The sequence below is a fragment of the Harpia harpyja genome, chromosome 15 (assembly GCF_026419915.1).
Source record: "Harpia harpyja isolate bHarHar1 chromosome 15, bHarHar1 primary haplotype, whole genome shotgun sequence".
NCBI classification, from domain to species: Eukaryota; Metazoa; Chordata; class Aves; order Accipitriformes; family Accipitridae; genus Harpia; species Harpia harpyja.
In genome coordinates, this window is record NC_068954.1 from 3,906,534 (window position 1) to 4,033,655 (window position 127,122).

Consider the following 127,122-nt stretch of genomic DNA (forward strand, 5'->3'; position numbering starts at 1 on the left):
TTTTCAACAAAGCTTTCTTACACATTTTTTCTTCTGAAAAATTTCTGGTTGAAACCTTTCTCTTCTCCCCAGACTAGTGGGATTTCTTACCAGTCTGGACACTTGGGGACCACTTCCTCACTATCCAAAGGTAGAAGCAAAACCCAAAAGGTTGAAGAGTGCAAAAAAGGAGGATGGAGGCCCATCACCTACAAGATTGTGAAGAAGCCAAGATGGCCAGGCAAAGCTGCTGAAGGTGGAAGATTGTGGAGGAGACCCTGTCACGTAAGGAGCTCTGACTCTTGCATCCTAAACCTACCTATACTGTCTTTGTTTCAATAAACTGATGCTGACCAACAAAAGGAGCCCCCCATGCCAGTCCCACTGCAAATTCTTGTGAGTGTGGAAAGACCCAGCCTAAACCTGGCTTCTGATACCAGCTAGATGGATGGAGGGTACTTTCTTGTCATAGTGCCTGGCTTCAGTACTTAGGTGTACAAAGAAGGACAGAAGGTCCTCTCCATTTGGAAGAAGAGAGGGATGGAGGCTCAAGCCCCCCTTGTTCATCAGGACTGCTGGAGGTACAGTTTGTGCCCTGGTTGCATTGTTTGTAGATGTGTGCTCGTGAAGGACTGATTTTTCAGAAAGTGCTCCCGAAGTGCTAAAGGCTTCTGAGTCAATCAAGATGAAGTGCTGTTTCAGAGGTTGACCCACGCTCCCTCAAAACTCAATATCCTCCTGGAGGTTCCCATCCCCTGGAGGTTCCTACCTCTTGTCTATCATTGACCGAGGCAAATACGGGCCACAGTCTGCATGCATTGGCATGGATCAGGGCTTGCAGTCTGCCAGCACTGATCACCTCCAGGACAGGGTAGGAGAAGAGGTCTGGCTTTGCATGGAAACTGCTGGGAGATGTTCACAGCAGAAATTCATTATCTGCTCTGGAACACCACCAGGGCAATGGACCAACACCTCTGTTTCCATGGGGAAATCTTACATGACCACAGATTTTTCAGGAAATTTTCCACAAAGAAAGGACCCTTCCACACAATTAAAAGCATAACCCTTTCTGGAAAGAAAGGGTCCCTGGAACAGCCACTCTCTTCCAGAAGAAACCATGACACCTTTGACTCAAGACTGCTTGAAGAAGAGGGGCTCTGCAGTGCCAAACTGCAGCCCAGAATAGGAAAGTGTTTCCCTGCAACACGTTTCTCTATTGAAATGATCAAAGCTGCCTGAGGGCTCAAACCGCAGTTGATACGACCCCAGTGCTGTGCTGTTTCCCTCCCCTGAACTCATCGGTTCTTAGATCTGGCTTTGAAAGGTAGAAGCTGTGCTGTGTTAGGTACAGACGTGGTTGAGGACTGGGGAACAGGCTTCAGAGACCCAGGGAGAGGGGATGTGGGGTAGATGCTGGATTTCAGGAAACAGAACAGCCTGGGTCTGGTCTTAAATTCTTGCAGATGCCCAGTGCTGTGTTTTGGAAATGCTTCAGTGGGAATAGTTACGAAACACAAGAGTCTCCCGATGAGATCCTTAAAGATCTTTTGAAGCCAATGGGATTTCCTTATCGATATGACTGTGGGCTACTGTGCTCTCGTGAAAAACCCTTTACCTCCCACAGTACAAAATCCATGGGGAGATCTTCTTTATCTGCAGAGAAATGCATAGTGTTTATCTTACTGCAAAGATCTTGGATGGGATTCAACCGAAAGATTCAGAAACCTAAATTTAGGGCTTAAGATGGTTGTCCTCACCGAAGATGCACTAGAGCATCCAAGATGCCCACATAGGGCTGGAAGGCAAAGGAAATACAGGTGACTCATGCCCTTCTGTCCAACAACTGGGGATTAAGTGAGGATATCCCAAGGCTGACCTAAGCCCAGTGCCTGGATTAGTGTGAGTTAATCTGCTCCTCTGCCTTCACAGACTGGATCTCCAGTGACAGTAATGGGAGCTCAGGCACCCAGAGCCTATGGAGACCTCTCCAATGTATGTACCCAGTGCAGGTGTCTGATCCTGCAAGCTGAATCCCTCCCTCCATCCCCTTCTGCCAGCACAGGGAGTCCTCAAACTATGCCAAAAGTTACTCCTGTCCATTTTAAACATAGGGTTTTTACCATGGACCTTCACTCAGCGAAGACTTGGCTTTTTCTCTTTACTCTTTTCCCTCCAGATATACTTGTGTGTACCTGCAGACCATGCCTCCACATCAGCGTAAGGCTTACAGGCCACGAAAGAGCTCAGACCATCACCTACAGTGGTGACCTGCTGGTCACCTGCTCCCACTGTAGGTCTGTTTCCATGGAAAAAACCCACCACTGGGTCTTATTTTGAAGCCAGCTCCCAAACCATTTAAATCATGCATGTGTTGGGAGAGGAGCTATGAGGGTAAACCCCAGAGAGTGCAGCTGGGCTGTTGCAGATGGTTTAGATCCTGGGAGCCAGGATCCCACCCATAAGCTCACCCTTTTTCAAGAGAGACAGACACTGCTGAGTTTCTGCTGGGGAAGAAAAATACAGTCTGGCACTCAACCCTTGAAAGGTTTCCGGCCCCTGGATTAGGTGACCTCAGTATGCCTTTTTCATATCTGCTACCAGAGATACAGGCCTAACTTGAGCCTGCTGAGAATTTTTGGACAATGCTACTTTTTTTTTTTTTTTTAAATGGAGAAAGCCGGTTTGTTTAGCTATTATTATTATTATTATTATTATTATTACTACTACTACTACTACTACTATTATTATTATTACACTTTATGGAAATGTGCTTGTATCACTGAATTCTGTAAACATTGTCAGTGTTGGATGGAATTTCTGCTCAAAATTATCACATTTCTCACCCTATAGATTTGAAGACCTTTACAGTCCAAATCAGGCATTTAATTCTCAGTTTCTCAGTACAGAGATCAGCTTTCACTCTTTGGACATCTCATTTTAATGTTTCTTCATGATAATCCAGGGCTAGGCACAAGGCTTTGCGAATAAATGGCCAGAGAAGGGCTTCCCCACCTGAAAACAGTCTCCAGATTGCGGACTTCTGCACAAATCCTTTTTTTTGCCTGTCCTGAAATAAAATCAAAAGGAAACACGCACTCTGTCAAAAGCAGCAGCTCATATTAGGTCTCCTGTCCCAACGCTCTTGACGATAGTGTTGTTTTCTCATTTTTTTTTGCTTCTTCCCATGTTAGCTGGGGGGCAGAGGAAGCCACTGACTCTAGCCCTCCACTAGCCTGCATGACAGGTTTTGGCTTGCTGTTTATGACCACATGTTAAAGCATCTTGGCTCCCTCCCCCAAAGCCCTTGTAGCTTGGTGGTCCTGGCATCCCATGTAACACCACATCCTCTGAAGGAGCCACAGAAAGGGAGGACAGCTGTGGCTTGGAACAAACTGTGGTGTGATCCCAGCTTCTGTTCTCAAGGATTAAAAACGGTACAGACATGAACATTTAAAACACCCTTCAGCTATTCAGTGCTATCCTCAGCTGGGTTTAGGTCAGCCTCTTTTCACCTGCATCCTTTTCAGTATTCTCAGACAGCTGGTCCAGTCTCTATCAAAGTCAATGGAAAGTCTTCTAGAGAGCAAAGGTATTGTCACTTGCAGGTGGTGCCTTTCCATGACCTCTGCCTGCATATGTGTGGATACAGCATCCGATATGATGCTCTGTAACACTAGAAGATTTCCATATTATTTATTATGAAATCTGGAATTGCCTTCTTTATGGAAAACAGGCTGAGTTAAAAAGCTGACTTCATTCTGGAAGTGATCAGCTTAGCACACCTTAAAAACATCTTGTTGTCATACAGCACCAAACACATTCTCCTGCCCTGAGATGAAACTGTAAAGTGGCTGGAGTCAAATCTCCCCAAAGCCATTACTGAAAGTCTTGGCCCATCCTAAGGAATTGATTTTCCTGAAGGAGACACCTCCCAGTCTGAGCATTGTCACCGTCAATCTCCTGAGAGCAGCTGTGGGGTTAGGAGAGGCACCAGCAACCAGAAATCCACTTTTTGCCCTGCTACACCAAATCAGGGCTAGCAGAAATCCTTCATGCAGCAATCACTGCCACTAAAAACACACCCTCATGAAAGCCGGTTTGCAAGTATGACGATATCCTATCTGAAGGCAAGCATGTTGAAAGGTCCAGTTTGTTTTGCTTTTCAGGGAGGGAAAGGAGCTTCATTTTCAATCAATATCTTTATGGCAAAGTTTGGAGTTGAAAAGACAATTGTGGCTCAAATCAGTTCGAAACTGCCCTGAGGAAAAGGAAATTTTGCAGCCAAAGAAATTCTAAATCAGGTGTGTTTGTTTTATAAATGTATTTTGAAGAAAAGCAATGACTCTCAAAGTGCGTCCTTTCATGGGTGTGGAAGGCATATACGCTCTTTGGAGATATTGCTGCTGAATTCCCCTTTTTTGGTCCGACACGTTCCTTCCTCACCGCTCAAAGACCCATGGGGGATACCCATGGTGGGACAGGACAGCTACAACAGCGGTTTGGGTGCTGGGGGTTGTTTCCATCACCCCAGTGGGAATAACATCCTCTCCTTCCCGTGCTGCCAATGGGAATGGGTCCTGGAGCTGGAGGTCCTGGTACAGAAGGAGACTGGGGTAAGCATGCAAAAGAGGGGGATGAGGATGGAGAGAGCAAGGGGAGAGGTGAGCTGTATCGATTGGTGTGTGAAAGGCCTCCCCGGAGCCCCGTTGCTGAGAGACAGCCCTGGGAGATGCAAGGCTGGAATTAATAACTGCTCCATTGGGGCCCTGTTTGCTCTCCTTGCCCAGAGCCAGAGGACTTTGGTCACAGCTTATCACCCAGCCGAAAGCCCCAGGAATGCAGTCACGGGCAAATGTGCATGTTCACACGACATCTATTAATCAAACGGCTCCCCCACCCTTTAACCCTTTGCAGGTCACGGAGAGGGGAGGAGGTGAGCATAGCTCCGCTTTGTCTAAAATCAGGATCCCGGGAGTCTTTTTAGAGCAACCAGAGATAGGGGTAAGTCTCCTGCAAACTTTGGTTAAGATACCGTCCCCTTGCTCTGCATCCAGGGCTTTTCTAAAATGATATCCCCCACCCCCTTCAAAATACTTAAGAAATTGATTTTGGTACCTGCATCTGAAGACATCCCTTTTCAGTGGGAGCTAAGCATCTAACCCCCTTAAAATGCCTTGGAAGTCCCAATCCTTGGCCCTGAAAAATTATCACAGACTTTTCTTCCTCTTCACTCCGTTTCAAATTTCAGGTGCTGTTTGCACTCACACCATGGTGGTTGTTGTACAGCTTTCCCGAGCTGCCAGTGGTTACGGTTCCTCTGCTGCTGTACACATCCGAAACGGGATGGTCTCTGCTCTGAACAGCACAGAACTAATCAGACATGCTCCTTCTCCCCAGCTTTCACCTGGGGACACAAAACATCACAGGCAAATAGCTCTGCTGCAGCCTACGGCAGGCAGGATTTACTCCAACTTGGCGTCTCCATGGCAAGACCAACCACCCTCTTGCCTTGCTGTTGAGTGTTTTAGTCTCAGCAGCATGCAGCAGAGTGTGTTCTTGCCTTGACACATGAGGTTGAGGAAGGTTTTCAGGCTCTTAACTTGTTAGCAGTTACTTAGCCAGCTAAATTAGCCAGCGAGTCTCTGTAGGTCCTCCATGGCAAAGGAAGAGACAGTGGCACCTCCTGAGGGCAATTTAATGCACCAAAGTTAGACTCCTGCTCTGTATCATCCCCCTTGATGACACAGACCCCAGGAAAACATCACCTGCTGAATTAAATGTTGCAAGCTGGCCAGGATGGATATTGCTCCATTGGTTACCCTGAGATGTCACCTCATCCTTGCCAACACCCTGAAATCCACAGGTTGGATCAACGTGTCAGTTATAGACAGACACCAAATAGACGCTTCAGGAAGGCACCAGGGATGCTTCGGTGCTGCAAGGTACACGTGAGCCTGGGGAATGTCAGCTGGGCGTTAGAAGATGGCTCCTACAGAAGAGTGAGGCTTTGGGCTGGCCTCCCAGGCGGAGCAGATGGGACAAGAAGCCCACCCAACCTACAGATGGACTCTGAGCAACTTCTGGTGTGGTGACCTAGAGCGGAGGCTGATGCTGCTCCTCCCCGTCCTCTGTCCCCTGTTCCTGGATAAACAGTGCCCAGTGATAAGGTGCCCATTTGTAAAAGGGGTGGGGACTGAGCAGCCTCGGAGAAGTGTGGTCAGGTCCCCATCACCTGAAGTTTTCCACCCAGATTGGCATCTCCTCCCCCAACGCCACCACCAGCAGCCATGCTGGGTGACAGGGTGAGGCTGTGGCTTTTGCCGCAGGTGAGATGGGGCTGGATGATGGGGTGAATGACTTTTAGCCTTCCCACACCAGGAAGGAAGAAGGACAGATTTTTGTGCATCATATCTTGAGAAGTCTTTAGCCCTGGATCCTGTCCTGCTTACCTCGTGTCAAGAGGAGGAGCATGAGATAAAGAAGGGGCTTGAATGAAGACAGAAGGCATCACCCCAGAGGTGGGATTTGGTGTATTTTTACCTGCATTTGGGTTCCTAGCCTAATTCATGATTTGTCCCAGGCTTGGCTCCCAGACTCTAACAAGCCAAAGGTGCCAGGACAAGAGCCCCCTTCTCATCAGGGCAAGTTTCACCTGTTAAGGACAGTGATGGAGACAAAGTACATTGTTACTAGCTGGCATTTTTAGGTGTGCAAAGTTTTGGGTTCTTCTAGCTGTCAAAGAACCAAGCACATCTTCTGGAGTTGAACCAGTTCATTTCTGAAGCATCACCACAATCCAGTCTCTGTTTTGAGCCTTGAAAAATTCCCCCTCAGATCCAACTGTGCCTAAAAACCTGGATTCCTTTTGAATGAAAGTAACCCAAAAGATGCACTACAGCTGCTAATGGGTCTTTCTGTCTATGGGACCAGAGCAGGGCTGGCCCAGAGTAAACCCCGGCTGAAATGTGTGCAGTGTGGACATCATGTGCTCAAGACCAACCATTTCGCTACGTTGACCCACTTCTGCATTGCCACCCCACTGGCTGACGTAGCGTTTCTTCTTGCTCTTCCACAACCTATTGCCTAGGACTTGCCACGTGTCTGTGCAGCACCCAAAGCAGAGGGACATAATGGCACCCCAGCATGAAAGACAAACACTATTAAGGACTAACCGTATTACAGGATCCCATTCCTTATTCCTGACTAATCAATGCACAGAGAGAAAGAGATATGAACAGAAAAAATGCATTATGAATTCTGCAGTCCAACTAACTTCCAGCAATACCAGGTTTTAAGAAAAGGAAGGGGAAAAAAAAAGAAAAAAACATCAAGCAATTTGACACTTCTACCTGTAAATAATTATTCATCCAAACCCTAGCGATAAGCACATGACACTGTCCATGCAGATTAGGACACCACCAGAGAAGAAAACCCTTCTTGCTTTCCCTCTTCCCCTCAAAGGCTGTATTGTTCCCAAAGAGTTAACAGCAAAGCAGATCTGCAATTACCCGGGAATAATGGGGTGTGATTGGGGCACTAAAGAGCTGGAATTGATTTTTTTTTTCAGGCTTTCAGCCCTAGAAGCCCCTCCCTGACTTCCTGGTAACTCATGACCAGCAGGGTCAATAGAGCAGAAATCCTTCTAAAGGGCCAATCTGTATTTGAATTATTTAAACAATGTACTACAGCCAAGTTAAATGGGGCTTATCAAATGTTACACCTCTTAAAGCACAATTGGAGACAGAAGGATATTAACTGCTGAATGCTCCACCGATGGCCTGCGAGGGGGGAGGCAAGAAAAAGGGGAGAGAAAGAAAAAAAAGGGGGGGGGGGGCCAAGGCATGATGATTTGTGCAAGGGGAGGAGCAGGTGTCTGCTGCGGGGTCTTGGCCAGAGATGGTCTCTTCTTCCTTTTGGAGACCCTCCCTGTTTACCCAAACTGGGGTTGGCTTTACCATCCTCACCCAAGGGAACTAAAAACCCAGACTTGGGGTATTTGAGTGCTTAATCTGCATCATCTCCCCCCACTCCAGCTGCTGGGGATACGGTGCTAGAGGATACGGGTCTTTTTTTGGCCTTTCCCGAAGGAAATGCAGGCAGAGGTTGTTTCCATGTCGCGATAGGCTGCGGGTTATTATCCCCGTGCACAGCCTGGGATGTGCACTTTGCCCAGAAAGGGCTGAGACACAGAGCCGTCACAGGGCACAGTGGAAAAAGGAACAGGAAGCTAAAAAACATAACAATAGCAGAATTTTCCTCCAAATTTGGGAGCCAAACAGAAAACTCTCATATACTGAGAGGGGCTAAGGACAACTAGGGAAAGCCCGGCTTGCCGAGCAGCCCCAAAAGATGGCTGTGGTTATTTTTGCCCCAAAAAGTAGTAAGCTTGCTTAGGCTTGGGAGCCAGGAATTTGTCCAGGAAAACAGCTCTTGATTTTCTTACAAAGGTGAAAGCAAACAAGTCCACCTGGACGTTTTTCTGGCCATTTGTCCTGCTTTACCCCAACACTTTTGTGGTGTTTCAGGTGACCGGCCCTGCATGGGGAAGCTCGGAGGGTCCCTGGTGGGGTGTAGAGGGTAAATAGTTCACAGGTAATTCACACACTGACATTTTCACATGACTTATTTGACCTGGAGAGAAAACAAATATGCTTGCAAGTAAGAAAGCGCAATCAGCCAACAAACTGCAAACAGGCCCCAAAAGAGCCTGAATTCACTAGATGATGTATGGATGGGCAAGAAATAATTCAGCCACATACAGCTGCACAGTAAGGATATAGAGGAAAGGATATAGGGGGAAAGGGTTTGTAAACGATTCACAGACCAAAAATGTATAAATATTGGTTAATTGACCTGCAAAGGTTTTATTAGAAAGCACTGAGTATAAAGTAAAGGAGAAAAAAGGAAAAAATGCAAATTAACAGTGCTCTCTTAATGGCCCACATCCTTCATTAATATAGCTACTGTGCTGCCTCTGAGCTAATTAACTCTGTCAATTAAGAGGAATTCAAACTGCTTTCTCTGTGCTGTGCACATGGAGCTACCAGCTCCCATAGAGCTGATTTTTGGGGGTGTCTTTGCCCACCCCGAGCTGAACTGCCATGCCTAGGCTGAACCTTCAGCCCGACGGCAGCGGGTCGGGAACGTGCAGTCAGCCAGGGCTGGCCAGGAAAACCCGGAGGGAAACATTTCCTGCTGCGAAAGGCTCTCCCATCCAAACTGGAACATTTCAGGAGACGTTGCTGATTTCACTGAGGTTGTGTATTTTTTTTCTTAAAAAAAAAAAGAAAAATAATGAGGGGAAGGAGAGGAAAGTTTTCCTGACTCTGTTCCATCCTTTTTATCAGAAGTTAGGAATATAAGAAGGTGCCTCGCGGCTCAAATCCAGCCCAGTGCTATCTCAGTATTTGACATTATTTGTCATTTGGGGAAGAATTTCAAAATGTTTAGATTTCGTTACGGTTCAAAATGAAGCCCCAAACTCAACCCTTCCTCCCCCTCCTCGCCAAGCGGCGTTTGCCATCCTTCCCCATCCGCACTTTTAGGACCATCGTTTGCTGCAAAACCAAACGGGGTTTTGGGCTAATGTCTGTAACCTCCAGCTCAAACAAAACCGGCCGCTGGGTTTGCTCACTCGGCCGTGACAGATCCAGCCCCAGGCACCTTCTGCCTTCCCATGCATGTGGGGGTCCTGTCCCTGCCGGCTCTGGACGTCACATCTCCAACGGGTTCTTCCACCTTGAACGCCGGACGTCTCGGCGAAGGTCACCGTCGCCATCGGCCCCTGCTTTCGCACGCTGCTTTCCCACCCCGCGGCACCGGGCGACGTTGGAAGGGGACGGGATGATCACAATATTGAGAAAGCTCAACCCAAGCAAATGGAGGATTTATAAACTCCTGGCCTAGCCTGTAGGCTGCAAGGTCGCCCCTTATCTGAGTCTGCAGAGGGTTTGCAAAGTGCTGGCAGGCCTCCAAATATGTTTGGGAGTTTTTACTCTAACCTAAGGCTGCCGGACTCCCACATTTGACATTTTCCAAGTGCTGTTAAACGACGAGGCAGCGACCGGGAACAATGTGTGATTATAACAGCCGCTAGCTGAGGCTTTCCAAGAGCCATAGCAAGTGTGAAGGCTCGGCAGCTTGGCCGCCCGCCCCGCGGGAGCCGTCTTCATCGGGGATGCTGCAGGGTGGAGGGGGTGCCGGGCAAAACCAGCACTCACCCCTTGAAAGCCTTTTAATCATGGCCCAAAGGTGGAATAATGAAGTTTTGCAAAGGGGGAAAAGTGGGGGTACTTTTATCAGAGCTGCTCCGGGAGCATCCCTGCCTGGTTGACTCTGTTTTGCCTGCAGATATCCCGTAGGCTGCACCGTCACGGTGCAAGACCCTGCAAGGGATCCCACGCGCTGCTCTTTGCCCATGGGGTCTGGGCTGCCACCCCCATTCCACAAAAAAAAGGAAACAAAAAGTAGCCATAGGGATGATTCAGAGTCGGTAAAGGAGCTTGTGGACTTGAACCTGGGTTTCTCAAGGTCTGCATTAACCCCTGCGTAGACTGTTCTTCCCCTTTGTGCCTTAATTAATCCATCAGTAGCAAGGGCTAACCACAGTTAAAAAGAGCTGCATTCATTAAGGATGTGCTCAATCTTGCACATTAATTTAAATGAGCTGAGGTGCCCTAATTCTCAGCTGGGAATATTTCTGTTAGTTGGTGGAAAAAAAGGGAAATCCACACTGAAGACAGATAAAAATATACACTTGCTCGTTGTTTTATTTCCCCTATTTCTTCCTTTTATCTGGCTGGAAAACTGACTGTGCAGGACAGGGAGTAAAAGAAAACAAAAGAAAGAGGAAGGAAAACCAAGTAACAAAAGTGCTGTTTTTTCCTTCTTTCTTTCTCAAGAAAACAAGTCCAGAAAATTTCTTCCAAAATAGTTTTTCACCTGACAGTTGTACCCACTTAAAAAATATATTTTTGAGAAGGGAAATGAAAGGAGTGGAATGGCTGAAGAGAAGTGGGATGTGCTTGAATACCAATTGGATTGGAAGTGCAAAGGGGGTTGTTAGTCAGATAGGGAGGATTATTTTACATCTTGACCACCTATACAACCAAGTGTGCAACTGCCTAAATGAAATGTTGGCTTAATCATCCTGGTCAAAGTCCTTTGGCTACAAGCAAGTCTTGTTGTACTGTGGATAAACAGGGGGGGGAAAAATTAAAGGACTCTATATACACAGTTTTTCTGGCTTTGGTTAGAAACCCCAGGGTCAGAGCAAAGCTCTGATTTTAAACAACTGTATTTTAAGTGATCCTGTTTATTCCAAGTGTCTGCTGAGGCTTTGACTCCAAGCTATTAATATAAAATAAATAATTTTCACACAAGCTATTTTTTCCTCTGTTGCCAGAAGAATAAAGCAAGGCAGCCACAGAATCGACGCGTGTGAGCAGCAGAGAGGGAGCGAGAGGGAGCCATGGGCTGCTGCGATTTTCTCGGCTGCTGAATTACACATGGAGCACCGCTGGCAAAGAACGCTGAGCAAGACCGCATCGGCCAGTGCGATGAAGGATGCTTTTGTGACACGTATGGGGTGGTGGGAGACTCCCAGGGTGTGTTAGACCACGGGTTTTATGGCATCTAAATCCACTGCTGTTTCAGAGGGTGTGTGACCTGCAATAAAGGCAGCTTAGCCTCTGTAAGCGGTAGCTTCGAAAGTTGCCCATTGCAGATCTTGCCAGGCAGATGCGAGCCCAGATGATGCAGATGTGCTGGCACAAGACCCTGCGGTGGGTGCAGATGCATCCCAAGGACTGCATTTCTGTGGGGCTGGGTGCAAATATGGTTTTGGGGAAGCAGCATCCCACCACAGTGCTCCCAAAAAGGGATCCAAGGGATCCCTCGAGAAGTCTCATTCCCCATGGTGTGAGACCCATCCAGACTGGCTGGGATGAGCTTGGACCCACAGCATTTGGATCCTCAGGGCAGGGGAGCAAGAGGTCACGAGATAAAGGGAGTGGGTCCCTGCTCAGCTGTGTTCCCAGCAGATGCCAGGGACGAGTTGTATTTGCACACCTGCAGCCAAGCCCCCTCCCACGCCGATGGTCGTACACTCACAGCCCACTGACCTTCTCCCCCAGCTGCTTTCCTGGTCCCTTTTTTGCAGGTTGATGTCTTGAGCTCACCAGGTCTCTGCATCTGGGTACCAGATTTCAGATCTAGTGATGGAGTGAAATGGGAGAGAGGTTCAAACGGTAGCATGCACTCCAACAAATGAGGGCCTCAAAGATGGCAAATAATTCTGCAAAGCCTCTGCAGAGGCCACCTGGCCTCCTTCTGTGGTGTACCTGGAGGACAGTCCTGCTATTTGTCTCCAAAAACCACTTCAAAGTCTCCACCACTTGCGTGTTTTGTGCCCCGTAATAAAGGGGCTTCGCTAGGGTTTAGAGGTGGAGAAATGATGGCAGCCTTGGGGGGCATCAGCAAGGCAAGGAGAAGGCAGCTAGTGAAAGCGCAAAGTGATTGCCTCTCAAAATCACAGCCCTTAACCTATATCCATGTCAGGCACTCAAGTCTTGAGGAAAGGGAGATCTCTGCTCCCTGCTAACACCATGGCCCCTCCATCAAAACAAGCACCAGCTGGACCAGGAAAGGCTCTCCCACCTCTGCTGGATACAAATCATGGAGGGATGCAGCCTGACCCCGAGGTGTTTTGCATGCTCAGACTCACACAGGCACAAGGAAGGACCTTCAAATTTGCCGGACAAAGGACCTGGTGTCGGAGGCTCCCTCCGGAGCAGGCGGGGGAACTGATTGCTGCGGAGATGTGGGAGGCGTTGGCTGGAGTCTGAGAGTCTGCAGGGAGAGCAGGCGGCTGGAAAACTCTACCTACCATTCACATCTGGGTCCTGTAGTTTTGGTGCTGGGTTTTAAGGATCCATTAAACTATGTATTGCTCAATCTAGCTAGCTTAAATTATCAGGTTATAAAAAGACATGCATTCATTTAAACTCTAAGATCTCCAAGATGGGACTGTGTCCTACAGAAGGCGAGCGTTGCTGCGTGGTGTAACATCCCTGTTAAACTACTGGGATGTAGAAGAAGCAGACAAGGCTTTAGATACACAGGCATTTCTTAAGGAAAAAAGTGAAGATAAGGATTTAAACCCATTTATATAAATTCTAGTTCTGGATATCCATCACCTGCACTTTTCTAGACGCAGGGGGAGCGTACCAGGGGAAAATCACTACAAGCTCACTTTGGTCTCATCTTTTTCCACAGGTATCTCCCAATGGGCACTATTTTCAGTTTGGAGAAAGGAGATATAAACACAGTCCATCACTGTCACAAATTATACATTTCAACTTCTCCGTGTTTGGCAAAATCAGGGCTCAGCATACCCCAGTGCAAAGCACCAGCTTGATTTTACTGTCACCCTTGGAGACTCCAGGTGGCTGGACCACTGTCATGTTAATAAGGTCTTGATCTCAAATAAAGCACCTGTACACCCCATAATATGGCTAAATACCAATAAAATCGTATGCGTCCTGCCCATCGTTCCCAGCGGGGCTCGGGATCTGCAGTATCCCTAAGGAAATCCGTGAATAACCCAAACCTGAAGTCCCACCAGGACCAAGGCAGGAGAGCAGAGGGGGCCAGCTGGCTTTCTCCAGCCCTGAGCTGGAGGCATCTATTAACAATTAGCTTTTTGGCTCCACTAAGTGCACTCAGCCTGACTTGGTTTTATTGGCATCACCCATCTCCCAGTAAATGTGATAAGAGAATCTGATTAGCTGCGGCATTCAGACCAGGCTCTGAGCTAGTCTCCAGCACGGCTGTCTGAAGGCTACTTACCACATGCACTTTCCACACCACGCTTCCAGGCCCAGAAGGGTCTAATGAAGATTGTCCTTGGACTTCATTGTTTACTTTTAGGCAAGCATCAGAATGAAGACCAATTTAGCTGCCTGTTCTTTTCCTTTTCTTTTTTTCACCGGGCTCAGTCTAAACATGCATCTCAAGAAAGAGACTTTTTTACTGCCAAGACAACGTGTGATAAGGAAAGATCATCTGTCTGCGAGAAAATTACTTCTGCGGAGTTCGGCAAGTGGTCCCAAGGGTCTGATTCCAGCACAGGAACAGCCCCTGGAGAACATTAAAGAATTATAACCCCCACGATAAGGCACTTTCTTTTATAGTTTTTTATTTCATAGCAATAGTCACAACTTAAAGATAAGAACAACATACATTTTGTTTAACTAGCCTCTTGTTCCTTGGTGTGGGGCTCACTGTGAACTGGCATCCATCAAACTCTTTTGTGATTTACATGAATACCTGATTCTTCTGATAAGGGAAAGTGTAAGTCAACATAGTTCTGTTGTAATTGGGTGTTACCTGTTTAGATACTGAACTGCTATCTCAGCATCAGTTCACAGGCAAGCTCGACTTTACCTTTTCTTGCTAGGTACAGAGAGAATGTCTCTTGGTTTTGCATCGGCCCCCAGGTGTTGCAACAAGCTGCCTGGAAGCATCTTTTCTCTTCAGTCTAGTAGAGGTGGCCACAGGACATTGCAGATGCTAGAAGTCAATGCGCATTCAAACAGTGATGGGAAAAAGTTACAGAAGTAAAATCCCCAGTTAAACCCAAAGTTCCCACTTTAGGCTCAGCATAAGCCTTGGCCACAGACTGGTGGCGACTGCATGGTCTAGCAAAGAGGTACTACCATACCCTTATTTTGCTGATATAATTATCTTAGTGAGCAACATTTTATGCTTATAGTATAAAAAAAACTACTGCTGATGTGTGTATGATAGCAGCAATATCTGACCCTCACATACCCAGACTTCTTTGCACTAGATGATAGAGATACTAAGACACCTCAAAGCCTGATGAGTTTGCAACCTAAAAACAAACCAGAAAAGGAGCCCAGTAAAGGATTTGATGACTGCCATGAAGCAGGACTTCTCAGAAGAGAGACCATGGCTCCTGCCTTAGACTGTACCACCTTTAATTAGATGTGAGTGTCCCAAGACACAACTGCTTTACTTCTAACAAAAATAAAAACACCTGGTCTTCTTTAACAAGAATAACTAGGAACAAAAAAAAGAAAAAAAGAATCTCCCACCTGCAGGCTTTCAGGGCCACAGAATTGAAGAAATTAAATGCAAATCACTAACCAAAAAGTTTGTTTTGCATAAGGAATACCGAGGAGGCTGCCCAGTGTTTGCTCTCTCTCTGCCTGATGTCTTTAGCAAAGCCAAGCTCAGGAACCTGAAGTTGAGAAGCAGCGTGGAAGTCGGCCGTTAACAGCAAGACAATCTCTTCTGCTTCCATCCCAAGTTTTAATATCAGCCTACAACTTTTCATGATTCAGGGCCCCACCAAGCCCCCTGGAGCAGCAGAGGTGTGGGCAGTGGCACAGGACTGCAGGGATCTCTCAGGAACTGCTGGTAGAGGGGCCAGGAGACTCACCGGTCAGTGAGATGCAGACTAGGAAGATCCCATACAAGGGCTGTAAAGGGATGTTTGGGTGTATCTCCCTCCCAAGATCAAAGGTGAATCTGGGTGATTTGCCAGCTCCTAGCTGCCCAAAGGTCTTTTATTAGGCCAAATTCTCCTCTTGGTACAAGCTCACCTGATCGCAGTGAAGGTGCAGCAATGCTTTACTATAAAAGCCACTGCTCAGATGGGAGGAAGATTGGTTCCTGCCAGCAAACACTCAGGGCTGGATAAATAAGAGGAGCAGCAGAGCAGATACAGCTTTCTTCCCAGAACTGGGATCCTGCAGAAAGCATAAGACTCAAATCCTGGTCCCTCCTCAGCCTCCTTAAAAGCTTCTGCTCAATGCAAAGTCTTGGCTGAGCCCCCTCGTCCAAGTGTTGGGCATTAGGTCGTGCATCACCTAAAACATCATCTTGGCCATGCTTGGCCAAGGTGCCTTTCCGTGGAGCTAGCTACGGGTTGGGTGGGCACCTCTTGGCAAGCGGAGATCGTGGCTCTGTTGGCCTCAGGTGTCCTCAGAGGCTGGGAATATTTGATATTGGGAGAGACCTGAAAAAATGCTCCAGCCTACGTAGTTGAAAAGGCAGCTTGTTGTATTGGCTTGTTTTTATGTGTTTAATAGGATTTCTTTCACCTTCTAACACCACACTGTTAGAAGACAGGGATTTTATGATGTTATAAAGACAGATACATAGATATGTATATATATAAAATGCTAAATATACTTTTAGCACGGGAGAGCTGAGGTTTAAGAGGCTATTTCCTGGCTTAGTCCAATTCTCTCACTAGACTTTTTCCTTCACACTAAGTGAAATTCTGGCTGAATTAAAGAACCACTTTTCTTCTTATCTGCTGTTCCTGTTATCTAACTCCAAGGCAAAGGCTGGGAGCCGAGAGACAGCCAGGGCATACCATTTTACAGCTCACCTTCCCACCATTCCCCTGGGCTTGCATTAAATGCCAGGAAGATTTGTTAAAAAAGAGCCTGTCATTCTCAACTCGACCATATAGGGGGAACAGCAATGGGAAAGTCACAAAAGAGGTCGCTTTGCTGGATATCTTAATTTTTTTGGGGGGGGGTGTCTCCCAAAATCTCCTACAGACCCCAGTGAAGTGGTTGCACTATGACTTCTGTGGAGCAGGGACCACCCTTTCCATTAAAATGTCCAGGTCCATTCACATGTGTGAGCCTCCAAGGGTGTCATGAAAAGGGAAGGAATAAAAAGCACCAACCCCATTCATTATTTACTGTCACTACTTGTTTCTGGCTCCTGAGCCAGGTTGGTGCTACCAGCAGGAGCTAAGAGACCTCAGCTCCCTCCCTGACTCCACCACTGACTCACTGCTTAGTCCTGGGCAGGTCCCTCCACTTATTTTCACCTCTTTCTCCGCCTTCAGCAAAGTCTCTGTCTTGGTTATAAAGGTTTCCAGTTTGGGGGGAGCAGGATATGTTTGCCCAGCATTAAACACAACCAAGGCTCCTACTTCCAAATGATCCTCCTTGTGCCATGGTGAGAACAATACTCGTGCCTAATTAGGGTTGCCCATAACTAAGAAACTTCTTTTATCCTTGGATTTTTCCTTAGTGTCTTGTCCCAGAGTTATTCACATACCTTTCTCCAGGTTTCCTCCAAGTCCTCCCTTGTCTCAAGGTATCATCAGCCTCTTCCATGCTTCTTATTTGCACGTCCCAGACTTTGGAACTGAGTTAGCTGTACCAAGAGCTGCACTTCTCACTCAGGCCGGGTTTATTAGGTTTGCATTGTCATTGTGTGATGTGTCTGTTCCCTAAATTAAGAACACACTGCTAGGCACGGGTGTTTAGAGCCCTTGAAACCAGATTAGCTACTGTCCATTTTGCTCACATGCAGGTTCCTCAGATATTTCTTTAATTCAGGGTTCTTGCAACCCACCCCCTTGCAGCATCCTGCTGCCTCTGGCAAAATCAAGAAAGAAAACAAAAAAAACCCCAAACAAGGTCCTTCCTTGCAGGATCCAGCCATCCTTCCAAGAAGTTCCCTGCTCCACATACAGCTGGGCAGTGCAGCAGCCTCAATTTCAAAGGCAGTATGGACACTGGGTCTCAGGAGAAGCTCTTATTTCCAAGGTTTTCCAGAAACAGACAGGGCAGCATACGTATAGGTCTACGGCAGACTGCGGGAGCTGCAGTTATGCCCCTGTGAAGTTCTGCCTATAGAGAAGTGTCAAAATCGGTATTGCCACAGGTAAAATGTAGCTTTGGTTGCTCACCCACTGGGGGACAGCTGTGGGGGCTGAGATGGTGATGAGTTCCCAGGTTTTTGTTACCACTCCCTCCTCCTTTTTTCACCATCCTCTTGCCCAGCCGGTGTTCACCTGTAGACCAGGAGGCCGATAAATCTCAGGAAGTGGAAATCGGAGATCCACGTCTGAGGGAGCCAAGAGGTCTTGGTTGGAAGCATGATCTTGTGCCCAGAGCAACAAAGAGGCACAGGGTCCTGCTTGTCCTCCCCGCCCTCTCCTTCGCCTCCTGGAGAACTTTAGGAAAGTCTCCTGCTTTGATATCCCCTCCTGTAAAACAGAAGTGAAATCTGCTTCCTCTGAGATTGGCTAGTGAAAAGGGATGTACAGCATCATAAAATGATGATGATTAGAATGACGTGCCTCTTCCCATTTGAAACAGATACAGATCTGGCCCAATAATTCCACAAAAAAATCTTGGTCTGAATATCTTCAATACACTGATCTGATTTAAAAAGAAACAGAAACCTGGAGTTAAAAAGCAGGTGGGTTTTATCACCTCTTTTATTATTTAATTTGGCTGGAATGTCTTTTCTTTTAAGATGAATGAACCTTCTGCTGACAGCAACTCCCTTACTTTTTGCTTTCAAACCAAAATTGATGGGAATTTAGGGGATTTTCTGTTTAAAAAAAACCCACCTTCCTCATAGTAGAAAGTATGATCAGCTGCTGTTGTGAAAAGCTCTGGCTAAAACCACAATATCCTTCCAGGGAAGTTACACCACACAGAGTACTTGCAGCCCAGAACATTTCTGGTCTCTCCTGCTCCGACAGGTTCAGATATCCAGTCCTTCAGATGTCCACGTAAATTCGGGCTGTGGTAAGGACAACTTTAGGGTGCCTGGGACCCGGCCAGCATCCCTGCACCTACCTGCCACAATGCACTAATCAGGGCTTGGGCCTCTTTAAAGTTATGGTGAATCAAATGGTGTGCACCTTGGGCAATGCCACCCAAGTGTGGTTTGCCACCCAAGCTCCAGGAAACTCTAAGGAAACTTGAAGACACACAAAACTTGGTATGAGACACCTTGCCGTGGTATATGTCTTCCTAAGACTGAGCACTTGCTCGCGCACTGACAGAAGACAAGTATATAACAGCACTACCTGGGGACACCTCCCAAACGACGGGCTCGGCCCCACCAACCTTCACTCACTCAAGTCTTCCCATGTGAATCCATGGGGCTGCTCGCTTGGGTAAGACAAGCTAGCTGTAAATTCAGCTCAAAGCCAAGCCTCACAGAGGTTTGCGTAGTATGGCCTTCACAGATACGTAGCACAGAGAGGTTGGCTTGTGTTATTGCTGTCCAGCTCCCCAAGAAGTAACATCGCAGTAAAACGTCATGGCTTACTTGGTTTAGGTGAAGATGTAAACAAATGATCATCAGCATTACCTCCGCAACAGCTAAGCAGGGCTAAGCCTGTGGATGCCCAGTATTTGCTAGTAAAATTTTTTTTTAAGCAGGAAACATGTGGCTTTACCTCTGGACAAATATCCTCCTGAGCATCAGCGTGAGAGCTGAAAGCCCTCCATCTAGCAGATCATAAGTTGGTAATGTCTGAAACTTTCCTGAGCAACCTTAGATTTTCCCATAAAAAATAATACGGTCACTTCTTTGCATTTCTTCTAGCTTATCACATGGGCCTGTCCAACCAGCCATCGTCAATGCCTTTATCTCCCTCCTCGCACCCTTGGGGGATGCCACTGCTTGGCCCAGCACTGAAGGACCTCAGTTGACCCAGGAGACCTGTAAAGCAGAGCAGCAACCTTACCACCCAAAGAGAAAATACAGCAGGCAGCTATATATTTTCTTTAGACGAAGCATGTTGGGGACAGTTGGAGCCTGGACTTTGCTTCTTCACATTGTGTGCATTAAGAAAGGTTTTTTTCTTGCCGCAGCAATAGCCCATGCTCAACAGAAATAACCTCTGCATCTTTAAGTGCATAATTTGTGGGCTCTGCCAAGTGGACAGGAAATTAATGAAGTTTAAATGAAGAGCTGCTCCCTTTTCTAGCCGTCTGATTATTTCTTTTGATTTAGTATAATCCTGGCAGAGTGCTCCTGATCTAATCGCAGGAGCTTGCACTTCGTGATCCAATTACTGCCAAGTTTCTGGACATTCGTTTTGCTTTGATGGGAACATTTAAATGTGTGAACTTCGCAGGGGCTGGCTGACAGCTCTCAGCTCTGGGATCTCATTTTAATTATAGGCCCAGTGGAAATAGGTGCAAATTGGTTGTCTCAAAGCATAACATTGTGAGAGCAGATTTATTTTCATGTGAAAGCTAGAATCCTTTTGTTTGGGGGAAATAAAATGAAATAGCGTGATTTTTCACAGACCAGAGTATCTACTTCGCCTTTAGCCAGTCTTGCAGCCTGTCCATAGCTTAGCCATGCAAACAGCTCCTGGCTCAGCATTGCTTCTAGCCAGAGCCTGTGAATCCTGATGCCTACTCTTACCTACAGGTCTCCACCACTCTGCCAAACCTGGCTTGAACTAATCAGCAAATTTAAATGTTATCTGGACAAACGTGCAGCCAGCATGCTCACATAGTTTCAGTTTTCAAAAGGAAGCTGCAGACACAGAGCTAACACTGAGCCCGTTTTCCAACAGCCTTTCCCAGCCCGAACTTGCACAAAGTTGGGCTGAGAACTGATGATTTCAGTGCACTTGGTGAGAGTCCAAGACCTCTGCTTTGCACACTGATTTTCCAGCGCTGCTGCCGGAACGCCATCACGTCGTACCCTCAGTCTTTCATGATCTAAGGTTGCCGCAGTCGCCAATCCCCTCCCAAGACCGCCGGGCAGAGAAAGCGGCTCCCGGGGTCTGCCTTGCGAGATAGCATCACCCCGCCGGCTCCCAAAGCCTTCCTCACGATGCTCCTGCCGTGTTTGCTCATGTCCTCGCATTGTCCCCAACCCCGATAACTCCTCTGGTCACCGTTATCGTCTTATCGCCACAGCGGCACGGCTGAGCCATCAGCCCTCCACGTTTGGCAGGGAGGGCACCAAGCTCTAGCTGCTGATAGACCTATCTATGAGCCCATTCGGGATTGTTTTGATCAATGGCTTAATCTCTGTTTGGATGGTCGAATCCCTCCCTCCCTTGTCTGCAAGCTGGATGTTGGGATGAATGTCCCCTCGGCTCGTGCCATCTCAGAGCCTGGCTATGTAGAGAGCACGTCGCAGCCAAAGATTCACCGTTTGCACCCCATGGGGCTTTATTACCCTTATTTTAGCAGATAGGCAACTGAGGTCCCAAAAGGTGCAGCGGCCTCTCCAAAGTCTCAGGATAATTGAGAACTGAGCTAAGGTTTCCCAAAACTTCAGGGCATCCTTCTCCTCCGACAGTGCTGTAAAGGACCCGCCAAGTCAGGGTGTTATTGTGCCGACAGCCAAACACAGGAGCCTCAGCCAGAGACACTTTTCCATCTAAAGTCCTGATATCTTTTGAAGACGTGACCATTTGCTTAGCTTTATTTACCGAGCAACACACTTCCAGTCAATGGAGCGGAGATAAGCACATGTAGAGATCTTGATGAGATCAGGATTCATCTGATAGGAGAAGAATAGGGTGGGGAAGAAAAAAGAAAAAAGTAAAAGTAAAAGCTCATTGATGATCCAGGCTCCAAGACAGGCCAAATCTGAAGGGCAGAATTCTCCCCCAAATACTTCTCTTTTTTTTTTTTTTTTTTTCCCAAAAATGGCAATGTAAGGCACTTGGGCTCCAGCATTGAACCAGCAGCAGACAGAAAAAAATGAGACCAGGGGAAAGAGAAACCAGGAAAAATGTGTAAAAATAGGGAAAAACTCTCTATATTTTCACCTCCTCCTTTTTTTTTTTCCAAAACGTGAAATTGGCCAAGAATTCTGAAAAAATAAATCCATCACCAACAGAAGATGTCCGCATCCTCTGCCTTGTGTTTAACATTGGCGTCCAACTTTATACAAGGGGAGGAAACAAAGCCCGTTTCACAGAAGGAGGACCTGGCCTGGGGGCCCAGCTGTACCCACCTGACTCCAGTGGTGTCTAAATTATTGTCAGTAACGGATGGAAAGGGATGGTTCCTCCACCTGAGAAGCACCCACCACTCTGGAATGACTGCAAAGAGACATTAAGCCTACGTGATTTGCCCAAAAGCTCCTCGGCAGCTTGCGGCAGAGCTAAGGGAATTGGCCGCAGCATCCTCAGAAACATCAAGTAAATTATAACAGCGCCAGGATTGGGTTTTGGCCAGGTGGCCACATCCATCCTATTAAACTCCAGCTCCCAACTCAGAGTGACACAGCCAAGCCGCCTCGTGGGAACAGTCTTGCCATGTTCCCACAAAGAATTTGGGATATGTCTGTCTGGTTGTCCGTATGGCTGATGTCCTGCACCCTTGCTCCGGTGTGGCTAAACCTGCTAGGAGACATCCTGCCTCAAAATCTGGCAGGAGACCCTTAGAAGAAAGATCATCCTCCCAGTTAATAACAGAACAAGATGGACTCACGGCTGTTCGCTGCCACCACCTCCTGACCTCTGCATTTGATGGGACTCCACCAGCTTCAATCTATGGGGAGAAAGGGAAGGGACTAACCCTGGAAGATAAGGGGCCTGACTCTGGTCTTGTTTTCACCAGCTGCACCTCAGCCACGGTCCCTGCCTGCAGTAGATGTGGTATTGTATGACTTGATTTGATCCTGTTCAGCTGAGGATGAAAGAGGGACATCCATTTTGCAATTCACAAGAGGTACCTGGACAGCAGAGGAAAGGAGCGGATCGGAGAGATTTCTATGATTACAAACAACCCCTGAATTTTGCCAGCAGACCTGAGTGTCTGAAGAAAGTAGATATGGTGGGAGCAATTCTCCAGGCATCTCCCCCGTAGCCACGGTGCCCAGGCTCCATCAGATGTGAACAGCTCTGCGTGACATATTAACTCAGATCACCTCGGATCTGGGGCTGAAATCCCAAGGCAGGAGAAAAGACAGGCGCAGCTAAGGCTCAAAGATGCTCATCACGCAACCGATCACTGGAAAATGAAAGATTTTAGGGTGCCCTCAAAAACCCCTGTGATTTATTCCAAATGGGAAATGATGTGCAGAACAAAGAGCAAAACCTCTGTTCCTAAGTGCGTCTCACCTAAAATCTTGAGGTCAGGGCTGATGTCACTCAGCTATGATTCTGAGATTTGCTCAAAGAACAGGTGAGTACAAGAAACATCGGCAAGGGGGAATGATAGAAAATGAAAACCGAGGAAAAATATAGTTAAACAACAAAGGCCCTGTTGGGTTTTTTTTTGTTTGTGTGTTTGGTTTTTGCCTGCAATAACATAAAATGTAACATCTTTTGCCCATCCTGTGTTTTTCCCACTGCAAGCTGTTAACAGCCAAGGCTTTTTAGACCGGCAGGCATGCAGTAAGAAGACAGAATTGTGAAAATGTTCTTTATTCTCTATAGGACCCCCCACAAAAAGATGAGTCTGGAAAGAAGCAATACATTTTTGCTGCAAGCTAAGGAAAGTATTTCAAAATCTGTTCAGCTATAATTAGTAAAGCCCATCTGAATTCATGCTCCTGTTTTATTGTCCTTTCAAGAACAAAACCTCAACCCTAAACATAGCTGAAAATAATTAGAGATGTTTACACTTCTTGCTTACAGCACTTCAAGCCTAGCTTTTCTTTTTATTGTGTTTAAACAGCAATTAATCCAGAATTGTCTTCAAACCTTCTTAAAACAAGCAAACCAACCAAAACCAAACCAAAACCCCCAAAGTGAAAGTGAAATTAAATTAAATTAAAAAAAAAAACCAACCCAAAACTATTACACTTCAGAGTTTTGTTCAGCCAGAAACAAAAAAATATCAAACCTTCCAGTTCGCTAATTTTGTATTTCTGCCTTTTCTAGATGAAACACAAATGACATTTTTCTTGATTTTGGGAGGATTTTCCACTGAATCAAAAAATGCATTTCCTAATCAGTTCTACTGCTCACATGCGCTTTTTTCTGGAGTGAACATTAGACGTACAGCTCTACCACAGTCTGTAAGGAAAGGTGCTAAAAATTGTCCTTTTTGCATGTCAGAAGACGACAGTAAATCAAAAGTATGTATTTTGCAGAGGAGCCTTCCGCACGTGCATGCAGCCATTCCTCCGTGGTGGTTTATGTATCTTTGGGTGTTAACAACTGGAATATGCTCCGATGCTTCCGATGTCCCACTGGCATTACGGTGAGACTTCACAGCTGTTCTGCCAAAAATACCTAATCCTGTGTTAAGGCACAGGACTAAGTGCTCTGTGAGAGATGGGTCCTGTCCTGGATCTGCTATCCCCCACAAGCCTTTCCATCATCCTTCCCCTTGTCTTCCCAGGTAATAAGATCGACCTATCCTGCAGTGTTGTTGTGAGGCTTAACTTGGTAATCTTTATAAAGTGCCACGGATCCTCTGTAAAAGAGAAAAGAAAAAGAAAAGAAAAAAGAAAAATATATGACCCAGCCTAATTCTGGTCTCGTCTGGCCGAGGAGTGAGTCCCGGGGAGCTACAGCTGATCGACACAAGGAAGCCCAAGACGAGCCGTCTCTCTTGGAGCTATCATTGCAGAGCACAGGAGCCATCCTGCATTCAGCCTCTTGGGTACCAGCAAGGGTGACACTGCAGTGACACATCTTCTCCAGCCCATGTGAAGATCTGTGCTTTTGCGATGTCTTTGTTGTTATGTGCTAAATGAAAGTCTACTTTGTTCCCCTTGCTTGAAATGCTGTTAGTACATCTTTTCACCAGCGCAATATTCCCCTTAGAGTCAACCACGAAGACGGTGGCCATCTAGATGGGAGAGCAAAGGAAGATCTTCGCCTCTGCCCAGGACTTCTGAAAGGTCAGGGCACCCTGCTCACCCTAAAAAAGGCGATGGCTCCCAGGCAAAAGCTTACTTTTTTTTCCCCAAAGATGTCAGCTGGTGTAATAAAAGCTACACCCTCTCCCTGCACTCCTGCTCCTCCTTTATTTTTTATTACTAGCAAGAATGTTAAGCAAAAGAAGTCTCAGACTGGTTATGGGGCAAGACCCCACGAGCAGGTGCAAGATGCAGTTCACACTGTCCAGCTCAACCAGAGGTTTCACTTTCATTAATCACAACAGATGAGGATCTCACACCACCTTCCTTAAGGCATCCATCCAGTCCCTGGTACCTCGCCGGGTTAGGACAACGTGAGGCTGAGCCCGAGCTGCTCTCTCCTGCAAGCCAAGAGCTATATAAGACCTATTCAAAGCACTGTCTGTTCAGCCGGGTAAGCTATAAACTCATATAGCTGCGTGTACAAGCACATCAGGCTTTATCTAAAATGATATCTATATTTTTTCCACTTGGAACAATAGATAAATTGATTGATGGATTGATTGACAGACAATAGCTAGAACTACAGAGACATTCACGACCAGGTTCCTCGCACCTCTAACTGGCTTTCTTTTTTCATTTCCAATAAAAAACCTCCAAAACTCAAGCAATGAGTCCCCCTGCCCCCCTCCTATGCTGCCAGCCCCAGGACTCACAGCGTTCCTCCTGACTTGTATGATGCTAGTGGATATGCATGAAAAATCAGAGGTACGTCTATCTTCCAAGTGCATTGCCTAACAGATATTACTGTTTATTAATAATACCAGGACTGTATTAATGACCTAAGAATGAGGGCAAATTAGATATAAATTTGCCAACATACCTGACTACTCTTTCCACAGTGTGCTGCACTGGGGTTTTGGCTAACAATAACAATATAATTTCATGATAAAATGAACTTTAACATTACAGTACATTTTATGATTTCAGCACGTTGTGTATTTTCTTGCTTTTTCCCCATAGATGACAAAATGCCACCTTCACCCAAGATTTTTCATCCTGGACAGCACTCCTAGGTCAGTGTGAAGCTGCATGCTGAGTCTGAAAGCCAAAGCCAGGCTGGGTTTCAGCAGATTTAAGGGATCATCAGCTCTGTTGCTCTTGAGTAATGCCAATGCATCAGCAGTATTAACACCGTCGATCTTTTTCTTTACAGTACAAATCCAAAAGAGGAGAAGCAGAAGAGCGAGCAGGCTCTTCCAGATGGTAAAGGGAAGCTGGAAGCTTTATTTGTGCAGCCATAGGAATCTCATCGACATAGTCTGAATTCCTGCCGCCGCGAGCAAAGCTGGGGAAGGTTGCAATGTTCACTTGGCTGGAGAACGGCAGTGCAAAGGGTGCTCTGAGCGGCTTTTGGGTGGGATATTTCTGGGAAGTTGGATGGACCCATCATTAGGAAAGAAGAAAATGCCTGTGATGCCACCTCAACTCCAGAAATTGTTGTGTAGATCACACGAATATTAGATATAATCCAAAGGAGCCCTGGCAGCGCTTGGAGATTAATGACCAACTATTTATTAGCACCAGCTCTGCTTATCCAGCCTCTGACCCTAAATATCCCCAGCACTGAAGGAGCTGGGTCCTTCCCACGTGCAGTTGTCCTAACACCTCTCAGGATGTCCGAGGCTTTTAGATCCCCAATTCCCACAGGAGTTTGGTCCTCCTTTCCTTTGCAAAGCTGAGGCTGGGGGATTTGGGGGAGGCTGCGTGAGGGTCCCAGCCCAGTGTCCCGAGCTCAGGGAATTCATCTGTGACAGATCCAGGTGAAGAGAGGAAGATTCCCAGAAAGCTGCCAGCTGCCTCCACTGTCCCTTGCTGGAGGACACTGTCAACCTCAGATCACAAACTCACCCTGTGCCAGAGGGGTTTTTTTCCTCACTGAAAAAAGCGAGACGTTTTTATGCCTTTTTTTTCAAGTTTTCCATTTGTAAAATTGTCAATATTTTGTGTTTTTTGACTGGCAATCTAGTCCAAGGTCAAACCAGCCTCCTGCATTACCGCTCAGTCCTGCCAGCACTTGCCTGCCCATGAAACCCTACTCGTCCTTTGCTCATGTGAGAGCATTCCACGTTTGGCACTTGGAGCACTGAGCATCAGTATGAAAAGCTACCGTTTGGCTTTGTGGTTTCACTTTTTTTTCTCTTTTTTTTTTTCCTCTGCAGAATAGGTGGATTAATTCAAACCCGTGCAACCCCCTGATGTGTCAGTGCAGAGACAGAAATGTTTTTTTCAGCCCAGAAAGAAATCACCGATGAAGCCTCCATCCCGACACCGCATCTGCCACCCAAGGTTTGGGGGATTTGGGTCAGGATTGGCCATTTCCCATCGTATCCAACCCCTCCGCTGCAGTTCCCACAGCCCAGCGCCCGGTGCGTGATGCTGGGAGGAGGAGCAGGGGCATCCCCTCTGCATCCAGCCCTTCCCTTCCCGGCGGCAGCGGGGCTGGCCGGGGCACTGACCCCAGCGCCGGGGAGTCTGGAGCGGAGCCGGCGGCCGCCTCTCCCCTCCATCACCCCACACCTCATCAATAGGGGCTGACAGCCACGGCCTCGCCGTCCCGACGGCACCGCCGATGGCACGGCACGGCTCGGCACGGGCGAGAGTCGGGGATGCAAGCAGGCAGCCCCCCAAGTCGGGGTTGCGGGGAGAGCCGAGGGTCCGAAGTGCGGGTAGCCCCATTAATCCCAGCGGTTTTGGGATACAGGCAGATACACGGGGCGGAGTGCAGGCAGGGCTGTGGGTCCAGGTGCAGGCAGCCCCATTGATCTGGGGCGTAGGCAGCCCTGTGGGTCAGGACACAGGCAGCTCCATGAGTCCAGGGGATCCAGGCGTTCCCACGGGCACGGAGTGGGGGCAGCCCCATAGGTCTGGGGCAGCGGCAGCATCACTTGTCAGGGGGTATGAACTGCCCTGGGCGTCTGGGAGACAGGCAGAACCAAGGGTCCAGGTAGCCATGGATCTGGGGGGGGCGTTGGGGCTCAGCAGACAGACCTATAATAGACATCCACAGGGAGGGATACACCGATGCTGCCGCGCACAAAGATACAGTGACAGGTAAGGATGTACAGTGAATAGGTATAGGCATGTAGGCAGGTAGACACGTAAGTGAGCGAGACATAGACACATGGATAGATCGGTAGAGATAAATAAATAGGTATTTTGGCGAGGCAAATAGACATAGGAATGACTAGAGAGTTACACGGATATATGGATATATGGCTAGGTGGCTAGAGATAGATGGATAGTGACGCTGATGGAGGTTCTGCACTGCCAGGGCTCCAGCCCGTGCATTTCCAAGCAGCTCAGCCTTCTGTCTCATTCAGGAGGCTTTTCCAGCCTCTCTGAGAAGGGAAGGGGCTTTCCATCACCGCTGCCGTTACTGCCGGCCGTGAGGGGCTGTGCCTGGACCTGAGCCGCCGGCCGGTCCCCGACAGCCTGGAAGGCGATTTCACAGCAGCAGGGTGACGGCGTACCGCCGGCGTGCTCCACACACGCATTTTTATCGTCACGACGTCAAAGCACCGCAGTAACGACAAGAAAACCACGCGCCTGGACGGCGGTGCGAGTGGGCCGCGGGAACCCCGGCGGTGACGCACCCCCATTTATCCCCCCGTTGGGTTCCCCCGTCCCTGGAGGCGATGCTCGCCCATTCGTCCCAGTGCCGGCAGCCCCGGGGGATCCCCTCACCCACTGGTGACGTGTACCCACGGGTTCCCAGGCGGTCATTCATCACACCTCGGGGCAGCCCCCGGGGGAAGCCCCTGGGCTTTCGCGGCTCCCCACCAATTGAGAGGGTCCCAGATTAGGAAATGCAGAGCCCTGATATTTTAGGCTCAATTCGCTTGATTTTGGCAATAAAGCTGAACCGGAATGTAGCACATTGATCCACACCATATTTTCAGCGTGTACCCTGGGACACCTCTGTCTCCTGCGGCAGGGTTCCGCCACGCACACGCAGTGGCACGGACACGCGTGACGTCACGCGAGGTGTGATGCAGGCACGCGTGTTCACATCCTGTGGCCACCCAATTCCGGGTGGGTTTCGGATCCTGGCTCTCCTCCAAATCACCCCAGCACTGACCCTCACCACTCAGCCTTTCTCTCCTGCTGCCTCCAAACACGAAACGCTGCTCCACGCACCTCTGCACCCACGCCTTTGTCCCTGAGGAAGTCGTTTGTATTTATTTCAACTGGGGGGGGGGAGAAAAGAAAAAAAGAAAAAGCAATAACGTAATATTTAGGGGTGGAAAGGGCAGTCAAAAAGGATTTTAAAATGCCCCTGGAGTGTCACTGAACCACGACGCTCTTTGGACACCCTTCTCCAAAAGGGTAGTACCTGGCTTTTTTGGGGGGGGGGGTAGGCGGGGGGGGGGGGGTGGCATTTTAGGACCACTGTCTTTCTGTAAACAGATGTGACGTTTGTTTAGGAAAGTGTCTCCGAAGGTGTGACATGAGACTTTGATAAGTCAGCGGGGGGGGGAGCTGGTAGCCAAAGCAGGGCCCCCCCTCCAGCTCTGACACCTTCCCACCCACACCCCCTCGGTTGTGCAGTGGGGGGGTTGTCCTGCTGGTTCCCCCCCCCCCAAGCTGTGGGGTCGGCTGCCCACACTCTCCCGTGGGGTTTCCTTGGGCCGGGATGTCCCAGTATGTGGGAGGGGGTGCAAGGGGGTCCCAGAGTGAGGACTGCAAGGCTAACTGGGGGGGCGGGGGGGGCAGGATCGGTCCCCCGGCAGGACTCCCTAGCAGCACTCTTAGATGCTCAGGGGTCACCCCCAGATCGGGGGAGGGCAGGAGCAGGCAGGGAGAGGTTCAGTAGCATCCCCCCCCCCCCCCCCATTCCCCCAAATCCCCCCAAAGGCGAGCGGGGGGGGGGGGGGGGGTGCTCTCCACCCCCGGGACGTCTCCGGGCTCACAAGACGCCTGCCCTCACCCCAACCCCCCCAAAATAAACCCAGGGGTGCAGGCGGGTCCAGTCCCCTCGGCTTGGGGGACCCCCCCCCTTCCACCTCCCAAATTGCATCGGCTGTTCTAATACAAGACAGAGCCGTGCAACGCCCCCCCCGGCTGCATCTCCACATCCCCTATACCTATAGATACGTACCTATAGATAGACCTATAGGTATATACCACCCGCAGATGCCACCCAGCACTGGTATTTTGGAGCCCGGTTCCTCGCCCCCCCCTGCCCCGGACTGGTCTGTCGCCTCCCGCAGCTCAGACCCCCCCCTCCCCTCCCAAACCCCTTCCCGGCTGGCAGGGAATAAATGAAATAATTTAAAAAAAAAAAAAAACAAAACAACAACCAAAAACCCTTTCAAAGTACCCGTGCACGCTTGGCACAGCAGCCGCCGGCTGCGTTTATCCTTTTTGCTTTTCTAAACCACACTTGGTGTCTGGCTGGGTGGGTTTTTTTCATGTTTTAACCATTTTTCTGAGTTCTGTTTGGGTTTTTTTTTTTAACCATTTTTTTCGTGATTTTTTTAAAAATCCAATTTTCAGCACGGTCCCGCGGAGAAAATATTAAATAAACTTTTACCGCTCTCTCTCCCCTCAGCCCCAATTCCTAACGTGGGGGGGTTTCTTGTTTTGTTTTGTTCACTGCCACTCGCGGGTGCATCTATCAACACCCGGAGATTTAACTCTAAATCGGCCGCGGATTTAACTTCGATGCGGGCAAAAAAAAAAAAAAAACCAAAAAAAACCAAACAAAAAACCCAGCACCGTATCGATTTATTTCCTCCCTGGGGGGGGAAGAGGGGGCTGGAAAGGAGAGTGGAAAGGCCGAGGTTTGTTCCGCAGGGTTATTTTCAGCCAGATTTCGTTCACCGCTTCGCTTTGCCGGCGAGCGCACTCTGTAAATCGCAGAAGAAAAAAAAAAAAAAGCTCCTCCGAGTGCAGAGCAGGGATTTATTTTTTAAGTTTGTTTTTTTCTTTTTTTTTTCTTTTTTTTTTTTGTCGCTGCACTCTCCTGTGTCCCATCCTCTGCTTTTTTCGGGATAAAAAAACGTGTCCGAAATCCATCCTCTCCCTCCCGGCTGTTAGTTTACACCAGGCTGGGGCTCGGCTCCGCTCCTCACGGCATTGGGTTTTTTTTCGGGGTGCGCACCCCCCCCGCGAAGTGATGCTCGGCACTAAGGACCGATATTTCCCCGCAGAAAGAGGCTGGATCCGGCCACGCACGCTCAAAACCGACCACGGGATTTCTTTATTATTTTTATATGTTTTTTTCCCGGAAAAGGCAAAGCCAAGGCAGGTCCTTGAAACCGTCTCTGCTCCTGGTAGAGCTGCTCGGGCGGTTTTAATCGGGTTTAATTGGATCGTTGCTTTTTTTTTTTTTTTTTTTTTTTTAAGTAAAGCGCTGGTGTTCAGTAGGAATTCCACGAAACTTCAGCAAAGCGCTGCTTTGGTAGAGAAAATTGCCAGGGATTTTGCAAGGCGTGAAGAGGGAGATGCATTTCCAAAACCCAGCACATCTGGATACGCAGCTGCTTTGGGAGAAGAAAAAAAAAAAAGACATCGATATATTTAATTCTCCCTTCTTTCTCTGCATGCCGATAGAATATTTTTTTATACACGCACACAGCGTGGTGTAAACTACACGGTATACTTAGGTATGGCAGTATATACGTGTTTATATGTAACATACGTTCCCGTGTCTAATATGCATTAAATCCCATTTATACACAAGGTTTGTGTTGGTATGTATATAAGTAGATACTTATTATTAAATACATTATTTCCCCCGTGCGCTTAAAGTATAAATATCTCCAGCCCACACAGTAGCACCATTCCCGGTATTTCTGCGTGCCTGTAATTTTAATTCTATACGTCCCTATAACCACCTTCCTGCCTATATTTGTGTATTTAGCCGCGGTTTTAGCCTCTCCCGGTGCGCACACACATCTCCGCCGGGCTGGAGCCCCCCCCCCCCCCCGTTTTGGGGGTTTCCCAGCCACAGGGTCCCTGTGCCCCCCCCCCTCGGGGTGCCCCGGAGTAACGGGGGGGCTGTGGGCAGCTCCGGGGCGGGGAAGGGGGGGCACCCCCGAGCGCTCCCTTTGCCTTCTGCCCCCCCTTCAATAAATCGCTTTCCCTCCCCCCTATTTTTTTTTTATGCCCTACTCCTTTTGTCGCTTTCATACAGAGATTTTTAATTTCCTCAAAGATTTTTTGCTTTCCGAGCCCCCAAAACCTCTGCCAGCCCCCCCCCCCGCCCGGGGCAGGTAGGACCCCCAAATTTCCAAGGGAAACCCCAGAGCCGGGGTGTTGGAAATATTAAGGGTGTAAGTGTTATTCCCGGGGAGCAGGGCTGTGGGACCCCCCACCCACCCCGGCAGCTCTCACAGGCTGGAGCCACCCCAGGAAAAAATGAAGCCCCAGGAGATGGGGGGGCAGTGGGGGGCTGAGCCCCCCCCCGTGGGCTGGGTGCCCGGTGGGACCCCACTTTGCAGAGGGGTGCAGCCAGCCCTGGGCTCTCCCTGCGCTGCACCATTAACCTTTAAACCCGGAGGTCTCTGCAGCGCACGGGGAGACGGTGGGGGGGCAAGAGATGGGTGTCCAGATTTGGGGGGGGGCACCCCTAAACAAGCTGAGGTGGAGGGGAGGGCAGCTGCGACCTCTTCACTCTGCTTAGACCATGAAGGATTTGGGGCAGGAGCTTGGAAAAATCCCCCCTGTGCAATAGCCCCGCGGAAGGGATCGCCTCCAAAGGGATTGAGGAGCTGGGGGGGTGTCATTCCCTGCCCCCCCCCCAGCAAATACCCCTTATTATTTCTGGGAGCCGAGCATGGGTGTCCCTGCGGGTGCGTGGGGAGGTGCGGAGCAGGGCTGCCCAGCTGGACTTTGCCTGCAGCGTGGGGCCGGCCGTGTGGCCATGCCCGGGGGGGGTGGTTTGATTTTATTATTTTATTCTTTTTTTTTTTTTTTTGCACAGCAATGAAACCTGGCGCCTGGCTGATGGTGCAACAGATACCAGCCAACCCCCCCCCCCCCCTTTCCTCCCATCGCCGCCCACTTCCACGTGATATGGGCAAACCAGTCAGCGAGTGGGACTGGGGAGTCTGGCCACACTGGGGAGCCAAGGCGGGAGGGGGGGGGGAAGACAGAACCCCACTGCCCTTAACCCGCCCCCCCCCAAAACAGGAGCAGGCCTGAGCTAGGCATCTCATAGCCCTCTGCCTTCCCTGCAGCGAGGGGGTGTCCTGCCCCACGGCCTTGCCCCCCTGCACCCCTTGCCCCCCCCAACACCGAAGGTGGGTAACGCTTCTCTGTCCCCCCGCTCCTCTCCCACTCTGTCCCCTTCCTACGGGCCTCCCCCGAAAGCTTCCTCCTATTGTGTCCTCGGGCTTGAAAACGGACTCGATTTTGCTTTTTTTTTTTTTTTTGGCTTGATTTTTTTTTTTTTTATTATCATCCTTACTATTTTTAAGGCAGGAGGGGAATTCACTCCTTTTTCCCCTCCTGTGGATCCTGCTCGTCCTTGGAGAGTCCTGTGGAAACGCTCCATCCTAGGCCGGTTACACGCACACGAACCAGCCTCTCCTCCGTCCCCTGGGGTTTGGGGCGAAGCAGAATTCCCTTAAACCCCCTTCTTCCCGGCTCGCTTCCATCCTTACCCCTTCCCAACGCTGCCTCCGGCTTCTCCCCCTTTCCTCGGCTGCCTGCCGGTCTCCTGCTGTCCTCCCGGGTATCAGCCCTTATCTCCCGGTTATCTCTTCTGCTGCTAAATTCAGCCCAGCGGAGGGGTTCAGCCTGGGGAATCTGCTAGCTAAATCTAAATCAGTCCCAAGAGTTATTTCTCCGGCCATAATTCCCCCCCCCATCCAACCCTTCTCCGGGTGTGAGATGGTTTTCTAGGATCCCTCCGTGATCCACAGAGAAAACAGCATCTCAGATCCCTTCACCTCCCCTCCCAGACCCTTCTTGGGAAGGGTATTTCACCCTGACCCCCCCTCCACAAGTGTTTTTTTGGGGTCTCATCATTGCAAGCCACATGCAAGGCCCCGATGGCATCCCACGGCCTGCGCCGTGCCCGAAAACCAGCCCCTTTGCCCCAAACCACCCCCCCCCCCCCAAAAAAAGGAGCCCAAATCAGAAACCAAACCGACATGGGAAAGAGCACCCATCGCACCCATCCTGCCCGGTGGCTCTGGGAAATGCCTCCCCACCCGGACCCACGGCATCCCCGGTCCCCAGTGGGTCAGCCCGTTGTGCTTCCAGCTTCTCCCACCTCCCCACGTGGGAAAAGCGGGGGGGGGGGGGGGGATATTGAAAACACCCGGGAGGGGGAATTTTGTGGGTGCTGCTAGGGGTCTGCTCCCCACATGCCATCACTTGCAAGTGGGTCTGGGCAGCACTGGGGGGGGGGGAATGCAGCGGTTAATGCCCCCCTCCCCTTTTAAGCACATACACACACACGTGGCCGGACTTTTTTTTTGGGGGGGGGTGCGAACACGCGTGGGGCAGGCGCGGGGTAGGAGGATCGAGCCAGCCTTCCTCCTCCTCCTCCTCCTCCTCTCCCCACCGTCTGCCTAATTTAATTCTCCCCCCCCCTCCACCCCCCCCCCCCCCATACCTCCGCAGCTTCAGCCTCCGGCTCGCCCCCCCACCAGCCCACATCAAACACCAACCTCGGGGGCCATTAACAACTTAAAGCACCGATCGTACCTGCGGGACAAAGATTTTTGCTCCAGGCCAGAGCATCGCTGTCTCTCACCTTCCAGGCTGTGTAAACTTCTCCCCCCCCCTCCTCCTTTCACCTTCTCTCCCCCCCCCCACCTCTTCGGGACTGCTCTAACCTCCTTATCATCTCCTCCGCCCCCACGGGGAGGGAAGGGGGGGGGTCCCCACCCGGCCGCCGCCTTCTCCCGCATCCCCGACCGCATCTCCCCCTGCCTCCCCCCGGAGGGGGTGTTGGACGGGGCGGGGGGGGGGGGGGGGAGAAGAAAGACGGGGAGGAGACTGACCGAGGGTTTTAAGCAGCCCAGCCCCATCGTGGAGAGGTGGGGGGGGGCGTGGGGGGGGGCGGGAGGTGATGGATGGAGCCCGGTGGGAGAAGCTAAATCCAGGCGGGAGCTAAATCTCTCCTCCCGGAGGGACCTGGAGTTCTTGCTTGGGGTCTGGAAGCGGCGGCTGGTCCTGGGGAAGGTGGGGAAGGTGGGGGGGGGTGGTGGAGGAAAATTGCATCGCTGGTGGTGTTTTGGTTTTGGCTGGAAGGCTGTACCCACGCGAGACCGCTCCGGCCACCGCTCACGGCAGGGGAAAGCGGAGCCTGGGGTTTTTCACCCGTTCTCCATCGCTCTGGATTGCGGCCGGGGTGCCGGCTGGGGTTTGGGGAGGCCCGTCGCGAGATGTACCAGAGTTTAGCCATGGCGGCTAACCCCGGCCCTCCGGCGTACGAAGGGGCAGGTGGCTTCATGCACGGCGCGGCCGCAGCGTCCCCGGTCTACGTGCCCACCACGAGGGTTGCCTCCATGCTCCCCAGCCTGCCGTACCTCCAGAGCAGCGGCTCTTCCCAGCAAGGCAGCCCCGTCTCCAGTCACTCCATCTGGACTCAACCCGGAGCCGAAAGCGCCGCTTACAACCCCGGATCTTCTCACCCTCCCGTGTCACCTCGGTTCTCCTTCTCCACCAGCACCCCCATCCCTGCCACCTCTTCCCGGGAAGCCGCGGCGGCTTACAGCAGCTCCTTGAACCTTTCTGCTAACGGGAGGGAGCAATACAGCAGGGGTTTCGGCAGCTCCTATTCCAGCCCCTACCCGGCTTATATGAGCCCCGAAATGGCCACGACCTGGACTTCTTCGCCCTTCGACAGCCCCATGCTGCACAACCTGCAGAGCCGAGGGACGCCCGCAGCCGCCCGGCACGCCAACATCGGTGAGCGCAGCCAGGGTTGGGATACGGGAGGGAGGGTTTCACCCCGTCACCCACCCGCCCCCCTCCCAGCCAAATTTTTGTGCCCCGACCCCTCTTTGGGTAGGGCGAGGAGGCGCGAAGGGCGGGAGGGAGAGAAATTCGGCGTATTCGGGGTGTCGCTGCCGGAGCCGCCTCGCTGGCTGCAAAACGTGGGGGTCCCCGCGGTGATGTGGTTGCCCCACTCTGCGCGCACACTTTCTCTGCAAAACCGCCGTTTCAAAATATCCTCAAGAAGCACGGTTTCCCAAAAAGAAATAGAATTTAGGATAGGCCCAGAGCGGCAAGAAATGACGTGCCGAGCTCCCGCGCAAGGGCCTGCTGGCTCCACAAATAGCTCCGGGGGGATTTAGGGGCTGCGATGGGCATGACCGCGGTGTGCAGGACCACGATGCTCCCTGGGCGTGCAGGCAGCCCCTTCCCCGGCTTGCTTTAGGTGTAAAATGGGGAAAACTGTTTGGAAAACGGGGAAATCGAAGTCTGGCCCGTGAATCCCAGATCTTCCCATTGGGCTGTTTTATGTTATGTCTTTTTTTTAGTTTTTGGAAAGGTCGGTTAGGCTAGGAAAAGGGAAAGCGAAGGGAAATTTGGCGCCGAGGGGGGAGAGACGGTGGAGAAGGAGAAAAAAGAAATGCATCCGCATTTATTATCGCGCTTTTGGGGGAACCACAGGCACATCTCAACAACCCACCTCTGTATTTCAGTGTCTCCTTGCCCCCAAAAATCTCAGCCCTGATCTCTTGTGCCGATCCTGATCTCGGAGCCTTTCGTTTCATTAAGCACCTCTGGGTCCTACGACCAGAAATCAGCCTGAATGGCTTAAAATATTGCTTTTATGTTTTGTAAGGCATAAGAGGGAGAAAGGGGGAGAGAAATGCAGAGCACATCTTTGCATCGCGGTTTCATACACTATTTCCTCTCCGCATTCTCTCCATGAAGGTATTTCTGTCGGCTTCAGGGTCGGGGTTAACAAAGAAAATGACCCAAATTTGTCTGCAGATACATTTTAAGATTGTGTTCTTTAACCTGAATTTTGGAGGGTAATTTTTCCATCATGTCTAGCAAGATTTAATTTACGTTTAGCGTTATGTTAAGATGTTAAAGAAAGGAAAGTTAGGCGTCGGTGAAGGTTTGGCCTTGCCAATGCCTTTTGCTTTTCTTTGGGTTCTTACGGAATTGTTTAAAATGGGGAACAGAATATCTTTAAGATAAAGTTTTGGTCAACCAGGCAATGTTTTGGGGAAGCCATAAGAAGGTAGAAAGTATAGGAAAAAAGCAGAACGAATCAAACAATAATTGAATATTATCAACAAGGACATCTGCGCATATGTATTTGACTACCATACCGTCTCTTCCTTAGGAAAAAAAAAAAAATCACCTTTTTGCAGTGGTCTCAAAAGGGCTCATAGTAATAAAAATAACTTAAACCCAAAATAATTCAAATGAAGAATTGCAGTTGCAAAAACACCCAGCGGCTTTTAAGGTGTCAGAGACTGAGCGTTAGTGATTTGGGGGTTTCAAGCCCTGCGTTAAGCAGCGGTTTGTGCTGCAGGTCTCGCAGCCTGCCTTTTGGTGGCAAAAAGTGTTTTTTATCTGGGCTCTTAGATAGCACCAGGAACATGGGATGTGTTGAGCCAGTCCAGAAAAAGTTAGCGGTCGGTAGCGAAGGAGGAAGGAGCCGGGACCCCTTTCCATCGCCAGGTCCTGATTCGGGTGCTGGATTCACGGTATCACCTCCGGCATCGCCGAGGGCAGCGCAGCAGACACCGGGGGATTTATTAGCATGGGTCTAATTATGTCTCTGCCTTGAACGTGGAAAAAAGCACTTGGATTTTAAATAAAAAGTGCTTGGGTTTTGGTAAAAAAAAAAAAACAAACAAAAAAACCCAAACTGCCTGAAAGCTGGTGAGTTTTAAATTCAGGATTAAAATGGATTTTTTGGAAGGCAGCTCCCCCGGTAAGTACTTTAAGGTCCAGACCTGCCCCTTTCCCTTTTCTCCCCGAGTCAGGATGCGGCCGCAGCCGGGTTGCTCCCAGCTGGGTCCTGTCTCGATGCCGGGGCGATGCTTTGCACAGGCTGCGGGTATCGAGGGAGTTGTATGAAGCGCGTAAAGGCTGGCTGGTGGTTTCTGAGTGGGGAGAAGGTTGGGGTTTTTTTGATGAGCAAGGGTGAAAAGCCCTGATGGGCTGAAAAACTGAAGGCACTGAAAGATTTAGTGGGAGGGAAACACTGTTGTGGATTGCACCCATCACAGACCCACTGTAATAACTATCTGAGCCTGGCTCAGCATCTGAGCAGTTCCTGGCACGGTGGAGTGCAGACTCCTTCTTTTGCCTTTCCTTAGCACTAAAGGTATTTTTGTTCTCTGCACAATGAGGAATCTCAGGGTGGAAGCAAAATCCTTCGTGCAAAGCTCTATTAAATCAAGGGATTTTTTGCAGCGCTCTCGTTTCCCTCCAGTGATTTTGCTTCCCGGCAAACCGTCACCTTTGGATAGCACTAATTGCAGAGCACCTCTGGGATCATTAGAATATTAATTACTATAATTTTTTAATAATGCAGATCAAGTCTATGCAGGTGTAGCTGGACATGCAGACACAGATACGCAGTCTATGCAATTGGGCACGGCATTTTTTTCCCTGCTGTAAAGCAATGCCCCAGGGAAAGAAGTTTAGTGAAACTGTATACAAAGGTGATAGAAAATGGAAAAAGCAATAAGATCTTTATTTCTTTTAGTAGAAATATCTACTAAAAGAAATAAAGATCTTATTGCTTTTTTCTAATAAGAGGAATTTTGGCCTGGGTTAAAACGTGCCAGTGCAGCTCTGTGGTACAAAGTGGGAAGGATGGGTGGATAAATCACATGGGCCTATTTGAAAAACTTTCCCCGGTGTGAGTTCAAAATGCCAAATTTGGCCTTTTCAGGGTAAGTTTGGCGAATGATTGCATTACCCTGAAGGGCAGGATCAGACTCTGTGGTCGAGGCCGTGAACTTGCTCCAGGCATTGCCTGGGATGGCGTTACAGTGAATTCCCGACTTAATGAGGCATGAAAAGGACCCGCTGTAAAGTCCCCTTTCAGGAAACCTCCCTGCCAGTGCCAAAACCCTCTTGAAATCTGTCCCAAAATTAGCAGCTTGCCCCTTCCCCCTTCGCCAGGCAGAGGAGAGCGGGGATCGAGGCCGACACGGGAGCCCAAACTCATCCAGCCCGTTGCCGCTTGCTGCCTCCTGGATGGTTCCAGGATGGACATGGAGGGCCAGATCCTGGTTTACCATCCCCACCCCCTGCAATTTTGCTTTTCACAAAAAAGCAGCGGGGTTTTTCTTTCGCTGTGTCTTCGAGGAGGTTGATGTGGTTGGGAGTAAATCGGGGCGAGGGGCTGTGGGCATTTCTGATGGGTGCTCTGCATTTTTGTTTTGAGTAGCCGAAGTCAGGGTTCCCCGAATCAGGCACCGTTTGAACACAGCTGCAGCATCTGGCAAGATCAAAGCCTGGAGCAGACGCTGGGTTGGAAAACGCCTTCTCCACTGCTGGTGGGGGAGAGATTGTGAACCAGATCTTAAGCTTTCCCATAGGGATGCTAAGAGATTTGCCCTGTAGCATCTCCAGGGCCGGCATTTCCAGTGACTCCTCGGCATTTGTTACAACCCTCTGCCCTACCAGTAGCCCCTGACCTTCCCCACGCACCTAAGGACAAGGTGGTTGCTCCCCCCCAGGCGATGGGGGGAGCCCAGCATCCCTGCCGTCCCTGCCCTCGGAGGGATAGGGCCATGGGATGGAGGGACAGGGCTGTAGGATGGAGGGATGGGGCCGTAGGATGGAGGGACGGGACTGCAGGACGTGTCTGGATTTTTCACGAGACCCTACATCCCCCGTTTTGCAAGCGGTTGCATTTCTCACCTCTGCTCCGCCGGCGGGGAAGGCTGGCCCAGGGCTTTGTTCCCCCCCCCGCCGCCGGCGAGTTTCAAGCCACTTCTGCTCTCCTGCCTAATTTAATTTTCACCGGTCAGTCTGGGATTTGGGATGAAACCCACAGAATTAGGGTTTCTAATCTTTGAGCAAGATCAAGCTCAAACACGCAACTGATTATTACCCCCCAAATCTTCAAACAGTATATTTTAAATTGTAAATAAAGCAACAATAATAACAAAAATATCACCATCACAGGCACTATATTGCCCTTATAATAATACAGTTCCTTAATTGAAAATTGCACTTTTATTCCCAAATACAAATGCATATGTTGCATAGAACAGCCATGGTGTAGTATACAGTACATTATAAATGCTCGTGAATTTTTGTAAAGCAGTAAAACTTAAGGCAGTGGATGGTGGCACTGAATTTAAGACTTTATTAAGCCAGGATTAATTATTTTTCTCCTCCCCACACACACTCATATATGTGTCTTTATCCCCGTAACAATAACAGCAATATTTTTTTTAAGAGACAGCCTATATTTTGCTCTCTCCATATTTATTTCCATCCGTTTGGGGGGGAAGAGGGAAAATCCTTGGAAACAGATGAGGGTTTATTAGGTGTTTACTAAAGGAAATTGGGCCCAATTCTGCTGCCTCCATGCTCTTCTGACAATGGAGAAACCTTTGCTCGGCAGGCAGAGAGGGGCTCCCCAAAATGGTTATCCCAAACACAGCTGGGTATTTTGAACGGGCAAACCATCTCACTCTGACAAATTAAGGATGCCTCAGAAAAACCCACCAATAAAGCACCAACAAGCAAATAAAATCCCAAACTGGGTGAAAAAGCAGCAGCGCAGTGAGATGAGCAAGTTTTTGTGCCTGGAGGTTGGCAGCCTGTTGCTGCTGGGGGAGGATGTGTGCAGGGGCTGTTAAAATAGAGGTGGAAAAATGCAATTTTAAGGAAAATTCAATTAAAAAAAATTGATAGTGTACTCCTGAAATCTGCAGAGACTTTGTTTCTCATCAGCACGGGGCTCTGGGCCGAAATTTTTGCTCCTCAAGCCCCACAGATCTTTTCACGCCTAGGAAAAAGAGTTGCAAATATAATATATCATCTTTCAGAGGTTTTGTTCCCAAATTCACACCCAGCCTGGTGTGTCCTTCCCTCCCTACAATTTCCTTACTGAAAAGGAGGTGCAGAAATGGGGTGTTTGGGGATCTCCCCCTGCTCGGCGATGCTCCCGGGGGGCACAAGGCAGAGGAAGGTGGGGGGGATGCAGCTGAACGTCTCGGGTCCTTCGAGGCTTTTGCAACCCTATTATAAAAAGACTTAACGAAGCGTCTGCCTCCCATTTGGGGCTCGCCGCTGCCTGCGAAGCCAGGCAGGGATCTGTGTTGAGAAGTCAGACCGTGGGCTTAAAGCGGCCGGTTTTGCTTATGCTGGGAGGGCAGAGGCAGAAATGCAGATTTTTTGCTGGGACGGCTGCACCGGCCCCATGTTAGAGCGACGTGTGATCCCCGAATAACGCGATTATGCTGCCAAAATCCATGGAATGGGTTGTCGGAACGGCAAGGTTGGGTTGTTACAGGAACGGCTTGCTTTGGCGGGGGGATGTGTGTAATTATGCCTGTAGGATTGCAAAAAAGGAGATTGGAAATGCCAAATATTCACCTTGTTGATGGATTCTGAATTCACGCTGCTGTCTGGCAGGAAGGTGTAAATACGCCTTTGGTGTGCGAGTGTGAAATGCTGCTTAAATAACCAGGGAAATATGTGAGAATGTGCTCTTACCTCCAAAATTAACCCAAATTATAAAAGCAAATTTCATCATGAGGTTGGATTGAGGTTTTCTTATTTTTGGAGGGAAGAAAAAAACTTTGTGGGTCCCCTTTGGGGGGCAAAAACCTTGCAGCTGTCTATGGTAACATCCAACATTACAGCAAAATATTAAAATCTCTCTGGCCCTTACAAGTTTTCCCCACATCATCGGTCACAGTGACCGGTCCAAGCTGTAAATACATCTGTAATGACAAATTAAACCCAATTATCTGCCATGCCTGAGCAGTGAGGTCTTTATACTCTGGTGCTTACACGTGCGTGACAGCGCTTGAAAATAATTCGATCATCATTGGCTTCGCAACGGCTGGTACAAGTGTTATTAAGGGCTCTTTTGAAACCCCCCTGCATTTCTGCCGTACCGAGCGATGCTGTTGTAAGGTCTCGTACAGCAGAAATGTGGGGTTTTTTTTTCCCTTGCAGTTTTTCTGAAGGTCACTCGCTGCAGGGTATGCTTGAGTTTGCAGCATTCTCCCTGCTATTGCACCCTTTTAAACACTCGGGGCACTCGGTGGTGATTTCTTTTTCAATATGATAAGCTGGAGCTGGATTTTCTCATCCCCAAAAAGCACAGGCAGGCGGGCGCTGGGTCTGCTGGGAAAGAAGATCTGGGCAGAGGTTTTCGAAGCTGGACATAGGTCTGACCCCGCCATCAGTGCTGAAACATTTCAGCTTTCAGGTTTTGGCAAGGTCTAGATTTTAAAACCAAGTTTGGGGCAGTGTCAACTGGAAGCGAAAATAATTTTTTCTTTTCCAAGAAGTGCAAGGTGATTATTTTTGTCTTAATTATTTGCTGGCACAGAGGGGTTTTTTGCCTAATTACGTGAACACCTAAATGTAGGATGCACCCTTTGCTTGAGCGGGAGCAAAGTTGGGTCCTTCCCATGTCTTTCTGCTGTTTTCTCTGTCTTTCTAAGACCAATCCTGCTGTTTCGCCCAGGCTAGGCTTGCAGGATCAGCCCCCCCAGTAAACATATTCAGTGTGGACTGTGAAAAAAAAAACAACCCCCCCAAAACCAGCCACCTTGCTCAGAGCTGAAACCATCCCTGTTTTAAAGCAAAGGGAGGTTCGCCTGGGGCCGGTGCAGAATCAGGCCCATGAAAGAGGCTTCCATAGGGAAGAAATGCAGTTCCCTGCAAACTATTTGGACACCTACAGGTTTTCTTGGGGAGGTGAAGCCCTAAAAGTCAGTGGGACTTTTCTTTTTCCTTTCTGGCAAGTGGCCGCTTGATTTGGGAAGGGATTTGTCCTTTTTTTTAAAATTATTTTTAGTGACCCATAAAGCTGGTGGTTCCCATATCAGAGCCAGCTGGGCTCGAACAGCTCACGCCAGCCTTGGGAGAGACTCAGAAACTCATTTTGTTTGTGAAAGAGGAAAAAAAAATTCATGGAAAGTCAAGGAAAAGTACGTTTTCCACCAGAGGTGGGGTGAGGGCAGCCGGATGAGGGATGCAGTGGGGCTGATCTCCCGTCTCCACCAGGGACTGGTACTGGACGCTTCTGAGTCTGGGATAACAAAATCACTGCCTGGAAATGTTTCTTCCTAATCCCTGGGAATTAGGTCGGTGTCTGCCGGGGGAGCATTTCAGGAGAGGTCCCGTGGTGGGTCGCCGCTGCCTGCTCTTGCTCTTCTTCCCAAAGCTCAGCCGTTTTCCCCCGGTCGATGCTTCCAGCCGCAGCGCAGTGTGTTTACGGGGTGCCGGGGTAGGGCTGGGTGCCTGTTGCCATCAGGGTCTCCTAAAAGGTTAAAACCCAAGCCAGCAGAAGAGGTTGGGGGCAGAGATGGAGCTGGGTGGGGGAGAAGGAGACCACACCACTCCCTCAGAACAAGATTTTGCCAATTCTTGCTTTTTTTTCACAGTTCCTGCTTGCACGGTGCTCTCCGGCTGTGTCCGTAATAGTTAAGCAAGTTCCAGGTTGTCCTCTGGCCTCGAGGGCCGGGAGAATGGGCTGTCTCCTTTGGCTCTGCAAACATCTCCAACAGTTTGGGAGACATCTCCCTCTTGCCTGCTTCTCAGCTGCCTGCCTCTGGCTGTTGCCAGCCATTGTGCCTCCACGCGCCTTGGTTTTCCTTCAAGTTCCAGCTTCCAGAGTCATGTTATCGTACGTCAGGCTCTGGTTTTGCGGAAAGGCAAGGAACAGGTTTTCTGGACAAGAGAAAAGCTGGGAAACCCTGATTCCTATGTGCTGAAATTCTAGAATAGGCAACAAAATAACCTAATATTTATTATTTAAACTCCTATGAGTTTCCAAGTCAGGCTCTTGGGTATGCAAGCCAGGGAGCCATCATTATTTAATATTCAGGGCGTGCAGTGCTGGAGCTGTAGAAAATCAGTGAGGCGGTGACCCCCAGACATCAGGACTCCTCCGAATGACATATTTGGCCCCAGATGTCTGAGATTATTTTGGGAAGAGAGTGCTGGCCCCAGGGGCTGGCTGTTCGGGCGACTGGCTGCTGGGAATGACACTGAGTTGGGACATGCCTTGGTGATGTGGAGCACGAGAGGGGCAGCTGGCTTGGAGGGATGTCTCCTCCTCACGCTCCCCTGGGCTGGGAGGATGCCCTGGATCCTGGGCACGACCATAGGCTTTTCTCCAGGGGCTTCCCATGTTCGGTCCTTCTTTGCTTCAATGGGGCAGATCATCGACGCTGGGATTTACCCGGACCCTCTGGATGTGAAGATGTGGCCTCCAGGGTTTTCCCAGCTCCCAGCACAAGCAGGACCACAAGCAGGAGGGTGAAGTCCCCCTCGCACCCCCTTCCCTTTGCCCCCAGCCAGGGAAGAGTCTCACTCCAGCAGGGCTAGCTGCCTGCCCTCCCCAACCATTTCTATTCCTAAACCAACATCCCAGTCAGACTCTGTCACCTCCCTTCACGCAAAATCAATAACAACGGGTGAGCAGGTTAATTATAATCACAGAATAAACGCCGCGGTCTCAAAGTTCACTCAACTTCAGCAGCATTTCAAAACGAGCGGGCGACGCCAAGAAACTTTCATTGATTCCTCCGGGGCAGGTGTGGGAGTTTGAACCTGTCCCCAAGCTGATCTTGATTCAAGACCTACTCAATTTTCTTCCTTATCTCGACTTTCGCCTATCTTATAATGCCTGTTATTTTAGATAAAAAGTCCAATCAATTGAGTTAGAAAAACTGCAAGTTATATGTTGCCCTGATAAGTTCGGTACCTGAGGTTTTATTGGCCTGGGCTGCAGTTTCTGTGCGAACTGACCTTTGCAGATGCTTTATTGGCGGCTGGGAGAATCGCTCCATCCTCCCGCCCCACTCGGGGCTGAGTTGACTTAACATTCAGAATAACTAATAAACGAGGAAAAGAGAAGGGCCAGGGGTTAGACAGACTGTCCCCTATAACATGATGAACTGTAGTAAACACCTTTTTGTTTTTTCCTGGCTGGTGTCCCGTAGAGAGGCCAGGAACTGGCCTAACTTATTTTGGTGTAACTCCTCTGAGTGGGATTTATCAGTGTAACACCTCCAAATTGGAGTCAGAGCCTGTGTCTAAATTAGCGAGCTAAAGAAAACTGGGGCCGAGGTTTGGATATGCACATGATCCTCAGTATTGGTTAGTGCCATCATGCTCAGAGAGGGCTTAGACATGTGGAGCAGTATATACCCTACATATTTTGTATATTCCTACACATGGTATATATATAAAGTGAGTTTTTATATATATATGTGCATGTGTGTGTCTGTGTGTGTTATATTTGTGCACGTATACATAACTATATATATATACACACACAATTCTATGTAGCTATGTTCTATATAGTCATAGAATAATAATTCTAATAGCAAAACCAGGGAGAATTGATTAGAGATGGCTCCTAGCTTGCTACAATAGCATTCTTAAGGACATGGTATATGTGTATATATACAAACATATACATTTACATACATGTACATATATACATACACATGTATAATATACACACACATATGATAACAATACAATTAATTGTATTCCTACAAGCAGGATTTTGCCCATTTGACTTGGATAAATGTCTTTCCTTCTGATCTGTACCAGTCTGGGGAAAAAACCCTAAACCTTTGAGTTTCTGGAGTTGCAGGGGTGTAGAAATGCATGATGGAAGATGTCTTGCCCAGCCTCCTGCTTGAAGCAAGACAACCACTAGTAGTGGCTGAGGTCAGCTGTGGCTTTACCTGGATGAGGCTTGGAAAAGCCCAGGGTTGGAAATTCCCCCACCTCCTAATGAAAATGCTTTTCCTAATGCCCAGCCTGTGGTTTGTGCTGCTTCCCCTTGTTCCTTCTCCCACTATTGAGAAGAGTTTGCTCTGTTGTCTGCATATATCTGGCTAGCTGATGTCCTCGTAATGATCCCAAACAGCACCGATTTCCCTGGGCCCAGAGCTGGCCCTGGCTTTGATCCACCTGGGTGCTGGTAGTCACGATGGTCACCATCAGACAGACAGATGCCGCACTAGGACGTATGACCACAAACCATCGGGTTCCCGTGGTTTAAGGAGTTGCTCTGTAGGAGCCCGAGCAGGCCCAAGAGCACGTGAAGGCTGTGTCATGCCTGATGACGAACTAGTGCCAGATGCCAGCCATGGGAACCCAACAGACCATGCTCGTCAATTGTTAGCATGGCCCCTGGCGTGGTCCAAGCACAGACCATCTCAGCCTGACCCAAGCATCTCCTGGTGCAGGTCCCGGGAAGCCGTTTGGATGTGACCAGTATAGATTGGGGTCCGGGAGCATCTGAACATGGTCAGACTCTGCTAGCTGGGCTTAGGGTCAGGGTTCACCAGTTAGCCAGTAACTGGCCCTGGTTCACCAGTTACCCAGTAGCCATAAGGCCAGTTCTTATGGCTCAGCCGTGGAGCTGCAGCTTGGCATGCCTCCGCAGCACACCTGCTTGTGGTCCCCTGTGGGTAGGTACATCAGACATGGCTGCACACGTCGGAGGTGATCCTTTGCCTGTGCTCCAACTCGGAAACAGCTGCCCAGGAGGAATCATGGCATTGCAAATCCCAAGCTTTCCTGATCCTCTACTTTTTTTTACCCACCGTGGACTAGATGATCTGGGGGTTGCACTAGATGGCCTTCAAAGGTCCCTTCCAACCCAAACCTTTCTGTGATTCTGTGACCCTTCCCCTGCAGTCACCAAAGAAGAGCCTCTTCTAGGGCACATCCATTTGGAGATGGGACATATTTCAAGGAGGATAACGCTGTGGCTGTTTTTCCTTTGTCAAAAGAGAGAAAGACCATTTCCAGGTGCCTCCTGCCAGGCAGACCCCAGGCTGTGGATGGCCCCATCCTGACCATTGTTCTCCTTGCTAATCTAAGATTTGCTAAAAAATATTTGGACAGTTGATAAGCAGAGGAATCTCCTGTTTATCAGAAGAGCCTCAGATATTTACAAGTGTAAGAATTGTAAGTAGGAGTAAGAAAGGGGAGGTCACCTTGGTGGGTGGGATCAGGCATGCATCCCAGCAAAAGAAAGCAGATCCTGGAGTTCAGTCACGCACAACTTGACAGTCAGCAGAAGTTGCTGTCGGACACCAGGTTGCTATCAAAGGGGTGGCCAGCAAGTGCTCTGACCAAGCCCACCCTACATCCTTGGGGATGTTTGCATGCCTGTCTGCTTTACAGCAGACTGTACCTTTTGGATGTGGGATATGGTACTTCAGTGTGTGGGGTTGACAAGTCTCTCCACTCAGCTCTGGTACAACCATTGGGCTTGATGGTTTGGAGTCTGGTGGTTCTGGTGTGCTGGAGAGCTGTCAGTGCTTTTCCAAGCAACCAGGTTGGCCAGTCCCTCAGGACCATCTCCTACCCCTTCCCAAAACAGGCAGTTTGTCTGTATCTGCTTTAGAGGAATCCAGTCCTCTTCCACCCACCCTTCTTCCATCCACTGCTTGTCTCCACATCTATGACTGTGGCCTTTGAAAGTTGTCGTTGCCCCCCTCCAGTGAGGCAGGGAAGAGCCTTTGCTCCTTCTCATGGGGAAAGAACACTATCGCAAGGAGATGAAAAGCCTTGCTCAAGGGAAGCCTATTGCAGAGCCAAGAGTGAACTCAAATCCAGGCCCAGGATTTGACCAACCTTCCCATCGTGTCCCTCTTGCACATGATCTCAGCTGGTCCCTTGGCTGCTTCTCCCTTCACTGTCCTTCAAACCGGGGAAAACATATCCATGAAAGAAAGGAGTATTCTTGGCTGTTGGCAATGGTGTGTGCCACAGACCTTGGCTTGCTGCAGGCAGAGGAGTGAGCTTTGCAGGGGAGGGACACAATGTTCCTTTTGCCTTGACATGAAACATTTGGCTGGGAAGGGTTGCACAGGAACAGTCTTGCTGTGGTGCTTCACGAAGCAAGGGAAAAACAGATTTCTTCGCCTTTTTGAAAGCAGCATGTGACCCAGCCAGACTGTAGGTTGAATGTTTCCTAAGCAATAAGTAGGGTCTTTAGGTTTGCAAGGGGAAAGCTGTTTGGTCTAGGCAGCCAGCTGAGTAACCAGCCATTTTCTCCACCGTAGACGTGTCAGATGATAACCCCTAAAACATTCTGGGACAGCATTGAGCCATTTCTATGAAGCTGCACAATGATGCATTTTTCTTGAAACAGTGTTTCTGGCTAAGCATAGGGAATTTGCCTGCTTATCCATTTCCTGCAGATCAGCAATCACACAGGTGATGTCTTCTGTTAATCCAGATCAGAGGAGAGTAGGGAGCCACATTCCCACCAGCAACCAACCCAGTGATACGTACTAAAACAGGCACTGTCCTGCTCTCCCATACAGGTCCCAGCAGCCTGTAAAAGAGTGGGGCCCTGGATGAATTTCCCCCCAATTCTCTCAGAGAGGAAACAAGCAGAGAAGCGGGAGGGAGAAAAAAGCCAATGGGCAGAACCTGTTTTTACAGAAACATCCTTGGCTCCGTTAGCTGAAGGGTAAGATAATGCACATGGGCTTTCTGATCCCAGTCTGCGTGTCAAGCTGATGATGTCCCCGTCGAAAAAAGGAAAGGCTCACTGACAGCTTTCTTTTGCCTGCAGATCTCTCCCATGCATAAATTTGGACTCTTTTATTTACAGTCGCTCCCTGCCACTTCTAGTTTTGTCTCTCCTTGGTTTTTGCTGCTGTCTTCCTTTCCAGTTCAGCCCCACTCTGCCACCATACTGGATCAACCAGCACTTTTAACTGCTGTAATCTGACCAGAAACCTTTTGGTGGGTTTTTCGCCTTGAAACTTCAGCTTCTGGAGTCATGCAACTCATGGAAGCATCTCAACCCATCCAAAAGAAATAGAAGATGTAACTTTCAGCTCCACTAGCTGCAGGAAAACGCTTATTAAAAGGACTCCTAAAGGCTTGAAGTGTAGGAAGGATTTCCACACTGTCACTTTTTAATGGAAACAATCTTGGGATTTGGGACAAACCATCCTGAGCAGCTGGGAATGGTAAATCCTGTTTCTCCCTGCCATGCTGTCATGGCTGTCCCTTGAAGCAGAAGGTGAGGGTGTCTTGGGTGGGATCCCAGGGTGTCCATGTGTCCGAGGGGCCAATGTCCTTTGCCTCAGCTGCGAGTGCCCCTGAGAGTCCATGTGGGATTCATGTATACACAGGATCATGGCTCTCACCTCTTATCATAACAAATTGTTTTAGGAAACCGCTTCTCTGTGGGGAAAACTGCTCTCAGGGTCTGTTTAGAACCCCTAAGTGCCTGGCTGTGTTTGAGGGACAGCTTCTCCTTTGCTGAGTTGCTTCACTGCGTTGAGAAGACACTTCTGCAGGGGGAAATGTTGATATCAGATATCCCTCCAGCTGTAAACAAAACTCCAGTGCTGTATTAATGGAAGTCTCTTTCCATTCCTCTTCACCCAAAGGGGGTGAAGGCAGGAGAGGGCTGGAGGGCAGAAGAAGGTAGACAACCTCGTTGTTGTTTCTCATGCAGCGGGGTCTGACCCAAACCAGCGCAGGGAGGGCTCTTTGTCCCCTTCTAGGGGCTGGTTTGGGAACAGAAATTTATAAACTGGTTGCTGGCTCTGAACTGAAGGATTCAAAATCTATCGATCGGAGGTATTCTCTTGGGTCCTGACCCAGCAGGTTTACGTGTTCAAGATGATCTCTCCAAGGTTAACAGATTTAGGGTTGTTAAAGAAAAGCCTGAACAAACCCAGAAGGTCTGGACCTAGGAAGGGACATACTGTCAGGCTGTCAGAGTTGGGGTTTGCAGAGATGGTGGAAAGACCCAGAGAAGGCAGTTCAAGCCGCTCTTCAGACTCAAAACCCTGGGCAACCTCCCTCTGATCCCCAGCTGACTTGGTTGCAAGAGGGTATCTGACTCTCCTGATTGGGAAAGAAAAAGTACTCAGACTTTGGGTGGGTCATGTCCTTGGTCAGAGATGCTGTCATGTCCTAGCCATGCTGGAAAAAGTGCCTGTAGGTGTGGGCTGGCTGGCGGTGCTCAGATCTGCTTTCTTGTTGAGCCCTGCATTGTCCGTACCATTTGATCTCTGCGGACCTGGTGGTGTATGTGAAGGACCACTCCCAATGACTAAGAGCCATGAAGGGCCATATCCAAGAATGCTTTTTCCCTATCAGACCCCAGCGCCCCGCCGAGGAGTTACTCCTGGCTCCCTGGGGACTGAATGTCCCATTGTGGAAAGTATTTCTGACATTAGCATGCTCAAGGCCTCACCCAAGATTAGGAGGCTGTTGTGCAACACACAAGTGACATTTCCTGCCCTGGGGACCTTGCAGTTCTCATAAACAGTAGGTGTGAGGGGAAAAAGATCTCCTTTTACACAGCAAGCTGATGACCAGGATAGGGACAGGACCCAGTCCATCCTCTCCACCGGCTGGGTAATTCACCGAGATTTCATGATCTGCTCTCATGTGAGAAGCTCCTTCATGGACTAAAAGTAGGGTCTTATAAAGAATTAAGTAGAAGGCCATTAGCATTAGTCAGCGCCAGGGACCCAACCCATAAAAAGGACTAAATGATCCCAAGGCTGATATTATCCAAGATAAGGGCCAGGCAAAGGCACTTGGGGGAGCTGTATGTTCAAAGAGGAAGATGAGGCCATTGGGCACGCATGAGGCTATTCCAGCCATGGGCCGGTGTCCTTCTCAGCCTAACCAGCAAATGTTATCCTTTCCTCAACCCTGCCCCAGCGCTGGCCATACCTGGCTTCGGGAGAGGGAGTAAATCTTCACGGCAGAAAGGCTATTAGAGAGGTCACCGGACGGACCCATAAATCTCCATTATCAGGCAGCGGCTCCTGTGCCACAAAACGGAAATTATTGCCCTGAGTGCGAGTGGGGGAGCCTTTCCTTCCCCCCGCATTGTTCAGGGCCCTCTGGGAGCCGCTCGGGCAATTTGCTGCCTGAAAAAACGTTTCCTTTCCCGGCTGCTAAGTACAAGGAATAAGTGTCAGGGGATCTCATAATGCCAGGATTTAGAGCTCCAGCTCTGAGACGGAAGCCAAGAAAACACTTTGCTGCTTTTTCCCGGGGAGCCTCCTTAATGCCCATTTTTAATAACAAAGGTAAATTAATCAATCAGTGCACTTGAAGCCCAGTGACCTCCATGCCCAATATAGCTCAGCCTGCTGGCGGCTCATGGTTCCTGTGGGCTCTGAGCACTGGGAATGGGCTTGTCTTGCTCGGAGGCATTGCTGTCTTCTCATGAGCACCCAGGCATGGGGAGGGGGTCTTGCCCCCAGCTATACCCCTGAGGGAAGGAGGCAGGCAGAGACCATGGCCCAGATCTTCAGAAACAAGCAGCTATTTTAAGCATTTGTGTTTCCTAAGTCTTGGCCACCCACCCACTTCAAACTGCATGGGCTGCAGCTCTTCAGGTGATACTTTTTCATTATTTTGTAGACCCTCAGGTTTTCAAGAACAGCTGGGATGTCTCCGCTCTGTGGCCAGAAGGTCAGCTCAGAAAGGTCCCCTCGGCAACTTCATCCCTGAGTTTAGTGATGCTGTGAAATTACAGCACCTCTTTTAGAAAGAAATCCAGTCCCTTGCCTTCCACTTCTCCATTGGGGCCCAAATGCCCTTCGTTCACTAAAGGGCACGCACTACGCCTACGTCATCTTCTCTGAGCCAGTATCCAGTAGTGTCCAAGACACATCCTTTGCCATCATCAAGCATACGTTGAAGCAGGAGAGGATATTTCTCCTCCAGGTGAGATCTCCTGAGGTCAAGGAGCTCCCTCTGCTCTGACGGGGTTCCAGGAATGGTTTTAACGAGGTTGCACTCTGCAGATGCCATCTTCTGACTCAGCACTGGGTGGTGCACGCAAGGGACGCGCCCATCTGATATCGCCCCATGAGGGCTGTGATTAGGGAGAGCCACCCATTGCGTGGAGCCTCAGTGTGCCCTGGGAACAAAGTCTGTTCCTTCCCCGTCTCGAGCACCAGTGATTCCTGTTTATTAATGTTCACAAGGATCACCTTTGTCTGCAGCTGAGAGAGGAAAATCACACAAATGTTATGACTACGGAAGCAGAAGAGGTTTTCTTGAAACTTAAACCAGTCAAAGTCCCTTAAGAGAGAAGCTCCAGTCCAAATCCCATGGAAACTGAAAAAAAACCCGCCAACCCCCAAACACGTAGTGAAGAATATAGCTCAAACAAATACGGATGAAAAAGGAGACCAAAGGGAGCATGTCTCAAGACTGCTTTGTACGGGGGTTTTAGATGTCTGATTACAAACCAACAGTGAAAATAATGTGGACAGTGGAGCTCGGTGTCACTCAAACTCTTAGGAAATAACACTCAATATACAATAGCAAATTTGATGAGTGTCAGAAAATAAGACTTACACTTTGCCTAGTTTCAATTCCATACCCTCTGTTTTTTTCTAAAAACAAAAGTATTCCCATACTTGACATTTCTTCTTATCATACCCATTTTGAGGGACCTTCTTATTCAAGAGCTAGTCCAACTCAACATTTGTGAGGGACTGTTTGGAATTTTCTCCTTTTTATTTGATTAAAAACTTTCAGATTTTGATTTTCTGGTGGAGAAATCTCCAGGAAATATGATATTTTGTAATTAGTCACAGGCACAACTCAAATGGGTCAAGAGTTTTAACTGTTACCTTTGGACTACCTCTGCTCTGCTAAATTCTCCCTGGATTATGTCAACAACTTTGTACTGAATTATTTTCAAAGAAGAAGGGATTTTCTCACAGGACAAAAATTACTGTGAAAATAATTTGGCTTTTTCTTTGGAAAATGATAATCAAAAACCTCAACAACTTCTAAGATGAAAAAAATAGTGAAATATTTTCCTTTCTTGAGATTTTTCAAGGAAATGAGTTCTTTCCTGACCAGCTGTTCCAATCCCGTCTCTTTTCAAAGGAAGTTTATTTGATCTAGATTTTGGCCGCGGCTCAATGGTGATTTTAAAGGGGAAAGTGAGGCATTATGGTTACAGTATCACTGAATCCACGTGTACAAAAATCACCTGGAAGGATTCCCATCTTTCCTAAACCACCAGAATTGCTCAAAGGTAATGAGATTTTCCTAAGCTGCTGAGAAGATACTGCATTCCTTTTTTTCTGGCTCCAGAGCCCCTTGGGTACGATCATTTGCTGTTTTACTACTATTTCCCCATGGCCACATGGTGTAATCTCTTGCCATTTTTAGCCTGGTTTTCTAGGGAGAATTAGGCACATGTGAATCTTTTTCTCTGTGTCTCTGTTTACTGGCGCCACTTTAGTAATTTTTTAATCCTTTGGCTGTGTCATGGCTATGCAGTTTCCTACAGATTTTCCAAAAATAGTCTGGAGAAAAGAGAAAATAAGGCTGCTGTTTGAATATAACTCTTATTAGAACCAGAGAATCCACATGGGATTGAGACACAGATCAGAAAGAAGCCAAATTTTGTTGGTTTGCTGTCTGGGGATCTATTATCTTTGAGCAGAAAGCTGAGATACTCATACATCAAGCAGGTAGACAAGCACAAAATATAGCAAGATGCACAATAACATTTTAAGAATTAATGTTATGCCGCTCTGTAATGGCTGAAGGTCCTGACGCAAAGCTCTTGCCATCCTCCAAACGTCTCCTGTGTGTTGCAGTTTGTTGGGAATTTTTTTAGCAGCCTGCTTTATTCCCAGGCTACGCTAAGTTATAGAGCCCTTTGCTGTCATTTGTCCTTTTCTTCTTCTCCCCAGTTATTTTACCATCTAGTGTTCCCTTTTTGGTGCTCACAACAGAACGTGTCCGTGTGCAGGAGGGAATGGTTTTGTGACAGGAGAAATACATCCCCGAGCTGAACTCAATAGCTGGTACTCTCCAGGTGGGATCACCATCAGGAAGGTCCATTTTCAAGGGCCATGCTGGCTGGATGCAGCTATATTTACATCTCAGAAAGGCCTATAGCTGGTGCTTATATTTTATCAGGTGAAGTTCTCGGCTTCTCAAGGGCTTTGTATCCAAGGGTGAGCTGACCTGCATCTTTCCAAATGATGATGCAGTCAAGGTGCGTTGTGTTGACCTCTACACCGCCTTGCAGATGATATGGACCTGCCATAGCCAGAGGGATTGGACTGGCCCAGCCCAGTGCAGTTGTCCTCACCCTCACGTCACAGCTGCAGCCAGGTGTGGGATGAACCAGGAACGTGCTGGGTGAATGCACCGAGCCCTGGAGAATGACATCAAGCACGATGGAGATTTGCATCAAAAGCTGAATCTCCTACACCTGAGGATGCCCAGTACTGTCTGTCAGCTGACGGCTTGAGCTGGGCTTGTACGTGTGGATTCCTGCAGTTCAGGAGATGCTTCTTGTGCAGAGAATAGGGCGAAGGCACGTGAAGGTCTCTCCCCCCTTGGCTGTCTGTAGCCATTCCCCTCTGCAGAGGGGCTGGGTGGGAGCTGGCGTGGGCCGGGTGAGGAGCAGTCCTGCGGAGGAGCAGGGTACACAGCACGGCTTTCCCTGCCCACACCTGCTTGAGCCCCCTTGAGAGATGCTCAGGCAGCTGTCCGATCTCCGGGCAGTCCTGCTTTGTGGGTCCAGGCTTGTGTTTGTCTGTGGTCGCAGGCAATTTGTCTTGATTGTAAACACGGCTGTTTGCCTGCCCCAATCTGTTTGCCCTGGCTATGTCCAATCTTGAAAATTGGATAACGTCATAGCAGAAGGGAAGGTTTCTATTTCTGTCTCTTTATATCCGTGTCCCAGCACATCCCTGCTGCCACAGAAGTCCTACAGCCAACGCTGTATGGCAGGGAAAGGGGTTCCTCTTCCCAATAATCCTAGGGGCTTCCTTGAGAAAGGAAGAGCTGTTTCTTGCAACCTATAAAATCTGAATGCTTGTGATTTCTTGAAATGTCACTTCTGGGCTAAATTGAGAGCCAGACCAGAAATTAAATGTACGGCTGCCTAATTAACAAGTCTTTTCCCTTCTCTCCCATCATGGCAGCAGAATTTTTTGATGATTATTCAGAGGGGCGAGAATGTGTCAACTGTGGGGCCATGTCCACCCCGCTCTGGAGGAGAGATGGCACGGGGCACTACCTCTGCAACGCCTGCGGGCTCTACCACAAGATGAACGGCATCAACCGGCCCTTGTTCAAACCTCAGAGGAGGCTGGTAAGTCAAGATCACACAACGCATGTGGGGCAAGGCTGTATGCGAGGATGAGGCAAAAAGACCTCGGCTAGGTAGAGATGCCAGGGGTGTTTCAACTCCTTGGGTCCCCATCTGCCCAACCTAGGTGCCAGATGATTGTCTTGTGCCTGGTACACTCCAAGACCTTGTACTGTCCAGACCAGTTCTGCAGACACCCAGGCCAGGCAGTGGAAGGGGCTGTAGGACACAAGGGCAGTCCCGTGGTGTCGGTTTAGCAAAAAACAGTCTTTGTTTTAATATCCCTGTAGGCATATTAGGACAAATGGAAACCCTTTTCAGCTCCATCACACTACCAGTCCATCTTCTCTTACCCTCAGGGTCCTTATTCCCCAGTCACTGCTGGGTGACCCCTCTCACTTCATGGTGTCTGGCCACCTTTTCTGGATACCCTGCTCCCGGCTCCGTTGGGTGAGCTGAAGCAGGGCTTGTGGGGCAGGTCAGGACATCTCAAAGCCTGTGGGGTGAGGACATCCCAAAACCTGCGGGGTCAGGATGGGGTATGCATGAGGAACCTGGAGGATGGGAACATCTCGGTGTTGATATCCTGCTTGTCCCTGCCCATTTCGGTGAGGGGTTTTGGGAAGGTGTCTGTAGTCTGGGCCCCAGGGACACGGGGCCATCATGACCCCAGGCAGCAAAGAGCCAGCAAGCCATCCCTCAGGGCCATATTTCGCCACTCCTTGTCTTCCATGCGGCTCCATCCCCTACCTGCCCTTCTCATCGCCCAGACCTGTCTGGGCTCAAACCCAGCCATCCCCTGCAAGTGTCAAAAATGACACTGGCAGCTTGAGCACTGCCACCAGCCACAGCCACCCAGCGCCCTCTTGTGAAAATCCCTTCCGAGACACTGCACTGACTGAGCCAGGCAGTGTCTGCACCCTGGCACCCAGGGCCTTGCCCTCCTTCATTTGCTGGTCTACTCATTATCCTTGGGCACATCTGTGTAGTCAGGAATGGCCCGCTGGGTACCAGGCTTGGTCCTTTACAGCAAGCAGCAATGCGTGCTGTTAACTCTGCACAGCCTTGGGGTAAGGCTTGGAAAACCCCATGAGAAATATAAATGCACGAGCTCTGTGGATCTGTACATGCACTTTTGTCACTTGGCTGGGCAGCTGGCAATCTGGAAATCTTGCAAAAATGGCCAAATTCCTGCTTTTTCTTCTAGAAGAGAATTTCCGTGAAGAAAAGCAGGACATGTGTAGGGGTGTGGTTAAAGTAATGCCAACTGGTCTACCTAAACAGATATATTCAGTACAAGTGATTGGGTTTAATCTATCACTGTATAACCCCTTTTTTCAGAGACTGAGTTATGCCAGAGAGCCCTGCAAGGGGAGATCTTTGCCTTTGCTGCGAGCTCTCTTTTAAGCTCTCGGTCCACTTACAAAGGCCAATGATTGAAGCTAAGGAGTGTTTGGTTTCTCTGCACCAAAGGGGTTTCCAGCTTTCGAAGTCTTAAGAAGTACTTGAATTTAAGTTTTTATTGTCCTGCAGCTGTAGATTAACTGATACTGTTTTATAATGAGGGAGAAGACACAGAGAAAAAGCTGTGGCAAAGATCACAGAGGAAATCCCTGGTAGCTGCCAGGTCCTCATCTCCCAGGTTTTCACCTCATTACAGAGCTGCCAGCTATGCTGTTCAGGTCTGTAGAGCTGGTGAGATGTCCAAGCCTACCAGATTTCCTTCCTATAGGCTCCCCTTCAGGCACCAGGAGAACAGGCATCTTCACACAGCTCTAGCACTTCTGTTCAGTCCCTGGTTTATCAGCAAGCGAAGAGGGAATTTGACCCCTGCCTGTCCAGACTTTATCCTCAGCCTCACTTTGAAGGATGCTGGGAAGAGTCAGGCAGGCGTGGAGGATGTGGCTTTTTCTTCCTCCACCTCCCACTCTGCTTCCAAGCTCAAAACTTTTATTTTATATGGTTTCAAGCCCATTGTCTTTCTCCTGTGGCCTTTTGAGCCTGGCTAAACCAGTTCACCCAGAAAGGGAACTTCAAAAGGTCTGTTCCGTGCACTGCTTCATTAGTGGGGATTCCTATTAATTATCCCTCTTTATCTTTAGGAAGACGAAGCTGCTGGGAGCACTCTTTTTCTTATCTCCCCCTCAAGCCACATGAGCAACATCACGCAAAGCCAGCAAGGAGTATGTAACATTCATGGCATTGGTAACATCTTCTTGGGATATGCCATGATGCTTGGAAGGTGAAGGGCTTGGGAGCCCGAAAGGGCAGGACGGTCTGAGATCCAGATACCTTAGCGTACATGTGTGCATGGGCAGTGGGTCTCTAAGCTGCTGCTAGACCCGCTGGAGGTCTGGGGCTCTGTTCAGGTGATGTCTCTGGCACCATCTGAGATGCCCCAGGACAGCTGAGATGTCTGCGTAGCACTGGCAGGTAGGAAGCAGTAGAAAGGCAGTGGAGCAGAAGCTGAAAGGCAAGTGGGGAAAGAAAAAGGCAGTCGTGTTATCCGCTGCATCAAGGCGAAAAGAGAAAAAGACATAGAAATAAAAGAGGCAAGAGGAGAGGAAAACCTGAGGCGTGCTGGAGCAAGCTCGGGATTTGAGATGATGCTGATGGTAGCAGTGGAGGGCTGATGTGTTTTCTTCCTCTGCATTTTCTCGCAGTCGGCTTCCCGCCGCGTTGGCCTCTCTTGTGCCAACTGCCACACAACGACAACCACGCTCTGGCGCAGAAACGCCGAGGGAGAGCCCGTCTGTAACGCCTGCGGACTCTACATGAAGCTCCATGGGGTAATGCCTTCATTGATCTTTACTCTTTATGGGGAGGGTATGGATAGCACCAAGCTGGGGATTGGCTTCCTTGCACAGCACTGTGTTGCTCTCCTGGAGCTGTTTCTCCTATGGGCTTTAGTCCCCCTCAACATTACATCATGTTTAATACTGGCAACGGCTGATGGATGCAGGGCATTTCTCACATACTAATTTGCTACCCTTTGCATCCAAGTCTTAAAACCCAATAAAACTAGGCCCAGATCCTTCCCACCTAAATTCAGGCACTTCAGTGAAAAATGAGTCAGAAGCACAAAGAAGAGCTGTGCTCCTCCATACGGGGTGTCAGATCCCAGCTAAGACTTGGGTGTAGACTGGTCGTGGGACTGATAGATGACTTTTCTTGCACAGGTATCCAGATAGTCTCTTCCTGTCAGTGGGGGTTTCATGTATCTATGTCATGTCTAATATATATCTAGAAGAGTCCTACTGGAGTCCAAGGCATAGCAGGACTTCAAGATGCAAATCTCCGGTCCTTCTCCCATCAGTTAGTGGCAACAGGCCAGCCCCATGGCAGAGACAGAGGCCTTCAACACCCTGGCGATTGCTTAGTAGCAAACCCCAGTTCTGCTTCTCATTGCTCCTCCTAGGGTTTTTATAAGTATCCATGCTCTCAATGATGTCCCATGCTTCAGAGTGGATGGAAGAGCATTCATAAGAGATAAGTCAAAGCTGGAAGACAAGGTGGATGAGGGGAAGCCTTACCTAACCCACCAATTCTTCCTAAAAATCCCAGTGTGTTTCTGACTGTGAGGGTGACTACCTCAGTGGGATCAGTTTCTAAGGGAGATCTCCTCACACAGACTTGGTACCCTTCCAGAACGCAGGCATTAGCCAGGAAGACATCTTCTGCTCTGAGTTAAACAGGAAAGTAAATCAGATGAGCTGTTTTTCCCTCCTGGCCTTAAAACACTAGACACCTATGGTGTGAAAAGCCTATCTATTCCCATTTGGAGGCACATCTTGTAGCTTTGACATATCTCTTCACACAGCACCACTGACCAGTGAATTTAGGCTCCATCTTGTTGTTGCTTTCAATTAAATCAGCTGGTTTTCATGGAGCCTACAAGGTAGAGCTGGAATCGCATTATCCTAGATGACGTTATGGACATACAGAAACCAATGTGCTTTTATATTTGGGTCTATAGGTTCCAAGGCCTTTAGCAATGAGAAAAGAGGGCATTCAGACGAGGAAGCGCAAGCCAAAGAACGTTAACAAAGCAAAGACGCCAGCAGGTAATTGTTGAACGGGGGAGTTTATTGTATGTGTATATGTGTGTGCACTTCTGTTTCTGACCATCACGTCCTGTGAGTCAGACACCCAACAACAAAATGGGCTGATTCTTAAAAAATGGGGGATGTGTGAATGCCTTTCAGCAGCAACAAAGCCCTTCCCACTATTTCTTTTTTTTTTCATTTTTACCTACAGTAACTTTGGGTGGGTGGGTACAGCTCTGCAATGAAAGGTCTTTGAGAAGAGCACAGTTTACTGTCTGCTTTCTCACAGGTCCATCCAGCAGTGAGAGTCTTACCCCGACCACCAGCTCCACCAGCAGCAGCAGCAGCGCCACGACCACTGAGGAAATGCGCCCCATAAAAACAGAACCTGGGCTCTCATCTCATTACGGGCACGCCAGCCCAATTTCTCAGGTACAGAGGGGAGATGTTGGTAGTGGGACAAAGATGGGAACTAGGACGGTAGACGTGGTGAGAAGAGCATCCTCAAAACCTCTGTGGAAAAAGGCTGCCTATTTTCAACCCAGGGGTCTAGGAGTTCACAGTGAGATCTATCCTCTGGTATGGGGCAAAACCCCACATTCTTGTCACCATGTCTACAGCACAATATAGCTTTTTAATGATGTATTGCAGTTCTGAACGGACAAGAAGAAGTAGTAGCTTTGTTGAAAACATGAAATTCCGTCTAGCTGGACAGCTATATAGGTCCCACAGCAAGAAAATGCCCATTCCCTTTTTATGATTTGATCTGATCTGTCTTGAGCAAGGAAAATATTTGGCAATATTACCCTACTTTCTCTGCACTGGCTGGCTGTGTGTTGAGCGATATGAGAAACTCAGTGTGAGGAGAATAAACTCACACAGCCCAAATCTAACTTGAGTCAAGTCCCTGCGAAGGTAAAGCAAGCCAGCGTGATGGCAGAGAGCTGCAGGGTCAAGTGGTGTGCTCTGTACCATATCCACCACTAGATGTCTTGGGACCAGCACTGCATCCCCACAAGGTGCGTATCCTGCTGAGCAACACCCAGATCTGGAAGCTGATCTGTGTGCAGGTTTAATAACTGTGCCTCGGTTTATGATCCCCATTGCACAGCATGACTAAGAGACAGCGCTATGTGATAGTTGCTCTCCTTTTGGGTTCATACAGGGAACTCCAGTTTTCTCCCTGGAGAAAAAATACGTGGCTGAGTGTTCTGGACTGATCCTGCACCTGCAGCACTTTGCAGCACTGTTAATGTGTCTTACAATCCATAGGAGGCCATTCAAAAGCTAGGAGAGCCCCAGACCAATGAAATCTCAAGCCTTGGGAGGTAAACTGATCATTTCTGACATTTAGAAGGGAACAAGATATCCTGTATGCAGCAGTAGGAAAGAACAGGGTCTAGAACAAGAAGGAAAGAGCCTGTCCAAAGTATCATGCATAAGCTGCTATCTGCAGCTCTACAGCAAATCCACAGACATGTTATTACCATAGCACCAGCCCCCCATAAAGGTATTCATATGGTCCTCTATGGTTTGAAGCTTTGTTCACAGGATTGTTCTTCTTCCATAGGCATTCTCGGTCTCTGCCATGTCCGGACATGGATCATCTATTCACCCTGCGATTTCAGCTCTGAAGCTTTCCCCGCAGGCTTACCAGTCAGCTATCAGCCAGTCTCCACAAACCAGCTCCAAACAGGACTCCTGGAACAGCCTGGTGTTAGCTGAAAACCATGGGGACATCATAACTGCATAACCTGGTCTTCCACCCATGAACTTCAGGCTGATCCGCTTGAGAAATGAAGAAGATGCCATGTAACCATCAAGTCGATGTTGTTTCCCACCTCCCCTGCTCTCCTGCCTTCTCTCCCCTTGTGAGATGTTCCAGCAAAGAGGTAAAAGAGGACTTATCTGAGGTGTAGGAGAGCTCTTATACAACGAACAGAGAAGACTCAAATCTCAAAGTAACTAACGGATTTGAAGCCTTTTTTCCCAATTTAAATGAGCCTCTCTATTTGATTGTCACCACCTTCTATGAAATAGCCAGAAACACAAAGATGGACACAGTTCTTGAGTTTTGTTTATTTAAAAATATCTGGCATTTAAGACTCCGACAATGGTGGAGCAGAGACACCGTTTTTCTTCTGTTACCATCCATTCTTTTCCCGACCAGAAGAAAATGCCACCATCTTCTCATTACCCAAATTCAGTGATCTTCCACCAAAGGGAGCCAGTTCTAGAACAGTTTGTTGAACAGACTTCACTAGACATGCTGTGGTGGCTTTAGTGGATTTGATATGACCTAGGGCAGAAAAAAAAAGAGACGCCCCCGCTCCCCCATCCTCAGCTCACACATCTAGAGCATTGTCTTCATTTTCCTAGATGGTCTGAAAAGCTAATGAATGTCTGTATTTAATAGTAACTCCTTTCCTATTTATCATTACAAAATCATGGGACTGTGTTTCCAAAAGGTTGTTGGCTGAGCCTGGAGAAGGTCTGTCCAAAGTCAAAGGGGGCTTTTGGAAAGAGGAACCTTCTGGAAGCAGGTAGAGAAGACCCATGTTCATCATCAAATCCTGGAGGAAATTGCTGGGCTCTTCCCTTGTGGATAGCTACAAGCCAGGCTTAGAGATTATTCAAGAGCACAGCAAGTGAAAGATGCTCTTCTAACGCTGCTGTGCCATTGCTTTTAAGACAGTTAATTTAATTATTTTGCATACTTTTATGTTGGTTTTGATGTCATTGATGAAATCTGATTGTCATTTATTTTTGGCTGTACTGTGAGTGCCCACCTTCCCCCTAACAGCTGGCTCATGACCATTTCACACATCTAACCCTTTAGGATTTCACCTTTTGCAACAAGCAAACGCTTCAGCCTCTAATGGAGGTAGGCAGGGGCCGTTTTTTTTACCAAGCATGTGCATAGACTTGCTTGCCTGCAAGAGATGCGTAACTCCATTCATGCATGAGTATTAAACAAGACTCATGTTTTTTCTTGCCCATAAGGCTCTCAGCAACCAGGGAATCCTAGCAAATGGAGTTGGAATAGATGCTGAGAGCTCACTGACTTATTCCCTTTTCCCAAAGGGATCAATTCTACCTAACCTAGCCCTGACTGCTCTTTCTCTAGCATGGGCTTAACAAACTCCAGCATCGCAGATGCCACAGCTCCCCTGTGCAGTCTAAGTGCTTCACCAGTTGCTTGTCATGATGTTTTCATTGACATTTCTGAGGAGGGACAGCTTTGCCTGTCCAGGCAGAGAATTTCTGGGAGACCTCATCCTACAAGATTCTCCACTCTTGTTTCTGTCCACTCCCAAACTCTGTTACCCTTCTTGCCTTTCCAGCTCCTTTCTTTTCCTCCCTGCATCCAGAACTCGAGTACGGAACTACAAAGTGAAAATCTAGAAGAGGGATTGTGCATCCCTCCCAAACGTGCCATCCTCTGTCTCCTGCTGTTTAACATTCCCACAGAGTGTTTCCACCCAAACACCAAGATACATGGCTTGGCGAAGAGGAGAGCCACATACATGTTTGAAGCAACAGAATGGCATTGTATTGTCTTTGCTTGAACTCGCCACTTTCCTCCTGATGGTAGAAAAGCTTCTTTAAGGAGAAGGATTCAACTGGACTGGTCGTGATAAAGACTGGGACTGGAGTCACAGTAGAGACCTGGACCCTTCCACATTCCCTGTGCCCTGTGCAACTCAGATTTGCAGGGTTTTGGAGGAGTGACAGACCCTCTGCACTCCCCAGAGAAAAACACCATGGCAGTGATGCCATGGGAATGGCTGGATGGTGTTTGCACCAGAGCTTCCACTCTGTCTTGTTGAGCTAATGCAGGGTCTATCCTCATTACAGACAAGAAAAAGATATTCATGAAACATGAATAAAAATAAATGAAATTATGTGATTCTGCTCAGGCCTGGTAGGCTGCAGAGAAGAGGCCAGAAATAGCACCTAAAAATACGAATTTGGGGTGGAAACATAAAGGCATTTCTCCCCGGGCACGCAGGTCTTTAGCCAGCCTCCTCCTTGAACTATATTCCTTTGTAAATGGCAATTGAGCTCCCTTGGGATCTGGCTGTGAATTCCTGTCCGTAACAGAGAAGCATGCACCACAAAGATGCCACTTGGCTAATGCACACATTTGAGATACCTAGAACCACCCTGGACAGCCTGAGGGGGAGGGGAGCAGGTGGCTCCCTGAAGAGGAGCTAAAGTCCAGACCAACCACACACCCCATTTCTCTTTCCATAGAGATGCTCCCAGAGGCTCTGTCCACCTTGCCTTATCACTGCACTCCTCCTACTGCCCTCAAAGCTAAACTCCCTGGCTGAATTTTTCTCCTGCCCTTAAAACACACTCTGCAATGCCATAAAGGGATCTGCTCACAATGCAAGAGGGGAAAAACCCTGCAGGACATAAGCCTGCCTTATGATCCCTCAGGTTATCTAAATGACCATGGTAGAGATTTGTTAACTGGTTCTCAGCCTTCCTCAAAGCCTTAAAAATAATTCTTGAAACACAGTCAGGAGCATTTACAAGGACCCTGGTAACAGAACAAGATGTCTGCATTAAGAAGGTGAGGCTCTGGCAGCTATGAGGACAACTTGGCTCTTTTTAGTGGTAGAAATTGGCTCTTTTGTCCCCCCTTTTGCACCACAAGCAGTAGAAGTTCAGATACACCTGGTTCTGTTGTTCTTTTCAATCATCCAAAACTGTTGTAGAGCTGTTCACCACCCTCATGGTGGAAATGTTTTCCCAAATAAACATTAGATTCTAATGAGAGGCAAAATCATTGGTAAATTAATTGCTCAGACTTGGGGACTCCCAAGTAATGAGTCACTGCAGGAGACTGAATGTTGTCTCCAAGCCCAGGAGTCACACAGAGCCCCTTGTACGTAGGAGCTGGGATGGCCAACACAGGGTGACACCAGAAGTGACAGATGAAGGGATACTCACAGGACTAGAGGATAAAAGTGCTACCAGTTTCAGGACACTCAGCTCATTCTAGCAGGAGGGGCAACTTACAAAATTCTGGGTTCCATCTGAGCTCTGCTTTCCTTCCCATGACGGGGGAGGCATTTAGAGCCTGTTTTGCTAATGAAATTGGATACAATTATTAGGCAAGATAATTTTTGCTATTATTATTACTATAATTTATTTCATTGCAGTATGGCTGAAGAACCTAATGAGGAACATACCAGGCCAGGTCCTACACAAATGCAGGACCAAGAACCATCCCTGCCCTGAGGCTTAAGAGGGAAGGGCCCAGTCCTGAAAAACACTTAAGCACGTATATAAATGCATTTGTGGGATTTGTTCCCTTAGAGGTCATCACTAATCATACATACAAATTTTGATGTCGAAGGGTTTGCAGCACAAGCGTTGATTGTGCCAAGCCAGACCTTTGCAATGGCTCAGTGGTCACCAGAGTGAAACGAGCAGACAAGAACCAGGACGGGGAGCCAGAGGGGTAGAAAGGTCATTTAACCATTTCTAAATGTCTTTCCTCTTTGTGGAAGTGCAATATCTTGAATCACTTCAGTTCTTCTTTTGTAAATTGATCAGAAGAGATCCATATTTCGCTTGCAGTCTTATGGGCGGACTGGAGAGGGCGCAATCAGGGGGAGCTCAGGAATATTGCAAGGGAGCTTTAAAACCGATCAACAACTCTTAATATAACATTGAAGCTGTGACTATGTCAGGGGTGGTGCTTTGTTTTGCTTCCCCACCCCCCCGCCATGTATAAAGTTTGAAGCTTCCTAGGTCATCTGGGAAGGTCCCATGGAAACAGACACTTATTTGTAAGGGGGAGAGGGAAACCAACCAACTGAACAAGCTGTAATTATTTAAAGATCTAAAAAACTATATATTATGAAGTAGTATGGCTACCAATCCACGTAACTTCTACACCTTTAGAACTAATGGAAATAAAACAATGATAATAAAAACAGAAGGCTGCTGCTTGACTCTGACTACCCTCATGGGCTTCTTGGGGAGGGCTGGGGGTAAATGATCACATTTGCAGTGCACCTGAAGAAGCAATGGTGCAATGGGTCCTGTCCTGGGGAGGTCATAATGATAGAATTACAGTGTAATTTAAATCAGAAGGGACTAGATCAGGTTTCTCAGGGTCCTGTTCAGTCAAGTGTTGAATATCCCCGAGGATGGAAATCCTACAGCCTCTCCAGGTTCCTGTTCCAGTGTTTGACCCCCCCCATGGTGGAAATGTTTTTCCAAACAAATGTTAGTTTCTAATGAGAGGCAATATCATTGGTAAATTAATTGCTCAGATTTGGGGACTCCCAAGCAATGAGTCATTACAGGAGACTGAACGTTGCCTCCAAGTCCAGAGTCACACTGAGCCCCTTCTTGAGGTAGGAACGGGGATGGTCGACACAGGATGACAAACACCAGAAGTGACAGACGCAGCAACGGAGCAATTGAAGGCCAGGCTGGATGAGGCTTTGAGCAACCTGATTTAGTGGAAGGTGTCCCTGCCCGTGGCAGGGGGGTTAGAACTAGGTGATCTTTAAAGTCCCTTCCAATCCAAACCATTCTATGATTTTAATACAAAGGGGGAAAAGCACCCAATATGTTTTCCATGCAGCAGGTAATCCCCCTAGCACAGCGGAGAGGGGAAAACCTCCTCAGGGCACTTTACTGCCATCGTGACTTACCTTTTTGGTCTGCTCACTGCCGTGGTTTTGCATAGTAGCCTGTTGTTCAGCTTGAATGCTTCCAGCTGAACTCGGAGACACCAGCCTCAAGCCAAAATCCCATTGCCAGCAAGGGCTGCGCTTCTGCAGAGGGTGGAGGTGGCTAAACACAGCCCTCCTAAAAACACCCAACCTGCCTCCCAAGGCGCCCAGCTTCCTTCCCAGTCCAACCAGTTCCTAGACAGCTGGTGGGGTGAGCATGGCTAGCCCTTGAAACTCCACCCATTCCTCCCCTACCAGCCAATTGGGAAGCTTCCCTGCAATTGGGGGCAGGGTCCTCCTCCCCTATAAAAGTGGGTGGGTGGGTAGAAGGGTTTTGGGTGTGGGAGGTGGTGTTGAGGGTGTGTGGGTTGGTTATGGAGAGGGTAGAGATGCTGTGGGAGGTGGCTGGGGGTGTTGGAAGGGGAGCTGGGGGCAGAGGAAGGGCTCTGGAGCGTGGAGGAGCAGAAGGGGGCAATGAAGTAGGGGAGAAAGGCTGCATGGTGTGCCCCCCCAGGTGCACGCATAAGGGAAGGGCAGTGGCTTGAGGGCTGGATGTGGGCCCTGGGGGGAGTGCAATGAGTGCCTCCACTGCCCTGGGGGGAAATGGGGTGGAAACTCTGGGCTCAGTTGTTTTGGAGAGCTGGAAATTGATGCTTGGCTGAGTGTGAGAAGATGGGGATCTCTGCACACACACCCCATTCCCCCCCCCCCCCCCAAGTTGCACGTCAGGGCTGTGTCTTGAAGTCCCTGCAGGAGCCTTGTGCAGGGGTTTGAAGCCATGGTGGGGCTTCCTCTGCAGTGGGGTGTGGGTCTGCAATCCCTGGGTACAGGTGAGCTGGCAGGGTGGGTATGCAGGTAAAGCTGGGTTGAGGTGGATGAACTTGGCAGCCTTGTTCTGGTGTGGGTGCTTGGCTTCTCTCTGAGGACAAGGACTGGAAATGAGCCCATACATGGGGAGGATTCCCATACATGGGAGCTGTAGTGGTACCAGCTCAGGTGGCTTGCTGGGACAGGCTCTGGGGTGCAGTGGTCATGCTCTTGGGGAGGTGGGTGTCATGCCCTACAGAGGGCTGGGGCTTGTTATCCTCCTCTTCCTCCTTGGAGGAGGAAGCGTTTTGGCAGAGCCTGAAGTGGGTTTGGAGTGAAAAGGTGAAGTAGGAAGGTCGATGGAGAGAAGGAGGAGACCAGAGACAACAGATGCTAGTTCTTCTGAAGCCCTGGGGGAAAGGGCAGGCTCTCCTCTTGAAGAGGAGTGTTACTGTGCTGTCCAGAGTGGCTACAGCTGGGGGAGTGTGCGCATTAAAACCTTACAAAGTGCTCAGCACTTGTACTCTCACAAAGAGCCTGTTGTGAACTGAATCAGCAGCAATTGGAGCTGTGCAGCTCTGCAGGTGATGAGCTTCCTTGGGCTCTGGGCTGTGTGATCTGTCCTGGGGCTCATTCCCTGCTGCCTGATGTGAAGCCAGTGCCTGGATAGTCAGGAGGAAGACCCAGAGGGTCTGGGGCATGGGCAGACCCCTTGGATGACCAGCGGCCGAATGCTGCTCCCAGGGATCCAGATGGCTGCCGGTGCCTTTGGCAGCAGGAGCATCTCTTTAGCTGACTCTTGATCTGCAATTGCCTTTTGACTAAAGTCTGAACACAATATGCAGCTGTTTTGGGTGAAACTGGAACAGGCCTGTAAATAATTATCCCATGCCCTAGGAGACACAGGAATAAAGCTCAGTCTTTTACTCCTGGGAAAGCTAGCCTGTATGACCAATTAATATTTTCAATTTCATGTCTTGGATCCAGGTAACATTCCCTGACATGTTTTCCTCTTGAGCCCTTCCAGAAGGGCTTTGGTTTGTGCTGCAGGACATGAAGGCTTTTACAGCCATGCTGCCTTGCCTGCTCCTGTTGAGGGTATGTCCATACCTCGCTGCTGTTCACAGCCCTGTGGAGGTGGCTGCTGGCTTAAAAGCCTCTTCTAGGCTAAAAGCTTCGGTGGACAAGGATGTCCCCTTGCTGTGGCAGGAGCATGTGGTACCAAAGGCTTTGGTTTCACAGTTGCTGTGGGCTGCTGTATCTGAGCTAGCCCAGGCAGCGGAGAAGCTGAGATGCTAGAGTGAAGTGGGAATGCCTCTTCTGGTGGGACACCATGCACAATGTTGCTGTTGATTTTCACATCAAGCACTCTCAGAGCTGTGCCAGGTAGCTCCGAGCCTTGTACCGAGTGCTGTGGAGTTCGAAGCTGAGCCTCTGGGATTAGTCTGCAGGGGGAATTGGCACTGTGGGATGAAAGCCAAACTGTGCTTTCCTTGTCCTGGAGCCTGCTTTCTTGTACACCCAGTCCTGGCAGAAGTCCTCAGAAGAACTGCGAGTGACTTGTGTCACATTATGTCGCTGGGGTTTCATGCCAGAAATAACTTCTTATGTACTGGTGTGACTTCCTGCAGGGAGCTACCAGATGCTGTAGGATCATGCTGCTTCATCTCCCCCTTATCCGGAGTATTCTGATCCCCAATGCTGCTAGTAGAGTGTATGAGTGCTCCCTAACTGGCCCCATGCCATTGTGGTCAGTGGGGCAAGCAGCTGGTAAAGCAAGGGGAGGGGAGAGGTAACTCCAGGGCTGATCGGGGAGCCGTGCTTGCCTTGGTGGCTGTATCAGGAAAAGGATGGCTCACTGGCCTGCCTTGATTCTGGTTCATTAATATATATGCAAGATTGCCTTCCTCCTTTGTACTGGGACATCAAGGCTGTAACTGAGGGAATGGTTGGAGTTAGGTGAGCTCTTGTTCCTGGTGAGGAGAGAGATGCTGAACAGTCTAATTTAAGGTCCTCTATGACTCCTGGAGAACCTGCATTAGGAAAGGACTTCTGGAGATCCCCAAGCCAAATTCCTGCTTGTGGGGTGAAAACTATCGTTAGAGCAGGTTGCTCTGGGACTTATTTGATTGAATTATTAATATCTCCAAGGACAGAAATTCCCCCACCTCCCTGGGCCTGAAAGGAACCTGTTTCTCTCCATGGACTTTGCCACAGGGACGGGGTGAGGAGATTGTGGCGAGCTCAGCCTCTGACTGGTTTTGTGTATTTCTGAGTTGCAACTTTCCTTCAAGTCTAGGGCACCAAGGGACCTGCTATTCCCTCAACAGCTGCTGGAGATGCCAGAGGGCCCATTGGTGAGGAAGTTCCAGCTGCTGACCTCCCCTTTTGTAGGACAAGTGGTGGTCAAGGTGGGGGGAAGCAGCCGGAAGATCAATGTGAATGACCTGAATGCCCTGAGGCTCCAGGACTCCCAGGTGAGCTGTACTAAAGATGAACTTAACGGTTCGGGATAAGTATGAACCAAACCACTGTTGTCCTGCATCTGGGTCACAGAAGGTGCATAACCTCAGAATGACACCAAGCTTGTGTTTGAGATGGACCACTGGCTTTGTTTGTAGCCACAAAATAGGTGCATGTGGCCAAAGCGTTGTGAATGCACATTTTGGAGTACTTCTCTGTGTTGCAAAGTTTGGGATCAAGGTTACTGTGAGGAGAGGCTGTTGTAGTGATGTGGCTAGACATGGAGATGCCCAGAATTATTTGCAGTTTTGAGTCAATCATGCTAATGCACTGGTTCTGTGCCTCTCGAGGGATAAGGAGTAGGTGTTGGTGAGGGTTTTTGGTAGAAGATGAGAGTTGATTTCTTCATGTGGGTGTCAGAAGCAGCAGCCTTGTTTCCTTCAGCTGTGAACTTGCACAGTTGCTTCCCTTGTACCAGAGTGCAGAGTTTCACCTGGCTAGGTTGAACTGTCTATGCTGTGGGCACTTGTGAGACAGTCATGCTGGGTCAGTCCTGCTGGGGGCTTCGCTTGCCTGACTTCCCTCAGATGATGATTTGGACTTGACTGACCAAATGCTAGTGCAGCCTCACCTCTGATTACATGATAGTCTCAGCCAGGGGCATAGATGTGAGCTGTTCAACAGTGATTTGTGGCTAGCCTGTGGCTTCGGAGCCACCCTTGAGTTAGGTCATCCAAGCCTGAGACACTTAAGGCCACCACAAAGTGGGGAGACAAATGAGAAGCAGTGATGACAGACTTTGAAACCCTGAGTGTCTGTCCTGGTGTGTCTCTTTGGCCTGACAGGAGCCTCTGGGAGGGGCTCGCACTGGAGTGGCATCCGAACACCTTGTGCTTCATGTAGACAAAGAAGGGATGCTGAGAGGATGACTGCAGCTCTGATGGGAATGGCTTAGATGCTAATGACCCGTGTTCAGGGTGGGGTGATGTGCCTTCTATCTGAAAGAGGTTGTAGAAAATAGTCACTTCTATGGAAACAGCCAGATGTTACATGGATCCTCAGTCCATCCTGCCTTTTTTTTTTTCCTCTCAGGTTCATGGGAAGAACTTGTACCTGGCATTTGTGGCAGCTGAAGGTCCCTTAGGACCAACTGCAGAAGAGACAGTGCTGCAAACAGAGGCGGCTAGTGAGGCAAGTTCTCCTGCCCAGGGAGGGCAAGAACAGGTTTGTGCTCCACAGATATATCCCCAGGATAAGGAGCTGCAGGAACTCCAGCACTCAAGATCTGAAGTCCCAGATACAGCAGAGGGTCCAGGCAACTGGCTGCGCTTCCACTTTGGCTTGTTTGGCAGTATTCGGGCAAATGAGTTCTCAACAGCAAACAAAGCCAATAAGAGGGGGGACTGGAAGGACCCTATACCCAGGTATTTAGTGGAGTCCTCACAAACTCTGCTTTCTCCCTGCCTCGCATCCTGGCGAGGCACTCTTCTGTCTCAAACTAAATTTGTGGGGGGATGCTCTTGCTCTTAGCCCTGTTTTTTCTCTGATGATTCTTAAGATAAGGAAGCATGAGAGATGGCATGAGTGGGTGTGGGGTGTGTTCAACCAGGGAACCCACAGAGCGCTTGTGGGATGCATGTTGCCTGCCAGCCTAGGGATCACAGTGCTAGCTCAGTTAAGATTTTTATTCCAAGAGAGAACTTTTAGGATGCCAGAGTGAATCATGCCCTGAAAATGCCAGTTTCTCCCAATTGCATGTTTAAAAAAAGCCTTGGATAAATACCATACATCTAGGGCAGCTGGAAGCATAGGCTGGAGTGATGCTGTTAAAGGCAGCAGTGTGTTGAAAACACGGGCTACAGTCTGTGTCCTAAGTCCCACTGGAAGTGTACTGAACAAGGAAGGGGTAAATACTGGAAGGTAGCGTGGACTCTGCTCTTGTGAACTGTTTAACACCAGTGGTTAATAATGTCCAAGGTGGGTGCCTGCCTGGCCCCTGTGTATGCGGCGTACTTGGTCGGGACACACTTGCTGCTCCCCCATCCTGCAGTCTTTTGAAGGATTGCTTTATTTCTATGCAAATAGATTCAGATGTAGTCGGTTCTGTGTGCTACTCTGAGCATCGGTTTCCCTGACTGTGGACCCTACTGCTGGAGCCCTTGGTCATCTGGCTTGCCTGCTGGGGAGAGCTAAGATGCTGATGCATCTCCCTGCCTGCTGCTGTCTCTCAGCTAGGGACCGTGGAGCAGCAGAAGGAACAGTTGTCCACGGGTTGTGTGGGTTCACAGCCAAGTTTCTTGGCTGAAATTGTTAAAGAGGCTGCCTTGCATTAAGATGGTGGCCTGGTGTGTTGGAGTGCCTGCTGTGACCCTGTGCACACAAGCATGTGCAGTGATAAACTGCAGGGAAGGAATAGCTGGACTAGGGTATAGGCATGGGGGACTGGTACTTCAAGACGTCTCCCTGGCTCTCACGAGAATAGGTAGGCATGTGTGAGGACTGATGCCTTGCTGTGTGTTCCTCCCTAAGCTTACGTCGTGTACAGGCTCTTTTCTCACCTTCTGGTAGCTTTTCACTCCATTGCTATGCTGCTGTGTCTTTCTGCTCTTCCTGTGCAAGTTTCTTCAGCCAGAGCAGAAATATAACAGGGATGTTTCTGATGAGAGACTTCAACTTCTCTGCTTCTTCCAGGCTGGTTCTGCACTTTGAGAGTGGAGGCTTCCTTGTTTTCTACAACTGCCGAATGTACTGGTGCTCTTCTCCAAGGACTGATCCTGCTTCTGACATACTGTCTGTGGAGTTCCACCGTGGCCGGGCGCTGGATGCCCTCCGTGCACCTGATCCCATCTGCTACACCCTCTTAGACCAAAGATATTTTTCAGGGCTGGGTGAGTTCCAGGGCATAGTGGTAGAGCAAGAAATGGAGGAAGGTGGGTGGGTAGGATGTCTACAGATCCAGAGCTGCATGTCTGAGCCTTTTGCTCCTTAGCCTTATGGCTTCTGGTTGATCCAGCTGATGGTATGTGGTCATCTTGCTGAGGACAAGGCTTGCAGTCTGTAGCCACAGGCTTCAGATTCTTGAGGGCACTGCGTGAGCACAGCCAACCGTCTTTGTGTGTGTGACTATGCATTGGCTTGTACTGTGGAAGAAAGGGAGGTCTGCTTCAAGGGTAGTGGGAAGAGAACATCTTCCAGTCCAATCCCAGAGGTAAGTCTACTCTTTGTATGCCACCTCTGATACGGGGAATGGCGTTGCTAGGTCTGATCCCTGAGGCAGAAGTTGCAGATTGGAGCCATAGGTATGCATTATCTTGATAAGAAATATCCTTATTGTCTCCTTATTTCTGACCCTTTCCAGGGAACATCATTAAGAATGAGATCTTGTACCTGGCCAAGATCAATCCGTTAACACAAGGCTCTCTCTTGGCTCTCTCGGATCTGGAGCATCTGCTTGACTGTGCCATTCAGTTCAGCTCTGACTGGCTGCACAGCAAGCTGCGTGGCAAACGGCTGCACCCTCAGATCTACCAGAAGGAGCAGTGTCCCCTCGGGCATGCAGTGATGAAGGGAACTCTTGGACCCTCAGGTGGTTTTAAGAGACTTACATGGTGGTGTCCTCAGTGCCAGCCTGAAGTGCTGTCAGGGGATGGGGATCCTTCCCCAGCCACTGAGTGACCTGGCTTTCTGTGTTCCTCCTTTCCTGGAGAGTGTCTGGGCGGTCTCTGAACCATGCTCTTAGTTATCCTGAGAAGGTCTTGGTGTTTTCTTTGAGGCTGTTGAACTTGCTCCTTAGGGACAGTGGGTTGGTGGAGTTAAGTGCTCAGTGGAGATTACAGGAATCACTGCTGTGTGTTATAGGAATACTGTGTGCCTCAATGCAAAACCAAAAGTGGTTGTACATGTCTCTCTTTTTTTTTTTTTTGTCACAGTGACACAACAGTGTAAATAGTTTGACTGGTTCTGAGGTGTCTTGGTCCCCCTGTTCAGACTACAGTGAATGGAAAGCATGGGGTGTTGCGTGGGTGGTTACTGTGGTCTGAAGTGACCCTGTCCCTTGACTCTGGTACAGGTGCAATGGCTTATGGTGGAGTTAGCAGAAAGGAGTGTATCCCTCTGCCTAAAGAGCTTGATTAATTCAGTATGAGATAATCCTGCCTCTGTTTGTAGCTGACTACCTGTGTGCTGGGCTGTGATTAGGTGTGGTTAAAAGTGAGTGGCTGTTCCCTCTGTCAGCTCTTACAGGAACAGCTGCCTCTTTCTGAGGGGTGAAAATAAACCTCAGCTGTGCTTGGAGCTCATCTCTGCCTGCCTGGTGTGGTGTCTGCCCCCACAGGTTTCAGTTTTGTGGCAAACTGCCAATTCCAGATCTGACTGTAAAGATAAAAAAAAATTTTAAAAATACTATTTTTGTGACAGGGTTTGCGTAAAACTCATGATCTCCAAGGTAACTTGAAAGCAGAAAGGTTTGGAAATACAGATGATGTGGTCCCTCCTTTGTTGAGCTGTGTGCCTCTATGTGGTAGGCAGAAGCTGTTGCTGTCCTCTCTCCCTCATCTGGGTTTACTTTAACAATAGATTTGTTGACTTGAGTGAAAAATAAAAGCTGGAGTTAGAACTGGTGATGTTCATCTTAATACCAGTGTGTCTTTTCTGGTGGTTTCTTGGTTAAAAACCGGGGCGTACAGGGAAACTCCAGTGTTTGGTGCTGCCTTTTAGAGGATGGTACCATCAGCTTCCCTCAGCTGTGTAAGAGTGGCTCAGCAGGAAAACTTTTCTTGGGAACCAGATTTGAAGGTGGATTGCAAATCAAGAGGGAACGCTGCAGTTAAACACCCCAGTGGTAGGCTGCTTCCCATACAAGAATTGCACAGCCTCTTCCCTGTGAGCTGCAACGCCCTTGAGTGGTTGCAGGTTACGGGATTGCTGAATAATCCTATTAATGGGGTTATGGTGCCGGGGAAATTGGTTAATGTCAGTCCTGAGCGCGTCCTGCAGGGTTGTTAGCAAAGGCCTGGCAACGAGGCATGGCATTTCCAGTGGCCTTCGCGAAACAAGGAAAACAACCCACGCAAAAAGAGCCCCAAAAGCCGAACCTCGCGCCTTGGAGGATGGTGTAGGGGAGAGACGGCTGAGCCAAAAGCGGAGAGCGAGCAGCGGTCTGGCGTGAGGCCTCGCATCCCGGCTCCCGGCAGGCCGGGATGACCCTGCGGAGCGGAGGGAGACTCCGGAGGAAAAAAAAAAAAAAAAAAAAAAAAGAAAAAAAGCCAGAAGGTGACTTAAAAATAAAAGCCCGCCTCACGGCCTGAAGCGGGGAGGGCCCGAGGGCTGCCTGAGGTAAGTAGGGCGGGAAAAAAAAGGGGCTGTGGGGCGGGAAAAAAAAGGGGCTGTGGGGCGGGGAAAAAAAGGGGCTGTGGGGCGGGAAGAGGGGCTGTGGGGCTCGGGAGGGAGGGTGCTGTGCCCTCCCCGGGGGTCCGAGCGGGGGTACCACCGGGAAGGAGCGGCGGGGCCGGGCTGCGTGGGCCGCCCGCCCGCTGCGCCGAGCGCCCCGCGTGTGGCGAGGTGCGCCGCCTACCCACTCAGCGGCCGGCCGGCGGCCGTCACACCAGCCCCCGCCGCTTTCCTATTGGCTGGCTCTCCCCTGGTGCGAGCGCGCCTCCGCCAATAAGCGCCCCGCCGGCCCACCGAGCCATGGGAAGGAGCGGGTTGATTGGCGGAGGGGGGCGGGGCAAAGGCGGCCCCGCCCGCCTCCGGTTAAGCACCGGGCGGCGGGGAAGGGGGGGGGGGGGTTGCGGCGGCGGCGGCGGCGGGGGGATGAGCGCGTCCCCCATGGAGCTGCTGAAGAAATGGCTGGGCCACCCCGAGGACATCTACAACCTGCTGCGGTTCAAGATGGGCGGCTACCGGGCCGTCATGCCGCGGATCGACCCGGTGAGCGCGACGGGATGCGCTTCGGATCTTTCCTTCCATCGACCGGTGCACCGGAGCCCGGGGGGGGGTGGGGGGGTGTGCGCTGTCGCGGCGGCGTGGGGGCCGGGAGGAGGAGGAGGGGGCTGCCATCTCCCTGCGCGACCGCGGCGTTGCCACGGGCGAGGGTTGCAGGGCCGCCGTCCGCAGCACCGGCTGGGCTTTGTCCGCCCCGCACGGTTTCGGTGCTTCGTTGCCCCGGTTTCTGGCTTTCCGTGCGTTGGCCCCGGGGGCCGGTACCCTGCCCGCACTGCTACCGGGCTCCGAGAGGATGCAGGGGCCCCGATGCTTTTGCACCGCCTTCGCGCATCCCGGCCATTAACGCGGCTCCGGTTTATCGCACGGGCTCCGGTGCTTCGCACCGGTTTCAAGCTTTCCGTGCGTTGCCCCGGCTCCCGGTGCTTGCCGTGCGAGGGCCCCGGTTGCGGGTATCGCTGGGCACCGAGCGGGTTAAGGGGGCGGACCGGGGAAGCCTTGGGGGGGGGGGGGGAAGGCGGAGCGGACCGCAGCCCCCCCCCCCCCGCCGCCGCCGCCGCCTCCCCATGGCGGCCAGCACCAAAGCCGTGTCCCTCTTCAAGCGGACTCTGGCTCTCTCCCCACCGCGGGGTCCCCCCCGGGCGCTGGGGAGGCTGCGGGGGAGCGGGCGGAGGGTGCAGCAGAGCGGTACCCCCGCTCTGCCGGTACCGGTACCGGTGGTCGCCCCCCGCCTCCAGCCGCCCCCCCGGTGTACCCCGCTCTGCCCGCAGGATTCGCTGGGACGCGGTCTCCGTACCTGCTACCGCTACCTCAACCAGACCAGCCGCAGCTTCGCCGCCGTTATCCAGGCCCTGGACGGAGAGCTGCGGTGAGCCCGGAGCTGGGGGACGGGGGGGGGGACACACACACGCACCGGGGTGGGGGGTGCAGTGGGCCCCCCAAGGCCGGGGCTTCTCAGGACACGGTGGGTGCGATGGGACCCCCGAGAGCAGGGGTCCCCAGGAGGTGGTGGGTGCAATGCCCCCCCCCCCCGCCCCCCCAAGACCAGGGGTCCCTAGGATATGGTGGGTGCAATGGGACCCCTGAGGCCGGGGTTCCCCGGGACACAGTGGGTGCGATGCCCCCCCCCAAGACCAGGGCTCCCTGGGACACGGTGGATGCAATGTCGTCGTCCCCCCAAGACTAGGGCTCCCTGGGGCACAGTGGGTGCAATGGGCCCCCCCCGAGACCAGGGCTCCCTAGGACTTGGTGGGTGCAATGGGCCCCCCCGAGACTGGCACTCCCTGGGACGCAGTGGGTGCAATGCCCCCCTGAGACCAGGGCTCCCCAGGACATGGTGGGTGCAATGGGCCCCCAAGGCTGAGGCTCCCCAGGAGGTGGTGGGTGCAATGCCCCCCCCCCCCCGAGACCAGGGCTCCCTGGGACATGATGGGTGCAATGCCCCCCAAAACCAGTGCTCCCTGGGACATGATGGGTGCAATGCCCCCCAAAAACAGTGCTCCCCGGGAGGTGGTGGGTGCAATGGCCCCATACGCCATAGCTGCTGGGAGGTGCTCCCTCTTCCACCCCCAGTGCAGCAGATCACCAGGATACCGGGCTGAGCTGGCGGGGAGATGCTCCGTGCAGCCCCACCTCCTGCAGCTGGACGTGGGGTTTTTCACGTCCGAGATGGCTGGCTGTAACGCATGTGTCCGTCCCCCCACCCCGGAGCTGGGTTGCTGGGACGAACGCTACAGCTTCTCGGCCAGCAGACAGTTAAACGCGACGCCTGGCCGTGTGCTGTTTGTGACACCCTGGGAATGTGTCCTGGCAGCGCCAAGGCTGGCGCTGGCCTTCAGGCTGGCTTGGAGAGACGTGGCCCCACCGGTGGGAGGAGGTGAGCAAAAACCGGGGGCTGACCGAGGGTCTGGACGCTGCCTGGAAGGTGCTTTTGGAAGCAGCTGCCTCAAAACCTACGCGATCATCAGAGGGGGCTCGCTGCGCTCTCGTTTTTTGCTGTGCAAATGTTGCTGACCCGTGCAGGAAAGCTTCAGATGGTAATAGTAACAGAGGATGCAAAGCTCCGCTGGTCTGGGGCCTTGTACGTATATATATGCTCTATATAATTCCTTATATTCATACAGTAATTACTGATTTCAGTATGTAGATCTCTCTCCAGTTAATCCCAAGCTGGGTTAATTATCAAAATTAGAGGTTTCCATAAGTTGCACCAGACGTGTCTAATGCTGCTGCGGTTGCGACTCCGCCGAGCAGTTGCAGGCGGCAGCCTGAGCACTGGGTTATCTGTTGGGTTTCTGAGCCCTGGTTTGGCATTTTGGACGGTGCCCCATAGCTGTCACCCAGCATTTATGAAATGGTTGTCTGCAGCCTGTTTCACAGGAAGGGCAAAGAAATTCAGCGGTTTGGCCGGGGTTGCATGGAAAGGTATGAGTGGGGCCAAGAATTAAACTTTTTTTCTCCATGCTTAGTATATTAGCTAATGTAGAAATTAAGAAAAAAAAAAAAAAAAAGCCAATCAATAAAACACCTTGAAACTTGTTAGCAGTGTCAGTATGCAGTGTGCTTGCCTTGATCTTCCTGCAGTTATCTGTCTTGTCTGTCTTTTCTGTTCTTTAATCCTTACATTGCCACTTGCCCGGATCAGGAAGGCTCCCTACCCTCAGGGCACAGAAACTTCTGCCTGGCATCCTAAAAATGCTATTGCTGGATCTTTGCAACCTACAGCTGTGTGGGGATTGCTGCTGAACTACAGCTGGCTCTGTAGTGGATTAGAAGAAATTAATTTTCAAAGCCCAGTAGCTTCACTGAAGAGTTTAGGGACAAAAGAGGGAAATGCAAAACAGGCAGAATATAGAAATGGGCAGAGCAGCAAGCTTACCGAAGGAATTAATTTTGCCGGATCGCGTCAAAGAAGTGTTTTCTTTGATGTTAACCCCATTAGGGGGTTAAACGGAACCCCTGTGGTTACAGGCTGCTTAATATTTGCCTCTGTGCTTGCTGGTTGAAGGAGCTGGTGGTGTAGGATTCAAACGTTAGAACAATCACGTCATGCTGAGAAGCGCAGCACTGCCCGGGGTCTGCTCCCCAGCGCGGTGTCCTACACCCCAGCCCGCTCCCCTCCCCTGCCACAATTTTGTTTGCAGCTTCTTTGGAGTGAAATCTCCTTGTTTGAAGGCTGGGGAAGCGTGAAGCTCTTGCTCCCTGGTTCGCAACCCCGCTCCCAGGAGAGTTTCCATGCGTCCCCCAAGGACTGCTGGAAAATGGAGAGTTTCTGGATGATTGCTCGGAGCGATGCTCCCCAGGCTAGCGCACACAGAGTTGAGGTAAAATGTTTGCTTTCTTCTTGCTTATTTTTTTTGGCCCCTAAACCATGTGTTTTGCTGGCCAGGGCCCTGTCCAGCCTGTTGCTCCACGGTTAGAGAAGCTTTTTCTCAGAAGGTGGGAAGCTCAAAACTGCAGCTTCATTGGCAGCTGAACCAACATCATAACTCGTGGTGGTGGAGAGGAGTTACAAGCCAACGTCACAGCTCCTCTCCTGGGGTGGAGAGGAGGAGAGGGATGCTCCTGCCTTCCCCTGCTGCTGGCCTCGCGGTCCTGCCTGTCCCTGGGACCCTTCAGGATCAATTCCTGCAGGTTTAGCTGCTTTCTGGAGAGGACCAGCCTTGTGCTGGCAGAGGGTGAATGTGGTGGCGAGGAGAAAGGAGAAAAAGAGACCTCCTCGCCTGGGAAGGGGGGAGCTGCGCCTAGGACAGAGCTGGAGCTTGAGCCCGGAGATGAAACCGGGTTTGCTCTTTGGAAGCAGGCGCTTCCAGTTGTGCGAAGGGGAGGTAATGCCGGAGCGTCCTCTTCCCAGCACTGTCACGCACGTTTTCTGGTGAAGACTGTGCGGGCTTTGCTTGGCTCCTGTCATCCCTGTGGATCTCAGGTTGGAGCCCAGCTAGGACCGTGGTGCCTGGGAACCCTGCAGAGAAATGGGGGGCTGCAGGCAGACCACGCTCACTGCGTAGTTGTTTTTATGGTCTTCTATTTCACAGAATGGTTTGGGTTGGGAGGGACCTTTAAAGGTCATCTAGTCCAACCCCACTGCAACGAGCAGGGACATCTTCAACTAGATGAGGTTGCTCAGAGCCCCGTCCAACCTGACCCTGAATGTTTTCGGGGATGGGGCAGCGACCGCCTCTCTGGGCAACCCATTCCAGTGTTTCACCATCCTCATCGTAAAAAATTTCTCCCTTTGATTTGCCCAAATTGCCACAGAGCTAAAACCAGTATACGATGGAAGCTAGGGGTGCAGTTAAGGTTTGGATGCAGAAGTGGGGTTAAATAACTATTTGAACTATGCTGGGCTCTGGAGTTATTACTAGCTCTTTCCTTGGCACGGTGTCAGTGTGATAGGTGCTTCTGGGATGGCATTTCAGGGTCTGCTCTGCCTTTCTTGGTTGCTGCCAGTGGAAGTTGCTGCTGAAGCGGGGTAAGAGACCTGGGCACTTGCATTGTGTTGGATGAACGTTTGCACCCTGGTTGAAATGGAATAACTCAGTCATGCAAAGGAACGGGAGGGCATCAGAGAGCTGCTCTGAGCACTCGGATGTGTGGTGTGACAGAGGTATTAAATACCATTCGATTAAGGAAAAAATGCCAAATTTAACAGTTTTGGCTTTAGAAGCCCGTCAGTTTTCCCTGGCTGCTTAACCACTGCTTGCACGTTGTCATCCCAGGAGAGCAATGCTTTTGTCTAGTAATTAGCGCTTAAGCAGTCCAAGCTAGTTTCCATTTGTCAAACAATTAATAAACGCATCATCTCCTTGACGTATCACTCTGCTCATTTAGAGCTAGGGGATTATTTTATATAAATCCTGGATTTGGAGCTGGTATTTCTTGCCATCAGGACTTTTTTTTTTTTTTTTTGCTTCAGCTGCAGAAATGGGGAGCTCGCGTGTGGAAGGTGGGGGCAATGGGGACCAGCAGCTTTCCGCTGGGGTGCTTGGACATGTGGGCTGGCTCCAGCATCTTGTGCATGGAGATTTAAAAATACAGGGTGTTTTGGCTCTATCTGCCAGTCCTGACATTCCTGTTGTACAGTAAGGGACCCCCTTGTTCCCCCCCCAAACAGGATAAAAGCATGCTGGGTGCAGAGAAGGGGAAGTGATAGGAAAAGTACACCCGCTTTTTTTCCCCTTCCTTATTTTGCATTTGCTTTTTCCAATAAGCTGACCTCAGGCTCTGTCCTCTGGGTCCTAGCGAGCGCTGGCCTTGCTTGCAGGGTTGGATCTTGCTTGCAGGGTTGGATCTGGCAGTGCCCTACCCTGCCCAGGGAGACCTTCCAGGCCTGTCCCTTCCCCGATACGCATCTTAGAAAGCCAAAAGCCATGCTGTAGCTCTCTGCATGAAGGGAGAAACCTGGTTTTCCTAACCCAGCTCAGGCAGGCTGCAGCTTTCGCAGCAGTCGGCCCGTGGGGAGGTTGCGCGGAGGCACGTCTGTTGCTCAGAGCGGAGGTGCGAGGAGGGTGGGAAGCGCTGCTGTTGGTGCTTTCCTTCCCTAACCTGCTCCTGCGACCCCGGGATTTGAGCAGCACGTTTCTAACGCGTGCGTTTTACGTTCCTGCACTGCAAGGGGCAGCCACTGTCCCTAGATGAGGGCTGAGCAACCTGATCTAGTTGAAGATGTCCCTGCTCATTGCACGGGGTTGGGCTAGATGACCTTGAGAGGTCCCTTCCAACCCAAACCATTCTAGGATTTGACGGAAGAGGGATTGGACGCGGGCATCCTTTGACCAAAGCTGGTTTCCAAACTGTAGGAGACACTGGGATACAATGGTGGGGGCTGGGAAGTTTTTCACATTGCGGCTTTCCTCTCTACTCGGTGGCTGAAGTAGTGTATTGCTTGAAACGTGAAAGCGTGCTTGTGTCATCCAAGGCATCGACGACCTGGTGGTGCCAGTGCGTGTCGTGTTGAGCTGGAAGCACCTCTGCCAAAGGCTTTGTGGTTAATCTAAGCTGTTCGTCCTGCCTAATAGGCAATCCCAAGTAAGGGATGATTGTGTTTTCTCCCCCTCCCAGACATGCCGTCTGTATATTCTACCTAGTTCTTCGTGCCCTGGACACTATAGAGGATGACATGACCATCAGCTTAGATGTAAAGGTTCCGATGCTGCACGAGTTTCACTCTTATCTCTATCAACCAGAGTGGAAATACATGGAGAGCAAGGAGAAGGACCGGCAGGTGCTCGAGGACTTCCCAACGGTAAGACGTCCACCTCCTTGCTTCAGCTGCCTCGTGTCACCTTTGTGTGCGCGGTTGTCTCTCCACGTTACGCCTGAGCTCGTTCAGCCCCTGGTGAGCCCGTAGCTCTTCCAAAGAGCTGCATCACCTGCACGTGGGGCTGGATGCAGAGCTGGAGTGAGAAACCCAAACATTGTGCAACTCTCTCTATGAGCCAGAGGTAATCTGGCTGTGGAAAAGTGCCAGCTCTAAAAAGCAGCTTTTTGCCTCCCCTGTTGGAAGAGTAAACGACCGTCGCCTCGTGGAGAGGGGTTCGCATTTGTTGCCCAACGCTGTGCGTTGCCTGGATTGGGTGTCCTGTGATCCCTAACAGATAGGGAGAGGAGGAAAGCTTGTCTGGCATTTGGCTTATGGATGGACCAGCGTTTGTAGCAGTCCTGCAGGATCCGCTCTAGACTTACAGGAGTCTGTCTGCAAATCTTTGACATTCATATAAGATAAAAAGCACCTTCACTGTTAGTAACAATACGTCCCAAGCGCTGCCTGGGGATTGCTTGGGGTCAGAAGCTCCTCAGGGGCCAGGCTGGGCTCTGCTGAGTGGGGATACAGACATCTGGTTTCAGTGAGGGCTCAAGGACCGGTCCTTGGTGGATGCTGCAGTTCTGCCCTTGCTCACGTTGATCAAGAACAGCTGAGTTTATTTTTTAGGGTTTTTTTTAAGCTCCGTTTGAGAAAAAAATATAATGGTTATAGTGAGGAGCGTTTCATTTCCAGAGGAAGTTCTGTTTTATTCAGCTTTTTACCATTTTAAATTTATTCTACCCTTACCGGGCTTTTCCTAACAGTGGGAATGAGATAATTGTTAGGAAAACTGAGGGATATTGTAAATTTTGATGCTCAGCCTTGGGATAGCAGGGGCGTGTGCTATAGGAGATCGCTGTGTCAGGGGATTCTTGATGGGCATAGTGATAGAGATATGGTAGGTATGCCAATGTTTTGGTACTTTAGAAAAGCTTTTGAGAAGGTATTTATGGCACTTCGTTGTTCTCTCTTGGTGCGTATGTGTTATTCACTTGGGCAATCTGAGTTCGTGTGCAGGTATGATTTTAATAATGCTTGGTAGAGGTGTGCTTGCAGGTCACGCTTCTCCGTGTAGTGGATTGAAGCCATTGAGACAGAAGCAGAGTCGATACGCTTATTTTACAGACAGACAGACACAGGGCAAGGACATTCCAGCAGCCGTGGATAGAGTCAGGAGGAAAGCCTGGATCTGCAGTGGTGTCTGAGCTGTAATCATTCGGACCGCTGTCCTTATCGGAAACACACCCTGGGCTGGCTGTAGTTATCCACTGATGGACAGTAAAGCTCAGCACAATAAAACGTGATGCTCCACAGGTTTGGGAAGGGGAGGATGAACTTTTCAATTTTTTTTCAGTGTGAGAGCGATTGAGTCACTGAATCATGTTGTTGGACATGCGGAAGGGTTTCACACTTTCTGTGGTGCTTGATGCCTTTCCAGTTGTGCAAAACGTGCCCTGCGGAGCCAGAACTGGAGAGGGCTCAAGAGAACAGAGGACCAGAAACCTCCCTGTCTTTTCCTGTGGTTGGCATGATGGAGTGCTCTCACAAATTAAAAAAAAAACCCAACTCTGTGCACCAAGCGTAGCTAGTTTTGTCCTGCAGCTCCCAGATGATACCAGTCCAAGGCTATGGAGCCTTCCCAAAAGTATTGCTGTGTCTGATCTACTGCCAGAGACCATACCGTTTAGACTGAGAACAGGCTGAGTCTGTGCTTTAAGGGCCTTGAAACAATTCTGGTTGTGGGAGTTGTCCTAGACCTCCAGCCAGGGTGGGATAAGAGCCTGGTAAACAGTCTTTTTCTGATTTCTTGATAAATGTTGAGCTTTGCTATTTTTTCCTGACGCTGTCTTTTTTTTTTCCCCTCGTGGTGGATTGTGCTGCAGATCTCCATGGAGTTCAGGAAGCTGTCAAAGGTCTACCAGGATGTGATTTCGGATATTTGCCACAAGATGGGTGTCGGGATGGCGGAGTTCTTGGAGAAGAAGGTGGACTCTCAGCACGAGTGGGATAAGGTAAGTCAGCCCGGACAGACGAGCGGACTGAACGTGAGTAGGGTCCACCTCGTCTCTGTGGAAAGAAGAGACAGAGCATCCCTGAGGGAAGAGAGGCTTCAGCCGGTTGAGGGAGGCTGTGTGGGCTTGGGAAGGCTTTGAGAGACTGCTGGCCCTGTGGGTAACAGGAAGATGGCGTGGATTGTCGGTGTTGCCCACCAGCACGTGTTTTGGGTGAACCATCACGTCGGCTGTTCCCCTGTGGTCAGTTCATTCAGTTGCTGGAGAGGCAGCGTGGCATCTTGGTGGGACATCCTTGGTGTTTGCTGGGCAAGGGAAAGCTGAGGCATCCCGGGGAGGGCCATGAGAACTTGCAGAAAATGTACCGTCAGTTATCTCTTGAGCATCACTTTTGTAAAACTCGATGTGGCAAATAGGCAGCTCTTTGTAATTGCTCCTTTTATCTTGTTTTTTTTCTGCCCCTTCCCCTCTCGGTGCCTCGCAGTATTGTCACTACGTTGCTGGGCTGGTGGGCATAGGACTTTCCCGTCTCTTCTCTGCATCAGAGCTAGAAGACCCTATCGTCGGGCAGGACACGGAGCTGGCCAACTCCATGGGCCTCTTCCTGCAGAAAACGAACATCATCCGCGACTATCTGGAGGACCAGCTGGAGGGAAGGGAGTTCTGGCCCAGAGAGGTGAGGGGAAACACCGCTTTGGGGTGAGCGTTTCTGCTGTGCCTTTTGGGAAATGCACTAAGACTGAAGGTACTGTCGTTGCTGCTCTGATACAGTGAGTTGCATCCTCTCCTTGGGGGAGCTCCTGCTGGAATTTCCTTTGAAACCCCCAAAGCCAGGGTTTTTCCCACTGTTTGTTGGTGTCCCTTGACAGTCTTTCATACTTCTGTCCAAGACCTGTAATGGATGGAGCCAACCATCCATGCTTGCCAGGACACCTGTCTCAGGAATGCATTACAGGATGCGTAGCAGAAGCTGCACAGCTAAAATTGTGTTGTCTCTCATGTCCCTTTAAATCAAAGTTAACAGGAGAGACCTGACGGTCTGCTTTAATTTTATTAAGACCCTACAGTAAAGCTGTGCTGCATAAGATTGCTACTGTTGGTTGTACATCTTCTTGATAATAACAGTTCTTCTAATGACAGCTGGCTGAGAAGTTCCCTATCTATCTATAGCTTTCTGGGTAGAGATGTGGGGACGAGGTGATGTCTCCCCACACCGCCGAGAACTTGTTGCGCAGCTTTTTTCCCCTCTCTGTTATGTTGGCTCTAGGAATGAGGGATGGTAAGACTGGGTGAGACCTCAAGAGGTTACCTAATCTGTCCCCAAAGGCAGGATCAGCTCTGCTTGTGCCTGACAGATGCTTGTCTGCTCTTTTTGAGGCCCTCCAAGAATTTTTCTCTCCCTTTTCCATGTGGCTTACCTGTCTCGTAGAGCATTTCTTGATCTCAGCCTGATGTGTGAGGTGTCTTTTCCTTGCCCTGCCTAGAGAAGATGTGGATTTGAGTTGCATCCTTCTTCTTTGCAATCCCTTTGTATATGCAAAGGCCACTGTCATGTCTCCACAGCTTGCCCGCCCTTTTTTTTTAGCCTAGTAAGCCCAAATCCTTCAAGGCTTTCATGGGTCTCTGGTGGTTCTTGGTGCTCTCCCAGACCTCAGACTGTTATTGAAGTCTCTCTTATGGCATGAATGACCTTCCAACTTGTGAGTCCTTATCTTAATATTTAGGTTTGGAGCAGATACGCAAAGAAGCTGTCGGATCTTGCCAAACCAGAAAACATTGATATGGCTGTCCAGTGTCTGAATGAGCTCATCACCAACGCCCTCCACCATGTCCCTGATGTCCTCACATACTTATCCCGCCTGAAAAACCAAAGTGTCTTCAACTTCTGCGCTATCCCCCAGGTGAGTTATGTTCTCAAGTGGTTCTTCATCGCCTGCAGCCCAGCTGATGAGAAGTTGGAGGTGAAGGAGGTTATGTATCGTGTCGGCATTAGCCTGTTTTATTCTCCATCTCTTCTATCTCTTCCTTCTTTCCTGGTACCTACCGTTTCTGCTGTCGGTGAGATTGTGGCTCCACTCCGGAGTGTCTTGCCATCGATTTCACTAGGGCCAAGGTTACCGCCTTGGCAAGCTCCTCACAATGCGGTAAGGGCTCTTTGTGTTTCTCCTTAGGTGATGGCTATTGCCACGTTGGCTGCCTGCTATAACAACAAGCAGGTGTTCAGGGGCGTCGTGAAGATCCGGAAGGGACAAGCTGTCACTCTAATGATGGATGCCACAAACATACAAGCTGTCAAAGCCATCATGTACCAGTATGTGGAAGAGGTAAGTCGAGCAGTTTGCTTTGAGTCATTTCTGGCTGGTCCTGTCCTCATTCCTGGTGTGGAATTGGGAAGACACGTGAATCTGTTAATCCTTTCCTTACATCTCTAAGTCACTTCAGTGGTGCCAGGACACGGTGACCCTGACGTGGTTTTGGCTTGGACCCAACTGGGTGCTTGGTGTGCTCCCTTGAACGTGCCCTTGGTCTGTGCCTGTGTTGAGAGGCAGAGACGGAGGTCCTGCCGTCCTTTTGGTGGAGAACCAGAGGAATCAGCTGTCACAGCACAGGACTTCCCTTGGTCTGAGCAGGCACAGAGGACCTTTCCCACAACATACTTCTTCTGAACTGGGTACCTCATCTCCCCATGGGCTGCTCCAGCAAGCGGCCACCTTTTCTCGGTGTCTGTAGTTGCAGCTGGCAGCACGATGTGGTGGTTGTTTCCTTGTGCTCCGTGGCCAACAGTAAATGAGGGCAGCTCTTTGCATGTTGTTAAAGCAGCGGGACCCCTGGCTTCAGGGTACTGTGGAGGCTAAAAGTTCACGTGGAGGAACAACTGGTGGATGGATTCATGGGAGGAAAAAAAAAAAAAACACCCAAGAAAACCAAAAACCAAATCCAGCGTGGGCTGTTCAGTAAAAAGATGTTGCTTCTGCATCAGGGAGACCCCAAACCATGCGTTATTAGAGCTCCCTTTGCAGGCTGGCCAGCCCCATGGCAAGGGACAGTGACACCTTAGCCCAGGGTCTCTGCTTGTGCACGTGTCCCTAAGACTCGTGCGGACAAGTATCTCAAAGACCATCGGGTTTTCAGACCGTGAAGAGAAAACCCCAAGGACCCTGGGGTTATCTAATGGAGGTGGCCATTGCCTGGCAGTCACACCGGCTGCTGGTCACACTGGGGTGTCCTCACTGGTTTGGGGTGGGCTGCAGCACACCGGCGGTGAGTGAGGATAGCTGGGCGAGAACCGCTGGTCCCAGCAACGCCACTGGTGGTTGAGGGGTTGTGTCTGAGGCCGTGTGGTCCATCTCCCATCATGGGGTGCCCCCAAGAGGCTGCTTGGCTTTATACACTTCTCAAGGGAAACGGACCGTGGCCTCATCCAGCCATCCCTCGCAGCTGGTCCTCGCTCCATGGCAGACCACCGCTGAGGTTGCTGTTGAGGACACAGGGCCCCCCGAAGGCTTCCTCTTCCACCCGGTGGTCCCGTTTGCCTCCTCAGCCTTGGGTGGGAACCGTAACTCCTCCCTCCTCCTTCCCCAGATCTACCAGAAGATCCCAAGCACGGACCCATCATCCAACAAGACGCAGCAGGTCATCGCCTCCATCCGCACCATGAGCTTGCCCGGCGGCCCCATGGCATCGCGCCACCACTATTCCCCCATCTACCTGTCGTGTGCCATGCTCCTGGCCGCCCTGAGCTGGCAGTACCTGAGCACCATCTCCAAGGCCACCGAGGAGTACGTCCAGGCGGGCGAGAACTGATGGGCAAGCGGGTGGGCGGGGGGGAAGAGATGGTCGGTGGACGGGCAGCGGAGGCAGGAGGCTCCTCGTTCCCTGCCGGTGGGGATGGCCAGGCACCGGGGTGCCACGGGGCCTGGGACGGTGACGAGGACGGGACGCCGGTGAGCTGCAGCCCCGGGGCGATGGTGCGGCATTGCCGGACTCTGCTCCTCACCCCCCTTGCCGTCTGCTTTGGATGGTTACAAACACTAACCGGAGTCTTATTGTTTGGGGTTGAATTTTTTTTTTTTTTTTTTTTTCCCCTTCTTTCCTGTTGGGATGGTTTACCTGATTTTTTTTTTTTTTTTTTTTTGGTTAGGATGGTTTTTAAATAGGAACTCCAGTTGCCTCTTTTCTTGCTTGAGATTTGAGACACTTTTCCAGCTCAGAGCTGAGCAAAACCTGGGTTTTGCCTCCCTTTCTTGGCAGCCTCTTCCCCATCGCCTCTAGTGCCTGCTCCGCACTGGAAGGATGCTGCTTCAGCCGGGAGAGGAACATGCTTCCTTATCCAGGGAAAAAGCTCTGGCCACCTTCTGGCCCTCAACCCAGGCTGGTGTTGACATCCTGCAGCCTGGAAACAGGGAGAGGCAATCTTCACATTTCTGTTGCTGGGCTGAAGGAAGCTGCTAGGCTTGAAACGAGCCCTTTTCGTGTTAAATAACAGAGGTGGGATGCTCTGTCCACTTTAATGTGCCCCTAGCTGAAAGCCATCTATTGCAGCTCCCTGCCCTCTGGCAGACGGCACCCTGCACTTGCAAAGCTTCGTGTTTTAGCAGCTGTGGGGGTGGTTCAAAGGAGAAGGGAGCTGCTTGAGTGGCCCTGAGCTAATAACTCCACTGCAGGGTCTGGGCTCTGCACTACTCCTTCAGCCCAAAGGCAGCGGTGATCCCTGCCACGGGCTGGGAAAGGCTTGAGCCACCAAGGAGATGGCCTGGGTGGGTTTCCCCAGCCCACTTGGCTCTAGCTCAGGAGGATGCTTTGGGTTAGACGGACGTGTAACTGGAAGTGGCTTCCACTGCTGTTTTGAAACACATCAGCCTGGACTATGTACCTCCTGGGAACGGCTTGGGTGAGAAGAAACACCACTTTAAAGGCAAGTCCCGTTTTCCTGGGGTGGATTTTTGTTTTCTTGGTCCCTATCACCCCCAAATGCTGCTTTGCCTTTGTGAAGGAGAGGACAGCCTGTGTCCTGGTGCAGGACAGAGCTAAGTCTACCAGGTATGGTGTGGTGGCCTTTGCAAGGCCAAGCGGACATGGCCAGACTGTTACTCGGAGGGAGGACCCCTACTCCACAAGTACCAATGTAGATAGTTTTAAGCTGTTGTTCAAAATAACTTGCGGTAGCTCTCTTTGTGCAGCTTCCTGTCTTGTTGAAATTAAAGTTTTCTTTGGGAAAAAAAAAAAAAAAAAAGTAATTTTTTCTAGCTGTCATTTCTTTTACATGGGTAATTCCCCACCATGCCACAAGTTACAAGCCCTCAGCTCAGATGAAATGCAGGTGCTTCCTTGCTGCCACTTACAGGCATCACAGTAAAGCCTTGTGGGCCAAAGGAATAATTGTAACCAAGGTGAGAGACCGCTGAAGGTCAGTAAATTAACTTTTAATGGACCTTGCCCTGCAGACAGCAGGAGTGGTGGCACAGCCTGGGGCTGCAGGCAGGCTCTCCAGTGCCTTGGTGCATCCTCCTCCCCCTGCAGAGGTGCTGGGGGCAGTCCTGGCTCCAGTCTGGTCCATGTTGAAGCACCTTCCCCATCACCAGGTGTAGGCAATGCCCAGGGGCTGCTCAGGAGTTGGCACAAGTCACTTTGTCACCAGTATGGCCAGAGGACGGGGCTGGGACTGACCACACTTGCATGAAGACAAAAGGGTCTCACCTGGCTTCCACAATGCACAGAACAGGAGACTAGGCTGAGGTGGTTTGAAGTCAAGCTGAAGCAACCAAGGGCCAGGAGACAAGACACCGGAGAAATCATTTATTGGCACAGTTGTTCCAATCATATACACCACAGCTCTGTCTCACTGGAGTCTGAGTAAGCAGAGGTAAGGGGCTATTTTACAGTGCAAAGGAGAGCCTGCTTCACGCATTTCAGGCCCGTAGCCTCAGCTCAGCAATATATTTTGTGCTTTAAAATAAAATTTAAAAAAAAGCTCTTTCGCTCTATTAGTGTTGGCAAATCATACGATTCCTCCTACGCAACTATCGCACATCCCCCCAGTAAGAAAAATAACAATTCTTTTCTTCTTCCTTAATGTCTGTGGCTCGAAAATAAAAAAAGCTTCAGTTGTGTGCAAGTTAGTGAGATACCTCCAAGCATCTGCGTGAGCTCCCTGCAGCAGACCTGGGGAACGTCCCTCACCTCTGCTCAGCGTTCAGCACCTGCAGTCCCCAAGCACCACACCAGTTAAGATGCAGCACCCTTGCCAAGGCACGACCCACTGCACGCACCAAGCTGCCCCACCACGGATGAAAAAAAGTGATTTGCACTTTCCAGCGTCCTCCTAGATTTGATCAAAGGCTTGTGGAGCTCCAGGCGGGCCCTCTCCTAGGATCAATAACCCCAGGCTACAGCAGAAAAAAAAGCAAATAAACAGCTGATGAACGAGTGGTTTTAAAAGCAGACGAATGGATGGAGCAGAGCAAGCGATGCACAAAGGACTTCTTGCAGGCAGGAAGGGGCATTATCGCAGCTCCGGCCAGAGCCAGCCCCACATGAAGTTCATCGGTGTTTTGTCATTAATAGGTCTAAGTTCAGCCAATTCAAGGCACACGCTAACATACCCTGCTTATTTTAGGCGCTAACAGTCAGACCAACCCGGCCAGGGGTGCACAATCACCCCTGGCCACGGCTTCCCAGCAAGATCCATCTCCGCTGCCCCACCAAGTCCCTCGTCCCAGCACAAAGCTACTGCTTCCTACCCTCCCAGTAACAGACTGGGCTGGAAGGGGTCCAGGCTAACCAAATACCATGGCACAAGAGGCCAGCGAGCCCTCCAGCAGTCCTTTGAGCAGGGAATGCCCCATAGCTGCAACCCACCAGGAGCAGAGGGCTTGCAGAGAGCAGTTCCACCTCCAGCTCCACCACACAATTAAAAAAAAAAAAAAAAAAAAAAAAAAAGATAAAAAGCTTTAATAAAGTAACCTCAACTATAGTCTCTTAGAAGGGGGGGGGGTTCTGCACCCAACCCACTATCAGTTAAAAGTATCAGGGACTCAGGATTACTTGTGGTTTGATCAAGAGGGTTACACCCTCTTCCAGTACTGCTCCGTACTGGGGATGCCAGCCACGATCTCGGACTCGATGCCGCAGTGGTCCTCTCCTCGGAGAATTTTGAAGAAGCCTGGAAGCACACCAAGAGCAAAAGTCAACCTCCCCATCACGCCAAGGAGAACGGGGAAGGGGTTCCCTCCGGCAGCATCCAGGGGTGCCTCACCATTGTCCCCCCAGTCGGTGTTCCAGGAGTTGGCGGCCAGCCAGTACGGAGTGCCGTTGTCCACCCCCCAGCCCAGGATCCGGATCGCGTGGCCTCCAACCTGCTCGCCGGACACGTGCTGGTAGACCCCTGCAAGGCAACACGGCAAGACGTCAACAGGCGCCCACCTCAGACCGCTGCCAGCACGTGAGAAATTCCATATCAAAGCCCAGAGACCAGCCAAGAAGGTGGTTTTTTTTTTTTTTTTTTTTTTGGTTAAATGCAAACCTGAAGTTTAGTGTAGAGTCTGGAGGAAAGACTGATGCTAAGCGTCAGCTCGGCACGCAGGACACCCAGAGACGCTCGGCAAGGAGCCCAAAAGGCAGCACATCCCAAGCAGTTCAGAACAGGGAACTGGGGTCCACACCAGGAGAGCCATCTGCCAGGATTTTACCTAAAATCCTAGCTGTTGTTAGCTGCAGTTCTGGGAGCTCCCCTTTGGGGCTTCCTCCCTGAGCCGGTCCCAAACACCTATTCCCCTTGCTGTAAACCAACGGATACAGGAGATGGTATCTGCCCATGTTCTTGCAACACCAGATATTCAAGTGTGAACTTGAGATCTCCTTTCAGACTTGAGTAGAGGGAAAAGGGCCACAAAAAAATGGACCCTACGGATGAAGTAGGGAACAGGGCTCCCTCCAGCCTCGGTGCTGATGCTCACCAGACTTGTACATCAGGAAGTCCTCATAGACAATAAAGGCTCCTTCCACCGGGCCGTTCTTGTAGATCTCAGCCATGATTTCCTTCTCGCTGTGAGGGACACCATAGGATGTGATGCCTAAAGAGAAAAAAAAAAAAAATCCCACCATTAGTACAGCATTGTCAGGCCACACGGGTCTCGGGACAGCTGGACAGTGACTGCTTGGCATGCCCGTGCAAGAAGCCTTCTCCACTTCAAAGTAAAATTCAAACCCAGCTGACACAGCCAGGCAGGGAAATTGGGCTCCAACCATCCCTCTTCCAGAGGGAACAACTTAACCCGAGTCCTACTCTGTACCCAAAGACCTATTCCAGGCAGCTTCGGTGGGAAGGGAAGTTTTCCCCTTGTACATCTTCACTTCCAAACCAAACCAAATTACTCGAGGCTAAGACAAATCTCCAAGAAACAGCCAGACTTTCCTACAGGTACAGCGCTGGCTGCCACCAAGGAGTAGGAAGAAGGTGACTTTTACACCGGACCCCCCCAGGGCTCAGCACTATGCTCTTCAACCCAGGCATGTGCACCACGAGGACCCGGATCAGTTCCCCCATCTCCGTTGAGTCTCCGCAAACACAAACTCTGCATCTGCCAGGCTTGCTCCAGGCCCCCCCATCCTGAGGCCACAGAAAAAAGCCACCATAAAACAGCTTAGAAAGAGGTCCAACCCCACCAAGTTCCCACTAGGAACAGCTCTGGAGCTGCCGTGCATCAAGCGGCGGCCAAGACCACCTCCCTTACCGTAGTGCTTGTCCTCCTTGTACGAGGGGGAGTAGCCAGGCTCGCAGTGCCGGCTGCACCTGGGGGTTTCCCCCCCCTCCCCGGTGCACGGCGGCCGGGAGCCGTTGACATGGTGCTCACAGGGTGGGATGGAGTAGGGACGGCAGCCTGTTGAGGACAGAGGGAGCATGAACCGGCTGTCCCCAAGCATCCAACAGCCACGCTGGAGAAGGCACCAGATGCCCTGAGAAAGGATAGGACGTTTCTGACCTAGAAACCCCACGGATCAGTGGGGTGCGAGCAAAGGTAGGTCTGCCACTGCCAGATGAGCAATCCCTGCATCAGCAAGGGGTTTGCCCTCTGGACCTGCTCCTCACCACCTCTGTCTTGACAAGGTGATGGAGAAGATGGAAACATGAACCAACTCATGGCCATGCTAGGAGGAGGTAGAGATTTCCAGTCTGGAAGTTACTTTTTGAGGGGGAAACATGTCAGGAAGACTCCTGCCCTCATCCAAAGTGTACTGAACTGGTCCAAAACAGGCAATAACAAAAAAATTCACAACCTGATTCCTTCCTGCTATGGAAGCAGGAGCCTTGTGGGGTTGTTAAGTCTGGCTACTGTTCTCCCTTCCTGGATGGGTCTCCTGCCACTAGGTGCTGCTCGGGGACCCTTGTCCCAAAGGGTGACCAGAAGGAGCCATGGGGCCAGGAGCAGCCAGCTGGGCTAGCAGAGGTGTTTGAGCCCAGACCCGAAGGAGGGAGCAGCCACACAAGGATGCAGACCAGAAGAGAAGCACCCTGAAGGACATGAACCTGTAACTGAGCAGAGATGCTCCTCTTTGCTTTCACAAGGGCATCTGCCAGGACTTACCCACATGGGAATCGTAGAGACCCCCAGACACGAGGCCCCTCTCTGTCCAGTACCTCCACGCGCCGGAGGGGTAACCACCGTTGCACCTGGAGAAAGAGACAGCAGTTCCAGCACGTTGAACCTTTTTAAGTCTGTCCCTGCCTTCCCCAGGATTTCTAGGCCTCGAGACACCAAAGCCTCAGGGCAAGAAGGAGCTAAGAGCACCCATGTCTCCAAATCCCAAAGCGGTGATGCCTCCTTACCAGGTCCCCGGTCAGCCTCTGCTGCCAGGAGCGGCAGAAGCCACACGACTTGGAGACCCAACTCCCCACCCTGCTCTCGACAACTGCAAAAGCCACAGGCAAGAGGCTTGTGCCTGAAAACCAAGGCTTTGGGACTATTAAAAGATCCTTCCTTTGGCTTCGGCAGCTGCCAACTCTGTATGGGAAAGCATCGTTATGTGCTTGCCCTTCCTCCACCAGCCATCGTCATCCACTACTGCTGGGGGCAGGACGCAGCCCAGAGGGACTTTCAGTCCATGCTTTATGTTCCCACCTAACTCCAGCATCTACGGCACAAACTGCTGGTGGGGCTTCCTGCTCATTAGGGAGACTAGGAAGACGGGGCTGAAACGATCAGCATCTTCGGGTTGTGTCCCTGCTCCTCCCACCCACCTTTTAAGCACGCAAGAACCAGGAGCAGCTCACCCCATGCCGCACTCGAAGCCGCAGCACGACAGCAAGTCCTCTGCCGAGACCTCCACGCTCACCCTGGCGTTTGTGTGAACGCAGATTCTGTCTGAAATCGCTTCTACGGCACCAAAAGCCTGCGGGAAGCCCCCAAAACCCAAGGGAAGACCGTTAGAGCTGGCCATGGGAGAGAAACCAGGCAACCTTCTGGCAATGAGTGCAGCGAGCATGAGCCTGGCTGGGAGAAGCCCACCAAGAAGCTCAGACACTGCAGGATCCCCCGTGTCCCCCCATTTATGCAGTTCAGCAGCAAACTCAACAGCATGGGTTTTGTCCAGCAAAGTCTGTATCGACACAACCTTAAACCGCCCGTGCTCTTACCCAGCAAGAGCCACAAGAGCCCTGGTCTCTTATCTCATTGATGGTAGGACAGTTAGGCCACTGCGTCCGCGCGTCAAAGTTATCGGGCAGCTCCATGTCTGCAGCAAAATCTACCCTGCAAGTGAGAAGAGGGAATTCCTGTTACAGGAACACCAGCATAACAGGACTGGATGCACAGGACTCTCCAACCTCCTCTGAAGGTGACCTGGAGGACAAAGGCTCTTGTTGTTTGCTTTCTGGAAGAGAATAAATACTCCTGAAGTCCTCAGACCGGGTCAGCAGCTCCTCCAGGGTTTTGAGTTTCAAGGAGTACAAATTACACGATTGGTCAAGTATCTGGCAGGACAGAGGACGGATGTTCCCCCCATGCATGCTTCTGTACTTAATTCCACGCAAGATGTCCACCTAGCTGCACCCAGGAGAACCCCACTCACAGTCTGCCAGGAGACCCTCACCCACTCCAGACACACCAGGAGCGCCCACACGAGCTTTTACAGGGCCCTCATCTTCTTCTCCCAGCACTCACCTCTCGGGAAGCTTGGGCCCACCCAGGAAGGTGCCGCAGAGCTTCTTCACATAGCTCATGTCAGTGTTGTGGAAGTTGTGCCCTGCCTGGGAAAGAGACACAGAGAAACGGGACGTGACTCTTCACAGCCACCGAGTGCAGTGCTGGGACCAGCCTGGTGCTCCAGATCTCCCTCAAGCCCAACCAGTGTCTGACACTTGCTATAAAACCCAGGGGCCAAGAGCCAACGCACCTATAGACACAGAACACAGCCCCTTCCAGGATCAGCGCATCACGAGCAGTAAGCTAAGGTCCAACTCTAGGCTTTGGCCACAGCAGCCTGGCCGAGGAGGGTTTGGCCAGGTCATCGATATAGCTTGACACTTGCTGCTCGTTTCCAGCCTCCCACAGAGTTTCCTCCTCTTAGCATTGCTCCTACTCTACAAATTCATCAGCGCTTTGCTCCAAAGAGAAGCTCCACAGTTACTGTCACCGCAGGAATCCCTGACAGCATCAACTCACTGGAGCAGTCACCTGGGACCAAGGCTGGTTTGATGCAACCACTATGGTGAGACTCCCAAAGCTCAGCTATTGAGTGCCACAAAGAGACTGTTGAGCAATGCATCCAAAAAAAACCCCCCAAAAACCAACCTGGTACTCACCTTCCAGGTGGTGTTGAGCTTGTTTATGTGGTTGACCAAGTCGCTGGAGAGAGGAGGGTAGTAAGGAATGCTGCGAGCATTAGCGAAGGCCACCAGGACACACAGGATGGACACGGACGGCCACATCTTGGCTACAGAACGGGACACTCCACCTGCAGCCAGATTTGGGCATCATTGGAAACCTTCCCAAAGCGTGCTCGGACCGCGAGCAAGGGCTTGGCAGAAGGACCATCACAGCAACACGTGGGAGCATAAAACACATGGCTGCACAAAGTCCCTCCCAATCCCGATTTACCCCAAAGGTCAGGAAAGACGCAGGAGCAGACTAATAACCCTCCTCCTGCAGCTCAGAAGAAATCAGACAAGGCAACCCTGTTTGTTGACCACTGCAGGATTAGTAGCAGCAGGAAAATATCTTTTGTAGCAGATCCAAGGGATTTGGAGGGTATTAACAGCTGTGTTTACTTCCACAAAAATGGAGAATAAGGACTAGAAAGAATAAGCGACACCTCACCTCCACGGCAAACCGCAGGCAGGGCTGCAGCCACGGCGACTTGCTAGCCCCCACCCCAGCGCAATGCTCTTCCCTTTGAAGATCTCACTCCAAATCACATTTTTGGACTTTATGGCCTCATTTTGGCCAGCCCGTTGCCCTGGGGACCCCGATCGGGGTCACAGTCCTGGGGTAGTGAGCCCCTGCCCATGCAAAGGGGGGGTCCGCATGCACCGGAGCTGCCTGTGGCTGCTGCCTGCGCTCCCCTCCCACCGGGGCTTTTCACGAGGGAGGCTGTGAAGCCGGATCCCTTAACGCAGGGCACCAGAAAAGTCCCAATTTGGGGAACAGAGACGCAGGAAAAATCCAGGAGCACAGCAAGGGTGGACCACAGCCTCCCGTGCAGGAGCACAAGCATCACAAAGATGCTCCAGAGCTGGGTGGTTTCTCTGCTCTCCCGCCTCCTTTAACCCAATTCACATTAAATCGCCCAACTCCAACTTAACCCCCCAACGCCAGCAGAAACCGCTTGCCCCGCGTCCCCAAGCCTGACTCAGACACACAGCCGGGCCACGAGCTGCTCGACCTCTGCAAACACACCAGAGCACCCTCCTCCCAAAACCTCCCAGCTCCCCTTCCACCAGCCCCACATCCACCCCGACGAGCTCCAAGCCTGATGAGCGACCCGAGACCTCAGCTAGTCCACGGCAGCCTGAACAGCAGAGATATTTAGGCTTTAATTCCTACTCATCTCAGCGAGCTGAACATGTAATCACCTTTGCGAGCCTGGGCTTAAACCCTTCTGGGCAAATACACCCGAGCAGCCGGACACGCAGCTCTCCGGCCCCGCGGCAGCCGAGCTCGCTGAGCAGGGTCAGGAGATGGGAAGACGCACAGGCATTTCCATGCAGGCTGCCTCCACCCACTCACAGCCAAGTTTAGCCTTTCCAGAGAAGAAAACCCAGCAGGAGTGTCCTACTTTCTGCCAGCGACAAGCCCGGGCGGCTGCAGCTAACTGTATAAAGGGGCTTTTTTTTTTTTTTTCCTTCCCCCTCCTCCTTTCACCATTTATTTATTTTCCTTCCCACTCTCTCAGCCCAAAAGCTAGTTGAGTTTCAGCAGCATACGGGTCCTCCTACCCCCAGATCTCACCTCTTTGAAGGTGTTCCATGCATATTTGCTTGCTTAGAGGTTTCTCACGGGCGAGGGACTCGCTGGCACTGCTGATGTCCCCGCCGCACTCCCCTGCTCACGCAGCAGAAAGGAGGTTACACCCAGAGAAACAAATACACATTTCTAAGGCTACTGTAGTTTTTGCCTTGTGCCCCTTCAACATGGCTATAGGAAGCCTATAGGTGACCAGCCTGACCTGAAGTACCTTTTCTAATGAAAAATCTTTTTAAAAAAACCCAAAAATCTAAACCCCAAAGCCTCTGTACTTCCTGCAGTCAACTTCATATTTTCTGTAGCACAGAAAGGAGGCTTTTGAGGCCAGAAGCCACCTGATACACTTTCGTTTTCAGCAGGATGCTTGTAAATTTGCTGACACGCCGAAACCCGCCCCGCAAAGCCTCCCACAGCAATACGGCTGCTTGCACCGAGCTCTTGATGGACGGACACGGGAGATCTGACATCCTCAGGTTACTAGACCACACCGACTGCAGACTGTGAGCTCCAGGCAACCTGAAACCGAACTGAAAAAAGACACCAGGCAGTTTCCCCTCCGACAGCCGCTCGTTTTTTAAGCTCTGCTGCATTGCATCCGCGCCGTGACATGGCTGATGGCCAGCAAACCCAGCGAGACATTGCCCAGCGCAACCCAAATAGCTGGGAGCCAGTCGGTTGTTTTCGGCAAACAAGCCTCTTGCCAAGTCTCCTATGGGCATGAAGGCTCCCTATGGGCTATGAGAGAGTTGGGGTTGTTCAGCCTGGAGAAGAGAAGGCTCCGGGCAGACCTTATTGTGGCCTTCCAGTACCTAAAGGGGCTTAGAAGAAAGATGGGGACAGACTTTTTAGTAGGGCCTGTAGCGATAGGACAAGGGGTAATGGGTTTAAACTAAAAGAGGGCAGATTCAGACTAGATGTAAGGAAGAAATTTTTTACACTGAGGGTGGTGAGACACTGGCCCAGGTTGCCCAGAGAGGTGGTAGCTGCCCCATCCCCAAAAACATTCAAGGTCAGGTTGGACGGGGCTCTGAGCAACCTGATCTGGTTGAAGATGTCCCTGCTCATGGCAGGGGGGTTGGACTAGATGACCTTGAAAGGTCCCTTCCAACCCAAACCATCCTGTGATTCTATGAAGTCTCCTGTGGACCTGAAGTCTCAGGGGGGAGCTCATAACTCTCAGCTGGATGGCATGGGAGTGTCCCAAGACCTGAGTGGAGAGGGAAGGGGAAATCCTTGATCTCATGCAATTTCTTCCTCCCTAACCCCCCCAGCTTTAGCAAGCACCCTGCGTACAGCAAATCTATAGAGAGCGAGCACAGGCACAGGCCTCACAAGATGAATTTCCACCGAGAGCAAGTCACTTGCAGCCGGAGGCACACCGACCCCAGCGGCAACGCAGCAAGTAAGAAAAGGCTGCTGGTTTCCCCCATCGCCCTCCTTTCCCCACTGCCACGATGCAGTAAGACACTTCCCATGGCAGCGTTATCTCGCGCCTGCTTCCCCCACCGCCGCTATCTCCTCCGCACACACCCCCCTCCCCGCTAAAGCCCCACGGCCGTTTTAAACACCACCAAAAGAGCAGCACCAAAGCCAAACTCGCATAACAGCTGCTCTTCTTTCTGCACGGCAAAGCGGGCCAGAGGAGTTTCTCTGGCAATCCCAGGAGATCCCTTTCCTTGGCACCCCTCAGGTCTCTGGAGGTGCCTCGAAGCTTCAGGATAACCCTGGCAAAGGCTGTCTTCGCAGATCACATCCTACCACGGCTTGAAAACAGAAGCAAAGCTTGGCTGTTGGACTTAAGGCACAGCAGCTTCACCCTAGTAAGCTCTCTAGATGGCTGGAGGATGTTTGGGGCTTGCAAAGAGCCCCCCGAACTGCTCTACCTCTTCTTGGGCTGCAGACCCGGGAGCTGAGAACAAGTCCCCCGCTTTGGGATCCAAAGTATCTGGTAATGCAATTTCTTGAAGGATGAGCAAGAAATAACTCCAGAAAGCTGCTACCCACCAGCACACCTGACCCTGGGCAGGACTCTCTATTTTCAGCCAGCTGGTTGCTTAAAAAGAAGAAATTTGGGCCACCTGAGTGCAGCCCTTGAGCCTACCCCTCCCAGCCGGTGAGGAAGAAGCACTGAGGCTGAAGGCTCTCCAAGATGAGCTGCTCAGAGCAGCTGCAGCATGCGAGGGAGGAGAGCACCCGAAGCGAGATGGCTGCGGCTGGTGCTGCACCACCCACCCGCAGTCCCTCTGCGCTGCCGGCTGCTGCCTGCATCGGCGCAGGCAGAGAGATGGGGAGGAGGTGACATCACCCAGGTGCCTTCTCCATCCCTTCTGACCAGGAGATCTTGGAGCCAGAAGCAGTTCCCTGCCTGCTTTCTCAAGGACAGAGCTCCGACTACTTGGACCACGTTATGCCAGAGATCAGGAGGATCCCACCGCCTCCTCCCTGCGGCCAAGGGAGATGCGGAGTCCCACCACGAAGGTCTTCTCCACATCACCCAGAAATCAAAGCCCACAAGTCCCATTTCACTGGGCGTTTCTCTGCACAATCAAAAAAAAAAAAATAAAAAAAACCCAAACCACCCCCAAACAGGCTATTCAAAGTCCAGCTCACATGACTCAGTTTAGGCAGGTCAGGCCATGAGATAAGTCACAGCCCTGAAGTATCTGTCAGCTCCTCCAAACCCCTCCAGGCACAGACAAGGCACCCACACACCCTCTTCCAAGGCTGGGAGGAAGATAAAAGCTGTCCCACCCCCCCAGCTCAAACACCCCCACCCCTCCAGGGTGAGAGGTACTCAGCAAAGCCCAAGTCATGTGTCCTCCTCCAGCAAGAAGCCCTTTACCCAAGCTGAGCTTTGTCCTTTGTTCTGGCTGCCAGGATTTGTGCGTGACTCTAAGCCACAATAAAGCAACCCTATAAACAAAGCAATCCAGCTTAGCTTGCTGCACTGCCAGGTTAGCTTGGTGGTCCCACAGGCATGCACCAAACTCATGGCCTGGTGACTTCATTACAGCCATTGTCAAAGCTTGATTTTTTTTCATCCTTGAAAAAAAAAAAAAGCAGCATGAGGCACTCTTCCCCACACCCATTCCTTCCCAGGAAAGCCAAATCATTAGCACAGGTTAGGTATCTGGCAAAAGAAACACACCTTGAGACAAAGTTGCAGCGCTCACCTCTACAGCTTACATTCACAGAAAGCGCAAGATTCCTCCCAAATGCAGCTGCACTGATTTTTTTTTTTTTTCTTCCCCCTTCTTCTTCTTACAGGCCAATCCACAAACCAGAGCCTTGCACAAGACCTCAGCTGCTGTAGCAGCCACCCTGCGCTACTGAAATTCCTTACCCTCACCTTCAACTTTGCAACCTGGAGGTAAATACAAGAAGGAAGCGATCTTTGCTATACCATGCCTGCAGCACAACCCTGAGAGTGCGATATACGGCCAACAGATATATTGCACACCAGATATATTGCAGGACAGACAGACGAGAGGCAGCTTTTACCCAGCACCATCTCCAAGCCATGGCCCTGGTGCAGACCCAAGCTCAGCCCCGCATCACGGGGTGTTCCCAGAAGCCCTTCAGCGGGTGCCAAACCGACCTCCTTAGTGTCAGCTGACGAGCAGGGCTGGGTTTTGGGGTTTTTTTTTTTTTTTCTCTCTTCATTATGAAAACAAGGTTTCCTCTTTCCTCCCCTACCACTTACAGCTGAAGCTTTGCTGGTTTTGAGACGCACTGAGGGTTAACGGCATTTTCCCTGCAACCCACCGAGCCGCAGAGCATCCCTCCCGGACCCACCACGGCCAAAAAAACCCCCAAACCCAGCTGAAAAACACGGCAAACGCTCCTGCTGCCCCTCGGGGAGGGCGTTCGCAGCCCCCCCCCCCCCCCCGGGGGGGGGCTCAGACCTCCCTGCCCCGCTTCTCCCCCACAGCAGCCGCAAAAGGGGGTGCCCCATCCCCGCTCCCCCCCGTGTCCCCCCGCCCCACGCCGCGCAGCACCCTCTCCCCTTACCTTCCCCCGCCGCGTTCCCTTACCCCCGGCCCCGGTGCCCCCCCCCCCGCCGGCACTCACCGCCCCGCACGGCCCCCACCGGCTCCGCGCTCCCCCGGCGGCCGCGGAAGGGGCAGCGCCCGGCGGCTGAGTCATCCCGGGCCCGGCCCGCCCCGCCGTGACCGCATCCTGCCTGCTCCCCGCCTCCTGCCGGCCCCCCGGCCTCCTCCCGCCTGCCTGCCTGCCTCCCCAAGCCCACCTGCGCTGCAGCTCCGTCCCTCCTCAAGCCCACCCGCATCCTGCCCGCAGCCCACCTGCATCCTCCCTCCAGTCTGCCTGCATCCCTCCTCAATCCCACCTGCATCCTCCCTCCAGTCTGCCTGCATCCCTCCTCAATCCCACCTGCATCCTTCCTCCAGTCTGCCTGCATTCCTCCTCAATCCCATCTGCATTCCACTTCCATCCCTCCTGAATCCCACCTGCATGCCTCCTCCAGCCTGCCTGCTCCCCTCTTCAATCCCACCTGCATTCCATCTTCATCCCTCCTCAATCCCACCTGCATTCCACCTCCATCCCTCCTGAATCTCATCTGCATCCTGCCTGCAGCCTGCCTGCACCCCTCCTCAATCCCACCTGCATTCCATCTCCATCCATCCTAAATCCCACCTGGATCCCACCTCCATCCCTCCTCAATCCCATCTCCATCCCTCCTCAATCCCACCTGCATTCCATCTCATCCCTCCTTAATCCCACCTGCATCCTGCTTCTCTCCTCCATCCCTGCCTCCATCCCATCTAACTTTCCTCCTCCAACCTGCTTGCATCCCACCTCTATCCTGCCTGCTTCCCACCTCCAGCCAGCTTCCATCCTGCCTGCTTCTCTCCTGCGTCCTATCTCCATCCCTTGCCCGTCCCACCTCCATCCCGCCAGCAACCTTCAAATTTTTCATCTGGAAGTCCAGCAAGTTTTTACTGTGTTGTTACTGTGTTCACTGACTTTTTTTCCCCCTCATTTTGGCTGATTTTCCGCAGAAGGATGAACACACAAAAAGGTCATCTTAAGAGCCAGTTTCAAGCCCTGTTCTAAACCCCAATGATGCTAAAGGTGCTCTTGAATAAGAAAGACCATCCATTTTTTTCTTTTCTCACCCCTCTCTGGGAGAAGGAGGGGATAAAATATATTCCCTACCACCCTCAGAAATGGACAGACCATTTGGCCTGGAATAGAAAACAGTAAGTCTAATCAGCGATCAAAAGTCTAGACATCCGGCAGCCAGTGTGGAAAATCAAAGCTTGGCAAAGGAAATCACCTGGGACTTATTTCAGACATTGAAAAGGGGAACCCTGAGGACTCCTTAGCAGGGACGGTCCGCGGTGCTTGGTGCTGCACCGATAGAGCAGAAGGGCTGGTCTGCAAAGGCCAGAGGGATGCAGTGCTACTGACTGGCTTCTTTAGACTTTCAGAAAGGTTTAGGTGCCTTATAGGAGTTCAGACCTTATGGCAGGACACAAGCAGATGCCAAACGAGATGGAATAAAAGCGGATGATTAATCCTCATTTCTTCCCAGCTTCGTCTGTGGCACCTGGGCAAGGCTGCTCCAAACTCTCCAGGCACCTGAGAGCATTTCTGCAAGGTCACAAATGCATCCCTTGGCAGATGGTGAGATCCCTCTCCTGTTGGGTTTTTACAAGCACTGTGCTTTATATGCATATTTTTACATACGTTTTAGCATTTGCGTTCTACTTTTTGGAAGGTTTGTTAGTTTCTCTAGAAAACCAGTGAGTATATTTTTTTTCCCCTGCTGCCATTTATATCCAATCTTTTTTTTGGTCACATTCACATTTTAAAGATTGGTTTTGGTTTAGAAGGCTTCCTAGTGAAGTGATGAAAAAAATTGGAAAAATAATATTTAATACACTTGACTGTATACCCCGGTATTTGTGCAGTAAAATTGGAGATGCTGTTGCTGTGTTTAAGCGTATTTATGCTTCGATACACTGTGTGCAAAGGCCCTTGGACTATTGCCTGCCTTTACATATAATTTTTAACCAACAAAGAGTAAAGCCCTTCACTATGTTTTTATTTATGCTTTGGCAATTAAAATAATAATAAAAAAGTAAATAAATCACTTGTAACCTCCCTAATCTCCTCTGACTCACACAGGACTTCCTTGCTCTGCTCATTACTGTTTGATTTTGTGGTTTTCCATCTTGCCTGTGAGGTTTTGTTGACCTAAAATACAGGCAAAAGAACCCGATTTTTGTCCTGCCCTTTGTACGACCTGACTCAGAAGTCCTCGGTGCCACCAGCCATGCGGGCACGGCATGTGATTCCAGGGAGCTGGGGTCAGGACATGACTAATGCTCATTTTTCCCAGCGATTGCTGCATGTACCTCTTCATTCCCAGTACCTCCTTATTTCCAAATGGGTTTTTGCCTAGAAGTTGCACATTAACAATTTTAAACCTGTGCAGTCCTACAAAACACCTTTTAGTTTGTTATGGGGCATCGTGGATCCCATCCTTCGGGCTATGCCAATCTCCTCCGCTCTTTGTCTGGGGGGGGAGCAGCCGCCTGTTTTTCCAAAAATACTTTGCAGCTTTTTCAAGAACTGAAAGTAAGAACTAAAACTTTGCAGGGACTGCTGACCTTTCTGCTCTCTTTGGGGAAGTGTTGACGTTGCTATCCCTTTTTCACTTGGTTTGGGACAAAAACATGCCAATTTTTGAGATAAGTTGTTTTTATATATGAAGCTGAATGCAGCCAGGAAAGTTTCCCTGTTAGAGATGCTCTCCAGGGAGCCTGTAAATCCCTTGTGTGCCCAAAGCAGGCATGAAACAACCCCCTTTTTTGCTTTTGCAGGATTTTGTAGTGTACCAGAGAAATAAATGGTGTTTGCTCAGGCCATGGCAAGCTTCAGCCTTTGGAGCAAAATCCACCACTACAGGAATGAGATAAGGAAAACAGCCAGGAGGTCTTGGGTAACCTTCTTGTTAAATTACTGCTGATTGACTCATGGTGTCCCTGCTTCAACATTAGCAGCAAATAGCTCCTAATGAAGCTGCTGCAGGACCAACACCTCTAAGCTTAAGAAAAAAAGTTTCTATGTATATTCATCTCCCACCAAAAAAAAAAAAAAAGTCCTAAATAACATGGGTTTGGTTTTTTTTTTCATCTCCAGGGTTTAAAATCATTATTGCCTAGGACAAGGGTATGAAATGCAGATTTATTTAATAAGCAAATAGCTTGGCTTGGCTTAGGATAGGAGTGAAGCATGCTCCTCCTTGACCCCAAAGCCTGTGCTGCACAGTTGGGCTGCCAGACCTCCTTCTGGGTGCATCCACCCAGATTTTTCCTAATTCACCTTTTTCAGCCACTTTTAAACACTACAGTTTTATTACCAAAACAACACTGCAGAATTTGGTCTTCAAGGTCTTTAATATTCTTGCCCTCTCCTTGTCCCTTCACATTTTTATTCTTGACTTCAAGTCCCTCTTCAAGCATCACAATTCCTCCTCAAAAGTCAACACTGCCCTTCTCAATGCCAGTTTTCCTCTTCCCAGCTGTCTTGTCATTGGGGGTTAAACCACCTAACCTACAAAATATTGCAGGTTATCCAACATGAGGCATTCGGGAAATAAATGAAATAAATGGAAACAATGGAATTAATGAAATAAAAATGCATTTTTGGCCCAAGAGACATTACTTCAAGGGTGCGTATCAGCATTTATTGCTTTAAATTGAGAATTTGCCAGCCTAGATTGGTCACCCATGTCATTTTAGACAACATATCTGGCTTTTTCATCTGTAAAACAGAAACCCAGTGTCTCGGCGATTTGAAAAGGTGCATCAGATGTACATCTTCTACCCAAATTTGCAAACTAATTGATTTGAATGTGAGCTATAGCTGTGTCCCTAACAGCGATCTATCACATCTGTAGATTTTGCAGCTGACTTGCACGCCCTTGCAGCGGCAGAACATCTCCCACGACTCATCGGTTGGGCTTTGATGAGGTTAATAACGGTTATTACGGCTGGATCAGCTGCCAAAGCAATTAACTCGCCCAGGGCAATTGGTAAGCAGGCTTTTATAAAGCTATAACCCTGCCTGATAAATCCTTGCTGGAAGGGTTAGACACCGACGTAATTCTCACCTCTCTGTCGGAGCTGGGACAGCCGAGCTCAAATCCTCGCTCTCAAAGCTTTCAACGGCTGCCAGAGCTACTGCTGGAGCACGTGGCTTTAAAAACTCACCAAAACATGCTTTGGACCTGGCTGTTGGCTAATTCTGCTGGATTTAGGCTTGTCCGGGGGCAGCTGGGGGTTTGTTGACCATATTTTTCTGCCCAGACGGAAAATGAGCTTGGCTGCCCTCATTGAGCAAGAGGCTGGCCAGGCTGTCCCGGCTGCTGGCTGGACGAGGGGGCTGCGTGCTCCTGTTGCGGATGGGAGATAAGCAAAAAGTGCCACAATGCCATGGGAATGGCTCCCCAGCCATGGGGGAGACATGGGAAGGGTTGTTCTGAGGGCAGAGCCTGGCTTTGCAGTTCTGCTCCTTCCCATTTGTAGTTTTGGTCCGTATCTAGCCCAAAAATGGCCGAGCGGGAGGTAGCAGCGCTTGGCCGTGCCATAAAGGCATCAGCAGAGCTAAATCCCAACACCGAGCCTGGATTTCCATCCACGCAGCAAAGCAGGTGGAAACTGGGGGGCTCTTGGTGTCTCCAACCCCTGTGCACCCCTTTTGCCTTACGCTACCGATGCTCCCTGAGAGACCGAAGGCCCCTTCTAGATCTGGAGGATCCTGCAGCATCCTCCCCCCTGCTCCCTGCAAATCCTTGCAAACAAGGCACTGTCGTTCCCTGCAAATCCTTGCAAAGAGGGAACTCGGGTTATGCAACCCTGCACGCAAGCGTCTGGTGACTCAGCTGAGCTCACGAGGAAGCGGGTGACTGCTGGGAGGTGACTCAGGAATGGGTGACATAAGCGAAAAGCTTCTTCCCACCATCGCTGGGACAAACCGAATCCCGATCTGGGTGAGCAGGGAGATGGCGAGGGTAGAGCGTGCTGGCCCTGGCTGGGTGTGGGAAGGCAACGGCAGGGTTGTCACTCGCTCCTGCAAAGTTTATGTCCCTTTGCGCAGCACTGGCTATGGGCAGGGGGGAGGATGAAGGAAGAAACCGCTCAGGACCTCCCTTCCCAGTTTATTCCAGTTGCTGCTGCCAGGACCGTGGTTTGAACAAAGGGGGCTGCAGGACACAGTTGATTCTTGGCTCCAACGCAAAGCAAAATCCTTGTCTAAATTAAACATTAATAGCAGTTTCCGTATTTTCTATTGAAAAGCTCTCCTTGGTTCCATTGCTTCGTCCATCTCCTCTTCCTGGGGTGTCTCCTCTCCTCTGACTTCAAGCAAACACAATCAGCTGTGCTAAGTCTACGCTGTGCCCAAGGAGCTGCCAAACTGCTCTCATCCAAAGGTGGAAATGTCTTTCTTCATGTCTGGCATATAAAAGAGGCTGAGAGCAAAACTCGTCCTACATCTGGTTTGAGACAGACCTTTGTACCTCGACTACTGTGTTGGGTTTTGGGCCCCTCACTACAAGAAAGACATGGAGGTGCTGGAGCGTGTCCAGAGAAGGACAACGAAGCTGGTGAAGGGTCTAGAGCACAAGTCTTATGAGGAACAGCTGAGGGAACTGGGGTGGTTTAGTCTGGAGAAAAGGAGGCTGAGGGGAGACCTGATCGCTCTCTACAACTACCTGAAAGGAGGGTGTAATGAGGTGGGGGTTGTACTCTTCTCCCAAGTAGCAAGTGATAGGATGAGAAGAAACGGTCCCGCGTTGCACCAGGGGAGGTTTAGATTGGATATTAGGAAAAATTTCTTTGCGCAAGGGGTTGTCAAGCACTGGAACAGGCTGCCCAGGGAAGTGGTGGAGTCGCCATCCCTGGGGGTATTTAAAAGACATGTAGATGTGGTGCTCAGGGACACGGTTTAGTGGTGGACTTGGCAGTGTGAGGTTTACTGTTCTGCTTGATGATCTTAAAGGTCTTTTCCAACCTAAACAATTCTGTGATTCTATGATCCAGGTGTGAATGTTACTGCTCATTTATTCAGTGTTGTGAGACGTCTCTTGCCAGCTCTCAGCAATTTTTGCCTGTGGTACTCTTGGATCTGGAGGTGGACCTCCATGTTTAGCAGTCCGGCACTGATTTTTTCCTCCATGACTCTGGCTGATTTTTGAGTCTGCGGGAACTTTTTCCATCTACTCTGTCCTCCAGCAATGGGGCTTCTTCCTCAGCTCTTTGGGCTGGGCCAGCTCCCCAGCGCTGTCCCCCCCTCAGCGTGGGGCTGGCTGGAGCTTCAGTAGCTGATAGGGTCCCAGGTACACCAAGACGTCCCTCTTGGGAAACACTCAGGGAACCTTTCCTATGTGCTTTCCATACAAGGTGTCAGGCAGGTTCAGACAGTTTGGGGCAGATGCTGTGGCCTCATTTCCCTTTGTGGTACATGCCTGACTTTGGTCTTGCTCCCACTATACCCCAACCTCCAGGAAATTCAAGAGCGGTGGCAAGTGCTCAGATCTCAGCTGCTCTCCCTGGGCACCTGATCCTGATCTCCTCCCTCCATCACTTGCTGAGCTCACGCTTTTGAACCTCGCTCTCTGTCTGTCCCAGCTTGTGACGGAAAGTGGGATGTGACTTCCCCTCCATGCCCCTCTGTGGTCACCTGCCGCTCAGATGACAGGTTTGCGCAAGAAAAGCCAAGAATGGGGACAGCTCTTGTGCTTCAAAAATAAACCTCCAGCTGGTCTCGGAGGAGGTAATCCACTGGAAAGAAGAAGTGAAAGAGAAGCTGGGGCACTTACGCACACCACGAAATTTTGCATCCAGAGCATTTTTCTGTGGGTGCTGGACAGAGGGATGGATAAAGCAAAAAAACCCCTTTCCTGGACTTTGCTCTTACTCAGGACCAGCTTGTCAGTGCCTTCCACTGAGAGCAACTTCAACATCCTGACTTTACAGGGAGAGCTCTGGGCACAGCTTTTTGGGGAAGTGTTTAACAATTTTGCCTTTCTGTGCAAGCTCGGAGGTGGGCCGTGGCCAAGACAAAGAGCCTGAGCAAGTTGGGCACCTGGGCTCTTGGCTGATGGGGCTTGCTCCTGCACTCATGTGAGTCTTCCCTCCCAATACAGGGTTGGGAAGATGCTTTCCCAAAGCAGCTGGCCAAGGAATGGGGCTGTACTTGCCCTTGTCTATTCAAAGAGACCTCCAGACTCTTACCTGTGTCACTGAATTTATCTCCGTATCTTGATCTCTCCTGCTCACAGCATGAAACACACATTGTGGGGGGTTCCTTAGGCCAAAATACTTGTTCTGTATTGTGTTTGGTTTCGATAGATGGTAGGGATGGAGGCTGTGTCTTGTGCAAGCAGAATTCAGGTTCAGGGAGATACCAGTTTCTCTGCAGAGCCGTTATCAGCATCCACTTTGAAGAAGAGATACTGAGGCATAAAGGGTCCATCCCACGGTGAGCCCAGATGGAGAAAGCAGCAGTCCTGGCCCGTGGGCAGCCGTGCTGCAACCACTTGGCCACACTGCCTGCACCTTTCACCTGCCTGCAAAGCTAGAAGGGTTTCTGGCTCCCAGCAGGAAGGGAAACATCCCAAGATTCTTCAGAAATGGGTGTTTTTTGGTGCTCTGGTGAAAGGTTATCTCATCAGGCATCATGCCAGGCACTCAGTGACGTGTGAGGGTCTGTTGCGCACCACCAGTCACCCGGGACCCATTTTCTCCTGGTAACCCTGTTTTTCTCTGTTCTTTGCTTTGTTTATACATCAGCCTCAGGGGGGAAATGGAAACAGGAGGAGGACTGGTGGGACTGGAAATCAGGGTCATTCGTAAGGAGCTGGGGCAGGAAGAGCAAAGTGCTGGGAAGGTTTTCTGAGGGTCAGCAGCCAGGGATATAGACTGGATGAGTCGAGTACCTAAAAGCCAGCCTGGACCTATTTTGGATATGGGGGAAACTGGAAGCACATTTTATTTCATTTTGATTTATTCAGAAAAAAATGTGCAGGACGAGGAAGCCAGCAGGGAGTTTCCCAAGGGCAGAAGGGACATCCCTGTGAGGAGGGACACCCTGCACCATCCATCCCAGCAAGATCCCACTCGGGACCTCTCGGTTTGCTGGATGCGGCCAGAGCAGAGGGGAAACCAGTCTGTTCCAGGCTGCACTGGTTTTTGATGCCATCTCGTGGTCCGGGAAGGCTTTACAAAGGGATATATAGAGCATATTTTTGGCTAGGCAGAAAACTGCAGAGTCAAGCAGCCCCAGCTGAAAACTGGCTCTGGCCCCAACACTTTGAACAGACCGCATTCTTGGAGGGTGATTTCCACCACCTCATCCCATGCCTGTTTGGGAATCGCTGTCCTGAACACCTCTAGGGAGCTGGGCTATCTCATCCCATCTCATTTTAAGCTCCTTTGGGGGAAAGTCCCTCACCCCAGCATCCCTCCAAGGGAGCGGGAAGAGATGAGCAGGGAAGGTTCACCCCAGTTTCAGCCCCAACCCTCTCCAGATGTGGTCATTGCCCTCTGTCCCCACAGATCAGGCTCGGGTGGTCCCCTCCTCTTTCTGCCCCTCCCTACATGAAACAAAGGCAGATCCCCTTCAGAGGTGAGGAAAATCAGGAGGCGAGGAGATACTGGAGCTGCAACATCCTTATCTGTGTCTACAGGAGAGATTAAATCAAGTCCCAGCCTGACGACACCACTGTCAGGCTGGAACAGCCTTGTTGCACAGCATCTAGCAAGTATTGATCCTCACGGAAATTGGTGGGAGCATTGAAAGTGCCTGCTGGCAGCTAAAGAAAGCAACTGCAGAGCCCTGCTTCATCACGGCACCGAAAGTAAAAAACACATCAGAGACCGAAATGCAAGGGGTGTGTGCATCGGGAGCGAGCAGGAAGACGAACACCATAAAAATCTCCACGGCAAAGGGGATTGAACCTGTGCTGCTGCAAGGCCAGTTGCCCAACAGGAGTCCACGTGCTGTGGTGTACAGCAGAAATCGCTTGCGAAGCTTGCTCAACATCTGCAGCTGCAGAGATTTGAGCGAGTAACTCCTGGCTGGCATGGGCAGGGTTTCCAGCTAGGAACAGATGCAAAAAAATGAGGAGTAAAAGGCAGCTGCACGCTGTCCTTTCTCACTGTGGGGGTTTTGGAGAGGTTTCACAGGTTATTCTCCTCTGGTGTCCCTGCCACAGGATAGCGTGGAGGTGTCAAAACTTTTTTAGGTACTTAAACGCACCAATCTTGCTTTCATCAGCAAGAATTCCCATTTTAGGCTGACTATCCCTGTGGTTTCAGAGGGACAGCACTGAGGGACAGGGGAAGGACAAATTGCTTTGGACCATCTCCCGGGAAGAAGAAAAGTGGCACCAGCTCATCCTGGAAATCTCCAGTTGATAAAAATTGTGAAGGTTTAGGAGACAAGCAGGTCTCCAGCACAAGGACAAGGAGCCCGAGCCCATCTGGGCATGCACAGGGGTGCTAAAGACTTAAAAATCATCTGTAGAGCATGAGCAACTCAACAAATGATGAGCAGCCTTCCAGCTTTACACTGGAATTACCCCCAGGGAGATGTGAGAGCATCTTGCAACAGCCACATCAGGACGGAGGCGGCTGCAGGTTTTCTCCCATGGCTGATTCCCAAAGTCTCTCCACCCCCGCTACCTCCCCAAGCACTTTCCAACCAGCTAAATCATTCTGATAAATACAGCAGGAGGAAGGCAGCAGGTTCAGCTTGGGAAGAGCGGATGGAGCTGGCTCTGAGACAGTGAGCGTGCTTCGTACTCATTGCAATGGAGTCACGTGCATCTGTTTAAACTGAGACCTAAGCGTAAAATTATGTTGTTCTGGGACTTCGGAGAAGTCTTGAGTTTTGGAAGGGAAGTTGGCAGCTGTTTTTTTTCCCTAGCTGATGAGGTAGCAAGTCAGCTAGATCGAAATGGGTCGTCTTTAGCTATGAGGTGGTCGCCTTCACCTGGGGAAAGGGAGGCAGATGTCCCAACACACAGCCCTTGTGCACAGTCCTGTTGGTATCTCCAGCCATGCTTGTGCAGTGGGAGCCAAGGGACTGTCCCCCGGGTCCTCATTCCTGTTCCCCATCCTGGGGCATCACTTGGCTGCAGGAAGTTCCTGGGATAGAGAGCCTTCGGGATAGGGAAAGAGGTGGTGGTGGTGATTCTGGCTGCAGCCTCCACCATGCTGAGGGACCCGGTCACCCACTGCGGGGATGGACCTCAGTGTTTGAGGGCTGACAAAGCACCATCAGGTCTTCCCAGAGGGGCCTCACTGCATGTTCTGAGCACAGGGAGCATCTGCAGCCTCTCCAAAGACTTGTAGCCAACAAATACTATGTGATGGTGTTTGCAAGAGGCACAGGCTCCTGAGCCTGGCCCACTGAGGTGTATGGTGGACATCATCCATGGTAGTCCTCACAAGGCAGGCGGCGGTCCCATGGGATGGGTTGTGTCACCGTGGACCTGGATGTGCACCAAGTAGGTCCCACCCGAGGGGCAAGGGATAGCCCTGAGTCTTTCCAGCATCAGGCACAGTGAGGTCCTAACCCTGAACTGGCACCCACCCAAGGCAACAAATACCAGAAAGAGAGGGGACCCTCTCCTGGGTACTGCTGCGTCAGGGCTTGGCCCTCCTAACATTGTCTCCCCACGGCCTTGAGCATCTTCCTTGCCACCGTGGTGCTGAGCTGCACGTCCCAAGGTGAGCAGAGGCTGAATAAACAATTGCCCCTGTTCCGAAAAGGATGCTGGCGCCCGCTGGGAAAGCCCAGCCTGGTGTTTATGCCAGAAGACGCACAAACATCTCAGATGAACAGCCCTGACCTCCTCCTTCCCCCCCAAATGAGGCTTTTTCTGCTTATCTCTGCATCCGTGGGGTAACCCTTTGTGGAAATATTCTGGGACCCCCAGTGCCGTCGTTTCCTCCCAGCGCTGTTTCCTTCAGCCATGGGGTCAGCACCACCACCTTCTCCCGATGGGGCCCTGCGGGATGCCCGTGGTCCCCCGGGATGCTTGGGGCTATCACTGGGAGGACATCAGCCGGAGAAGGAGGAAGCACTTCGACAGGAGCCGATGGTCCAGGAGCCAGGGAGGCTGGAGGGTGCTGGGCGAGGAAGAAAAACAGGAAGGTGGCAGCAGATAAGGAAAAGACCCTGGAAGAGGAATATAGAGAAATAATGGAGGGTAGGAGGGAAATGAAGATCACGGCTTCTCCTACAGCAGACGTCGTGCCGTGAGAGGAAGCTGCTGCGACAAAGGCAGCCCAGAAAAATCCTTCTCGTCGTGTTAGGAAACAGGTCTCAGCCTCACAGCGAGGTGGGAGCTGGGGATGTTCCAGCAGGTCTGTGTGCAGGAGGTTGTCACACACCTGTGGGGTTGTACCTGGCCAGGAGACTCCAAGCACAGCCCTGTGGGAAACTGTTAATTAGCTTGTTGTGAAGCACTGCTAATTAATCCATTAGTGGCACGCCTCCCGTCATGGTGCAACCAAGTCACTGCCTTGCTCTTGGGACAGACAAAGGGAGTGTCTTGGGAACAGGACTTGATGTGAACTCAAAACCTTGCTATCCTGCTGGGATGAAACATATCGCTTGTGTCCGTGTCCCAGGTCTGTCCTGCCTCAGGGTTCCTTTTGCAGGTGTCCTGGTGTTTAATCTTACTGTGGTAGAACATAACAGCTGTGTTTTCTGACTGATTTCTGAAGACACCGCCACTTTCCTGCTGATCACTCAGGCACATGCTCTTGGTGTCACCTTTGAGCAGGTCTCACTTGTGGCACATGGAAATCTTGTCCTTTCGCATAGTTTCTCCAAGACGCAGCCTTTCTTCTACGCCTGCATGGATAAAAGCCCAATCCAGGTGCTTACCATCTTCCATCTTGATTATGGCGGTAACCTTTGGTGTAACCCTCCCCAAAACAGATGGATGCAATGGAGGGACACCTAACCTGGTGGCCCTTCAGAATCATTTCTCTACCCACAGGCTCCTGGGAGCAGGCTCTCTTCACTGCAAGAGAGCTTGTTGAGAACGTACTGATGGCCAAACTGTGCCCAGGGCTTGTTTAGCTCATGCTCACTGGTCAGCGTTAAAAGCAAGGACTTAGTAATTTAGAAGTGTAGACAAAGGCGCTTATTTAATTCCCTCCTTGATAAGAGGGATTATCCGTGTCCCGCCAAGGTAACCTGCCAACAGTAGGGTCTGGTAGATGATAACCCCAGAAGAGAAGAGGTCAATCCTTCAGATACACCAGAGGTTGAAGAGACCTACAGGGTGACTGCGTCCCCCGTGATGAGATGGGATGCAGCACACCTGCCAGCGGTGCCAGACAAGGGATGTGGGCAGATGAGCCCAAGCAGAATCATCTCAGTAACCTCATCCAGGAGCCATCACTGCTGGTGCTGGGGCTGGAAACCAAAATCCCAACCTGAGAGTGACAACCAGGAGCACACAGGGAACTGGCTGGCTTGGCCAGGACATGGCTGGTGTCCACCAAAGGCAGAACCAGTTCCTCTAACACCTAGGATGTGGGACATGGGCCAAAAGGAAAGGAGGTGAGGTATTTGTGGGCTGAATCACTCCGTTTGTGCCACAGGGTTGTCTTCTATTCCTCTCTTTGTGTTTCCCCTGGGGTCCCCGTCTCTCTGGTGCAGGATGGGATATCATGTTGTGGTAAGAGCTAGGTAATGGCAGCCAAACTACCCTGGCATTTCCAGGCATGGCTTGGGCAGCCTTGAGAAGAGCGGACAAAGGAAGAGCTTGGCCCCAAGCCTTCCCTAGAGACAGTCCATCTCATCCCACCACCAACATCAGTGCTGAAGCTGAGCCTGTGCTCGTGGTACTACTGTCAGGTGTCCAGCTGCCATCAGCGGGGCAGGGTTGGTCCACAAACGCTTGGTGGTGAAGCCCAGCCAGGTCATGTGGAGAAAGCAATGAGGGAACCCCAGGGGCTGTGTGATCTGTCCCTCAGCATCCTACTGCTGATCTGGATGTCTCCAGGCATGTTCTAGAGATGGATACTATGCATCCTTGCCAGAAGGGTCTGGAGGCGGACATGCGATCACATCATGGGCATGACATGGAGGGTAGGCTATGAGAAGGTGGTGTCTGGAATGGGCCACGACAAGGGAGAACCATGATCCTAAACTGCATCTAGTTAGTGAAAGAAAGGTGGGCTCAATGAGTTGTTTGCGCATGGGCTGCACGAAGGAGCAGACCCTCTTTTCCTTTCCAACATAACAAGAAGAAAGCGAGTGACATACAATGCCTTGTCATGCCCATGTCATTGTGGTCTCTTGGCCAAGGAGGCCAGACCAGCTTCTCCAGGCCTGATCAGAAAGCCTTTGGAGGGAAGGGTAGGCTCCCTCATGGCTTGTTAGGTGGTAAGATGCCAACAATAAGAAAGTTTGGGTAACTAACTCCACACATGGAAGTGGCAATGCCCAAAGCTGGGCCGGCTCCAGGACTGCTGTCTGGGAATTGCTGGGCACAGGACTGGTTTTGTCTGCTTTGCTGAGCCACCCAAAGGGCAGCTTCACTGGAAGGGAGAAGGAAACGAGTGAGAGCAGAAGCCAGCCCCCAAGGCATGGTCTGCTTCGTGCAGCATCTTTGCTTCCTCCATACACAGCCAAATTCCAGCAACAACACCGTTATGAATGATGTTGGGTTTGGGAGAGCGCTTGGTAACCCATCAGCCTCCAGCTCTGCTGTGGGCGGGCTGTGTGACCTTGATCACATCACCGCATCCCCTCTCCCCTGCCTGCAAGGCTGGAGATGAAGAGGGAGAAGAACAGGGGGCCACACCAGGTGGAGGTGGGCTGGTTGTCCTCCTCGAGGTGGTGGGGAGGACATTTTTCTGAATGGAAATTTGTCTCTGGGTGCCTGCCTGGCTCGGTTATCTCTGCTGCTATTTCGGTCGGCAAGAAACAGCCGAGCCCGTGCCAGACGCGGCGGTGGCAGGGGCCGGAGAGGAGCGGGGCGATGGGAGAGGGTGGGGAGCTGGGGCAGCTCCTCTGCCGTCAGAAAACCGCGAGCCCCTGCCAAGGTCTCAGCCGGTGCCGGAGATAGCGGGGGTCCCCCGGAGATGGGGCTGGCCCCGGGGTGGGCGCGCGGTGGCTGAGCTAAGTGGGATCGGTGACAGGCTGCACATGAGTGCCGATAAGAGCCGGGAAGCGGTAGCCAAACTCCCACGGTCTCTTCAGGCACGGCTGGGTACCCTGGGGACTGGCAGAGGGGGAGGCAGCCCGGGGGGCTCACCCCGGGGAGACCCCTGCAGATGGCTTTGGGCTGCCTTGCTTGTGGGGGCTGCGTGACCCCCACACTGATCCATCTTCTCTGGGGATGGCAGGTGGGGAGGGAAATGGGATTACCCCCTCCACTACCCCCAAGAAGGAAAGTTTCATGGTAAGAAGTGAAAATTGCTTTGTTAGACTTTTTTTTTTGGACAGTATATGGAGGAATTTTCCTGCTGAATGCTTTTGCTTTTCAATTTGCACAAGGGAAAAAAAGTATCAGGGTCACAGGCTGTTTCTGTGGGAGGTTTAACCCTGCCAAAAATCACTTTCTTCAGTATGGATGTCTCTAACAGCCCATGGCCCAAGATAGCCTTTAGGATATTATAAAGATATTTTAGGATATTATAAAGATCATATTCTAAGATATTTCTTAAAAATCTAATAAATGGTGTTTGGCACCCTGGGACACCGCCTTCAGATTTCCCCAAAAGCACCTGATCTAGGTTGCCCTGGCTAGAGCAGGGGGTGGATCAGAGATCTCCTGAGGTCCCACCCAGACCCAGTTACTTCATGTCTTCATGAGCTGTTCTCCAGCATTCACCTTTGGGAGAGAGAGTCATCTTTGCCCCCATCTTACAGATGGGTAAACTGAGGCAGGAAAGCTTGCAAAGCTGTTCAGAGGCAGGAGCGGAGACCAGCTCTCCACCTGCCTGGTCACATGCTGTAGGAAAAGCTCTACCCTGAAGCTGAACAAGCGCCAAACCTTAAATAAGGTTGTTTCCCACAGCAAGCCTTTACTGACCTCCTGTTTGTTGGGACGCTGGCTCAGGCAGGCTCAGCCCAGAAAAAAAACCACTGATTTTTTGATTCAGCATTTCTGTCTCTGCCTGGGAGGAGCATCAGGCACAAGGGACATTTCTGGACCAGTGCATGCGCTCATCCAGACAGGCAACACCTCCTTGAAAGCGGACATTGTTGGTAGCTGTTGTGCTGCGTGTGTTTATTGACAGTAGGGCTAAATGAGTCAAAAAGATCTGGTTTACTCCTCGGTTTCCTCAATGAGGACAAACCATCGAGGGAAGCCTCCTCTCTGTTCCGCCCATGGCTTGTGCAAACGGTTTCACTAACTAAGCAATGCATGGTTGAATGTTAATTTGGGAGCTGTCTGCCTCCAGAACCATATCGTCAGGGTCAGCCAGCAACGCCCTGTGTGATTTTGGCAAAGCAGTGACACAGGCACTCCTGACTCTCTTGTATCACCACTGCTTATGGAGGGAAGAGGAAACCCTGGTTTTGCTCGTGGTTGTTTTGCACGACGCAGGATTGGGTCTGCAGCCTCATAACCTCTTGCTAAGTGGTTGCCTGACCCAGCCCAGGACAGGCCCACAAAGACGTCTTCCCAAAAGGCTTTGCAGTGTATGGATGCCTTGGCTTTACCATCTGTTACGTCGGGCTTTCCTGGCTAACGGAGGACCTTCCCCACATCCCTCAAAACAAGCCTATCTGTGTACTCACTGTCCTGTTTCTGTGGGGAAAAGGAGAGGAGAGGAAAGGAGAAAGGAAAGGTCTGCTGTCTCCCCTCCATCACTTTTAATGTCCTCCAGATGTCCACTGATACCTCCTGAGCTCAAAGGACAGTTCCAGGCACAGGGAGCAGAGCTGCCAGCTCCGGTGATGTGACCCTTGGGGACAGCTCTCAGACATGTGAGCACGGCAGCTTGAAAAATACCATCTCTTCAAGGAAACGGGATTGCTCTTTTGCTATATACGAGAGACGGCTTCTTTCTGTTCCTGATGGCGTGTGGTGGTTTGTCCTCCTACACATGGCCAATATATTCCTGTCCTGTTCCTAATTCCTTGTGCAGTTGTGCCTTGGTCCGTACAAGTTGGTCCATGCTTCGCCTGTGTTATCTCACCCATGACCCCAGCAGTGGGGCCCTTACCTCCAGTACCATTAGCTCACCTTCCTTCCGTGGTGCAGATAACACCCCTCCAAAGCAGGTTGTCCCCACTTTGGTGACCCACAAGCTGTGAAGATGGAGAACATCAAAGAGATGTGCAAGGAGCACCTGGGCAAACAACTGGAGATGTCTCTGACCTTTGCCAGGCTGTCGCTCCTGCAGTTAAGGTGCACTGCTTATCTGCTGGACGGTCAGGTTTGGAAGACCTTCTGGGTGCCTAAGAGAAACTCTTTAGCCCTTCAGTTGCCTGGATGGTGAAAGGACAATCCAGGAAAATTCTTCTGTTCTTGAGAGCAGCGCAACATGGACATGGATGCATTGTGCTTGTGTACAGATACAGGAGAATTTTAAAAATTAAAAAAAAAAGGCATCTTCCCCCCTCCCACCCTACTGGAGGATATTTGTAGGCCTTATAACTCCACCTTCCTTCACAAACCTCCTTTATTGGTCTAAGAATGACCACTGCCCTCATGAAAGCGTTACTGCTGCTCTCATCCATGAGACACCCACTTGTCTCTGTCCCACGTTCAAGTCACAGAAGGTCTCCACACATATTTTGAGATTCAGTTTTATCTCAGGATGGTCCAGCTGGTGGCTTGGGGGCTGTCAATAGCTGGTGGGATGAGTCTGCCTGTCTCTGAAGGCATTTCGAAGGCTTTCACCACGTGACTTTAGTGAGTGACAGGGCTGTTGTGGGGGCTGATAACCAGATTAGCATGAGCCAAAATTGCTTCTGCCTACACTCAGCAGGACCTTGCTTCATCCCCCACTGTGTCAGCTCACAAAATGCAAGGGACCCTTTTCCAGCCTGTGCTTAACGCACCGCAGTTAGTCACCCCCCAGGGACTCTTCTAATGAACCGTGCTTGAAGACCATCATCTCCCAGCAGACAGCAGCTCCCCAAGGAAAAGTCAGCCTGGGAGCAATGGTGCCGATGGTGAAACCTCCCATCGATCACAGAAGCACAGCCACCACCTCCCCACACCAGCTACTAGCAGTAATAATACCACTGAGCAGACAAAACATGCATATTTTTCCCCTGCCGTGAGCTTCCATGCATTTTCTCTCCCACGTGCTCAGTGTCAGGAGATGTCTGGTGCTCAGATAGGGCTGCACCTTGACTGTGGACCATACATTAAAAGATTGTACTGTCATCCAGCCCCATCTTTGGAAACACCAGCCTGGAGAGTCCGTAAGGCGCTTAAGGGGTAAATCCATAACTGTCCTCTTTGGGGAGATAAACATATTCACATACCAGCAAGGGGGACCTCAGCTTCACCTCTGCCTTCAGAGATGGCTCCTTTGGGCAATTACCTCCCCATGGTCTCAAGATAGCATTGCCAAACTTCTCACCTTGACGTAAAGCCAGGGCAGCATTGTCTTGGGCTTTACTTGCAAGCAGTAGCTTGGCAGGAGAGGTTATTTAATCTATTTTTTTTTTTATCCCAGGAACCAGGTTTTATTTGAGGTGGCTGCTTCAAGGGGCTGCTATGGGCCAAGCAGAAACCCAGTGCTTGGCAAGAAAGAGGCTAATGGCAAACTTGGGGTACGCTTGAACTTGCCTACCCTGGAATAAATCCAGTGGTTTCCAGAGCAAACGTAGAGACCCCCTGAAATCACACCTGTATCCTCAGCTCCTTGTCCTGCAGACCTGACTGAGATATGTTGCCATTGCAAGTGCTGCCAACTCCAGACCTCCATCAGAAGACTCACCAAGCCTTGTAGTTCCCCAAAGCTGCAGGTTTGGTTTTATCCCCGCAGCTCCTGCAGCTGCACAAACCTCACTGTTTCCTGGTGCCCCAGGACCATGGCATCAGGTCCTCCGGGCTGGGGATGGACTGCCAGGCTTGAAGAGCCATGCCTTACTTCTGCTCCCTCTGTCTTCTCCGGACAAAGACCTAGAAAGCCAGGTTTCAGGTTCTGCTCTGCAAAACAGGGTTGTGGGCCAAGACCTTGCCTTCCCAGCGCTTGATGAAAAGTGACCACTGCAAAAACCCAGCAAGATGTAAAGCACAGTTGACAACTGCAGCCACAGTGATGGGGTCCCCATTGCTATGTCCATGTCTGATATAGCTGAGCTTTTTTCTGTATTAGTATCATTCCCGCTGGCTGGAGCTTCTCCCAGTCCTGGGAAGGATCAGTCTGACACCAAGGAGGGGTCGTACCCCTTGGGGTCTTGCTAGCCCAGCCAACATCCTTGCAGAAGGTCTCTCCATTTTTACGTACACCCATATGAATTAAGAGATATGTTTTCAGGAAGAATGCTTTCGGATCTTACCCAAGGAATTTAGGACTGTCTCTGCTGGGCCAGGAGGCTGTAGGTCTGACACAACTGCTTTGCCAACACATTCCTCCAAAACCCGCGTTTTTCCTCTCCTTCCTTCATAGATTTGGGGGAGCATGGGGTGGGTGAAGGATGGGGTGTGTGAAGGCTGGGGTAGGTGGGTGTTCATGCCCATACTCCTCTCCTCCTTTCCCCATCCTCCCCATCACCCTCCCCAGCCCCTTCCCCTCTTCTCAGCAAAGATAAGCTCGCCGATGGAAAAAATGTTGTCACACATATCTCACTTCCAGTGTGTGGGAGTTGCTGATAGCGGCACAAAGATCTGGACAATAAAGCCTCCTGACAGCTTTCGTGTCTGTCCCAGGCACAGGGACCTGGTGCTGGAGGAAGGGCTGAGCGCTCGCAGGGCTTGGGGAACGGTCCGGCAAGCGGTGGTCTTAGGGAGGAGGATGGAGAGGGGAAAGGGATCCTTCACCCTCCCTTATCTGGGATGCAAAGCCTTTCCCCTGCACTTTCCCCAAATTCAGCATTGCCTCGCATCCTGATAGGGAGGGTGAAGGATCCTTTCCCCTCTCAATCCTCCTAAGAACGCTTGCGGACCGTTCCCAAGCCCTGCGAGGCTCAGCCTTCTCCAACACAGGTCCCTGTGCTGGGGACAGACACGCAAGCTGCTCACGGACGGTTTATTGTCCAGATCTTTGTGCCGCTATCAGCAACTCCCCACACTGGAAGTGAGATATGTGTGACAACATTTTTTCCATCGGCGAGCTTATCTTTGCTGAGAGAGGGGAAGGGGCTGGGGAGGGTGATGGGGAGGATGGGGGGGAAGGGATCTTCACCTCCTTATCAGGGCTGCGAGGCATGCTGTCTTCTGCACGGGGCTGCCGAAAGAGCCCAGAGCACCTAGCCAGAAGGGTGAAGTCATTTATTTACACCCTAGAAAAAAATGTACTTTATTACACAGCCTCTGAGATGTTAGGGCTCAGCAACTGCCAGGCTTTCGCTCTGACGTGGACAGTCGAGGTCAGCACGGGGCAGTCCCGGTGGTTGTGTCTTTTCTTAGTCCCCTTGTAGTGGTGTACATACAGGACATTGATTTATTCATGTAAAAAAATTGCCAAGATTTTGCTGGCAGAGGTTCATTTGACCAACAGAAGTGTCTCCATGGTGGCGGGTCACCGGGGTCCCTTCACCATCCGCAGAGATAAGAAACCCCTTGTAAGACATTATTTTTTGCTGCACAGAGCCTGTTCCTCTGGTTCTCAAGGGAGCCGTGGAGGCCAAGGAGATGGAGACCTTTGATTCACAGATGTTCAAATCACTTACCCAATGTGATTGGGCTTGGGTCTGCCTGAGAAGAGAGGGGCTCGTCTGAAACAGGGCTTAGGTGTGAAAGAGTCCCTGAAGGTGACCCTGATTTTATAGCACTCCTAGTTTTTCAGTATCTGTTTTCTTACTGTAATTACAAACAAGTGTGAATGATTTTTAGAGAAAAGCTTATTTTTTCCAAGAAAAAGAAAATCATTTTTATGGATTTTCCATCTAGAAAGAGAACGACTCAGTGTTTACATTTCTGCCCCACACCTCGGTGGCTGTCGTTCCTGTCTCCAAAGTCCCATTTTCCTCTAGAAGACTGGTCTCCAAAGTGGGGTGTGAGCAAGACAATCCATTGAGGTGGGGGAAGAAAATATTCTTTATACCATTGATAAATAATATAAAATAAAATAAAAATATTAAAAAACCACTGCTGTAGGGAACTGTTTCTCTCCTTGGGTTGCAGCTCCCGTGTCACACAAGGCTTTTCTCTCCCAAGGGCTGTGTTGTAGGAGATAGGAAGCACAGTTTGTTTCTAGGTTTAGCCAAAAATATTTTATTCTTTTCTGATCAAACCACTTTTCTAGGGGAGAGAAGAAAAGAATGGGTAGCATTAGGGGTCATTCCTGTTTTACGGAGAATGAAGGTTTTCCATTTGAAGTTGGGGAAAAATTGCCAAAAACGTTTAGAGGAGGACCAATGCTCCCTCTCAGAACCATTTCCGTGGTAAATTTGTAGTCAGTCCTGCTTGAGATCACTCCTGACCCCAAGCTTTGGGTAAGGGGCAGATGGATTCACCTCCCTCCCTCTGCCCTCACCTCCTCCTTTGACGGCAAGGGGAGGGGGGGGCAGGAAATATTTTAATCCTTTGCAGACAGTCACGCAGGATTTTTCAGGTTGCCTGCCCGCGATGGGAGAGGTTAAACTCTCCCAGGCCTTAGCAGGAGCGGAGCTGGGCAACAGCATCGCCCTTGACTTGGCTGGGCTTCATCACAGAGGCTCTTTCTTCTCTGCGGCGGCTGATAGCCGGCTCCATCCTGCTGGGAGCAATTTCCCCTCTGCAGCTCCTGCCAGTGAGCACACACATACACACACACACACACACATCTCCATGTGCACACCCAGGCGTGCATGCTTCTCACAAGGCACACATTCAGGGGCTCTCCACCTCCTTTCCCTTGCAATCCCGGCAGCCCGTCCCCAAGATGTCATCCTGCCCCTGATAAGGCGCAGAGGCGGCTGCGAAAGGAAGGCTCCCAGTTGCTCCCGGCGCCAGGCTGGGTAGAGGCAGACGTGTCTAACCCTTGCCTCCTCCGGCAGCGCCTGCTCCTCGGCAGGGCCAAAAACAGATGACATCACCCCCTCGTCGTCCCCCCCTCCAGCATCCCTATCAGCCCCACGGAGAGGCGTGTGCATGGAGGATTCGAGGAGGAAGAGGGAAGGCGGGGGGGTGGAGGTCGGGGAAAAGGAGGGAAGACGAAGGCTGGAGCTAGAAGTTGGTTACTTTGGCAAAAAGACAAAGTTCTGCAAAACTTCACCGGCCAGACTTCAAAAAGGTGGAAAAACTAGAGGCTCTTTTCTGGCAGGTCTTGTTATCAAGGGGAGCCTTATCTGCTCGATGGGGACTGATGGCTCATGCGAGCCGGAGTGGCTGCTAACCTCTGGCTGAGCTTTCCGAGGCCCCTGAGGAGCCAGACTGTCACTCAACGGAGAGGAGAAGCATCCAGGAGATGGGACCGCGAGAAGGCGTTGCCGCCGTGTTTGCAGCCTGCAGAGCGAAAGGAGCAAGGACAGAGGTATCCCCAGTCCCTCACTGGTTTAATTCATGGTGGCAGGAGGAGTGGGGGGAATCTGTCCCTGCTCTAAGTCCAGGCAGAGATGGGACAGATCTCCACTGGGAGTCAACCAGCACAGTTGAGTCACTGGTTTTACTGGTTTCCCTCTGTTTCCTCCAGGACAAGACTGGTCCCTCTGGGGTAGGTAGCAGAGTGGGTTTAGGTTAAAGCCAGGTGTGTAGCTGGGTGTTTTGCAGTTCAAGGAAGCTTTTGGGTGGGAATTTTGGCCACTTCGTTGCTTGCATGTCCCAGATACCATGCTGGGTGGTTTCCAGAGATGAACCTTCCAGCTTTTCTCTTCAGAAGACTTTCATATCCCTTCATGCCCTTTCTCATCACACTACCAAGACATCTCTATTCTTGCTTACCCTGCACCACCTCCTTTCATAGGTGAGGATGTGCTCCCAGGGTCTTGCTCCAGAGCACTTTGTGGTGGGCAATTCTTTTTTCCTTTCCTTTCCTTTCCTTTCCTTTCCTTTCCTTTCCTTTCCTTTCCTTTCCTTTCCTTTCCTTTCCTTTCCTTTCCTTTCCTTTCCTTTCCTTTCCTTTCCTTTCCTTTCCTTTCCTTTCCTTTCCTTTCCTTTCCTTTCCTTTCCTTTCCTTTCCTTTCCTTTCCTTTCCTTTCCCTGACATGTGTCCCAAGCCTCCCTTTTGAGGGGAGTGCCCGTCTTAGTGGGGTTTGGAGGGATGCTCCCCAGCCAGGGCAGTGGTTTTCTGGCTCTGATATCTCCTTCTCCTCCTTCACATGCACATTTATTATTTCCTCTCTGGCAAGAATTTTCTCCCTTTTTTCCCCACTAAGCAAACAGCATTTTTTCAGCTATTTTACACCCACCCCAAAAGCAAGTGCTTCGTACGTGTCAGCATTCAGGACCCGTCCAAAGTCAGGTTGGCTGCTTCAGTCCTCTTCTTCTGCCCCCAGACTCACAACCACACTCAGCCTGGGGTATCCCTCACCAGCAAAGAGCAGTGAGGCCAGAAAAGCTCCTTTTGCTTTTATCATCAGCCTTATCAGCAGCTTCTCTTTTTATTTAAACCTTGCACTATGCAAGTAAGATTTCACATGAGAATGGCTCCGTGGAAGAGCAGGACAGATGCAGAACCCACCACACTCTCTGTGACCACCAGGTGAATTGTTTTGCCCATGGGAGTGGGAATTCTCCATCTCACCCACCTTTACCTCATCTCAGAGCGTGGATAACCTGTGCCATCCACCCAGGTTCACCTTGTTGTTGTTATGGGGGAGAAGGAGGCACTTCTGGCAGGCAAATCATACCTCTGTCTTGGATCCATCTCCTTGAAGAGGATGGATCCTGCTGTGGTCTATTCTGTAGACAGAGCAAGAGATGGAGGTTGATAAAGGCTGTGACAGAGAGAGGTATGGGCTAGGAAAGAGGCTTCATAACTGCTTGGACAAGCCCAGCAGATCCTTCTCTTGCTGCCACCCTGGTGTCCCCTTGGTCCTGTGCCACATCTGCCAGTGTTGCGCAGATGTTTCGGATACCCCAGTGCATCTCAAGCAGCATCAAACCCCAAGCGTTAGGCGGGACGGTCCATCTCGGAGGGAAACACGGCTGCACTCTGGACCCAGAAGGACACGTAAAACCAACAGGTTTATTGGTGATGGACAAACCGAGGTGCGGGTGTAGGCGCGGAGGTGTCCGAGACCAGATCCTACGTACAGCCGCGGTTGCAGGGTCGCTGGGCTGGTCCCCTTGGGGTGCCGGGGTCCGTCCCAGCGTGGCCGCTTTCATCGGCAGCAGCGCAGGCGGCCGTTGCTGCAGCTCCCTTCCCAACGCTCCATGTGGAAGCAAAGCCTCCGGCAGTGGCCGTGGTTGCTTCTGCACTGCTGGCTGTCTGAAAGGCCTCTTGCTGCAGGGGGAAAGGGGACGGGAGACCTGCTTAGGGGACCTGCAAACCCGAGTCGGAGCTCAGCGGGTGTCGGTGGCTGAGCAATGAGATGCTTGCTGCCGGCAACGGGGAAATTCAGCTGGCTTCGTGGTGAAGGTTAGATGTGCTTGGGAGCAGCACCTCCCTCCAGCAAGCATTGGGAGCCCCTTAACAAGTAGGCTAGGTGAGATGGCCAGTTTTGTGTTGACTAAGTTAGGTTAGATGAGTTAGGTGAAGTGGATCCCTTGGGCAACATCAAAAGTCAGAGAAGTGTCTTTTTGGAACAGGTGTTTTATCTATTGGTTTGTTTGGGGGGGGTTGTGATTGTTGGTTTCTTGGTGTTTCAGGGTTTTGTTTGTTTGTTTGTTTTAAATCTTCCTGTTTTGACAAAAAGATATGTGCTGCTTCTCTTACACACAGCAGGAACACCAAGTTTGGGGTTTCTGGAGGGATACACTGGTGGGTATCCACCATCAGTGGAGTGGGTAAACCCTTCTCTCTCCCCTCTTTATCCCTAGGACTTAAGTTAAATAAAGGAGAGCATAAACAGGCTGAGCAAGTAAATCTCCTCTTCTTGGTTATCAAGTTTGTTTTCTGTGAAAGTTATATCACCATAGTCCTAGTAACATCATAGTGACCTTACAGCTGAATGAAACCTGATTTCGTAACATATATACAACCAACCAGTGAAAAAGCCAAGCCAAGGAAGATTTTTCTATTAAAACAGAATCCCAGAAGAAAAACAGACAGACAAAAAAATAAACTAGCAGTTTTTCCCCCCACTTTTTTCCCCTGAAAGATGCTTTTGATTTCATGGGGTTTTCCTTGTTTCATGGAGGATGAGGCTTGTATCCTGGTCAGGAGCAGAGCTCAGGCTCCTGGTTTAGACTCAGCATTTCTGGATGGGTTTTGAGGGGATGGAGAGGAGGGGACGTACAGTCTATGAACCTGGGACACCTACATCCAGGAACTTCATGGAGACCATTTCAGAAGAAATTTGTTCCTTGGAAGCAAGAGTCAGGCCAGCCTCAACTTGGTTTGACTTGAGAGCCCTGTCTTGTCCTTTTCTACCTCGGAGTAGGAGCCTGTCTTTTCTCTCTCCACAGTCCTGCAGAAACCCCTGGGAGTATTTTGTCCTTACCGGGAAAGTCCTGGAGGAGAAGAATGATGACTGCAAAGAGCAGCTGGAGAATCCGCATAGCTGAATGTGGGTGGAAGTTCCACCACGAGGAGGAGTGAAGGGCTGTAAAAAGATGGAGAAGAGGGAATTCCTGGATTTATAGTGCCCAGGGGGTTGTGTAATGCTCCTGGAGTGGAGGGAACTTTGTCAATCTCAGATGTATTTCAACATGACAGCAAACAGTTGCACTGGGATGTTCCCACCCTTGGACACACCATGTTAGAGGGGGGGGGAAAAAAAGAAAAAAAAAAGAAAAAAATGAAAAAGAAAAAAAAAGAAAAAAAAAGGCAGGATTTTGTCAACAAATTGCACTGAGCACTGGGGAGTCTGTTACGGCTTGCTGCTGGAGACAGGACGTTGGGGCTGACCCAGTCTGGCTCTTGTGTTTGTAGGCTCGAGCATGTGATGTTAAAATTCCATCCAAGTGTTTGCAGTATCAAAGTTCTTTTTTTTATTTCCAGCTCCCAGTCTCTGTGTTTAACACTGACACAGTCAAGCGTGAAAAAATCCAGTCTCCTCCTCAGCACTCCCCAACACACAAAGTTGGCTTGAAAATCATGGGATCCTTAAAAATCAAAGATCTGTTTGTATTTCCCAACTTCTAGGCTGCAAAGAGACTGTTTGCCAAGGTTTTGTTTACAATTGTCAAGAAAAATAGTAGTATAGCATCTTATTCATTTATGTATTTATTAAATGGGAAAGCTGGGATACGTCTCCGTAATTATCAGAAGCAGGAGTATTAGGAAAATTTGTGTATTACACCTCTCCCAGGAAAGCTGGCAGGCTCTCTGGTTTGTACTAGTTCTCCAGGTCAGTTCCAGGAAATCAGTAGAAGTGGGACCTGAGTTTCAACTTTGGAAAACAACACAAAGCAAATAACAAGCAGAAATCTCTTCCAACCAGCAACAAATACAGGAAGAGGAAATAAAAACTTTATAAAGGTTTCTTTTTACAGCAATGACACAGCAGAGGGCATCACCAAGTCTTCCATTTTCCCTTAGTAAGTTACCCTGATGGCTTTTTATTTGCAGGCTGGCTGCCAGGTACTGCTGGAAAATGTAAAATTGATGGCCTTCAGGCTGCTTGAACAGAACAAGGATCACCTTCATCAAACAGTGCAGATAAGGGGGCCCTTCACCAGCTGGACTTTGGCTCACGGGACACGGAGCATTTAAACAGGGTGTCGTGCAAACCATCCACACACAGCCTGCGGAAAGAAAATGGGTCTGTAACCCCATCTGCGGGAGGGTTGGTTGCAAGGATGCGTGTAGACCCTCTCTACAAGTGTTGGTGCTTTGCATATCTGGTGGCACTCCTTGGTGCAGTGGGTGGAAGACCATAACCCACCGTTTACCTCTGAGGATCGGCATCTTCAACGTGAGCGATGGTGCAATGGGGCTGGAGCAGAGTTTATGTAGCAGAAACGAGATTGCAGTTCTTGAGCTACAGCCCGAGCAGGGAGGAACGTGTGGGTGCTCATGTGAGTGTCCTGCTCTATGTGACCTGACGCGTCTGAACATGTGTGTGCAGGCGGCTTGATGTGCTCTAGAGAGGAGGTTTAGCGCAGAGCCAGAGTACCATGTGGCCATGGTGTTCCCAACGACGGATGGCAAAATGCCATGTTTTATCTCTTTTATCTCTAGCTCAGCTGCTCTCCCTTGGTGAGAGCAGCACCATCTCAGAGGATGAGCTGTGTCTGGAGCTGTCTGAGGGCTGCAGGCTCCACAGGGGCAGGCACAAAGGTGGCC

The 127,122-nt window shown here is 50.5% G+C and overlaps 5 protein-coding genes and 1 long non-coding RNA gene across 11 annotated transcripts; 3 read left to right on the forward strand and 3 right to left on the reverse strand.

Annotated features, from left to right (window-relative positions):
• Window positions 1–30,807: 30,807 nt before the first annotated feature.
• On the reverse strand, window positions 30,808–33,417 carry LOC128152072 (uncharacterized). Its single transcript, XR_008238535.1, has 2 exons — window positions 33,243–33,417; window positions 30,808–31,115 (listed from the first exon to the last, which is right to left on the reverse strand). It is a non-coding gene; the product is annotated as an uncharacterized LOC128152072 (long non-coding RNA).
• Window positions 33,418–34,819: 1,402 nt separating this feature from the next.
• On the forward strand, window positions 34,820–64,882 carry GATA4 (GATA binding protein 4). Of its 3 annotated transcripts, XM_052810086.1 has the most exons (7): window positions 34,820–35,502; window positions 54,711–54,880; window positions 56,980–57,060; window positions 57,541–57,666; window positions 58,854–58,941; window positions 59,213–59,355; window positions 60,494–64,882. In XM_052810086.1, the coding sequence occupies exons 1-7, from the start codon at window positions 34,977–34,979 to the stop codon at window positions 60,674–60,676; spliced, it is 1,317 nt and encodes a 438-aa protein (XP_052666046.1). In that variant the 5' UTR covers window positions 34,820–34,976; the 3' UTR covers window positions 60,677–64,882. The 3 variants fall into 3 exon arrangements, with proteins under 3 accessions (XP_052666046.1, XP_052666044.1, XP_052666045.1); XM_052810084.1 differs by lacking the exon at window positions 56,980–57,060; XM_052810085.1 differs by lacking the exon at window positions 56,980–57,060 and having other exon boundaries at window positions 54,714–54,880.
• A 3,891-nt stretch (window positions 64,883–68,773) lies between these two features.
• On the forward strand, window positions 68,774–72,581 carry NEIL2 (nei like DNA glycosylase 2). 2 transcript variants are annotated; one of them, XM_052810286.1, is made up of 4 exons: window positions 68,774–68,911; window positions 69,990–70,321; window positions 71,589–71,785; window positions 72,256–72,581. In XM_052810286.1, the coding sequence occupies exons 1-4, from the start codon at window positions 68,774–68,776 to the stop codon at window positions 72,570–72,572; spliced, it is 984 nt and encodes a 327-aa protein (XP_052666246.1). In that variant the 3' UTR covers window positions 72,573–72,581. The 2 variants fall into 2 exon arrangements, with proteins under 2 accessions (XP_052666246.1, XP_052666247.1); XM_052810287.1 differs by lacking the exon at window positions 69,990–70,321 and having other exon boundaries at window positions 68,774–68,918; window positions 71,564–71,785.
• Window positions 72,582–74,653: 2,072 nt separating this feature from the next.
• Window positions 74,654–87,805, forward strand: FDFT1 (farnesyl-diphosphate farnesyltransferase 1). 3 transcript variants are annotated; one of them, XM_052809345.1, is made up of 9 exons: window positions 74,654–74,825; window positions 75,608–75,705; window positions 80,898–81,081; window positions 83,025–83,153; window positions 83,638–83,829; window positions 84,878–85,054; window positions 85,325–85,477; window positions 86,736–86,936; window positions 87,405–87,805. In XM_052809345.1, the coding sequence occupies exons 1-9, from the start codon at window positions 74,709–74,711 to the stop codon at window positions 87,423–87,425; spliced, it is 1,272 nt and encodes a 423-aa protein (XP_052665305.1). In that variant the 5' UTR covers window positions 74,654–74,708; the 3' UTR covers window positions 87,426–87,805. The 3 variants fall into 3 exon arrangements, with proteins under 3 accessions (XP_052665305.1, XP_052665304.1, XP_052665306.1); XM_052809344.1 differs by lacking the exon at window positions 87,405–87,805 and having other exon boundaries at window positions 86,736–87,204; XM_052809346.1 differs by lacking the exons at window positions 74,654–74,825; window positions 75,608–75,705; window positions 87,405–87,805 and adding an exon at window positions 78,467–78,620 and having other exon boundaries at window positions 86,736–87,204.
• Window positions 87,806–88,934: 1,129 nt separating this feature from the next.
• On the reverse strand, window positions 88,935–100,780 carry CTSB (cathepsin B). The gene is made up of 10 exons (XM_052809347.1): window positions 100,685–100,780; window positions 94,954–95,105; window positions 94,313–94,398; window positions 93,787–93,901; window positions 93,424–93,542; window positions 92,738–92,823; window positions 91,886–92,032; window positions 91,109–91,225; window positions 90,409–90,537; window positions 88,935–90,315 (listed from the first exon to the last, which is right to left on the reverse strand). Exons 2-10 carry the CDS (start codon window positions 95,077–95,079, stop codon window positions 90,218–90,220), a joined length of 1,023 nt encoding a protein of 340 aa, XP_052665307.1. The 5' UTR covers window positions 95,080–95,105; window positions 100,685–100,780; the 3' UTR covers window positions 88,935–90,217.
• Window positions 100,781–123,898: 23,118 nt separating this feature from the next.
• LOC128152228 (gallinacin-13-like) lies at window positions 123,899–125,468 on the reverse strand. Its single transcript, XM_052810329.1, has 2 exons — window positions 125,336–125,468; window positions 123,899–124,176 (listed from the first exon to the last, which is right to left on the reverse strand). The coding sequence occupies exons 1-2, from the start codon at window positions 125,391–125,393 to the stop codon at window positions 124,055–124,057; spliced, it is 180 nt and encodes a 59-aa protein (XP_052666289.1). The 5' UTR covers window positions 125,394–125,468; the 3' UTR covers window positions 123,899–124,054.
• Window positions 125,469–127,122: the final 1,654 nt, after the last annotated feature.

Excerpts from the sequence above, each read along its gene's own strand:
- CTSB (XM_052809347.1), bottom strand. The coding sequence starts at position 95,079 with ATGTGGCCGTCCGTGTCCATCCTGTGTGTCCTGGTGGCCTTCGCTAAT. Across the intron at positions 91,226-91,885 it reads CAAGGAGGACAAGCACTACG|GCATCACATCCTATGGTGTC; the intron begins GTAAGGGAGGTG and ends TTTTCTCTTTAG. Across the intron at positions 90,538-91,108 it reads CTTCCTGATGTACAAGTCTG|GGGTCTACCAGCACGTGTCC; the intron begins GTGAGCATCAGC and ends GTTGCCTTGCAG.
- LOC128152228 (XM_052810329.1), bottom strand. The coding sequence starts at position 125,393 with ATGCGGATTCTCCAGCTGCTCTTTGCAGTCATCATTCTTCTCCTCCAG. Across the intron at positions 124,177-125,335 it reads TCTCCTCCAGGACTTTCCCG|CAAGAGGCCTTTCAGACAGC; the intron begins GTAAGGACAAAA and ends TTCCCCCTGCAG.
- FDFT1 (XM_052809345.1), top strand. The coding sequence starts at position 74,709 with ATGAGCGCGTCCCCCATGGAGCTGCTGAAGAAATGGCTGGGCCACCCC. Across the intron at positions 74,826-75,607 it reads TCATGCCGCGGATCGACCCG|GATTCGCTGGGACGCGGTCT; the intron begins GTGAGCGCGACG and ends CTCTGCCCGCAG. Across the intron at positions 83,154-83,637 it reads CTCAGCACGAGTGGGATAAG|TATTGTCACTACGTTGCTGG; the intron begins GTAAGTCAGCCC and ends GGTGCCTCGCAG.
- NEIL2 (XM_052810286.1), top strand. The coding sequence starts at position 68,774 with ATGCCAGAGGGCCCATTGGTGAGGAAGTTCCAGCTGCTGACCTCCCCT. Across the intron at positions 68,912-69,989 it reads TGAGGCTCCAGGACTCCCAG|GTTCATGGGAAGAACTTGTA; the intron begins GTGAGCTGTACT and ends TTTTCCTCTCAG. Across the intron at positions 71,786-72,255 it reads AAGATATTTTTCAGGGCTGG|GGAACATCATTAAGAATGAG; the intron begins GTGAGTTCCAGG and ends GACCCTTTCCAG.
- GATA4 (XM_052810086.1), top strand. The coding sequence starts at position 34,977 with ATGTACCAGAGTTTAGCCATGGCGGCTAACCCCGGCCCTCCGGCGTAC. Across the intron at positions 54,881-56,979 it reads TCAAACCTCAGAGGAGGCTG|GAAGACGAAGCTGCTGGGAG; the intron begins GTAAGTCAAGAT and ends CTTTATCTTTAG. Across the intron at positions 59,356-60,493 it reads ACGCCAGCCCAATTTCTCAG|GCATTCTCGGTCTCTGCCAT; the intron begins GTACAGAGGGGA and ends CTTCTTCCATAG.